Below are 143,592 nucleotides of genomic sequence, written 5' to 3'. Positions count from 1 at the left end.
GTAACCCACCGGTCTAACTAGTGACCCAGTACTGAGACCGGTTCGATAGCCGGGTCGGATTTAACAACACTGATTTTCTGCAGTGAAAGCAGATAAATTATCTACATTGAGCCCAAAATGACATCGTTTTAAGGAAAAAAATTAAGATATTTTTGTAATTATAATTTATTTTAAGGTTATAACAGTCTTTATCATTGTAATTTTTTTAATTTTCAACCCAAAACGATATTATTTTGGGAGTAAAAATAGATAACTTATTATCTGCATTCACTGTATAAACATTAAAACCAAGAATGAAAGCGAATTAATAACTTTAACATTTTGATGAATAGCATGTTGCCAAACTTGAAATCATATTTTGGGAAGTTGATTAATTACCATATTAAAACTTTTTTGATACCTTAATAAGCAGTACAGTGACACTGCACTTGATAGTACATGTTATCCTTTTTAAAATAAATAATTTAGTTATTCCTCTTTTCATTTATGGTCTCAACATTAAATAATAAATATTTTATAGTAAATAAAATATGTTTTCAAATTATTGGTGAAATTTTCTATTATTATTTGGACAGCTGTAATAAATGTTGTGACGAGACAATAATAAAACTTCTATTAATGCATTCACGAATATTCAAAATAGCAATAAATGCATTTAATGTGCATATACATTTTTTTTATATATAAAGCCTAATTTCAAGTGTTGAAGTGTTCACATTGTACTTTCTTGTAATTTCTTGACATAAATCATCACCATGCCCTTCAACTATACACAACGCCCTCAGCATAACATTGTTGCATGTAGATATTGTGAACAAGCTTTTCCTGACTTACAAGAACTTATAACCCATATTGATGGTCATATGGCTCAAAATTCACCAAATCATATCAACTCCCCAAGACAACAAATTCCCAACCCCTTGCAACCCAATTCTCCCAGACCAATGCTGATCCAGGAAAATGTAAACTTTGCTGACACCGGGATTTTCCAGGCACCCCCACAACAACCTATGGTGATGCCTCGGCCAAGAACAAACTCATTTCCCTATGCTAGCCTTCAGGTTGTTGCGTCCCAGACAATTCAATCACTCCAGCTTCCACCACAGAGCATGCCATTTGCTGGGAATAACGTAAATGGAATGACACAGTTTCCAGTTCCACCAATCCACCAAGATGAGATGGAAGTGTCTCCAATTGATGGAACTAGGGCATATATCAACCTGCTAGATAAACCCATTGATAATAATGAGTTTGTTAATTGGGGTGATATGAATGGCGACAACCCTGCTTTGCAAACACTGAATTTGGCATTAAGGCTTTAGAGCTTTAAAGGGTTGATCCTTTTGTTTGGTGTCATGAGTCATGGTATTGGTTGTGAAACAGTCATCTCATGTGGTATTTTAGCTTAAAATAAAGTTGTGTCTTCAATTATGAATTGCAATGTTTTGTGGTGTCCGTGTCGCTTCACCCTAACCAGTTTGGGATAAAGGTGATGTTATTGTTGATGTGAATTGTGTTTGTGTTGAGTCTTGTGTTAAAGTTCTATCGTGTTGATTCTCATCGAGTCTTTAAAATGTTAGTGATGCAGAGACTCTGAGAAAGAGTCTAAAAGAATAAAAGAGTTTTTTTCAATTTTCTATTACTGATTTTCCCCCTTTTCTCTTAGTGATTCATCATCATTACATCTAAGATTTTAAATTGCAATTATGATCGCAATTGTGTTGCAGACAAATAAAAGCTAACATCATTTTAAATTGAAGTTATGATTGTAACAAGAGTTATTTCATCTATTCCGTGATCAAAATAGGGGAATTCATGTTTTTGCGATTGTAGTTATTATATCTATTTCATGAATTGCAATAATTTCTGTTGTCCGTGTCACTTCACCCTAACCAGTTTGGGATAAAGGTGATGTTATTGTTGATGTGAATTGTGTTTGTGTTGAGTCTTGTGTTAAAGTTCTATCTTGTTGATTCTCATCGAGTCTTTAAAATGTTAGTGATGCAGAGACTCTGAGAAAGAGTCTAAAAGAATAAAAGAGTTTGTTTCAATTTTCTATTACTGATTTTCCCCCTTTTCTCTTAGTGATTCATCATCATTTCATCCAAGATTTTAAATTGCAATTATGATCGCAATTGTGTTGCAGACAAATAAAAGCTAACATCGTTTAGTTATGATTGTAACAAGAGTTATTTCATCTATTCCGTGATCGAAACAGGGGAATTCATGTTTTTGAGATTGTAGTTATTATATCTATTTCATGAATTGCAATAATTTTTGTTGTCCGTGTCACTTCACCCTAACTAGTTTGGGATAAAGGTGATGTTATTGTTGATGTTAAGTGTATTTGTGTTGAGTCTTGTGTTAAAGTTCTATCGTGTTGATTCACATCGAGTCTTTAAAATGTTAGTGATACAAAGACTCTGAGAAAGAGTCTAAAAGAATAAAAGTGTTCGTTTCAATTTCCTATTATTGATTTTCCCCCTTTTCTCTTAGTGATTCATCATCATTTCATCCGAGGTTTTAAATTGCAATTATGATAACAATTATGTTGCAAACAAATAAAAGTTAACATGGTTTTAAATTGTAGTTATGATTGTAATAAGAGTTATTTCATCTATTTCGTGATTGAAACAAGGGAATTCATGTTTTTGCAATTGTAGTTATTTTATCTATTTCATGACCGAAAAAAGAAAATACACATTACACGATGGTTTTGAATCAAAATAAAGATTCTATGAAATAGTAGATCTATTAGTTCTATCAAGATCTAGTCAAATATGATATATCATAAGGGCTTTTTATTTTCAATTGATTCCCCTCGATTGCATAATAAAAAGTCTTGAATGAGGCATTCAGCTTGAAGAATGAAGTGAAAAATAAATTTTTATTGATTCTACCCAGTTTTAAGAAAATCGGCTCGAACCAAGCGGGCCAGACCAAAAACCAATAAACCACTCATATAAATGGTTCGAGTTGGGTGTTAGATCTGCTATACAATAAACCCAATACGAACTCGTTGATTTATGTTAAAGTCGATGACCCACCAATTCAAAAAAAAGATAGGTCATACACCTTAAAAATAAAAAAACTCTTAAAATTTCATGTTGTGAGAAAAAAAGAGGAAGACCAAAAGCTTCTATGTCTTGGGTGAACATGGGAGTGGAGGGGATGGTGGCAAGAAGTTACTAGTGTCTAGCTTCCCTTCAATCTCTTATAAGTCATGTCTTCATATTGAAGTTGTAAATAGGTGCTCAGTAATGAAGCTATATATCAACATTAGAAAACCCAGGAACCCATGGCTTCCACCCTCCAATATGGGAAAGACAATGTAACTTGGAAAACCCCTAGGGTAATTTTAGATTTGGGCCAAAAAATGACAACAAAAGTTGATGAATTCAAATGGTTATTTAGGTAATTAAGATGGGGTTTATATCCCTCATGTTATAGGAAAAATAATTTTTCCTGCAAATACAATAAGGAGGAGTGAAAAAGTGGAATCAGGAGAGAGAAACAAAAAACTGGTAAATCGCATGCTTTTCTGTGTCTGTGGAAAAATGTCTTCTTCTCGTGCAATATTATTCTTATATAACCTTATTAAGATACACATATATATATATAACTCATTAACTATAGATTAATAATTTCATAGAATACAATAATTTTTGTAACGATTACACTAATTTCAAAATTAAGAAAATTTCATTTTTAATTTATTTAAAGATTTCATACAGTACAAAAATCTAATTTTTTTTTGTAATAAAAAATCTAAATTTTTTAGGTATGGAATATATATATATATATATATATATATATATATATATATATATATATATATATATATATATATATATATATATATATATATATATATATGGTTGAAATGGTTCAACCACTGACCCAATAACTCAATACCATGACAAAATTAATCACCAAGTCCGATTTTATAACATTGGTTCTACCTCCTCCTTTTGATGACGAGAATAAATTTGTTTGAGAGATCATAAAAAAAAATGGGTTGTATCTTTTGCAATAATGATTCAAAAGATCCAAAACCAATAACATTATGTCTTCAATTGTAGTGTCTTTGTGTGGTTGACCCTTCAGAATTAGTGTGAGGGCGATATGTTAATATTGATGGTCTTTATGTGAAGACATGTATTGAAATTCTATCATACTAATTCTCATTCAATCATTAAAATGTTACTGATACAGAGAATGAGAATGAGTTTGAAACAACAAAAATGCAACTTCTAATTTTCTATTGTTGAAATTTTCACCTTTACCCTTAATTGTTCATTTTTCTTTTATCCAATTTTTAAATTTAAATTATGATCATAATAGCATTGCAGACGAATAAAAGCTGATATGATCAATAACTAAATTCTTAAACACTTTGCTGCACAATTTAAAAGAAAAAAAATTATTCAATGCGTTAATACAGTTATTATTTACTTAAATCATTAAATAAAAAATTTCAAATAAATTAATATTGATCACATTAAATGAAAATAATTTTTTTATGATAAGGGAATTTTGGGAAAAGTATTTTTATAACAATGATATATTTAATAAATAATAAATAATAAACTTGAAACATATTATTCTTTAATTTTATCAAAATTTTCAATTGTTATAAAAATAAAGAGAAAGAGGAAATAAAGATTTAGAAAAAAAAACATGACAACAAGAAATTATTAAAGTCTCATTTTTCAGAATTTTTTTCTTCTCATCATCATAGGAAGACATCTCTTTATATAGGAATAAATGGAGAGGAAGTTACACATGTACATAATGCATAGGTTAATACCTATAACAATCGTGGTAAAAAAATGAAACCGTCATGAATTTTAATTGAATTAGGAGAAAATTGGAAAATATTTTGCCTTTGCAAACTAATCTTTGAAATTAAATAAGGTTCGGAAATCCATTGTGTGTGAGAGTAAATCCTACAATATTCCCAACATATCCATCCTAAGACAATTATCTTAAACTGGTTGCATGAATTAAAAATAATTCAAATTAAAGACTATTTATTTTACCACTTTTATTAAACAATGATAAAAATTAACATTCAAAGGCTAAACTTTAATATTTGCAAGAACATTAGAAAGTTAAATTAAATATTCTACAAAGAATAACCCTACTAGAAAAGTTCATTTTTTCGACGAAATTGTTTCGACGAAAATGGTGAAAATTTCGTCGCAAATTGTATTTTCGACGGAATTCAGGCCGTGGAATTTAATTCCGTCGAAAATTTTTGACAAAAAATCAATGAAAATCCGTCGAAAATTATTGTCAAAAATTTTCCACGGAAAATGAATTCCGTCGAAAATTTTCGACAGAAGATCAATTAAAATTCCGTCAAAAATTGTTGTAATGGTTTTCGACGGAAAATGAATTCCGTCGAAAATTTTCGACAGAAAATCAATGAAATTCCATCGAAAATTGTTGTAATTGTTTTCGACGGAAAATGAATTCCGCCGAAAATTTTCGACGAAAAATCAATGAAATTTCGTCAAAAATAGTTGTAATTATTTTCGACGAAAAATGAATTCCGTCGAAAATTTTCGACTGAAAATCAATGAAATTCCATCAAAAATTGTTGTAATTGTTTTCACGGAAAATGAATTCCGTCAAAAATTTTCGACGAAAAATCAATGAAATTCTGTCACAAATTGTTGTAATGGTTTTCGACAAAAAATGAATTCCGTCAAAAAATTTCGACAAAATATCTATGAAATTCCGTCGAAAATTGTTGTAATTGTTTTCGACGAAAAATGAATTCCGTCGAAAATTATAGATTTTTTTTTAAATTCTCTTTACAAAATTAATACACATTTCTATAATTTACCTGATAAAAAAAATAATCAAAGTAAATAACATATCAAAATAAAATCTTCTTAAAGAATACAGTAAATGCAAAAAAATATAATTTCTTTTTCTTTTATTTTTTTCAAAAGTTTTCGACGGTTCCGTCGAAAATCTTCGACGAAAACGAAATTCCGTCGAAAAGTCCACAAAATATAATTTCTTTTTCTTTTATTTTTTTTAAAAGTTTTCGACGGAATTCCTTTTCCGTCGAAAATCTTCGACGGAATCTAAATTCCGTCGAAAAGTCCACAAAATATAATTTCTTTTTCTTTTATTTTTTTCAAAAGTTTTCGACGGAATTCCTTTTCCGTCGAAAATCTTCGACGGAATCTAAATTCCGTCGAAAAGTCCACAAAATATAATTTCTTTTTCTTTTATTTTTTTCAAAAGTTTTCGTCGGAATTCCTTTTCCATCGAAAATCTTCGACGGAATTCATTTTTCGTCGAAAATCTTCGACGGAGTCGAAATTCCGTCGAAAAGTCACAAAATATAATTTCTTTTTATTTTATTTTTTCAAAAAATTTCGACGGAAGTCCTTTTCCGTCGAAAATCTTCGATGGAATTTCTTTTTCCATCGAAAACTTTTGACGGAAAAGGAATTCCGTCGAAATTTTAGACGGAAAATAGATTCCGTGAAAAATTTCGTCAATAATTTCAACGAAATTCTTTTCCGTCGATAATAAAGACTTTTCTAGTAGTAATAACAAAATTAAAGTCAGCCACCAAAATAAAGATTGAACTAAAATAAATAGATAACATGTTAATTATTTAAATTTTTTTATAAAAACAGCTAAATATGTCAAGAATAAACTGACCGAACTCAAACAATGATTTTGAATTTTTGTATCATTCTTTAATATTTGTATTTTTGTAATTAAGCAAAATAAAATAGCTATTTTTTTTTAAAAAAAGTGTGGGTGCATATATATATGCATCTACATATACAGTGAAAACAAATTAAATTACATAAAGTTATTTAAATATAGCATTACTTGATTTGTTACAGCAAAAAAGTTGTGAGGGTTATACGAAGTTTTGTTTAGTTAATTTTTACAAAAAAAAAAAAAAAATCAAACCATTAAAATTTTCACCTATACTGAGAATTTTGCTGTATAATAAAATTTTTCACTGTAAGTATTATTTATTAGTAAATATCATTATTATATAATAAGAAGCAAGGACTTTAATATTTTTAATTCAGAACCAACTGTTCAAGGATTATTGAGAAAATAATCAAAATTTTACTCACATTTTTACTTATATGTTTTTGTGCAAATATTATTTCATTCAAAAAATTAAATTATGAAAAAAAAAATTGTATATAACATTTTACAAAAGTATTAAATATTTATTTATTAAAAAAGTTTAGAATAATTTTCAGTATTATTAGCCCTAGTGGAGAGGACTTTTAACCTGTGCAAGCCTTTATTATTATGGATGATTTGGCTCTACCCGCATGCGTCAAGACTTAATGAGGTGAACAAACCCATTTTGCAAATCTATCTCATTAGAGGTTATTGCTTGCACTTACCTTTCTAACTAGAATTCTTCACTTTAGATTATTAAATTTGTCTTTTAAATAAGGGTTTGATGTTTGTAATTTTAAATGACATAAGTATGTTATTTTAGGAGAGAAATAAACACAAAAAATAAAAATTATGGGAAAAAAGTGAGTGGTTTTTTTTTTATTTAAATTTTAAATAAAAAAATATTATTTTGTGTTTATCTCTCTCTTAAAATGACATAACTTTATATCATTTAAAATAACAAACACTTCTCCCTTTTAAATAATAATAATAATAACGGTGGCATTTTTTGGGAAACAGGAAATGGATACAAAGTAGGGAAACCTCCGGTTATCTGAAATGGTTGAAATGGTTGAAATGGTTCAACCACTGACCCAATAACTCAATACCATGACAAAATTAATCACCAAGTCCGATTTTATAACATTGGTTCTACCTCCTCCTTTTGATGACGAGAATAAATTTGTTTGAGAGATCATAAAAAAAAATGGGTTGTATCTTTTGCAATAATGATTCAAAAGATCCAAAACCAATAACATTATGTCTTCAATTGTAGTGTCTTTGTGTGGTTGACCCTTCAGAATTAGTGTGAGGGCGATATGTTAATATTGATGGTCTTTATGTGAAGACATGTATTGAAATTCTATCATACTAATTCTCATTCAATCATTAAAATGTTACTGATACAGAGAATGAGAATGAGTTTGAAACAACAAAAATGCAACTTCTAATTTTCTATTGTTGAAATTTTCACCTTTACCCTTAATTGTTCATTTTTCTTTTATCCAATTTTTAAATTTAAATTATGATCATAATAGCATTGCAGACGAATAAAAGCTGATATGATCAATAACTAAATTCTTAAACACTTTGCTGCACAATTTAAAAGAAAAAAAATTATTCAATGCGTTAATACAGTTATTATTTACTTAAATCATTAAATAAAAAATTTCAAATAAATTAATATTGATCACATTAAATGAAAATAATTTTTTTATGATAAGGGAATTTTGGGAAAAGTATTTTTATAACAATGATATATTTAATAAATAATAAATAATAAACTTGAAACATATTATTCTTTAATTTTATCAAAATTTTCAATTGTTATAAAAATAAAGAGAAAGAGGAAATAAAGATTTAGAAAAAAAAACATGACAACAAGAAATTATTAAAGTCTCATTTTTCAGAATTTTTTTCTTCTCATCATCATAGGAAGACATCTCTTTATATAGGAATAAATGGAGAGGAAGTTACACATGTACATAATGCATAGGTTAATACCTATAACAATCGTGGTAAAAAAATGAAACCGTCATGAATTTTAATTGAATTAGGAGAAAATTGGAAAATATTTTGCCTTTGCAAACTAATCTTTGAAATTAAATAAGGTTCGGAAATCCATTGTGTGTGAGAGTAAATCCTACAATATTCCCAACATATCCATCCTAAGACAATTATCTTAAACTGGTTGCATGAATTAAAAATAATTCAAATTAAAGACTATTTATTTTACCACTTTTATTAAACAATGATAAAAATTAACATTCAAAGGCTAAACTTTAATATTTGCAAGAACATTAGAAAGTTAAATTAAATATTCTACAAAGAATAACCCTACTAGAAAAGTTCATTTTTTCGACGAAATTGTTTCGACGAAAATGGTGAAAATTTCGTCGCAAATTGTATTTTCGACGGAATTCAGGCCGTGGAATTTAATTCCGTCGAAAATTTTTGACAAAAAATCAATGAAAATCCGTCGAAAATTATTGTCAAAAATTTTCCACGGAAAATGAATTCCGTCGAAAATTTTCGACAGAAGATCAATTAAAATTCCGTCAAAAATTGTTGTAATGGTTTTCGACGGAAAATGAATTCCGTCGAAAATTTTCGACAGAAAATCAATGAAATTCCATCGAAAATTGTTGTAATTGTTTTCGACGGAAAATGAATTCCGCCGAAAATTTTCGACGAAAAATCAATGAAATTTCGTCAAAAATAGTTGTAATTATTTTCGACGAAAAATGAATTCCGTCGAAAATTTTCGACTGAAAATCAATGAAATTCCATCAAAAATTGTTGTAATTGTTTTCACGGAAAATGAATTCCGTCAAAAATTTTCGACGAAAAATCAATGAAATTCTGTCACAAATTGTTGTAATGGTTTTCGACAAAAAATGAATTCCGTCAAAAAATTTCGACAAAATATCTATGAAATTCCGTCGAAAATTGTTGTAATTGTTTTCGACGAAAAATGAATTCCGTCGAAAATTATAGATTTTTTTTTAAATTCTCTTTACAAAATTAATACACATTTCTATAATTTACCTGATAAAAAAAATAATCAAAGTAAATAACATATCAAAATAAAATCTTCTTAAAGAATACAGTAAATGCACAAAATATAATTTCTTTTTCTTTTATTTTTTTCAAAAGTTTTCGACGGTTCCGTCGAAAATCTTCGACGAAAACGAAATTCCGTCGAAAAGTCCACAAAATATAATTTCTTTTTCTTTTATTTTTTTTAAAAGTTTTCGACGGAATTCCTTTTCCGTCGAAAATCTTCGACGGAATCTAAATTCCGTCGAAAAGTCCACAAAATATAATTTCTTTTTCTTTTATTTTTTTCAAAAGTTTTCGACGGAATTCCTTTTCCGTCGAAAATCTTCGACGGAATCTAAATTCCGTCGAAAAGTCCACAAAATATAATTTCTTTTTCTTTTATTTTTTTCAAAAGTTTTCGTCGGAATTCCTTTTCCATCGAAAATCTTCGACGGAATTCATTTTTCGTCGAAAATCTTCGACGGAGTCGAAATTCCGTCGAAAAGTCACAAAATATAATTTCTTTTTATTTTATTTTTTCAAAAAATTTCGACGGAAGTCCTTTTCCGTCGAAAATCTTCGATGGAATTTCTTTTTCCATCGAAAACTTTTGACGGAAAAGGAATTCCGTCGAAATTTTAGACGGAAAATAGATTCCGTGAAAAATTTCGTCAATAATTTCAACGAAATTCTTTTCCGTCGATAATAAAGACTTTTCTAGTAGTAATAACAAAATTAAAGTCAGCCACCAAAATAAAGATTGAACTAAAATAAATAGATAACATGTTAATTATTTAAATTTTTTTATAAAAACAGCTAAATATGTCAAGAATAAACTGACCGAACTCAAACAATGATTTTGAATTTTTGTATCATTCTTTAATATTTGTATTTTTGTAATTAAGCAAAATAAAATAGCTATTTTTTTTTAAAAAAAGTGTGGGTGCATATATATATGCATCTACATATACAGTGAAAACAAATTAAATTACATAAAGTTATTTAAATATAGCATTACTTGATTTGTTACAGCAAAAAAGTTGTGAGGGTTATACGAAGTTTTGTTTAGTTAATTTTTACAAAAAAAAAAAAAAAAAATCAAACCATTAAAATTTTCACCTATACTGAGAATTTTGCTGTATAATAAAATTTTTCACTGTAAGTATTATTTATTAGTAAATATCATTATTATATAATAAGAAGCAAGGACTTTAATATTTTTAATTCAGAACCAACTGTTCAAGGATTATTGAGAAAATAATCAAAATTTTACTCACATTTTTACTTATATGTTTTTGTGCAAATATTATTTCATTCAAAAAATTAAATTATGAAAAAAAAAATTGTATATAACATTTTACAAAAGTATTAAATATTTATTTATTAAAAAAGTTTAGAATAATTTTCAGTATTATTAGCCCTAGTGGAGAGGACTTTTAACCTGTGCAAGCCTTTATTATTATGGATGATTTGGCTCTACCCGCATGCGTCAAGACTTAATGAGGTGAACAAACCCATTTTGCAAATCTATCTCATTAGAGGTTATTGCTTGCACTTACCTTTCTAACTAGAATTCTTCACTTTAGATTATTAAATTTGTCTTTTAAATAAGGGTTTGATGTTTGTAATTTTAAATGACATAAGTATGTTATTTTAGGAGAGAAATAAACACAAAAAATAAAAATTATGGGAAAAAAGTGAGTGGTTTTTTTTTTATTTAAATTTTAAATAAAAAAATATTATTTTGTGTTTATCTCTCTCTTAAAATGACATAACTTTATATCATTTAAAATAACAAACACTTCTCCCTTTTAAATAATAATAATAATAACGGTGGCATTTTTTGGGAAACAGGAAATGGATACAAAGTAGGGAAACCTCCGGTTATCTGCCAAAAAAGTAGGGAATCCTTTAATTATATCTTTCAGCATTTTAATTCAAATGTCACTAAATCATGAACCCGTTTCTCGTTCTAATTAATTGATGGGTTTAGTTTTTATTAATTAATTAATTTTAAATGAATGTTGAGACTTAAATGATTTCACCAAACCTTGGGAAGGAGTTGATTAACCCAAGGAAGAAAGGATTGGGATAATTAACATGAATTCAAATTAAAGGTATATATGAATCCTAATGGTTGCTATTGTGTGAAGATCCTAGTTTTCAGTATTGCCAATATTTTCTAAAAATAATGGCTAGAGGCAAATTCATAAATTATATTCGGTCAACCTTCTATATTGGTCCATTCTCTCTTCTTTCTTCTTCTTTCATTTTTGTCAATGAGCATTGTTCCTGCATTGTCTGAGCTATAATTTTGGCTATCCATAAACTTGTATTCTTATAGCCTGCAATTAACTCACTTCCATGCTTTATCCTCTCTTTTTTCCATTTGTAATTGAGTACCATATTAATTGTTTACTGTTTAGCCTATATTATACTAATTACTACAGAAAGCTAACAATTCATGTGTTAAGAGAACTATATTCATAATCAACCAGTTGAAAGTTTGATCAAAGTAGTAGTAATGGGTAGCATATTCCTAGACCAAATCAAGAAGCAGACAACAAATTTCCTACAAGAAAAGTATAAATCTGCTAGAATCACGTTTACTGATGTTACTGAAGCTGAAATGTAAGTGTTTGTGTGTATGTATACACAATGGTTTAAGAAATTAAAGGAAGAATAGTAGTACAAAATTTCTTAGGAATAATTTATATGCTGTTCTCACACAGTATCTGGAAAATCATTGGAACTCTTTTGAGTTGTTAATTTATATTTATGGTTTCCAAATGACATTGGCAGCTCTGGATTAATGGACATTAACATATATAATACTATATCATTAGGCTGGCTGAGGAAGCAACAAATAAAGATGATTGCAGCCCTGATGCCAAAACAATGACTAGAATTGCAGAGGCATCCTTTGATGTAGAAGAATATTGGAGGATTGTTGATGTTCTTCATGGAAGGTATATATGCTTGTTCATTGGCTTTTTGCGAGATTTTTAAGCTGGCATATTATATATTCCAAATTTAAAGATGTTACATCTTCTAGCTGCTTATTATATCATTTAAAGTGCAGATTGTACAACATCAATTGGGAACAATGGAGGCAATCTTACAAAGCACTAGTTCTTCTGGAATTTATGCTAACCCATGGTCCTGAAGAGTTTGCCCGAGAATTTCAGTGTGATGCTGAAATTATTGAAGAACTAGGAAGTTTTACACATATTGATGAAAGAGGGTAAAGTTTTGAATCCGACAAATCCAGTTAATGGTATCATAAATTTGTTTATTTTCATTAAGTTTATTTTACTATAGCGGTTAAAAATTAAGATACATGGAAAATGTAAATGAGGGTAGAAATTAAAAGACTACTGAAGTTACACTATCAAAGCTCTTGGTAGAAGAAAAACTAGCAAAAGGAAAGTTTCTAAATTGCTGTAGTAGATAAAATGAATTCAAAAGGGTCTGAAAATATTTTAATATTTTGAAATAAATCTAACCATGCTGAAGGAGCATTTGTGAGTTTTGGTGTTTCTATACTTTGTATAGCATTTTCCTTACAATGAAAAAAAATTCAGAACGTGGACACCTCTTAGTTTTCATACATTGTCTATCCTCTTTAAATATTCTAATAAATTCATAATTTCAATTTTCATTTTCATTAATTCCTGCCATATGAATCAACTTGTTATTTGTTTCAGGTTTAACTGGGGATCTAGAATGCAAAAACTATCAGAACAAATACTCAAACTTTTAGAGGGAGGAGAAGCTCTCAGAGAAGCACGTTTGAAGGCTCTCAAAATAACAAATGAAATACAAGGCTTTGGAAGTTCATTGAACTCTCCATCATCTTCATCATCACCTTGCTCATCATCTTCTGAAGCATCACAAGGCTCTTCATCTTTTTCTTCATTTTCTACAAGAAGTACTCCTGTTTATTACATTGACTCCAATGATCAGTTAAACAAGTACCACTTACCCTCCACAGGAGATGACAATAATATAGTCTTCCCACCAAGGAAGGTAAACCATGGGGACAAAAACCACATTTGGGATGGTCCTGCAGGTGGAGAGAAAGATGTTTTGATTGTTTCTGATGAGGATGAAGACATGGAAAAACCAAAAGGGTTTGTAAGTGGAATCTGCTCCAAGATTATTGGTAGTGGCACTATTGGAGGAAGTCGTGAACAGATTGAATTCAGATGCATCTCTGATGTTGGAAGCAAGAGGACTAAAAAGAAGTTTGATCGCCAACATTCATTTTGGTTTTAAGGGGAGACAATATAATCGTAAAAGAGAATGGCCATATCATGACATGTTAATAGAAACACTAATGATTCCCCTTTTGAAAATTTCATATTGTTTTGTAATTTGTTTTGTCCTTTGAATGAAGTACAAAATATGATAACATTTTTCTTCTTTACTGTACATAATAATTAGTTGAGAGAGAAGTTTCTACCTTACCGAAATAATTTTTAAGATCGAAGAGCATCCAAAATTTGATGCTCTCTCACAAGACCAATTTTTTCTTTCCTTTTTTATTCTTGTTATTTTCTTTCTTTCCCTTTTTACACTTCTTATTTTCACAAAGAGACCAGTCAATCAACGATGATCCCGGAGTACAAAAAAATATTCTCCTACCTTGCATGTGTTTTGTGACACATAGCAACTTATATATATGAATTATCATATAAGATAAGTGAACACATAATATCAGTCCGTGTTGAACATCACTGTATTGTCAAAGATAATGCCCCTTCACAATAGCATTTTGAATTTTTGATAAGGACAAATGTTAGAGTTCAAATAAGAGGATAATTCCAATCCGTTGACAATGACATTAGGCCAACAGTCAAGGTAGGAGAATATTGCATAAGGTGATGCAAAATTATATGGAAAGTAGGCTTTCAGGAAAATGCAGAAGTTTTCTGCTATATTATCATTCTTCAATCATCAAAAGTCTTCTCTCACATCCTTCTAACCTGTCTTTTAAAGGCAATACAAAAAGTAACTGACAACAAAGACCATCAATGGTTTTAAAAACTGATACAAAACGGAAATAATCATAAACAAAACATTAAGTCATGCAAACTGAAACGTCTGCAATTATTAAAATCCATAAAAAGCTTTAAATCTGAAACGTCTAATTTATGGTGACTTAAGTGCATCATCCTCTCCCACTAGGAAAAGATTTGCCCTCGAATCTGCAACGTCTTCAGGTGGTAATCCAGGCGGCAACTCTTCTGGTACAATATCACCAAATTTCCTAACTAAGATTAGGACTTGGAAATGCAATTCTTTGACATGCTTGGTATATTCAGTTGTAGTTTGGATCAATGATCGCATCTGTGATCCGTCATAGGAAAACTTTGTCTGATGTACCAGCAAGTCCCATTGCCTTTGACGATCTCCAATTAAACTTTTACCAAAAGCTAAATCTTTATCTCCATGGAGCATAAGGTTGTTATGCTCGTTGTCCCCAAATTCATAATACTGCTTGCAAACTAAAGACTTCTTGGATGAAAGATCATTCTGCATGATATCTTTGGGGAGAACTTCATCTTTGTCAGAGATATTAGAATTCCTAATAACTGACTTCCCATCGGAATCACTACAAGAGATTTCTTTCACCTCTGGATTCTCGTCGTCTTGCTCCCAATCATACTTATCATAGATAGGGAACTTGTCATAAATTGGAGCATCCATAACAGGATTCTCATCATCTTGCTCTTCATCATATTCATCATAGATTGGGACCTTCTGGTCTTCTGTCAAGTCTATGATGTCAAAGACCTTTTCGACGGTGTGTGACCCGTCGATAAACTCATCTGGATGAGTGGTGCCTTCGAATTCCAGGATCTCAATCTTCACCTCAATATTAGCAAAAAAAGGATTGATTTCCAGGTTGACTTCGTCCTTGTCGCTCCTGGTTCCGGTTCCAGAATCTCCTTTCCTCCTCATGAGATGATCTTTCAGATTCCCATCCTTCATCTGACTCGTGCAACTGTGCCTCTGCAAGCAGTTGTTCGAGTTCTTGGATCCGTCTGTCCTTTTCCTCAATTTCAGCATCTCTCGCATCAGTATAATAATCACCATCGGTAGGTTCACCGCGTCTGCCGCCACGACCTCTTCGTCCACGACCACGACCACGACCACGACCTCCGCAATTTTCCTGCTCAGCCATCTTTAAGGCAACCAGGCTCTGATACCAAATGATGCAAAATTATATGGAAAGTAGGCTTTTAGGAAAATGCAGAAATTTTCTGCTATATTATCATTCTTCAATCATCAAAAGTCTTCTCTCACATCCTTCTAACCTGCCTTTTAAAGGCAATACAAAAAGTAACTGACAACAAAGGACCATCAATGGTTTTAAAAACTGATACAAAACGGAAATAATCATAAACAAAACATTAAGTCATGCAAACTGAAACGTCTGCAATTATTAAAATCCATAAAAAGCTTTAAATCTGAAACGTCTAATTTATGGTGACTTAAGTGCATCATAAGGCCAACAATCAAATCTTTCCAAAAAAAGCATTTGCTCTTTTATTATATGTCCAGATAAGCCAGTTTCCTTTTGGGGGGGTTTTGTATATGAGGCCATAATCTTCATCTAACATTTTGAGCAAAATTTTCTGCACCCTGCAAGCTTTATCTTATCAATTAGGCTTCTCTAATACCTGATTAAAATCCACATCCACAGAAAAATGTAATAGAACGCTTAAACTCCTATAACACAAATCCATTAGAAAAAAAAAACCAAAAATAAAATAAAAGAAAGAACACACGTGTGCGGAAATTACTTTTATAATTGTACAATGGAAATTATTTGACTTCAATAATTTTTTTTTTTTTTTTTTTTTTTTGATACCAACAGAAACATAAAGACAAAGACAAGCCTACATCACACTGACCACTCTTGGCCAGGCAACCCCCCTGTAGTCACTACCTAGTAAATCTATACACCCCTCAGGGGGAACATCAAAATAAACAGTATCCCATCCATAGCCATAAGCCATCCCAGCCAAATAATCAGCCACCCGATTAGCTTCTCTGTACACATGAATTAAATCTACTTGCCAATCCAAGCTCAACAGCTGCTTAATTTTTTGAATCAAAAAAACAAGAGGATGACTTAAAGCACATCCCTCTTTAACAAGCTGGAATGCCACCAAGGAATCCCCTTCCAGAACCACTTTCCTGTAACCCCTGTTCCATGCTAAAAGGAGGCCTAAATAGAGACCCCACACTTCTGACTTAACAGAACAACCACTTCCCAGATTTTTTATAAAACCAGTAACCCAATGTCCAGAGTCATCTCTCAACAGACCCCCACACCCACACTGGCTATTATTCCTTCGAGCTGAACCATCAACATTAATCTTAATCCATCCAAGGGGGGAGGAACCCACTGAATCATCACTTCAGCTTTGAGGTAGCTCCATAACCCTGCTTTCCTGTACATAGTATTTGCATCCAGGAAATTAGCCAGATAAATGCAAGAGCTTCGAACCAGAACATCCACACTAGAAGCTTGATCTTCAAACACCAAGCTATTTCTGTCTTTCCACAGGGACCAACAAATAATACCAAACAGAATATACCCACTATCACCAACCACACAGCTTTGCTTTGGTATCAAATTGGATTGCAGCCACTCTGAAAAGGGCATGTTCAAAAAACCATCCCACTTTCCAGGCTTAACCAAAGTCCTCCACACAGATTTTGCCCAATCACAATCTCTCAAAACATGAGCACAACTTTCAGCTAACACATAACATCTAGGACAGGATTCAGAATCTGACATATGTCTCTGCATCCTTCTTTGGTTTGTAAGCAACTTTTCTCCAAGAGCAAGCCAGAGAAAAGTCTTTATCCTAGGAGGCCCTCCCCAGTCCCAAACAGTGTTCCAACTCAGATTATCCTGCACAATAGGTTCTGTTCTTAGCTTTTCATAAGCTGTTTTAATAGTGAACCTGCCATCCTGGGATAGGTCCCAAATTACCCTATCCTCCCCATCCAGAGAATTGGGAGGGCAAGTACCTGCAACCTGATGCACAGCTTCACTCGTTAAAAGGTGTTCAAACTGCCTCCAGTCCAATACTCTCCATTCTCCTTCACCATAGCTCCAACCTCATATCCCATCAAATCAACTCGAATTTCTTGAGTAACATGATCTCTCAGGAGACCAATAGGCAACCACTTGTCATTCCAAAAGGAAGTATCCTTCCCATTACCCACCATAACTCTGGATCCATCTAGAATTTGGGGCCACACTCGGGTAATTCCTTGCCAAAGATTGGAAACTCCTGGTTTCTTAGAAACATCTGGAATCAAGCAGTCTTCCATCTTGTATTTACTTCTTAACACTTTAGCCCACAATTGATCCTTATTAGTGAGAAGACCATGAGCAACCTTCATGATACAAGCCTTATTAGTCTGTCTTAGGCTCCTGATCCCCAAACCACCATTGCTTTTTAACTTGCAAACAAAGTTCCAAGGTAAAGCATGCACCTTCTTAACTTCCCTATCAGAACCCCACACAAAACCCCTCATCTTCTGCTCAATAAGATCACAAGTTCCAACCGGAATAAGGGTTGTCTGCATAGAGCAAGTTGGTAAAGCCTCAAGAACTGATTTGGTTAAAATCACCCTCCCTGCAAAAGATAAAGTTCTCTATTTCCAGGCATTCAGTTTGTTGCTAGTCTTCTCAAGAATGTGCCTAAAGGTGTTCTTATTCACCCTTTTGTGCAAGATAGGCACTCCTAGGTATTTACCCAAGTCAGCTGTAGATGAGAACTTCATAATCTGGCTAAGATCTCTCCTTCTAATATGATTCACATTCTTCGAATAGAAGACTTTGGTCTTATCCTCACTAACCTTTTGACCCGAAGCTAGACAGAATTGGGACAAAATATTTGTAACCAATTCAGCTTGATTAACCTCAGCATCCATAAATAACAGAAGATCATCCGCAAAAAAATAAGTGAGAGATGGGAGGGCCTTTCCTACCAAGCTTCACTGGTTTCCACATCTTCTGGTCAACAGCCTTATGAATCAAATGACCCAATCTCTCCATACACAAAACAAATAGGTAAGGAGATAAAGGATCTCCTTGCCTAACTCCCCTTGTAGGCTTAAAATCCTCTGTTTGAAAGCCATTCCACAACAGATTCATAGTTGAAGTTGACACACAAGCCATAATGATACTAACTACGGATTCTGGAAACCCAGCCACCACCAGAGTCTCCTGAAGAAACTCCCAGCTAACTCTGTCATACGCTTTCTCTAAATCCACCTTAATATCCATCCAACCTTTAGCTCCTTTTTTCTTCCTCATCGAATGAAAAATTTCCTGAGCAATGGTAATATTATCAGAAGAGTGCCTACCTTTGACAAAGCTACATTGGTTCGGCATAATCAGCTCACACAAGTGATTCCTTACCCTCCCTGCCACAATCTTTGTGACTGCCTTATACATCACATTACACAAAGAAATGGGCCGAAATTGACTGATCACCTCAGGGCTGTCAACTTTAGGAATCAAAACTATGAGAGTTTGATTGATCTTCTCCACCTTGCTAGGATCTTCAAAGATTTCTTTTATACACCTAACCACAGTCTCCCCCACCTTATCCCACTGAGAATGAAAAAACACTGCATGCAGGCCATCTACACCAGGAGCTTTATACGGCTTCATACTAAAAAATGTGTTCCTTATCTCAACAGAATCTGGAACTGCCCCCAAATTCCTCCAACTCATACTATCAATGTTAGGAAATAAATTTCCTATACTCATGCTGGTATCAGCTTGACACTCCTCCATATAAAGATTTTTGAAGAAATTTACAGCTAGACACTTCAACTCCTCAGGCTCCTCTACCCAAACACCTCCATCATCTTTCAGGGCTTTGACTTTATTTTTCCTACATCTTGCAACAGTAGCAGAATGAAAGAATTTTGTATTCTTGTCTCCAAAGGCCAGCCATTTAGATCTAGCTCTCTGAAACCAAGTCAATTCCTCCTGGACATAAATGGAGTTCAATTCCTGCATAGATCCTTATGCAACCTTTCCATGGTCTCACTGGGGCACCTACTCAACTCGAAGTCCAAACCTCTAAGTCTTCCTTGTAACTTCTTCTTCCTCCTATGTAAGGCTTTAAAGGTATTCTGATGCCAAAGGCCAGCTTCTTGTTGAAACTTATCTCTAGCTTCCAGCCAATTAGAATTTTGATGCCAACAAGACTTCACAACCGAACCAAAATCCTCATTTGTCAGCCATGCTGCCAAAAATCTGAAAGGTTTACAACCCCCAGCTATCTTCACCCGAGAATCATCCTTGAGCAAAATTGGTCTATGGTCAGATCCATTGAACAACAAGTGCTGAACTGACCTGTTAAAGAAATTCAGATGCCAGGCCTCATTCACCATAATTCTATCAATCCTTTCTCGAAGTTTTCCCCTCTTCCAAGTAAATTTGGGCCCAGAAAAACCCAAATCCGCAAGTTGACAATCACTCATACAGCTAGAGAACTCCTGAACACTCCCCCAACACACCTCACTGCCTCCTTCCTTCTCATTTTCCTCCAAAAAGGCATTAAAGTCTCCCATGACAGCCCAATTATTTCCCATGGTCAAACCAATTTCTCTAAGGCAATCCCAAAGGATCCTCCTCTCCATCCTTCTAGGACTCCCATAAACAAAGGTGAGAAATTCTTCCTTCCAATTCTCTATCCAGCATAATCTCGAATGAACAAATTGATGCTCATCCAATAACACAGACACAGAAGCCACACTCTTATTCCAAAGCAACCAAATGCCCCCAGAAAAGCCAGTAGCCTCTCTCCTAAAATAGCTATCAAACCCCAAACTCCTAATAATTTTTTCAGCCCTCTTACCACTCACTCTAGTTTCTCGCAAAGCCAGAACCTGAATGTTATTCTGGTACACCATATCTTTAATTAGAGAGGAAAATCCCTTTTTTCCTGCTCCCCTACAATTCCATGAGCACACTATCATAGACAAAATAATAACAACCCGTAACTTAGAGCCCAAAACAGCTCCAAACTCAACCAGTTCCTTTAGGTATCTGTATCCCACCAAAATTGGTGATATCGTCCAAGATCATAGGATCCTTACTCATACTGCCTACCTTTCCTCCTTCCATGGGGTCATCTGGTGGTTTATCCTTCAAACTTACCCCCTGTCCAGACCCTCTACTTCCTTCCATCAGAATCCCATATCCTGTAACCCCTCTCCCAGAATTCTTATTAGAACTTGCTGGCTTGATGAGAATGACTTCACTCTTATCTTTAACATTCCCCTGCACCTTGCTCGTCCCAGTCACCTGAGACCCAACATTCTTTTTATTTACCTGCATATGAGCAGAAGGTAGTTGGGCATTTAATTTACCTCCAGTGCTTCCTTTTTTCCTTCTAGGTTCAGTTCCTTTACTACTCGGTCCACTTCCCTTGGCTACCCCTGAACCTTCTTGCTTAGTCTCATCTGTAGGCAATCCCAACCCAGAGATATCATCTTCCTTTAGTTCTCCTAGTGCTGAGAACCTCGAGCCTGAAGCCCAAATCCTTACATCCTGGACCAAGCCAACTCCCACTTGTTTCCCTTTCCCCGTACTTATGCCTTTAGGTTTCTGTTGTTGATTAACCCTCCTATTCTTATTGTACCTCTAGACATTCATCCAGTTCCCGAAACCATCTTCCTCTTGACTTCCCTCCACTTCCTGTTTGTTTTCCATCATCCCACTACTAGGAATATCAGTAGGTCCCTGACCCCCCACACCATGTTCCTCCTCAGATCTTCGCAGATTATCAGGGTTAAACATGCAATGATCTTTCTTATGGCCATATTGCCCACAGCAAAAACATATGAGGTGCAGCCCCTCATACCCAATATACAATTGTCTACGCCCAATTCTAAATTTCGACAGTAAACTTTTACTTAAGTCAACTTCAACACAAATACGGGCAAACTTACCTCTCTCAGTGATCTCCTCTTGCTGATCCAGTTCACTATGTCTTAAGGAGCTTGCATCAATCCGAAGCGTCCTCCCCACCATGTTCCCCATCCTCCAAAGGTCCTTATAAGTATAGAACTCTCGAGGAACTCCAGGAATTCGGATCCACACCGCTAATTTCTTCACACCATCATCATAGGGATCAAAATTCGGTCTCCATCTCTGCACTACCAAATAGTGATCAGCTACAACCCAAGGCCCTTGTTGCTGAACAAACAAATAGTCTTGCATTTTTTCGAATTCCACCATGAAATGGTCATTTTCCAAGTCCAGCACTCGATATTCTCCTTCAAGGCTCCACAATTTATGCAATCTATTCCAAAGGAAACGTGCCCCCAATCTCTTCCCCATCAGCTTCACAATTAGTGCCATTCTCCACTTCTTACACAGATCCACTTTCTCCAGGACATCAAACTGGTAATAAGGATTTAGTGGGTCATCCTCCTGCGTTTGTTTATACGCTTTGATGGCCTCTTCCTCATCCAATTCATCTCTTCGGCTCTGAGCAAACCAGTCGTCATCCTCGACAACTTGACGATCATCCCACACACCATTCACGCGGAGGAGCTGGTCCATATAAGACACCAGCTTCCTAGGATCCCTGAAACTGCCATCTCCCTTCCCTGTCAACACCGGTCCTCCACTACTCAGCTCCGTCAACATTTCCTCCTCCACCGTAGCGCCCGCTACCAGATTCGGATCATGCATGTCCAGATCCACCAATCCCTCACCCTTAGCCTTCTTAGTCTCTCTGTCTCTCGCTTCCCCCTCCTCAGAATCAGGGGGTCTTCCCCCTCTCTCCACCATCGTCATCTAGAGATGAGAAAAAATACGAAACCCTCGCAGAGGAAAAAAAAAAATCTCCCCCACGCGCTCTCGATCATAATTTTTTTTACTTTGATCAATATGTTCTCACCTAAAAATACAATTTTTTTTCGGGAGCTTCGTTATTTTAATTAGGGTTGGCAAAATGGGCCAACTCGGCTCAACCCGACCCAACCCGTGTTCAATCCGAACAAAACGAGTCGGGTTAGGGTTGGCTCGAAAAATAAACGAGCCAAAAAACTCAACCCAACCCGACCCGAGTCGGGTTAGAGTTAGCTCGCGGGTTGACTCAAAAAAATAGAAAAAAACAAATTTTCATTGATGCTATAACTTCTAAATTTTTTCCCCAAATTATTAATTCATTCAATACAAAGACATTATACAGATAAACCATAGAAAATTCTTTTTGCAGTTGGACTTGGACTTATTGGCAATTGGCACCACATTCACACTGTCAAACATAGTAACATACTAAAAAAAAGTCCTTAATGCACGGTTTTGGACTTATTGGCAGAGGATATTTTCGTTTGGGTCTTTGGAATTGGAATTTTAGGTTTTAGCTTTTCACTTTACCTTCATTAATTTTTATACTTTTATATTAAAAAAAAATCATAACTCGCGAGCCAACTCGTTTGACCCGTGGATTGGCTCGATTTTTTTCGAGCTGAAACTAGTCGGGCTGACTCGAGTTACTAACTCATTTTTTCTAACCCAACTCGGTTCATTTTAACCCGGTTACGAGCCAACCAAACCTAATTTTAATTGACTGAGCCCATATTTAACAAAGAAAGGTTTGGTAGTTAGTAAAGGGGTGTAGATTTGCGTATATGTTATTTTTAAGTTATTATTTATTTTTACATATTAATGTTTCGTTTTTTAAGTTACAAAAGAAGTCCAAAAGTTTTTTTGTCAAGGTTACAAGTACCTAATGGGAAATTGGGAATTAATTGTTGATAATATTTAATAACTTTTTAAATTTTTATAATAACTTAAATCGAGTACAGAACTCTTGCGGAGACCGTAACAACCACAGAGGAGATGAACCGAAGTACAGGTCATAACCATTCTGTTTTTTTTTTTTCTTATTATTTTTAGAGATAAATATGTTTTTTATTTTTCTGTGCCTGGGAATGAAGAAATTAAGTTGAACCATGATGCTTGAACTAATAAAAATTAACTGAGAGGACTATAACTTTTGGTCTAATAATAATCCAATACTTGCTAACCAGCTGAAGTTAACATCCTACCTTATCAGACCATTCCTATTATATTTAATGATTTCTTTAATCATTGTATAAAACATTAAATAATAAAAATAATTTTAAGATAAATAGAGTAATAAATAAACTAATTATGGTTTCCTGTCTGAGTGCAATAATAATAATAATAATAATGTTTAAAAGCTTTAATCATCTACCTAGCAAATATATAATAAGGGCAGCTCAACAACCATCATTTAATCACCCGTTCATTACCAACTCAAACATTTCACTCAGTTAAGGTCCAATGCTGGAGTAATGCCTTCCACTTATATATGTCCATCAACAAAATTAATTTTTTTGAACATTCGCTTGATTAAATCAAGTTTATAGTTCTTTCTTTATTATAATTGATTTTTCTCTTAAACCTGTGTCCATAGTCCATTTATATCATGATATGTAATTTGATCAAGTGGTTTTGTTGTACTTCTTAGTTTTAATTTAGCTAATAAATATTTTTTTTTAATTAGTTTTGAAATGGATAATGAACATATTTGTTTTTGTTTATTTTTCTTAAGTAATTTGAGCGTATCAAATAGTTTCGTATTGGGATGGGAAATATTAATTTTTTTTAAGAAAAAAAAAAACGTTTAGCAGGTGGAGACTAATTTACTTTTGTAATATGAGTAAACTTTCTTATATTGATGCTTTCCATTATCAATACAGAATTGAAATTTCTATTTTTTGAGGTATCCTTCACTTAAAAGGTGAGAGACTTATTTTTTAAAATACAATTTAAGTGCTGAAGGTAAAAACTTCTAAAATCACTTTTCCACTTCACCCAAGTCCTCTCTCCCTTCCCCTTCTACTCCCTTTACGGCTTTGATGGAGCGCACGTTTGTCGAGGAGGGTGGAGCCTCCCTTAGTTATAGTAATAGGGTCCATTAAAATAAAAATTATTGATGAGTTACCATCTCTATGTAATGTTCTCACTACCATCCATAAGTTTGTCGGATTCGAAGACATTATATGCTGCATTATCAATTATTTCCAGTTTCATGCACGGGAGAATTAGACAAATGCATACATATATTATATTCTATTAATGCTCAGGCAGTTTAATGTATAATACAAAATATATTATTACAAGAAACAAATGAGACAAAGGCAGTAAAATTATATCTTTTTATAAAGGCAAAATGGATTTCATGTTGCATAAATTGCTGCAATAAAAAATAACTACGTATTACGAGTAATATATAGTTATAAAATTTTAAAAAATAATAATTATGGATTATGAATAGTACATAATTATAATATTATTATTTTTTACATACCCTTAATAATTATGTATTATTCATGATACATAATTATGTATTTTCAAAAAATATCCGAATAAACTTGATGATCAACAATCAAACAGGACAGATTAGTATTATGTTTTCTGAAGAAGTTAAATTTTTAAAAATAATTTATAATTAAGATCTATCTGATAATTAATGATTAAATAAGGACTACAACAATAAAAAAGTAGAAGAACATAAGAAAAAAGAGACCTCATAAAAAATAGAGTGGAAAACATCAAAGGCAAAAGCATAACAATTTTAATAAAAAAAGATAAATGTGTCATTTGCCGTTCAAGAATAGATTCCTCTTCATTTTCAATAATTGAGTTGGCGGTGATAAAGGTCCGTTTTCTTCATCATAACTTAAGATATAGATTCCTCCTCATCGTTTCGGCTAAGACTCAGGGGAAAAGTTGGTGATGACGTAAGTCAATCCATTGGCTTGAAAATATGTTGACTATGGATCGAAAATATGTTGACTATGGATCTAGATGTAAAATTTCACGTAACCATGTCACGTCGAGAATCATAACTATACAAAAGTAGATTAACGATAATAAAAGAGAAGAGAAAAAAAAATTATAAAATAAATAGTGACGAAATCATAACTGTTGATTTACCTTTGTATGATTGTAATTTTTTCACATGACTATATCATATTAATTTTTTATTAACATCCATTTCTTCGACCCTTCTTTTCCTGTGTAGTGTTGTTACCGATATGAGACAAAATAGCAACTCAACTCCTCTTATTATTATTTTTGTATTTAACTCAACTCTTATTTAGTATTAAATGTACTACGCTTGATCCTCGAAATCCTGATCCTATTATTAAACACGGTACGATCCTAATTATCGGATACATCGTACCCACTACATTTAGTAACGGCTATATAACATACGAATTTTATTAATTTCATATTAAAGGAGATAAGTTATCTTATGTCATAAAGATAAATTTGTGGGCTCCACCACTTGAAAAATAAAAAGAAAAGAAAAAAAATGTGGCATAATTATCGAAGAGTGTGTAGGAGAAAAAATTATCACATATAAAATAAGAGTAATTTTTCCCATAAGAAACATCACATCTACATAAAAATAAAAAAGGATTCAACTTTGAAAATGGATCGTCTCATATTTTATTCTCTTGTTATTATTGATTTATTTTTATATGAGTATCATTCTTCTACATAATTATATCATGTTAAAATTAAATAAAACATCAAAGGATCTACTCTCATTTCATATACTAGATACTTGTTTTTTATGCCAGTTTTTTGTTACCAGGATTTTTGAAGTCTAACGAGATACATGGATCAACAATCAAACTACCTTCTGGTTATATATCTGGTTTCATCTCCTTACGCACCAGAATAAATGTCCTTATCGAATAGTATTCCACCATGTCCTTATCGGATTAAATCCATTTGGAAATGAGAAAAGGACATTATATATAAATTTTGATGTTATATACATTAATGTTAAATCATTAGTAAATGGATCATTGTCAGCAATTTTGGTGTGGACACAATGCATGCTAAATCAATTCAAAATGTGGCTGATATTTCAAGTTAATTGCGACACTTGTTAATCAGGGTTCATTTTATTTAAAATCTATTAAGATAAATAATATTTAAAATCATAAATAATTCTCAATTATTTGTTGCATTTTTTTGAATCCTTGGAAATTTAAAAATGTAAAATGTAAAATTTATTATTTTTTTTCTTTTCGTCCAAGATTTTAAAATGATATCAGTACCTGAATAAACATCGGACAGCAAATAAAATTACATCGCGTGTAAAATTTAATTTTTAAGTGGACTCATTTTATCAACTTCGATTAAATAAATATAAATTGATATGTAATTTAGAAAGTAAAGTGAATTCGTAATTTTTTTTTTGAAAGGACAGTTGCTTCAATCAGCCAAAAATATTGCAAAATCTATAATTTTGTATCACTTGCAAGTTTGGTACAAAAGCCAGTTTAAGCAAAAGTGCTTGACTTTAATAAATGACTTACAGGTGAAACAGGCTGCCAACTTTCCACTTTCAAACAGGGAATAGTGGGGTGCTGTGGACTTGTGAAAAATTGAAAAGAGCATATAGGGTATCAAATATTAAATGATGGTACTTGAGTTGGTATCAATAAACTGAACATGTGGAATGAAAATAGAAATATATGTTCTATTTTTTTAAGTACTATTTTTTATTAAAGTTTTAATTCAGGACTCTCCTCAATCAAACTAGTTAGAAATAAATAATGAATCTATTAGAGTATTTTAAAAAATATATATAAAAAAAAGAGAGAGCAGAGGGGACTATAGTAATTTCAGGACAACCTCTGAAGCAACAAATGGGGTTCTGTCCGTCTGACCCTGTCACTGTCACTCATCGGCGCATCCAAAAAAAAGATTATCGATCTTAATGAAATTCCTGTTATGCCCTCGACCACTTTTCCCTTGTTTCGTCTCGTAATAGAAACACTGGTTATGGTTGGAGTTGGTATCCAAAGAGGAAGAAATATCTTTGGATCCTTTTTCCCCGTTACAATCTCTTTCAACTCTCATTTTCGTTCTGTATCCTGAAGCTGAAGCCTCATTTTTTATAATAGAAAAAGTTTGACTTTTTTTTCTTTTTTCTTTTTTCACTGAACCGATTTTGGGACTGTGATTGATTATTTTTAACACCCTTTGTGATTTGCCATCTTATCTTCAGTGAGAACCCAGTTGCTAGATTGTTACTTGTTAGTCTTAACTACTTTGGTTGGTGTTTTTTTTTTTCTTTTTTCTTTGTGATAAACAATGAACTCTTCAGCAAGGTTGGATTCAGCTGTGTTTCAGCTCACACCCACTCGAACCAGGTAACAGTCTATACCCATTCATCAATGGATTCATTGAATATTTTGTTGGGTTTCTTCCACTTTTGTCTTTTCTCACCCCATTAGAAAAACCATGAACTTACTAAATTAAGGAATATGTTAAGAGCTATACAATGTGAAGTTTTCTTCAGTTAATACCTGGGATGTTTAATAGTCCTGCAGTAGATGAATTCATTTAAGGGTGTTACTAAATTTAGATCATTTCTTTAATAGGCAAGTGGTTCTGTTCAGTTTTACTCTAAAGTCTGCTTATTTAATTGGAGCCTACATGAACATGGATGTTATCTGCCAGTTTAATCATAAATCTTGTGGCTGATTTCAGGGCGTTAAACAGATTAAATTTGGTTAGGGAATTCTATGTGTGATCAAATTCGAAGTTTTATGGATATCAAAGTGCTGTAAAACTCAAGTTTAAGAAAGGGGGACTAACTCTGGGAAACTTTATTTTGTTTTTAATTGTGATTTTTATGTCACTAACTTATCTATGTGAAAGCTCATTCAAAGCAATTACATACTGTTTGTAGCCTGACTTGTGGTTTTGACCCTTCACCCTCCCTGCTGTTCTGTTAATCAGGTTTGACTTGGTTATAACTGTGAATGGAAAGAAGGAGAAAATTGCCTCAGGCTTGCTCAGTCCATTCCTTTCCCACTTGAAGGCTGCTCAGGATCAGATGGCCAAGGGCGGTTATTCAATTTTTCTTGAGCCTGAGGGTGGAAGGGATGCTACATGGTTTACTAGGGGAACTGTTGAAAGGTTTGACTTCTTTTTTTTCTTTATTATTGTGTTCAGCAAAACTTGGAAATTGAATTTACTTAAATATGCTTCTTAGACATTATCATTGGTATTATTGCATCCAGTGCTCAGCATGGATCTAGAATGCCTTTTTGAAAATTTCTCTTCTTGTTGCTGTATTCTTTAGACCAAAATTCCTGTTATATCTCTTTTGTTTTACTCTTTCCGAAGCAAAGGGAAATGGCAGTAAAACCGTGCTTTGAAATTAAAAATAAATAAATGACTTGTAAGGCTAGAGACTTAAAGTTTTCCCTCTTACAAATGTTTCTAGGTCACATTTCATTTTCAAATAAAAAAAAAAATAGCTTTCTGAACTAATTTTCTCTGCTTCTATAGGTTTGTTCGCTTTGTGAACACTCCTGAGATATTGGAACGTGTGTATACTATAGAATCTGAAATATTACAAATTGAAGAGGCAATTGCAATTCAAGGAAATAATTCTTTAGGGATTAGCACTGTAAGTAAATATCTGGTATTATTGTATGATTCATTGACAGCACTTAACAGTCTGTTTCAATAATCGTGTATTTCTGCAGGTGGAAGAAAACCAAGTAAAACATGTGGAAAACACTGAAGGTATTTTTGAAAGAACAAGTATTTCTATTGCAAGTTCTCATTGTGTACAAGTACTACTAACTTGTATTGAACAAAATATGGGCGTATTTAAAGTTCGGCTTATATTTATAATTGTTCATAACTAAAAAGCTTGCTGCTTTGCACAGGTAGGAAGGCTCAGCAGGATACTAATGAGGAGAAAGCAATTGTCCTTTACAAGGTTTGTAGGTCTTTGACAATTAATACCCTATTCTTTCGGTGATTTTATTATTTCCTAATCAGTCTATGTGGTTATGTGCCAGCCTGATGCACAGCCACCTGAAGCAAATGGAAGCATCGCATCAGAAGGAAACTCAAAGTAAACTCCATATGTCCTTCAATTCCCCCCCCCCCCCCCCCCCCTTTCTATGACCATCTCTCACAGAGTAGAAAATTTTAACTTTTAATTAAGGGTTGTATATGATTAAATAATAAAATTCGTCAAGTATCAGTTCCAGACCTAACATACTTGAAGCTTTATCAGTTAATTTTCTTGCTGGAATATGCTAGTGACAAGGAGGGGAACCTTGGCTTGGCACAACGGTTGATGTTTTTGCCATGTGACCCGGAGGTCACAGGTTCGGTTGGTGTAATCAGCCTATTGCAAATGCAAGATAAGACTGCATTCTATAGACCCTTTCCTGAACCCTGTACAGCAGGAACTTTATAGCACCGGGTTGCCCTTTTAATATGCTAGTGACAAATAAAGGAAAGATGTTACCAACATGGACGACTTCTATTGTAGTTACTTTAAAAAATAAAAATTCTGATAAACTTACTTTTAGTTTGGACATCTTTTATTCCATTACAGAGAATACAGAAATTCTGTTTGGAGTAAGCCAGAAAAGGAATTTTATGGTGAATCTTGTATAAGCTTGCCCATAACATAATATTTACCACTTGAAGATAATTGTTTGTCCACTACTTCATTAAAAGCAGCATGTTGGAGGGCTATGTATTTTTTCTATTTAGGATTATTGAACAGGTATGAAAGTGGAGATGTTTTTAATGCATCTATGATAGCTTAGACTTTTGGGAAACTGTTTCTACATTGTTATAAACTTTTAATTAAAGCTCAGTTGGATTGACCTTTTTGTTTCCTCCAATTCTACATAAATATGATAAATAAGCTGCTATTTTCTTAATTTGTTCTGTAGTCGTTGAGCTTCTTTGCACTATCTGGAATAGGTTGTTAGCATCTGTTTTATATTCACTTCTATTACATATTGTGATAGGGTTCATCTTCTGAAAGTCCTAGAAACACGTAAGTCAGTGCTGCAGAAGGAGCAGGGCATGGCATTTGCACGAGCTGTTGCTGCTGGTTTTGACATTGACTATATACCAGTTTTGATGTCATTTGCTGAATGCTTTGGAGCATCTCGCCTGATGTAAGAGAACTTGTTTTTCTTAAACCATTATGACCTTAAACATCAGTTGATGAAATATTGGGTTCTTCATCCATTGACCGGTAAAATACATGACTTGTGGACAATCTTGCTAATGCTATTTTTTGTCACATGTCAGGGATGCATGCACAAACTTTAGGGATCTTTGGAAAAGAAAACATGAAACTGGACAATGGCTTGAAATTGCTGCTGATGAAGTGATGTCCAATCGCTCAGACTTCTCTGCTTTACATGCATCTGGCGTTATACTTCCCAATATGGCCTCTGGATCCCATACTGAATTGGACTCGGAGAATAATGTGAAAGCAAGTTCAGGTACCTGATGTTTCCAGCACACTGAGCTTGTGATTCATGTACTGTTCATGACTTAAACATATACATTTATATTAACTCATTACTCTTTCTTATATGCACAAGCACAGGCATACACATATTTGGACCAAACCTGATTTTCGCAATTTCTTTTTCCTTCTTTTTGGAATATAATGAGCTGCTACTTCAAAGAATCTAGAGGCCTGTTGGCTCACATTGTTCTGAATGGCTCATGTTGATAAGCCTTCTACCTGTGTTTGTTTTCCGCTTTCTTTTTTATCTTGGTTACTGATGTAGAACAGCAAGGGTAATTTGGAACTCATGGGGTAAGGTTTCATAGGGGTGATCACAGGTTGGATTTGGTTGTTTTTGGGGAAAAATAAAAATCAAACTGATCGAGTTTAGTTGGGTTGGGTTGGGTCGTGCTGAGACAATTTTATTATCAACCCAAACCAGCTCAACCCAATTATACTGGGGTTGGTTCGTTCAGGTCAAGTAGTCAGGTTCACATTTTTAAAATATTTTAAAAAAATAGAAAATTAAAGTGATTGGGTTGGTCCAGATTTAATTGGGTTGAGAAAAAGCAAAATCTGATGCCTGAAGCCCTAAACCAATTGAGGTTGGGTTGGCATGAGATGAACTAAAATCAACTCGACTAACCAACCAAACCTGTATTTTATGTATTGTTTCTGGTGACTGGTAGGATTGATTGGATCATCAGGTCAAATTAGACCATGATCACCCCTATATTTCAAGGGATCAATTTACAGGACCTACAAAGTTGGTATTTAGGGTTTGTCAATTTGATGGGTGCTGCAGTTAATATAAAGAAGAATCGACTGGGGTTTTGTTGAAATAAAATTTTAATGCTGCCTGCCAAGAAAAGTAGATCTGGGCACGTCATAAAAATTAGAGAAGATGGGGGAGTAATTGAGAAGAAGAAAACTAAACTAGGATTAACACCACCAAGAACAAAGCAACTTGCTGCAGTAATTATAAAATTGATCACTCATTATTTTTTATAGTTGAGTACATCATTTAAATAGGACTAGTCAAAACTTGTGAACCTAGTAATTCACAACTTTTAGACTGAAGTTAAATAAATAACAAGCCATTAATAAACATATATAAAAGCTCAGATAATTTAAGCAAACTAAGGGAAAGCGCATAAGACACATGTACATGCATGTAACAAAAATACCTGACTGCAAGGCCGTAACAGTGAATTACTGAAATACCAGTGGCATTGAAAAAAATTTTCTTGTGGGACAATAGAAAATATAATATTTTTGGTGACAGTGGAAAGTATAATATGAACTAAAGTGATAGCATACTAATCCTAACAAACATAATATTAGCCCTGAATAATGAGATACTTTGATCCCTAAGCTTATGCCTTCTTGATGTTGATGCTACTGCTACCTGTGCCAGTTACCTGTTTGGGAACCCTAGAAAATGCTAGAATAAGTGTATCTCTGAAAGTAGTGAGATGGACATAATATGAACTTGCAAAACTGAAATTTTGTATTTTTCCTGTATTTTATGTTAGCGAGCACGATACTCAATTTCTTCCAAAGATAAGGAAATGTGGTTATCCTGCAAAATTGTTTTTGTTTTGGTAGCTTCTTTTTCTTTGCAATGTTGAAACAAAATCAATAAAAGTTTATGCATGATACTTTTCTAGAAAGGAATTGTCATTTTAGAATAATGGTATATACATTTTGGTTTCATAAGCAATGCAAATTGTTGCCTTGATGAAAATGGACTGCAACACATCTAATAGGTTTTGAAATTATCAGACAATTCTACTTTTTCAAATTGTTAAGTCATGGTATCTGACTTATAACTTTCTTTTCCTGTGTGAAGATGAAGATTTGATTCCTCAACTGAGAGTTTTAAATAATGAATTACAGTCCATGTCTGCATTTTTTTCTTAATTAGAAATATGTCTTGAGATTCTTGGTTACACATTTCCAGATCTGCCTCCAATGGACCGCCAATCATCTGTTGGCCACCAAGACAATAATATTCAAGGTCAATTTCCACATTATATGTTCCCTCCTTGGCCTGTTCATTCTCCCCCAGGTGCTGTGCCAGTCTTTCCACCATATCCAGTGCAGGGTATACCCTACTATCAAACATATCCAGGAAACAGTCCATTTATGCAGCCAACTTATCCACCTATGGAGGATCCCAGTCTAATTGCTAGTCAAAATATGGGGCACAGAAGGCATTCCATGGATAGTAGGCACAACAATACTGAGTCAGAAACATGGGATGTAGAAGCTTCAAAATCAAGGTTGCAGGATGGAGTCGATATGGAGAGGGAAGGTTCACAGACTGGAGATCGGAGGAAGAAAGCTAGCCGATTAGGTAGACAGAAATCTGGCACGGTGGTCATTCGGAACATCAATTACATAACAAAGACAGAAAACTCTTCTGGAAGTGGATCATATTCTGATTCTGCCTCAGAAACTGATGAAGATAAAGATAATCAAGAATCTGTGAAGACCTCAAAAAGAAGGGGCTTCGGAAAAGAATCTTCGAAGAAGTTGAATTCATCTGATAAGGAAGAAACAGATCATGGGAAGGATGCAGATGGAGGACACTGGCAAGCATTCCAAAATTGTTTACTGAGAGATGCTGATGAAGATAGACATGACATTGACCAAGGCCAATTTGATCAGGTAAAGGTAGGTGACATGAGAAGAAAAAAACACATTGCAGTCAATGATCCTTTAGTTTTTAGTGAGAGGGATATGCATGAAGTTCAAGGGAATTGCACTATTGATATGCATAGCATTAGCAACGGGTTGACCCACATGCCTAAGGCATCCAATGATGCTTTATTGTTATCTGGAAGGGCAGGGCAGTCTGGTGATGGAAGGTCTGCAGATGATGTACAATCTATAGAGGTAAACGGAAGAAGGGGTGGTTATAGGAGGGCTGCCAGTGATGATTTCATCATTCCTAAACAAGAAAGTCAGTTTGGTAATTCATATCCTTCCTCATATATGGAAACTGCCAGTGGACCTGGTTATTCAAACAATAATGTGGATAGGAAGTTGTCTCATGATATGAATGATGATTCCTACATATTAGAGTATAGATCAATCCAAGTCAATGAGGCAGGAAATGTTGAAAGAAATGCTATTGACATGGACTCTGAATTCCCAATGTTGCATCAAAAGGAAGAAAAATCTTCTTATGAGACAAACCGTATCAATTATCTGCCAGATGACTTGAGCATGATGCCTGAACGAGGAGCTGAAAGGGGGTCAATGAGTTATGACCCTGCTTTAGACTATGAAATGCAGGCCCAGGCTGGTGGTGTTTTACAAGATAAGAACAAAAAGGTATTGGCTGACACCAAACCAGGAACTAAGAGGTTAGATAAGGAGCCAAAATCAAAAGTAACTCCAAAGAGTGCTGATAAAACAAAGTCTGTTGGGCCTATAAGGAGAGGGAAGACTTCTAAACTTAGTCCTTTGGATGAAGCACGGGCACGTGCTGAGAAGTTGCGAAATTACAAAGCTGATCTCCAGAAAATGAAGAAAGAGAAGGTACTCACTTCTATTCCCATAGCTCCCATCCCTTCTTAATACAATTAATTAGCTTAAAATGAATGTGAAACATTTAGTCAAGATCAGTGACCTTGTATATTGCAATTTGACGTAGTTTTTAGTGCATGTACATTTATATTAATTGAAGATTCATATCTTGAAGGCCCTTCATCTTTTATTCAACACTTTATTTCCTTTCATTTATAATAACTAGGAAGAGGAAGAGAAAAAACGCCTAGAAGCTTTAAAGATGGAGAGGCAAAAGAGGATTGCTTCCAAGAGTAGCTCAATCACTATGCAGTCGCCAGTGCCCTCACAGCTAACCAAGAAACAATTTCCAACAAAACTTTCTCCAAGCTTTCATAAAGGTTCAAAATTTAGTGATTCAGAACCAGGACCATCCTCACCCCTTCAAAGATTCCCCATCAAAACTGTTTCTGTTGGATCTAATGATTCTTTAAAAGCCTCAAAAACCAGCAGATTGAATACTAAAAGTCACTTGGATGATAGCAAATTAAGCCGGTCAGTTTCTTCTTTGCCTGAATCTAAGCTAGAGAAGGGTGATAGTACAACTGATTCTAAGGCATCAATGGCACGGATTAGAAGATTGTCAGAACCTAAGATGAGTACCATTCGTCAGACTTCCTCAGTTAAACCAAATGGCACCAGGACAATATCCAAGACTAAGGCAGCTGATGGACCCGAGAGCAAAAAGATTTCTGCTATTGTGAGTCATGATAAAAGCAGGACAGCAGCCCTTCCAGAACTAAAAGTGAGAACACCTAAAGCAAGTGAGATTGTACATAACAGGGCATCAGTCAAAGAGAAGACACAGAAGTTGAATGATAACAAGTCTTCTATGAATTCAGATGGTACCATACTGAAGAAAAATGAAATGGGAACTTCATCCAATGATGATGGAGATGACAATCCTGTAGTTGAGAAGACTGTTGTGATGCTTGAGTGTGAGAAACCGTATGCCCCTGCTATTCGCAAGCCAGAAGAAAAGTTTGGGATACCAAAGAAACATTATGATAATGATGAAGTGACAGAGAAAACTGAGACAGCAGCAAATTATGTTGCTATTCGTGCTCCTATTTCACCATTAAGCATGGATATAATAGATAAAGAAACCTCAGAGAGCCAATCACACCTGCAACCCATATCTACCGAGGTATGTATTCATAACTTAAAGTAGCTTTGATAAATAGTTTAACTGCCTTGTTAGTTCGTACTCTTGTAAAGGTAACATGCTTCAAAAACTTTTATGCAAACATGATAGTGTGAGTGAGGACAAATGTTCTCATAAATTACAGTAAATATAAGTATTGCAATCACCTTATCCTGCCATCTATATTCCATCAATGTTATTGTATGAGACTTGAAAACTGTACCAATTACCTAATATATTATGTTTCCTATAATCCATGCTTCACTAAGCATAAGGATGTACCTGCAATTGTTCATGCTTATTGTAAATTGTGGAAATAGTATTATACTGCTAAATTTTGGTCCCACCATATAAGGATGGCCCAGGGCACAAGGTTCCTACCATTATCAGTTCTTGGGAGGGTCAAATGTATGCAACCTTACTCGCGCTAGTTGAGAGGTTGTTTCCACTAGTAGAACCGGTGAGTAGTGGCCACTAGGTCACATATCGTCAATGCGCCAAGCTCATCATTTGGTCCTGCCATATACTTTCTACAAGTTTCTGTTTTTCCACACATTATTATACAATTCAGTTATTATGTGTGGAAGAGAAGTCTTTGTTCAGTTCTATGATAATTAGAAATTTGCTAATATTTGATTTTTGAATTTCCGAAATGATGTTTTATTTTAGACCTTTTACTGTTTGGGCAAGAAATTTTAATTTGATTTTAATATTAAATTATTCATGTTTCTTTACCTAACAACATAAGTTTTAGGGGGAATTTGTTCAAGACACGGTATCTAAACATCTATGACTAAGTGTTTTAGAGTTCGATCCTTGTTGCCCCATTCTTCTAATAGAAAGTTGAAATTCAGCACTAGGTGGACATGTTTGTCCATGCTTCAAGTCCTCAGGAATCTTGCTTGTGGGACATGTTAAGAGATATAATATAAAATCATTCATGTGTCTTCATTAAAAAAGCTTAAGCTTTCGAAAGAGATGGTTCATGACACATGCTCATATTGTTTATCCAAATTCTTCATGGATGGGATAATTTCTTGGTGCATCAGCTAATTTTGCATATAATATCTCTTCCAAAATCAGGTCATAATGGATTATACAGGGAAAGAACCTTCAAAATCATCCAGCGTTTGCATTACGGAGACATATCATGCTCCATATGCTCGAGTTTCTTCTATGGAAGATCCTAGTACAAGAAATAGTGAGTATGGTAAATCAGCCCCCACAAGTTTAGAGACTGCAGCAATTGGTGTGGAGACTGTTAAAGCACACGTGTCTGACACTAGGAACTCAACGCTTGAGAAGATTCCTGAAGCAATTGAGAAGCCTCAGGTAAAGGAATCATCAAAAGGGTTTAGACGACTGCTAAAGTTTGGAAAAAAGAGTCATAGCTCAGCTACTGCTGGTGGCAACATGGAATCACATAATGTCAGCATTGATGGTTCTGAGGCAGATGAGGTTGGAACTAACGATTCCTCTAACGAAGGTAATGTGCTCCTTATGGGCATCAGCATAATAAATTAGTATCCAGCGATTATGTCCCTGGAAAACTTTCTGATATATGGTACACTGCCACATCTAGGACCTCAATTTTAGTAATCATTGAGTTGAATGATGATACAATGATCCACCAAGTACGCAACTTTCACATTTTCTATGAAAAAACTGCTAGGGCTGAGGTCCAATCCATTATTAGGTCAAAGCTGACAAATACTTAAATGAGTTTAGGGACTACACGCACAAAACTCAACACCCACGCATACACTCTTTTTCCTTCTTTGTTAGCCATTTAAAGGTGCTATACATTAAAAAAAGATTTTTTGTGAGCTTTTGTGAACAGAACTAAGCTATGGTTTTGAACATTCAAGATTATGACATACAGTGTAACATCTCATAAAATTATTCCACTTTTTGAATAATTATACAATTAAAGTATCTTCTTACATATGCACTTACCTAAACTGTGTTGTATTTGGGGTACATCAATATTGTTCCCGTTTCCTGTCATGGAATAATGATCCTGTGTTCACTTCACTTGTATCCCATCACTCAGAAATGAATTTGATTTCTCTATAACTCTTAAGGTATACTTGCCTCTGTAGTGTTGACTCCACTGACCTGCAGCCGTTAATTCAGGAATGACTTTGGTTTCTTAGAACTACAAAGCGTACATTGAGTTTGGATAGTAATTGAAAAGTCAATAACCTAGACTATTCAATCATGTACTAATAACTGATGGCTGATGGCTTGGTAAGTCGTGTATTTTTACTATAGCCTGTGCTTTAGAGCATAGCTAGATCTTAGTGGATTTTTCATATGTACGTGTTTGTTCCTTTTCATTATTGCCTTTGTAGTGTCAAATGTTTGAAGATCAATTAAGTTGTCGACAGATTGTTTTGAAGAACTCCGCCATATTCAATTTCATGCATGACATATATGTACTTAAACTGACCATCATATTTCCCATGTCATCTTCAGTTCATACTTTGAAGAATTTGATCGCTCAAGATGAAACTCCCACAGCCAGCACAACTCAACATAAGTGTAAGCACTCAGTGCATGTTCATTTATCCCTACCCTCTTTGCTAACATTATCATCTACGTTCTTATTCTGAAATATGTACATGGTAAACGTTTTGTTGTGCAGCCTCTCGCTCTTTCTCCTTGTTATCACCATTTCGAGGCAAGAATAGTGAAAAGAAGATTATGATGGCTTAGTGGATGCTGTTATTGGTAAGGTTGATGCAGTGACAAGCTTGAAGACTCTTCACTTTGATTCTTTTCATTTTTTTCCCCTCTAGTGTCCATGAGTTATTGTCTAGCTGGATAAGATATCTGGGTAATGCATTGCTATGAAATTGGTCTTTGTATATTCATGTTTTGTGGTTCATTTGCCAAAGTAATTTGTATATTTTACTCTCTTCTGATTTATATCTCTGGATTAAGGAGGATCTCTACAGCATTCACTTTTGGAACTGGGATGATGATTGAATTATTATATCCGATGAGACTTGAGCAACTTGTTTTGGATCTAACATTTTTTGTAAAACATAATTCCACTTTTTTTTTAACCACTCACAAGATTTTATTTTATTTTATTTATTTTTTAAGTCGCCATTTTTCGGATATGGCTGTTATTCACATTGATATGTAGGGATGACAACATGTGAGGCCAGACCAAGTTTTAGTGTTTTACCGAAACGGGTCTGTCTTGTATAATTTCAAACTTAAGGGTAGGTACTTGGCTTATTTATCTAATGTAGACAATTTTTTTAAGGCTTGATTTGGCCTTGGCTTGAAAGCCTATTTAAAAAAAGTTTACTTTGTAATAAAGTTAATGAATAAATTAATTTCTAAATAGACTAATGAGTTTGAATCTTTATGTAGGCAAATAAATATATAATTCCAAGACATTGTAATAAAATTTAGTAAAATAATCATAATAACAACAATGAATTTATATTATTTATATTTGCTTTAGTAGGTTGATCCATCAAACTTAAATGACTTTTTAAAAGGCTTGAAATCTCACTTATTTACTAAATAGGTCAAGTCAGGTTAAAAGCCCTCAAAAGACTGCCTTATTTCTATCCTATGTCTTAGATTGCTTTAATTTTGTAAAGAAAGAATTTTTTACAAATTTTCAAAACAACGACAACACACAAACCATACAAGGATTGTTGATGGGGAAGAAAAAAACGAGAGAGAGAAAAAGAAAGAAAAGTGAAATTTGTGAAGGTGGCATAAAAATTAATATTGGTCCAAATCTCCATGGGCATGTCAAGCCTTTTATGTGGAGAAAAGGTCAGAAAAAATTCGAGGCAAGAAAAGATTAGTCATTGACTATAGGTCTCTAAATCATTTTTTGCAGGATGATAAGTTTCCTATTCCAAAGGTTGACACACTTCCTATTCTTTACTTTCCATTATTTAAAAAAATAAATAAATAAATTGTATTTGTCAAATCATAATTTAATTAAATATAATTACTTCAATAAACCAAAGTAAACGGAGGGAGAAAGGTTTTAATCTTGCATCTATTCCAAAATATCCATTATAACTAATTTCTGTTCTAAAATTGTTGCAAGTAAATTGAGATGTGTAATGATGAAGCTGGACCATGAAAAATAGGATGACGATGATCTATAGCAGTATAATAAAGGGTGAAAGCTGTAAGGAGCTTTGGTAATGTAGTGCATTCTATAATAAGGGTAAATCTTTATGGCCATTAGGATTGCATATGGTGAGGCTTCAGTCAAATCGAATGATTAAGCATGAGATGCTGCTTTTGCTCATCCTCATTAAAGCTTCCTTTGCCAAGCATTCAGCTGCTTCTTGTGGATCCTCTATGTGACTGATCAGATTCACAGCCTCTTGGCTCTTCATTACCTACACATATGTGGAGATTCACTTGCTATTAGTTTTTTTTTTTTTTTTTTCTTCTTTCAAGAAAGACTTTAGTAATTAAGTACTGAGGACTCTTTTTATGTTTAAAATCTCACATTAGTAAGCAATATGATATTTCCTTTGATGATTGATTTAATTGAAGGAATATGGGCGTCGTATCTATATGTTTTGAGAGGGTTGAGGCAACAAAAAACTAAATTGGATTATGAAATTGTGGTTTACATTGCAGCTTACCTCCCATATGCCATTGCTTGCTAATATCAAAAATTCAGTATCAGAATCAATACTTTCATCTCTGATGACAAGTTCTGAGCCTCTAGAACGCCTTGTACCAGCTACATTTCCTGATCCACAAGCTAGTATGTGTACTTTGTCAAGACATAAATGTATATAGCACACATTATGAGATGTATGAATAAAAAAGATGTGCTATTGATGAACAAAAGAAGCAAGCTGCCACAACATATATTGTGGTTTCTTTCTCTATCATTTTGTTGTATTAAACAACTGGCTCTTTCATACAAGAAAGAGATTAAAGATTTATATATATACCTGCAAAGAGTCTGCTAGACCAATGTCTTTTGGCTGATTGTTGGTATGTGCTAGTTGTCTGATGAGCTATACCATCTCTGCACACAACAGTTCTGTAATCTCCCATGTTAGCTATTACAAGTTTTTCCCCATTGATCACCATAACAGATGCTGAACCCATTTTGCATGTCTCCTCTGACTTGTGTTCCTCTCTGATCTTTGCCCTTACACCAAGGTAAGCTCTCTTCAGCATTTCTTTGCTTTTTCTCCTTATATGAGACTAACATATGATTAAAACATCAGAAAAGAGGGAATTTATGAATAATGCAACTCAATCTTGACCTCTCTTTGACAAGTGATGTCAAGATTATGTTGAGAATAATAGAAGAAATAAAACATGGATTGGTGGAATATATTCAACTTGTATTACATGTTTTTTTAAACCATTCCGAAATGGAGACTAAGAAGTAATAAATAATAATTCTTTTTTAAAGAATCTTTCAAGACAAATTAACCAATATTTGGATGAAGCAGGGTTTGACAAAAGCATTTTTAATACAGCCTAATGTACTAACTCATATATCAGCATCAACATCAACATCAACAACACCTTTATTCCAAATCAGTTATAATTTACTAACTAATTAAAAGTTTTTTTTTTTTTTTTTTTTCTCAAAATGCTCCATTTTTGTTCAACAAAATAGAGAGTATATGGGAGAAAAATGAACTACTGATCAATAACCTCTTGAAGCTTCTTGTCAAAGAAATGGGACTGCATGTACTTGGTAACCCCGTCTCCAATGAATGCATCAAAGATTCCAAAATACCACAATTCTGTGTGATCCATTTGCTCTCTCTGTACCACAACTGAATCAAAGTCTGAGTCATCAGAACCATCTCTGATCATATGATGCTCCATAACATGATAACCATGACTTATTGGCATCATCCATGAAGGCTTCTTTGCCGGCGGCATGTTCTTTCTCTTTCTTCTTCCATGTCCTAGCAAAAACCGTTTCAGCCGGAGTACCTGCTCAACTCAGTGGAAAGATTAGCTCTTGCTCTAAATGACCAATTCTTGCTATGATTCAGCATTTTGAAACATCAAGAGAAAAATAAAAATAAAAAATTCAAGACCATTTTTTTGTTTATTTCCTTTGCATTTGGTCTATTATGCAGAACTATAACAGAACTCAAATATCCATTAATCTGTTTCTCATGAATTCCATAGAATCTCAATGTAACAGGGAAATGGGGAAAGAACATTGGCGGCTTACCTTGAGCTTGAGATGAAGATATCTGAATCCCATGTTTTTCCCTATTGCTTTGATCAGACTTTCTGAGAAAACCTTACATTTACATGAGATGGTGATAAGAAAAGTTAGTAAATCACGTTTTACAGATAGAAAATAAAAGGGACCTTAATTCTTTTGGTGTATATATATTATATATATTAAGTAGAGGTGTTGAGTAACAAATGGGATTGGACCATTTTTAAAAAAAATTGCTTTTAATGGGTTGAAAATTTGTGCACAGCAGGCAAAGGCCACTAAGGTGTTGAGTGGAGAATGCTCAATTGAAAAAATTAAATAGCTTTAATTGCCAATTAGGAGGAAATTTTGAACAAGAAGTAACGGTCAAGCTCTATTTTTTGAACTAAAAAAAAAACTGGAATTGTGAACATACCAAATAATCCTAGTTCCTACCAGTAACTGACAACTCAGAATTTAGAGGTTTTTTCTTTTCCCTTGTATGGAATATTCTTAAGTTGGTAAGTGTAGTATCCACCATCAGTTATCAACTATCAAGAGAAGACTTGGTTGACTTGTTTCTTATTTTATATATTTCTGTTTTGGTTAGTATATATTATAGGATTTATAATTATGATTTACATTGAACTTCTAACTGTTACAAACAAAACGGAAAGGTTGACTATGTATTAAAATATCTTTTTTAAGGGTCACAGTTGGTTAAGGGTTTGATCCATATGCTACAAGGGCGTGATTTCAAACCTCATTAGCCGATGTGAGAACTTTATTAACGAGTGATATGTAATTTTTTTCAAAAATTCTCAAAGAGATCGGAGGATTTTCCTTGATCCTGGTGAGATACCATTATGTAATCTCACTAAATTTTTTTGTATTTTTTTATTTTTTTGGTAAAATTAAAATATCTTTTCAATCTGCAACAAGGTAAATTCCCTTTTTATTCTGAGCAAAGCTAGAAAAGCTAAGGGGATCTCACAAAGAGCAATAATTTGAAAGGAAAAAATAACAAAATATTTGAGATCGGCAAAGGACGGAAAAAAATTCCATGGAGAAACGACACATGGCTCATCAAGATTATTGGCCTTTGGTTACTTCATCAAGGTGCTTCTAAATCTTGAATGTGAATTGGTTTACATTATTTAAACTTTAATATTAGTTCGGTTTTATTATAATTATTTATTTTTTTGAGTTGGTTGCGTAGTTTGGATGTGCCCTTCAGAAAAATGGGGAACTTTGTGTAAGCGTAAATCAATGTAATTTAATGTGCCCTTAAATTATTTATTTTTTTATTCATACTCCAACTTTACATCTTATCCAAGCTTTAATGTACCTGGAAAAAAAGTACTAATTGCCTTTGGTTTTACTTTTATCACTTCAAATAAAAATATTTCAGACTTTCGACTCCAAAGCTGATTTTTTTTTCTGAAATTTCTATATTACAAAGCATTCTCTTCATAAAATTGTAGAAAACAACCGACCTGTTTTTTGTTTGTAGTTAAATTACTGTTGACCTAAGTCAACTTAGGCTTACGAATGAAGTATAAAGTTTATGTGTCACCTAGTGACCTACTCCCCTCTGTTCTCGTGATATTTTAACATTAATGTAACGTATTTATAAAACTTGCCTTCAACTCGTCTCCTAATTGTTCAATCGGACATCGAATAGAACTGGTATGGTATCAATCTAATTGACTTGGCTAGTTTATTAGTGTGTGTTTTGATGGGTTATTACATCTTGAAAAGCTACTTTTTTATTAAAAAAAAGTGCTTTTGAATTGTTTGGACGTGGGTTTCTAAAAAAAGCAAAAGCTAATAAAAAAGTTAAAATTTGACGCTAAAAATTTTAGCTTTTGGAAAATGGAGAAGCAAGAGCCAAAATTTGAAACCTCGATTATCCCTTCTTCTCTTTCGTTACCATAAACGCAATTGTTGATAGAAAGGAAAGATGAATAATGAAATCACTCCCTTGACGAAACCAGAGTACCCTGTGATTGATCGTAACCCTGCATTCACCAAAGTGGTCGCTAACTTCAACACCCTCGATTATCTTCAATTAGTGACCATCTCTGGCGTTTATTGAGTTTTTTAAAATTGGGAATTTTGTATTGTTAAGGATTAAGCCTGGAATCAAGGGACCTACTATGGTGATTGGGGGTTTGATTCGAGTCATGGGTGGTTTCATGTATGCTTACCAGAACTCCGCTAGTAGATTCATGGGTTTCTTCCCTAACAACAGTGAGGTAGCTCGCTTGAACAAGAAATGATCATTTTCCCAATCAAGTTTTCATCTTTGGGGGAAAAAAAAAACTCTTTTCAAAGAAGCTGAATTATCTCTTCAACTTTACTTTCTTTTGGATTTTCTCCAGACAAAAATGAAAAAAAAACAAAAAAAATCATCTCTCATACACAGGAAAAGAAGATCAGCACAAGGGTAGAACATGCATTTTATATTTAAAAAGTGTTTTTTTATTTTAACATTCAAATAATATTTTTACTTTACGTTTGGTACAGGAGAAAAAAAATTTAACCAGATAAATACAATTACTGAGAAAATGGTGCGAAAGTAAATTTATTTGTAAAGTTGAAAAAAAATTGTTTGATAGGGTGAAATATTACCGAAAAAATTAATTAAATTTTCAAAGTAAATTTGTTCTTTACTGGGTAAATAGAAATTACCACCTACAATATGGTCATCTAGCAGTGTCTTGCTTGCAATTTTTCACATAAATTATGTTGCCTAGGCAACCAATTTTCTTAGCTATTTTTTTTTCAATCTTTTACCAAACATTGTCATCTTCAAATCACTATCTAATTTGCCTAGCTATTTAGGACAAAGTCTCCTACCAAAGAGCTCCTAAAAGCACTTTTTAAATATTACATCCAAACACAAGATAATTTGGACTTTTACAAAAGGCTTTAATATTTCTACGGTGAATGTAGATAAGTTATCTATATTCACTTCCGAAACGACGTCGTTTCAGGTTGAAAAATTAAAAAATTATAATAAAAAAGGAGAAGGTTATATTTACAACCTATTTTCGTTTACAACTTCTTACAACCATATCTTAACCATTGATTTCCGTTAATCAACGGTTAAGATTTTCGCAAATCAAATTTATTAATTAATAATTAATTCACAATAAATGACAACCGTTAATTGACAAAAATCAACGGTTAAGATATGGTTGTAAGAGTTTGTAAGCTATTTAGTTGTAAATATAACTCCTCCCATAAAAAAAACTATTATAACCCTGGAACAAATTACAATTACAAAAATACTTTGATTTCCGCTTCAAAACGATATCATTTTGAACCCAATGTAAATAAATTATCTATATTGACTATAGAAAAAACGAATCTTTTAAAAAATATCTTATAAGAAAAGCAACTCTTTAAAAATTCTTTTTTTCAAATGCTTATACAAACGGGTCCTTAACCGATGACTCAGTCCATTGCCCAAAACATGTTTGTACTCGTTAGGTGATTGTGTTTTCATAAAAAAACACTTCACCTGTGTACTTTGTTTTGTGTTTCGATATTTTATGTTATATGCGTTTGTTTGTACTTTGTGTATATAAAAAAAATAGATTTAAAACATTTCTATTAAAAAAAATAAGCGATGGATATATGACAAGAATGCAATGTCTTCATTTGGGTGGTGTCTACACCATCACCTTAGCGCTGAGAATCGAACATTTTCATGAGTATTACTTTTTTGGCCATTAATTTTATGAACACTACTAGCTCACTTGATTACAAGCACTCCATGCTCCATACTCTTTACCAAAGTTGTGTCTTTCCAGGGCCACATAATCATAAGCATATCTCGCATCCATCACATCCAACAAATGTTAAACTTTGTACGCTAAGCTTGAGAAATAAACAATTAAGATGTGCAGGAAATAATGGAAACCGCATGCTTAATTAACATATGCACAACTTAAGGCTACAGGCCTATAAGCATCCATGTAGTTCGTTTCTAATTACAAGTTCGACAAAATAATATAGTTGGCTAAACTTACAACAAACGATAAAGCCTATCCGCAAACTACATATTCAGTTCCAGGCACATACATTCTGAATCGTATGTTCGTACTACTATTGGATGGATCAAGAAATTCAATTTCATAGAAAATCACACACTGCCAACAGGCTAAATTAACCGCAGAGCACATCTTCATGGTGCATAGCAAAGCATGATTACCCGTTATACCAAGGCTAAGCAAATGAAGTCATCAATTGAAAAAGTATATTATAACTCAAAACAGAACGAATCCAAATCAACGAATCCAATCAGAGGGCAAACCTAACAAAAATAAAACTACGAAAAATATAAAAGATGTTGCCGCTCTCACTTGCAGCTTGAGAGTTATAGTAGTTTATCTTAAATACCAATAACCAAACATCTGCAAGAAAAAGCAACAGTGGGGAAACTGAGAGTACTGACATCAACCCCCTAATAACATAAAACTCTTTTGACATGAAACATTTTACTAAGCGTCTCAATGATACTGAAAAACTCAAAACTATCAAGGTGTACTAAATGGAATGAAACTCGTAGCAAAATTTGAACATTTGTATCATAAAGTAATGCCTATTATGCGCTTTTTTTCAGCTTTGCAAGCTCTTGCCTAACAATAGCTGCCCTCTGCACCACAAATTAAAAATCCAAATATTAGCATGAACAAAACCAAAACATACACTGACAAAAAAGAAAAGAAGAAAAGAAAAAGACTTGCTTCATAAACTAATTTAAGCATTCCACCATGTGCAACAAAAAAGGGTACAAAGCACTAACATCAGAAAAGAAAAATGTTATGTTCAAAAAAATATATATATACCTTGATCTTTGTCAACATTAACTTAAACCTATCAAGATCATTGAGAGACGCCCTTCTCTTTTTGACAATGAGTTTTCTTCCCCAGGAGCTGTTCTCCCACTTGTTCTTAACATCTGCTTATTAACAAGAAAAAAAAACTGATTAACTTTTAATAAAACAAATTAAGAACTAATAATAATAATAATAGTTAGAAAATTAAACCTGCAGCCTCCATGGCTTTAACAAGATCTTTCTTTTTGGGGACCCTCTTAATGTCAATCTTGATGTCAGTGAGTGAAAGCCTCTTGAAATTCACTTGGGAGCTCACCATATCAGGGGCATCAACAAGAGCCTGTAAACAAACCCACAAGAGTTTCTAAGAAATCAAGCAAATGGGCATGCATCAATGCAAGGAAAGATGAGAACTTTGGGTTTAGGGTTTACTCTGTTTTGGTCAATGACGTCGACGATGACCACGAGCTTACCATATTCCTTGCCGTAGTTGATCAGAGCCACCCTCCCGATCTCAACGTACCTCTTGAAAGGATGAACAAGGAACACAAAGTTTCATTACAATCGAATATACCACAGAGAAGGAAAACAAGTACATGGAGATAAGAGAGTGAGAAAGACAAAGAAAGAGGAGTCACCATTTTCTGCTATGCAATGCAGAGAGGCACAACGAGAACGTGAATACGTAACAATTAGGGTTTTGTACCCTTCAACTTCTATTAATTTTGTAAAGAATCACGGTTTATATTGGGCTGGGCTTGTAAAAGTAAGGAATCCAAGTTTTCATGGGCCACATCAGGCCTGGGTTTGTAATGGAGCTGAAATAATCATTGTTTTTTTAAATTAAAATAAATCATATCTCATTTTAAGAAATTATTATTTTGTGTATTGAACATGCTTAAAATAAGACAGTTTTCACATTCAGAACTTAAACACAATATTAATGATTAAGATAAAATAAATCATACAATTTATTCATGTGTTTAGTGATTATATTTAACAAATCTAAATTCCTTATATAAGATAACAAAGGTTTTGTAATGTCTTATGTTATTCTTACAAGATTTATGCACATATTTATCACATTAAATGTCTTTTTTTATTTGTACCCAAAAAAAATATTATTATTATTAAACACATGAATCAACTGGAGAGGATTAATCAATAAACCGGAAGAAATCCACAAAAGTAAAAACATTATTTTATCAAAAGTTTCTAAACGATGTTAAGTGAAAATGAATTGTTTCTGAAAATAAAATGGTGGCAAAGTGTGCAATCACTTGAGGGTTGGTGTTGTTGGCAATATTTACCCCTTCCCAAATGGACAATTGCAATGCAAGTATTGAACCTTTCTCACTTCATTGGTAAGGATTCGTCCTGAGACCTAGCTAATCGCGGCTAAGCCAATTGAACAAAAATGAATTGTTTCATTTTCTAAATTGTTGTTTGAAAAAGTAAAAAAGCCAAATGAAAATGAATTGTTTCATGCGGAATTTTTACATTTTCAAACAACAATTTAGACAAAATATAAAATTATTAAATAAGTAGCAAGTTATTATAATTTATAAAACTTCATTTAAGACATTTATATTTATTTATTTTTTACATAATTTTTTCTGATAAAAATTTAACATGACAATATCCATTTTTAAATATTAGTTTACATTACTCACAGTCGAAACTGAAACTCACTTGTAAGAATCCTTCTCTTTTGCTTACATACGCAGACATAGTTCTATGTAAAAAGATTATTTTTTTTCATCTCTAACTTCACGCTAATTATTCTTTCACTGAGGGAGTTTCAATATTTGATAACTGACTCAATTGTTAAAGTAGATTTTGTATTAAGTCCGATGGTGACTCAATGGTATCATGCAATATTTAGTGGATGGTTATTTGTTTAAGGGAGAGTGATGGAGTAAGATATATGATGTAAGATAAGAAATGAAAACCACTCAAGTGGTCTATAACAATTTTCTTTAAAAATATAAATATTTTTTGGATTTGGTGTTTGTTATTTTAAATAACATAAGTTATATCATTTTAGGAGAGAGATAGATACAGAAAAATGGAAATTATGGGAGAGAGAAAGTGAGTGGTTTTTTTAATTTAAAATTCAAATTTTCTGTGTCTGTATCGCTCTTAAAATGACATAATTTTCTATTATTTAAAATGACAAACATTTTTTTCATATTTTTTTTATTTGTAACTAAAACAGCTTTTTGTATTTGAAACTGGGTAAAGTGTATATCATTTTAAAGGAGGTAAAGTTGTGTCATTTTAAAAGAGAGAAAGAGATAGATAAAAGAAGAGAGAGTTGACAAAAAAAATAAAGATGTGGGTCTCACCTCTTTATAAGAGTGAAAGGATATAAATTGTGTCATTTAAAAGGATAAACATTTTTTCCTTCAAAATTCGAGTTGGAATCATTCGTGCACGTTCTGTAATTGATCTGACTGAGCACGAAATCGAGGAATGGAGGAAAAGAGGTTACAATCAATTTTTTATTTAAATGAAGAGAGAGAACAAATATTATAAATTTAATTATTTTTTTATTTAAATTTTAAGATAGTGAAATTAAAATTACAAATTGAAAATTCCACGTCACCTTTGATATCCCCCAATTGCTCTCTCCCAAATCGCCATCACAACCAAAAAAAAACACAAGCAGAAAAAAGAAAAAAGTTAATAAAAATAAAAATAAAAATGAAAAAACATTTGCCTATAAATTTTGTTTTACGCCTGCAATTTTTCTCAGTCTCAGATCACCGTGGTCTTCCTCGTTCAAGCTTTTGTTACATGTATGTATGTCTATCTCAATTGTAATTGATTGTTTCTTCCTGTTCATGGATCAATATTTGTTTTTTGTTTTTTTTTGTTTCCGGAGAAAACTAACATCGAAAGTTTGTGAAATTTTGGAAAATTAGTTGATAGGCATGCTTCTCAACTCAATTCAGTTACTGGGTTTATTCTCGCCGCTAGTGAAAGAGATCTGACATTTTTATTCCATACCTTGGTTCAGTAATTTTTATTTTATTTTTTTTAATTTTAACTAGCTCAAATTCTTGTTCATCTGTGTTCTTTGATCTGATCCCTGAACTTTCCACCTCCATAAGCATTAGGGAAAATAGAGACTACTCACGACAAGTAATTGCCTTCATTTTAAATTTTTGATGTGTTGTTAGTGCAGTTTACTTTAAATTTGCTTCTTTTGCATCCTTTAATGGTTTTTGGATATTTCCCACAGTATTCACCTTAATTGAATCCAGATTTCAATTGAAAGTCTGCTTGCATGCCACCTATGAAAGTTCTGTATTTTCCTTCCCCTGATTTCACATTCTGAAAATTTCAGCTATTAAAAGGAAAAAGGACATATTTGTTTAATTTGATAGTGGTGGCTTAAATATATCAATTTGATCTCTGTTAAACTTCTACTTATGTATTTTTTGGGTTATGACAATGTTATGGGCAGCAAAGTACAAAAATGGAGGGGACTGTTTTCACTCCTGCATTGGAAGGACTGAAGCTTGTAAAGTCTGAACAAGGAGAAATTCTGTCTCAGCCTTTCTTGGATGCGTGCAAGCATATACTGCCTGTTATAGGTACATGCTCTTGGTCCCTTACTTTGTTATTGTCTTAAGACAATGATAAAAGAAAGGCAAACATGTTATTTGGACATTTTTCAATGTGCTCTCTTCGGTTTGTTTGCAGTGTTTTGTTTTGTGAGGGGACCATCCAATGGTCCTTTTGAATAATCTGCAGTAGGTTAAACAATATTATATTTGTTAGATCTCAATGGATTTTTCTCTCTTTGCATTGAATAAGATAAGATGCACGCATGTCATTTTTTCCATAGTGGGCTTCAGTTCTCATGGCTCCTTGCTTCTCTCCATCTCAATAAAAAATAATCCACATTTAAATTGGAAAAAAGGTAGTTTATATTAGATCATCAAAATAATTTGGTATTTTTATTACATGAAGCTCTTAGTATGATTTAGCATTCAGCTTTAAGATATTTTTCTTCATTTTTTCATATCTATTTACTTTTATGAGAGAAGGTTCATATCTCTCTCCTTTTATGAGAGAAGTTACTGAAAATATCTAGTTGGGGGCAACATGTGTTTTACAAACCTAATTGTAATTAGCATGGCCTAAAATCGTAGATAAGACACTTATGACTCAATAGGGATTATATCGGTGGAGCATAACTTTTAATCTAATATTCAAAATCAAGTCCGTGCAACCTCTAACCTGAATAACTGTTATTTGCTACTTAAAAGACCTTTGTATCTTTATTGAGTCTGCTCCTTTACCTCCATCCTCTTTATGTGTGCCTAATGTATTTGCATTATGTGATGTCAGGTTCCTCGGATGAACTTGTAGTGGGTTTTACTGTTTAAGTTTGGTTATTTAATCATAGTATGGAATTGTATATGCATTATTACTGCATTTCCAAATTTGTGACCTTTTTATCCCTTAGCAAAATGTTGAAATTGTCTAGACTGCTTTTGACACATGTGTCTTTGTTATTTAAGTAAAAAAAAAAAATCACTCCCCGTTAAACCCGACTAGCGAGTGTGGGATGGAGTTAATCCTTGTACGCAGCCTTATCCTTGCATAATTGCAAAGAGGTTGTTTTCTGGATTCGAACCCATGACCTTTCAATCATGAAAGAACAACTTTACCACTGCTCTGGTTCGCCCCCTTAAAAATCACTCCTCGTTTAACCCGACTAGCGAGTGTGGAGTGGAGACAATCCTTGTACGCAGCCTTACCCTTGCATAATTGCAAAGAGACTGTTTCCTGGATTCGAACCCATGACCTTTCAGTCTTGAACGAACAATTTTACCACTACTCCAGTTTGCCCCCTTGTGTCTTTTTTATTTAAGTGAATAACTTTTTTTATTTATAAGCAAAAATCTCATTAAGATTAAAAGGGGTAGAAAACAGGAGGATCAGGAGCGCTTCTAAATAAAAAACTTATATATATCTTTTATTCTGTAAAAGTAGTATGTTACAATCTAACTCTACAACTTAAATAACCTTTTTACTGTAGTTCAATGCTTGGTTAAGCCTCAAATGTACAATAATATGAATACTTGTACCATGGTTAGATGATGTAGTGCTTTTCATATGGCAGATAAGTTCGGAGCTGCTATGTCCCTTGTTAAAGCTGACATAGGTGGTAACATATCGGTATGATTTTGTCACCTGTTTTTATCTTATATGCTCATTCTTTTAGTAAATATGTGTCATCATATGCTTGCTTTGCAGCTTTAGATGTAATATGTCTTTTCTTAAGATGACATGCTATGCTCATACTCTTTTACCATACCAAAGAGTAAGTTGGGTGTTGATTCTTTGTTCTAATTCATGTGTAGCTGGCTTGCATAAATATGCTTATGCTTTACTTTTTATACAACTTTTGGTATGGACTATGTACCTGAACATTAATAATATTGGGTTCAAGGCTTCAAATGCTATATGTTCTCATTCTATACCATGTTGACTTTTAAGGCAGAGATTGGAATCTAAGTATTCCTCCAATCCAACCAGATTCAACTACCTGTACAGTTTGGTGCAAGTAGAGGTTGAAACTAAAACTGCCAAGTCATCATCCAGTTGTACCAATGGACTTCTTTGGCTTACAAGGTAAAGAACGCAAAGCAGTTACCATTTAACTTGTAATTCATACTGGTATGGCATTCCCAAATATATTTTAGAGGAAACTTTCTTTAATTAATAATGTTTCAAGCACAGAGTTAATTGTCCATGAGTAAATGAACGACCAAAAGAGTAAAGATTAGGGAAAAAAAGGTATCGAGATATGCATAAAATTCCACAAAACTTTTAGCAAGAAATCTCATAATAAAAGTCATGTTAAGAAACGTGTTTTCCAAATTTTGCGACCAAAATGCAACATCAAACTGGCCATAATGGATAGAGATACTATAAAGTATAGTAATATGTGCATACATGCGTGAATGGTTATTTTGCAAGGATATTTGTCATCCCAAATATGCCATGATATTCTCCAGTAACTCTAGTTGTGGATCAGCAAAAGCCAAGCCTGGCTCATTCTTCTAAACTATCAAAAGCCTGAACTCATTTCTCAAGGTGTTAGGGAGGATTTATATTTTTATTATCTTTCAGCTCAATGATGGATCCTTTCACTAGCTTCAATTATAGAGATTTTTTTTTTCTTTAATTTCTTTTGAGCTTATGAAGCTTCTGCTAGCTGAGCTTACCTTTCTCAAGGTGTTAGGGCAGTAAATGTGTTGTGATAATTCTAGTAGTTTACTATTTTTTATTTTGCGGCAGAAACCTAAGCAAATGGTTATTAGTTGCTTTTATATAATTGGTTCATGTATTTTAATTTATGACACATTCATTTCTCTAACCTTTAAAATCTTCAGAGCAATGGATTTCTTGGTGGCATTGTTCAGAAACTTAATTGAGCATGAAGATTGGTCAATGTCACAAGCCTGTACAGATTCCTATAACAAGACTCTAAAGAAGTGGCATGGCTGGCTTGCTAGTTCAAGCTTCACTGTAATGTTCTTTTGATGCTTTTTTCCCCTTTTCATATAATCTTGAGATTTCTTGGTAGAATCAGAACCTTTTTATTGTAAAATTTTGCTTCATATTGACCTAAGTCTGTCAAATGTCATGTTTTGGACCATGAAATAGCTGTCATAGGAAACGCACTAAGTTTACTATTTGCATCGTTCTGTTGCTTATTTTCTACGATCTTTGCTCTCTATCCTATGAATATTTCGCAGTCTAATGTGGTGGGAAAGGCATTCATCTGTCCAAGTTATTATTTTGCTTATCCAAATTTTAGTAATTTAGAGATGTAGCATATCAAGGTACCAGGTTACTTCCCGATTAAATGATCTGAAAGATATTCTCAGCCTTGGAAAGCAATCAAATTCTGATTAAAATAAACTAAAACCGTATCTTCTAGTTCTATACAGTAAAGTCTATTCAACTTAAATTAATGCAATTATAAGTCTACATTAATGTCTATTCAACTTACATAGTAATGTCTATTCTACTTAGTCTAGTTCCTTCTTTCGCCTGTTTCTATTTACTTATTTTTCAATTGACTTTTATCTATTTTAGGAGGCCTAGTGTAGTTTATGGTATCCAACTTGCTTTAGTGACATATTAAATATTTTACCTACAGGTGGCGATGAAGCTTGCTCCTGATAGGAAGAAATTCATGGAGGTGATACAAGGCACTGGTGATATCAGTGCTGACATAGAGAAGTTTTGTACTACCTTTTCTCCTCTCCTTGAAGAAAATCACAAGTTTCTGGTAAAATTTCTTGGATAATTTTTTAGCTTATTGATGATCATTACTGGCATTGATATAGATGGCCTGAAAAGGGGCATTGAACTGTGTGCACTATCATGTTCTGGGTTAAGCCATATTTTGGAAGCAATATGTATATTATTATTAAATTAAAAAGGAATACGATATATACACACATATATATATATATAGTCTCATTATATAGCATTCCGATAATAATCCCTAAAAGTTCCATGACAAAGACCCATATCAAGGTTTATAAACTTGCTCTTTTGGCACAGGCTCGTTTTGGCTTCGATGATATGAAGGCGTCATGAAGCATGGATTCATGATCAGAAGTCTCCTGATGAGTGGCTGTTGCGTTCTCACTCTCATTTCTTGTTGAGTCTTTAAACTCCATGTTCCCCTAAACAATCATTCACTTTAATCATGTACCTCAAATTACTTGTTTTCTGCTTGGTGGTATAGAATCTTTGGATAAGTACATTTGGTTTGGCTAGAAACAAACTTATTGAACTCTAGTTTCGCATGTGGCGAATTGGTTATATAAAAGTGATTATTCAGTTTTAAAAGGAATATGACTGTTCCTTACAACTATACGGTGATAAAAACAACATGAAATGCGTTTAACTTGTGCCGAATCACATTGTGCTTTGTCTATAGAATTTTTACCCAATGTCCTATGCTGTTATTTATAGAGTTGAGATATTGTCACAAGTCAGAATAATGAATATGTCAATACTTGAAGTTATGTTGTAAGGATTTTTTTTGTGAATTTTGTTCGGCTAGTAAAAGGGCGCTCGTGGTAGGGACCATCCAATCACACCAAATGGGTTTGATATTATGTCGCAATTCAAAATATTAAGGTATTGGGTCTGTTGTCCTTTCACTTATTTCATTTAACTCATTACCAACTAATGTGAGATTTTAGTGTGAAATTTCACATTGAATACTCTCCTTAATATTTCAGATTCAAGTACTCAATTTGCGTCTAGTCAAATATTAAGTTAGTTCGAGAGGTTAACTGAGCTTTATTATCATTGTCAGGCGGGTCAGGGGGAGATTGTGGCAAGAGATTATTACAAATGGGGTTAAGCTAGATTAATCACATCAAGTGTGTTTGATATCATGTTTCAATTCATAATCTTAAGCCATTATTGGGTTCATGGGTATTTTTGGAAATATTCCATCGGTTCATCGCTTCGCGACTAGTCCGATTCGGGGCGGGTCCAGGATTAAGGCTTTAAACCCCTCCCAAAGGTGGTACTGAGGAGGTTCGAACACATGCTCTCACATTCCACCTGCTCAGCTCCCATGCGTCAACTGAGCTACTACCATTTGGTGGTATTTTCACTTATATAGATTTCATTTAATTTACTATCAACCAATTTGAGATTTCATCACACTTGAATATCCAAACAAATTTGTCACAGTAACCCAAAACTATGAGAAAAGTGCATCTGAACTTGGAGCGCATCTTTAGTACGGCGGTAGCACTTAATGGTGGGTATTACTGCCATTCAAAATGGGACACCTGTATTTAATAAGTCTGTCGCTAGCGACTATCTCTACTTTTCTCTCTCCTCTTCGCTGACGTTTTACTGTGTGTGCTTAGGTGTTTAATTTTTATAGGATAGATGTATGGAAAATAGGGTAAGACGGTAGTATATTAGAAATTTCCCTGAACTTGCTGACTTTTGCCTCGTTTGTAAATAGTTACTATGATTCTATGAACCAGAACGCTCTTTCTCGAATCTCTTTGGGTCAAACAGACTGATATTTGATTTGAATTTACTCATGACAAAATTATGCTTTCGTGTAGATTTCTATCATCTCATTTGTAAACACGGTACACTTGCAACCAGTTTTTTCACCTGCGGATTTTGGGGTGTGTTTCTTTTTTTTTTTTATAGTGTTTCCAAAATTGAAATTATAAATTTTAGTATAATAAATTTCAATAATAAAGCAAACAGTTATACGTAATTGTGAAACTTAAATTAACAACGAATTGGTTTTTGGCAAATGAAAGTATGCGTTTTTTTAATTAAAATGGAAGATTATGTTTAATTTCTTTTTTTTTTGATATATCCATCGGTTAATCAATTGGTTGACTAATTCAGTTTGAATACTGTTAGACCCATTATAAAGGTTCTCTCCCAAAACCATTACATAGATTTGTATATGTACAAAATGGGTTGATACTCAAAATATATCATGAGTAAGCATTTGGCATAAGAATATAGGAAAATGTTCTGATCGGTCCTTTTAGGCTCAATAAGTTAGATCCAATATTAATAACTCACATTTAGAACTTTTTAGAGAACATCTTGTGATGAGCCCTCATCATAGGAGATTCCCTTGATCCCTGCACCGCTGCCCACTGTACACTGACAGTCGGCACAACATACCTTGTGGCAGAAGCAAAGGTTGGTGTTGGTGGAGCAACTCTTGTACCCCACTCTTCATTCTCTCTTCCACGTTTGGAGAGTGACATCTCCTATCTAAATACCTCATTTTTATATGTCTGATCATTTATTCTATTCATGAGTTATTACTATGCAAAAATGTAGAGCCACGTAACCATTCACACACTCCTCCCTTTCAGTCATAATGTCAGGGAAACTCAACAAAGCCTTAGTCCATATTAATGCTACTAGGAGTACCACTAGATTGACATATTTCACCTCTCGAGGGATTCATTTTGACTCTACACAAACAACTCCAAACAATTCAGAAAGGATTAACTTATACTCCTACAAGAATAACAAGTTTTACATCTAATTTTAGTGGTTAACTCCACTTAGTACTTACATTTAAAAACTTACATGACTAATAAATTAAAACCATCCAATATAAATGAGATCAGTAAAACTTTATGCAAGGTAAGTTGATCCTTATTATATATATAGTTGAAAACTCCCAATGATTCATTCTCCTGTCTTTGGTAATAATATAAGTTTTTTATTTAGGTTCACCAAACTCACAAATGCCATACAATTATACTTTTCAGACCGTATTTCTCGCACTTTGACTAAAAAAAGGTTTACAACATTTGTCCCAAATATAGCCTATGCACAGGAAAATTACACTCTGGATTCCCATCAAAAAACCTGTTGAGTTGCTGGTTTTGATTTGCCTTGGCCACTGATTGTGGGGGCGGTAGATCAAAACCCAGTGCTTTCAATTCTGCAGTTTTTGACATTTTCTAACCTGAACTCTCCCTCTTCTTGGTTGGTTTGGTTGGATTCTCATTCCAAAACATCCAACCAAGAACTTTTAAACTTGCAATATACTTTTTCTCCCATTTTGTCATGAATTTTTGTTCTTCATTGATATATGCTTGCGGGTTTGTGATTTCAACACTGGCAAGGCCAACAAAGTCATCATATGGTTGATTCAACATTTCTTGTGGAGGTAGCCACATTTAATTTGGTGTTTTTCTCCTATTCTTATCTCTCTCTCTCTCTCTCTCTCTCTCTCTTTTATATGTTTTTACTATAAAAATAAAAATAAAAATGAATCAACGTTTGAAATGAAGGTCATGCAGCATGCTGTGTTTTCGTTATCAATTGAAATTGTCTATATCAAAATCTTAGTTGATAAACAGAATTCAGAGAATGTCACGTAGTCATGAGATGATATGATTGGTTGGTAATGGCACAAGTTATTTTGAGGAGTGCCTCTGTGAAATGTTTATTCATGAGATGATAATAACATTGGTTGGTAATGGGATTGATGCAAAATGATTAAATGGTGACAAATTTTATGATCTTTTTATTATTTTATTATTTTTTACCTTTCAGAAGTTTGTAGCTGGTTCCGTTGAAGATTGAAAGCACCGGTGCCTTTGAAGCGATTCATCTCTCTATATATATATAATGGCGTCGTCAACCACAGTCAAAGGCCAGGTGAAAGGCCTCCTTAAAGGACTTAGATACATATCCCAAATATTTGGTAAGTGTAATCTTCTATCATCGATCTCAAACAAATTAAATATATATATATATATATTTATCTTCTATTGATTGCATGCACCGAACTACTTTATGCATGGCTTTTTTGTTTTTCTTTTTAATTGAAAGTTATCTATACATTTCCAAAATTCTTATAAATTTGAAAATAATAATTTTGCAGACGAGGAGGACGAAGAAAAGGAGATACAAATTGGGTTCCCAACAGACGTTAAGCATTTGGCACATATTGGAAGTGAAAATGCGAATGCAAATGCACCAAGCTGGGTAATTTTTTTCATTTTTCTCATTTAATTTATTGTCTTCACCAAGACCCAATTTGATTTGATTGTATTCTTAATCTGTAATTGGAGAAATTGTGCAGATGACCGAGTTTAAAGAAACATCAGAAACTTCATCAGGAGAAGTAGTAAACTCTACTAATAAGATGCCCAAAGGTTTGATCATATCTTATAATAAAATACCTATCTTACCTCATTTCTAATACCGTTAAATTATAATTTCAATAATATTGAATACTCATCTCTAATACCTATCTTACATACTGTTTTTTTTTTCTTACGACATTCTGATCTAATAATATTGAATATTAATAGAAAAAATAGACATAAAAAAAAAATATGCGTAATATTCTATCCGTTAATTTCATATCAATTATGTTATGTGGATATGTAGTGTGACACAAATGAGGAACTATGGTTTTGGTATTTTGTAGATAATGATGATAATAATAACAATAGTAAAGGTGATGGGAAGAAAGTGCACGTTCGAAAGCCTAGGCCGCGTTCAAGAGAGACCCAATCCTCAACGACTTCTCCGACACGAGAGAGCTCCTCGGAAGGAACGAAGCAACACACTCGACGACATCATTCCTCGGAATCTTCTAGAAGACAACACCACCACCACCACCATCATCACTCGTTGGAAGATGAGAAGCCCCCAACAACAAAACATTCGCATCGCAGAAAGTCAAAGACGACAACGTCCGAGGAAAAGGATGGTTCAACGAGGAGGCCGTCCAGAACTAGAGAAACATCAAAGGGGGAATCCTTAACTGATGCCTCTTTTGCAGATCTTACCATTAGAGAAGAACGTGAGTCATAGTGGACCACCAGATTCAGTTTAGAGAGAGAGAGAGAGAGATTTCAGGGGCAAGAATACTATTATTCTTGCATTATTAATTAATGAATTACATATTATATCATCCATCATCTTGCATGCTGTTGTGACTTCAATCATTTAAGTGCCACTTTTCTTCAAATTTTTGGGGGATTTTTTTGTTCCTGTTTATTTTCTATCCATTTGGATTTAACTGTAACAAAAAATTGAAGATAATTAATTCACATTTTGTTTGGATGGTGTAAATTATATTTTTTTGAAATATCAAATTAGGTGAAAAAATGAAGGTATTGTAATTTCTCAAGCTGCTTCAGATAACATTATTACGGGTCACTAAATCATAACCGTACAAAATGGATCAACGGTGATAAAAGAAGAGAGAGAAAGAGAATCATAACCATTCAAAAGTGAATCAATTAATATAAAAAAATAATTGATTCAAAAGATAATCATAACCATTCAAAACGAAGGTCTTGTAATTTTTCACTTGCCTTCCCATTTGCAAATACCACCTCCAAAGAGATATTTTCAAACAGTGAGTATCATTTTACACACATATCTGCATTGCACGGGAAACCTGTTGCCTACTCTCTTTTTTTCAAAATTTCTACCAAACATGGTGTTACTAAATATCCACTTTCATTTAACAAATCACCTACCAAACACCCGTACGTATACCGAATTTCTAAGTTGGTATAAATTGCATCTCTTGAATAAGAGTGAAAGTGCAAGTGTTGGGAAAAGTGATTTGTGCATACATACATAAATAGCCGTATGAAAAAGAAGGGCAGACAGAAATATATTTACTTATTTATATAGAAAACACTATCAAATATAGAACAAAAGTAGAACGGACATACAAACAATCAATCGATTTAAGCATACTACATAATATTGAAAAAGAAAGAAAAAACACCCAAAAAGACAATATTAATGCTGAGGTGTGAAATAACGAAACAAACTACAAATCACGTTTCCAGAAGGAAACAACACTTATCACATAATTGTACAAGCTTTTTTTTTTCATTTTTCAGTACAAGCAATTGAAGCTAATTTCCCACAACATTTTGTGGTTCCAGGCTCTCCTTGTTGGAGATTTTGAAAAGGGGATCCTTTTCACTTGTCTTCAGAGGAGAAAACCTGAGATCAAAAGTATCATCTGACCTCTTTTTTGTAGGTATTGGGGTTCCAATATGCTGGGAGAGCTCTCTTTGGTTTCCACAAAGAGTGAATATATTTTGAATTCTAAGTAGTCTTTTGTGGTTCCAGGTTCTCCTTGTTGGAGATTTTGAAAAGGGGATCCTTTTCACTTGTCTTCAGAGGAGAAAACCTGAGATCAAAAGTATCATCTGACCTCTTTTTTGTAGGTATTGGGGTTCCAATATGCTGGGAGAGCTCTCTTTGGTTTCCACAAAGAGTGAATATATTTTGAATTCTAAGTAGTCTAGAATCCTTATCATCATCCTCCGAACTTCCCTTAAAACAATAATCCTCTCTCTCTGAATTTCTTGCCAAGGAGCCTGCAGCACTAGGCTTGTCAACAGTACATACCCTCTTTTCCTCTATGACTTCTTTCTCCACTTCCTCTTCTTCCCCTTTATCTTCATAACCCTGTTCTCCTTCTCCTTCTTCTTCTTCTTCTTCTTCATATACTGTACTAAGGCATGTTCTTTGACCCAAGTTTGGTGCACAAACATAAGCATCTTCTTGTACACCATTCAAGGTATTTGGACAAGGTGGATTTGAAAAGTCCTCAACAACTTTGTAATCACTCCTGCACAAAACTCCACCAACAATTTTCACTTCCCGGTCAGGGGGTTCTTGATCATCCATGTCCAAATCCATTGATTTCACCATTCCAGGATCGTCCTCACTTTTGTAAATACGCAATAGCCTTCTCACAAACCCACTTGACTCCACTTCTTTAGATTCATTTTCCTCACCACAACCTTTCCTTGAACATAGCTGCAACTCAATTTCTTCCAGTCTCTTTCTCAGGAATTCAACTTCCTCCTGCTGCTGCAATATCCTTTCTTCCATTCTCTTCCTTTCCTGTTCAACAAACTCGTTGGTCATTCTTTGGCACTCTTCCAACTTCTTTTCCAACTCTTGTCTCAGAAGCCGGGTTCGTTCATTTACCTTCAAGTTAATCTCCTCCTCACTTGGAGGAGTTCCTTTCTTTTCTGTAATGTCGAGTTTAGTTCTTAACAAGGCAATTTCTTCCTCTTTCTTCAAAAGCTTTTTGTGTGCTTCATTTCGCTCTTTCTCTCTTTGCTTGTTTTCCATTTGTAGCTTCGAGATAAATTCATCCATTGCAGCAATTCTTGACCCCAAAATGACTGCAGAGGAAGATTCATCATCCTTGACTGGGGGTGTATGAGGGCCACGAACTATACATTTTGCTTTCGCTCCATATTCAAGTGTAGTGATTGTCTTGTGTATCTCCTTAGGATCGGGACTTGCACATAGTATCATTAAAATTTTTGACTTATCATCTTCAAAGGAATCCTTAAAAAGGGAAAACAGAAAAAGTGAAACTAGGAATAACAGAGAACAGGAATCCAACAACTTACTCAATTAAAAAACAAGCATTACCTGCAGAAGCATGGTAAGTTTGCTGTCCCTAAAAGGCACATGTGAATCTCCATTTGCAATGGACTCGACCACTCTCTTCAGTGCTGTATTTCCTTGATTGATTTTTGCTGTCTATAATAATTTCATTGAGTAGTATAATAATCAGCATAGAAAAGGCAGATTTTAGGAATAACATAAACATGGCAAAAAAGTTACCTGCATTTTGGCCTCAAATCCAGTTTGACCAGCTTGTTCAATATTTTCTGATCCTGCCATGTCTACAAGCATTAGCCGTCCTCCCACAGTTGGGACATCAAGGATTACCTGATCAGAATGGAAGAGATGTCATTAGTTACCAATCGAGGAAACTTAATAAATTTTATCAGAACCACCTTCCAAAGCAACCATACCATGCAGTGACTTCTAGAACTCCTGTCATTACAAAGTGTGCTTTTAACAATCCTTCGCTTCTCCACTTTCTGAATTTCTTTTGAGATCTTCCCTGCTTCATTTCCAGATATATAGGTTGCGTTCTTAGCCTTTTTCCCCATCACTTCGAGCTTCACCTACAAGTAAAATGGAAAAAGTAAGAAAGTGATGCCCATATTAACTAAAAAACAATGGTTCATTATTGATTTGTAAAACTAGTCCACATAAACATGGTTTTCGGTAAAAAAATAAAAATAAAAATCGATAAATGTTTTATTATGATGATGATGGTCATGTATGAGTACAAATAAGAGAAACACTGCCCTTCCAAAACAAGCTTGTAAGAGAAACACCAAAAAATATTTCTACAGAAGTTTTAAACAGCATTTGTTAACTTATGTTTTTCCTGCCAAGAGTCGTCTTTTGGTTGCAAAGAAAGCATACCAACTTCTGAAGTGAGAAATATCTTACAAGCCCTCTTCAGATAGAGAAGCATATATTCATACAGCCAAGAAAAAATGGAAAGCAAACTCAGACACAATAAATAAACTTAGCCACCCAAATAGTGGCTGCGCAAAAAAACTAGTTCACTTGTCCTGCCCTTGATCCGACCTTGACCAGACCCATAAATACTCATATTTTTTGAACTGGTTTAAATACTGACCCACTTTTATTTGGGTCAGTTTTAGACCTGACTCGTTTTAATATTGACTCACTGACCCAAAACTTGACCCATACCCATTATGTAAAAAAAAATCACAATTACATTAAAAGAAAAGTTTTAACGTAAAACAATTACGTCAAAATTTTTTATGGAAAATATTTTCATAAAAATTTTACAGATTTCAACGGAAATATTTTCGTCATCCAAAAATTTTGACGGCAAAAAATTTCATCAAAATTCTTTACAATTTCAAATTTTGGCGAAAGTTTTCAACGGAAACATTTTCGTCATCAAAAAATTTTGACGGCAAAAAATTTCATCAAAAATCTTTACAGATTTCAAATTTCGGCGAAAGTTTTCGACGGAAATATTTTCGTCATTAAAAAATTTTGACGGCACAAAAATTCATCAAAATTCTTTACAGAATTCAAATTTTGGCGAAAGTTTTCGACGGAAACATTTTCGTCATCAAAAAATATCGACGGCAAAAAATTTCATCAAAATTCTTTACAGATTTCAAATTTTGGCGAAAGTTTTCGACAGAAATATTTTCGTCATCAAAAAAATTTGACGGCAAAAAATTTCATCAAAATTCTTTACAGATTTCTAATTTTGGCGAAAGTTTTCGTCGGAAACATTTTCGTCATCAAAAAATTTCGACGGCAAAAATATTCATCAAAATTCTTTACAGATTTCAAATTTCGGCGAAAGTTTGCGACGAAAAAATTTTCGTCAAAATTTTTAGCGAAACACATTTCCCTCGAAAATTTTCAACTAAATATTTTCGTCAAGTTTTTTGATAAAAAATTTCCATCAAAATTTTCCACGAAACACATTTCTATAAAAAAACTCCGTAAATTTTTTTGACAAAAAAAACATTTTGACGAAAAAAATATTCTGTCAAAATTCTTTAGAGAATCTAAATTTCGTCGAAAGTTTCAAATGAAACATTTCCCTCGAAAAATTTTTCGTCAGAACACATTCCCATCGAAATTTTGAACGAAAAACATTCCGTTAAATTTTTTGACAAAATTCTTTTTTCGTTTAATTTTCGTCAAAACTGTTGACGGAAACCAAGTCAAAAACGGGTCTGGTCAGATTTGACCCAGTTCAGAAACCAAGTCAGACCCACTTCAGAAACCAAGTCAGGTCAGATCCAAACTGGTTCTGAACTAGTTCAACAAAATCCAATCCAAGTCAAACCTGACTTGGATCAAATTAAAGCGGGGCGGGTCAAAATATCTGACCTATAAAAACCAAGTTGGGTCGAGTCAGACAAAAACCTGACCCGACCTGACCCATGCACAGCCCTACACCCAAATATGCACAAGTCATGAAAATGAGTACCAACATATAAATTTCAAGGTTATGCAATGAAACTCAGCCAAATAACAAACCTAAAGCAAAATCCCAGATATGATCTGAACTGAAGCACATCAACCAACATAAGTTATATTACCTTTGAAGAACTGCCTTTAGGCCACCCAAATCCAAATCCCCCTCCTCCTCCACTGGTGGACAAGAGATCATAAATCTCCTCATTGTAAATCTCCAAGACAGTGACTTGAACAAAAGTTCCCAACCCAAGATGCTCTCCCTTTGAATCGCCTTCTCCATCTGCATTCACATCTCCAAGAATGTCCCTCAAAGACCTATACACAATCCCTGCCTGCTTTGAACACCCAAACATGGTGTGACTCTTGCCAGAACCAGTTGGCCCGTACATCATGATGGTGCACTTTTCCCCTAGCTTGATCCCATGGATCCTTGATTCCACAAATTTCTTATAGAATGCATCCAAGTCCTCTTCCTCAGACACAGAAACCCCATCAAGAGTGAAGTCCCGGTACCCAAAATCTGCGCGAACCCGGATAGAACTCAAGTTGGAATTGATCTGAAGAACCGATAAAGGCTTGTCCTTTCGATCTGGGTAGTCACGGATTCTGGCAATGACTTCAATTGGGTGTTCAGGAGGGGCCTCTTTGATGGCAGCGGAATTTGGATTGGGAGATGGATGTGATAGTGGTGTTGCTGTTTTGAGGCCATTGAAGTTGAGGCGGTGCTTGGAGTGTGGAGTTTTCAACTGGGTGGAGTGGTTTGGTTTGGAAGAAGGGGTGGGAGCCATGGACAAAGAATGAATGTCAGAAGCAAAACCCAGAAAGAAAGAAGAAGAAAGATTTAACCTTTGAGGTAGAATCTGTAACCCAATTGAGAAAAACGAACGAGAAAGTGCAAGAAAAGCTAGAAATGAAGATGATGATAGAAAGAGAAAGAAACAAGGGATGGGACTCTGAAACCAGGGTTTTGAAATTTCAACCAAAATGTAGCCGTTACAATCTAACGGCCATATTTGTTCCATTTATATTTTCAGCTGAGAAAATGAATTCTCTTCCAATGGATTGAATTTCGAATTTCGCATTATATATGTATTTTTTTTTTTTTTTGGGGTCCTGAAATAATGTTTAAAGCACAATAACTTAAAAAATAGATAAATTTTTTTAATAGTTTTGGCACATAAATCATGATAAATAAATTTGAATAAAGCGAGGGTCCTTATGTGATCGAATTGGATTAATCGAGTAATCGATGAACCGATAGATATATAAATTTTTTTTGAAAAAAATCTTATTTCATAATTAATATTTATAGAAATTTTTTAGATTAATTTCAAAAGAATTTATTTTTCTTTTAATTACTTTTTAAACATGACTAAATCGTTTTAATATAATTTTTTTTATAACACTAGCCAGCAAGAGTTAATATGGCTTTTATATGTTTTTTATTTTATTTTTAGGCTTTGATGAAAATTATTTTATCATGTTATCAATTAGTGATGAGTCTCACACTTATTTTTATTTTTTAAAAAAAAAAATTGTATGCAAATCGAAGAGTTATAACATGAGAAAACATTTCTCATGCAACATGAGACGTGTTTTTCTTATTTTCATGTTGTAGGAAATAAAATTATCTCTTATACATACATAAAAGCGTATGGTATATTATATGTTTTATTTTTAATGACGTGAAAACCAGAACTTTAACAAAAACGTAGAAGCAAAATTGTACGGTAAAGTGTATCTACGCATTCCTCAAATGTATATACATATAAAAGGGAATAGTATAAAAAATCTCCCTAAAATATATGCAGGAAATGATATGAAAATTTTCATAATCAAATAAAGAACTGTATATTTGTAATTTTAGAATAATTGTTGCCAAATTCCATTGCTTACAAAAAAGATAGAGTAGAGGCTGGGGCAGGAGTAGGACAAAAATTATGTGTGTAGGAGGACATCGGGTATCATTTAGAAAAGAATACAGGTAGGACTAAGAGGAATTAAGTTAATGCCAAACCTTGATGTTTAGAGATATTGTCATTTTATAAAAGAGCTTTCAGGTGCACTTCAATTTAAAAATGATAAAACCTGAACTTTCAGGCATCACCAAGATGGATGGAGAGGTTAGTTTGTCTAGAAAGAGAGGTTAAAATGCCCTTATCTCCATCTAGGTAGCATTTTAAGGCTACTAAACTATAGTGTTGTAACTGCATTTCAAACCTTCAATCAAATAAACAGTTCTGAAGCACCTTCTCATCAAAACCCTCTTGATAAAAGGCGAAACAATATGCTTAGGCTAAAACTAACAACATAGCATTTAGTAACAAAATAAGAATACAGAGCAACACATTCCGTTTTTTCTGTTTTTGCTGGTGGGTGTTTGGTATTAATGCTTAAAAATAATGCAAGCTAATAAGGATTGTAAAAAGGTTTAGAAGGAGTCAGTAACATTAATGCATGAAGATATAAAATTATTTGGCAACTCTTGAGAAGCTAATGGCTCTGAAATTATCAATATTCAGTAACACCACTACTACTTTAGTTTTGCATATTCACCATAAGTCCATAACTATATTTCACGAGTCAAAAAATAACACGGTATTTGATACTGTAGTGATCATTAAGCTTGAAAGCGATTGTGATTTCAGCAAGGAAAGGGAGCTGTGAATGTAAGACTCAAATGTTTCTTGACCAAGAAAGAATGGCATACAAATTTTATTGAATTCGAGGAATCACATAAGAAACCAATTTAAGATGAAAATGATTAAACGTAAATTAGATTAAAAAAAGCGTCTAAGATGGAAATTAAAATTTAAGATGTAATTTGTCCTTACCTCAAAATAGGAGACAAAGCAAAAAGGTGGTGGAGCATGACTTTAAAGAAATGGCTCAAACCAGAGTCAGTTGCTCGTTGTATCCAAAGAATATTACATTTCACATAGTATCCAAAGAACACATTGAGGACAAATAAGGATCAGGTGCATAACACTGCAAAGAAGTACTTCATTTTTCTTTTTCTTAAGAAATTATGTTGTTCTTCAAAACTTTAAGGGCAAAATAATGGATTTGAATTTGATTGCTGGAAAGGGTTTGAGTTATGGTGAAACAAACATAGGACATATTTGTGCCATGGAAAACATTAGAGGAAAAAAAAAACTATATCAAATCAAACAGAGTCTAAAACTGAAAAGTAGTTCTCTCCACAGTGAATTTAAGTGTTCATATCTAAATCATCTCCAAGCATTATTCCTTAAAGATGAAATATGTTACATTTAAACAAAAAGTAGCCTGTTCCCTTAGAGCTACATAGTGTGGTTTACTTCCATCAGTATATCCATGTTACAATATTGAAGAACTTGTAACAAGACAACACTATCAGAAAAAAAAAAAAAAAAAAAAAAAAAGCAAAGGCAAACGTGGAAAAAATAAAAAGATTACAGACAGTGATGTTGGAGGATTTTTAAGTCCAACAGAGAAAATGCATAGTGCCTTCACCAGGAACTCATGAAATCACAAAGACCCTTAGCTCTCCTCTATCTCCTCTTGTGAGGCGGGTATCCTTGTCGAGATATGTAACTTCGAATTCACCACTTCCTGTATTAGATGGAGGCCTAAATGCATCTGGAATTCGAGGTAAGTCTAATGGTGGCAACTGTGACAAATTCCCAGTTGTCTTCACAGTCGTTTTCTCAAACACTATCTTGATCTTTGCAGATCCTGGGACATTACAAACCCGCACACCATAAAAAGGCAGTTTCAACTCTCAAGACTGTACAATACTACAATTCTCATATGTAACAAATAGTAGTAATCATGCAACAGTAACTATGCATATGCACATTATAAAAAAAGAGCATAAAACCAACCTATGAGTTCAAATTTGTGAGCTAATGTGGCTGTTACTTCGAGGGGTGATAGGGGCCATGGAGCACCCAATTGAAGCTCCACTATATTATCAAAATCTTTGCTCAAGATGTCAATTCGTTGAAAAACCTATCAGCAAAACAAAGCATAAATGCAATAAATATTACACATTTCGCAAACTCATTATTGAATTACATTTTGGAGACAAAAGCATATGCATAGGAATCAAATATAATTAGATCAAAATTTTAAATAATCTAACTGTTACTCAGTCTCAGCTGCAGGTCAAAATGAATATATTTCTTCCCGGGGGAAAAAAATAAAGAGCAATCATCACAAATATGTTATCATCATGAAACCAACAGTTGACAATGAGAATAGGAAGAACAAGGGCTTTTATGATAATCTATAACTTGGTCAACCAATATGCATCATTTTTAACTTGAATGTTTCCTACTCCGGAGAACATGCAATCAAACAAAAATAAATTAACATAATATCATTATATGTGGTCAGCAACAGACCTGTCCAAGAGTTATAGGAAGAAGCCTTCCTGTGGGAGGGCCAGGACGGCTTCCACCTAGAGTGCGAGATGAAAATGCACTGCTATATATCAGTTTCCATCTTCCTTGCAATTTATCAAGGTCAGGTGAGAGATCTACTAGTCCTCCAGCAGCTTCAAGTTCCTTAGCCGCAGTATCTGCCTTTCGGAGATCATCTTCATTTGCAGCAAGACCTCTATTTAGCCCAGAAACAGCACTCTGCTTTAACAACTTCAAGCATAAGAATCAAGTTATAGAACCCCCCCCCCCAAAAAAAAAAATAAAAAAACCAAAACCCAAAAAAAAAAAAGGAAAAGAAAAGAAAGAAAAACATATTGCAAATTATAAGTTCACGAGTATTCCAAATTAATGTGTGACCATTGCTTTATGTACTATGTAGTTGTCAACATTATTTTTTTTCTAACAATCTTAAACAAAGAGACTATCCATAAAACTGTAACCAGAGATATCATGATGCTGGCTAGGGAGGAACAATGTGCATATCAACTAGCTTTTTGTTGAGCCTACAACCATCTGCAACCTAAAATAAAGCTCAAAAAAGATTGTTCTCAAACTTTTTAGCATTTTACCATCTGTAGGACCAAGAACAAATATTTAGACATGGAAGCCAAATAGATAAATTCAACCTATTGCTACAATTACCACATAGTTTTCCCTCTTTTGAGTTTTAACTAATCACACACTCAGCATGACAATAGTTCTAGTTACTCAAGAAATTCATCATTTAATTTGTCAACACAACAATCAATAAAGCAGTTTCAAGCAACCCACTATTCCAACAGCACGCAGAAGGACAGCAACAAGTATAAAAAAGAGCCAAATCAGAAGGGATACGAAAATAAGAAAAATGTAAAAGGAACCGAAATTCACATACAAAACAAGCTAATAAGATATTGGAAAACGGTGCAAAACAAAAAGAACCCACCAGCAGATTGAACTTCAAAGACGAGATAGGATCAGAGCTGGTGTCCCCTGAGTAACCAGAAGAAGTTGGAGGAGGGTCAGCCACATCCACAGCAGATTTGACAACAAGGAAGGGCCTGAGATAACGCCTGCGTTGAGAGGTTTGGAGGTTACCCTTTGGCTTGAGAACATGGATGTTGCAGCAGGGAACAAAACCCCTTGCAAAGGAAGAAGAACAAGTAGAAGAAGAAGAAAACGGTAAGGAGTGAGAGAGAGAAGATGCAGGGTGAGGAAGAAGGTTGAGGGAAGCCATGAACAAGAAGTAAATTTTAAATGGGTGGATTTGAAATATGGTTTTGAAATTGAAAGTGTGGAACTTGGAAGAAATTATTGGAGAAAGAAGCAAATTTAGTATGTGAATGAGATTGTGTAAACATTACCAAACAAGAACATAGAAGAAGGAGACAAGAAACATCAAAAGGACGGGAAGAGTTCGTATACTTTTTATTGTTCGCCACTTATACGCCACGTAATGCTCCCTATGCCGTACCTTTCTCATTTTTTCAATCTCCTTTCTCTTAATTTTAAAATATGTTTTTATATTAAATAATATTTTTGATTTGTGTAATATATTTATATTTAATATTTAATAATTTAGCAACAACAAAAAACTAAATTTATAATACCCATTAATTTCGTAAAAAAATAATATCACAAATATTTATATTAAATTAAATAAGATGTAATCATAATTCAACGATTCTAATAGTTTCAACTAAAAACGCAATGCAACTTTTGAACCGTTTGTTAAATATCTGCAACGCGTGGTGTAGTGTCAGAAAAAGTCAGACACGAAGTGTCGATGCATCATAGGTAATATCTACTATAATATTATGAATTAAATGAATCTCATGTTATAGGAGGTAATTTATTCTCTACATATATAAAAATGTGTGGAGCTCACATGGACTCTATATATTTTTAGGTATACATAGGGGATTATTTTATTTTCTACAATATGAAAAACATTATACCCTAGTAGGCTAGTACTATAGTAAAAATATTTTTGTTTTTGTTATAGAAAAAAAATTTGTCACACTCACGTAAAAATAAACGAGTCTTATTATAAATAAAGAAAAGAGGAAAAAAATAGCAGTATGCACTATGAATGTTTTGTGCAGGAAAAACAAAAACATTAAATCCAAATACTATATACATAATACATTATTTAATAATTGGATATTCCTTGGTCTGGTAAATTCACTTGAAGCATATTCAAGTCAGCCCATAGTTATAAGCCCATTCTTAGCAATTCAATCTGGATTGTGGACTGAATTTGTAGGCAAAACAGATTCTGGGTTGGGCTGCAATTGAAAACTAGCCTTTTAGTTCGTGCTTTGCCTGGCTACATGCATATTAATATTTGTAGACGTAGTGAGTATTTAAAAAAATTAAATTTAAGTAGATTAAGTGAAAAAATTAAAACCAAGAAAGAAGTATACCTTCCTTTGAACATGAGTCGTTGAGCTTTGTTAAATGATATGCATATTTGTAATATTTTTGACTGAGAGTTTCTATCTCCTTCATATACATTCTTATATTGGTAATGTTGTAGTTGATTTTCGTTAGTATTGCAGAGGTGACTTAAAAGTCTATTTGGATCCTCTTATTTTTAAGCTACAACCTACTTATAAACTAAAGCTAAAACAAAGAGCTTAAAAAAAAGAAGCTAAAAGCTATTTGGAAATTACATAAAAAAATTAGCTTAAAAATTACTTAAAAGCACATATTTCAAGAAAATTATCTCTCTATCTATCTTTATCACTCTTTATTTAAAAAAAAAAAACAATTCAAGAAAAACAGATAAGAGCTTGAAAATAAGAGCTTTTAGTTTTCAGCTTTTTTCTTCATTACAAAAAAAAAAAGAGCTTTTCTCAAAATCTATTTGGCCTAGCTTATATTTATAAGTAGCTTCTAGTTTAAAAATAAGAGAATCCAAACAGGCACTAATTCTAGCTCTCAATTCTTTCCTGTTCTGGACTGACCACTATTAACTAAATACATTTGGCCCGGCCTGCCAAGGTACATGAAGATATCATATTTTTATTTTTATTTTCATGGTAAACACAGACCATGGATCTCAAAGTAGATGATCTTTCACCTCCTCCACAGGAGCATCTCTTCAAGTAGAGGTTTTTTTTTTTTTTTTTCCAATAGCTGAAGGGTATTCCCACCTCCTTGGGGGTGAGACTAATCCCAAACCGAACACTTTAGGACCCTTGCGGGGCGGCTCTACCCAATCTTTTTTTTTCATACCCAAGACTCGAACTCAAGACCACTGGTTAAGAAAACACACCCTCCGGACCAATTGTGCCAAAGGGTTTGGGTTTCAAGTAGAGGTATTAGTATAGGGAAAAATGGTTATAACTTCATTTTCTTTTCTTTCATTTACATCTTTCTTAATCTTTTATAATTTTCAACCTCTCAAATTTTTTAAATAACAATAAAAAAGTATTCATTTTTAATAAACTAGAAAAGATGCCTACAACATTATAAAATATGCATTAATAAAATGCCTTTAAAATATTAATAGTTTGCATAGTTATAATTTTTTGCATTTAATATTAAATTTTCATGTTTTAATGAAAAAATATTTGAATAAACCCTCGTAAGACATCTTTATTGCTAAAGCCGATGATACCCGGACACGCACATTTTTTTTTAAAATGCATGTCAGACACCGACATGCGGTTAATATTTTGAGACACGTTATCAACTCTCTGACACGTTTCGACATGTTTTTTATTTTAGTCTTATTTTTTTTTTTGGTAGATAAATTTTAGTCTTAATTTTATTTTATTAACTAAACATAAAAAATAATAATTTATAAATCAATTTGTTTCTGTTATGAAATTTGACATGACAAATTAACAAGATACGAAAAATAATTTTTTTTTTATATTTATATTTTGAAATTTGAATATTTGATTGGTTATATGATTTATTATGGACTGTTATATGTATTAAATATAAATTATATTATATATATTAAAAATATTATTTAATATCAAAACGTGTCCCAACGTGTCAAAATATATCATTTTTTAGAATTAACGTATTGTGTTGTCGTGTCTCATGTCTCGTGTCAATATCAGTGCACGTAGGCTATGAGAATTGAGATAATACAGTAACAGAGGAACTTTCGTCCCTTTCTCATCTTTTTGCCCCTCTCTACGGGTCTTCCTATAGCCTACCTCTATGGTCGGTTCTCCCTTGAATTCCCAAAATCAAAAATATAAAATATCTTAATAATATTATACTTTTATTTTATGTATATTTCATTAATGCTATATTTTCATTCTATTTATACTAATAATAATAGTGGCATAGGATTAATAAAATGTTTTATAAATATATATAAGATAACATAGTATATATATATATATATATATATATATATATATATATATATATATGTTTTGCTTAGCATATTATGACTTTAAAGAAAATTTATCAAAATATAATTAAGATTGAGTTAGAATATTATTTTATAAAAAAAAATTAACAATTATAAACATTTTTCATGTCCTGAAAAAATTTAATTAAAATATGTAGTTAAGGAAAATATTATTATAAAAAATAAAATAAAATGAAATAATATAGTTATTAAATTTAAATATGAATATTTCTGTTATACTTCATGATATTATAAATATGTTTAATACTTTTAATCAAATATTAGTTTTAAAATATGTAGATTATAATTTTTTTAAATAAAATAATTTAATATTTACTAAATTTTTATTCATTAAATAAAAAATCATAATCATAAATATTTAATTTAATCCACCCATAATGGTGGATAGGATAATTAATATTCATTATTCAGCGTTGCTGTTTACAGCTGTTTCTCGTCCATGTGCTTTGGTCTGTTTTCGCTTTGCTACTACGGACCAATTTCATTATTTTGTGTTTGGGGTGGTCAAGCATGTGTAGGCCCAATTTCACAATAGCTATGGTTTTCCAAAATTTGTGTACTAGTTTATTCAAAAAAAAAAAAAAGTGTACTAGGTTATAAAGTATATAAATAGGGAAATAGAAGTATCATATTGTAGGAAAATGGCTATGTCATACTATAGACACAACCAATGTGGACCCCACCACTTTCTTTTCTTCTTTTTTTTTTTTAAAATTGGTGAGGTTCACATTGATTGTGTCTATAGCATGACATAACTATTTTCCTACAACATGATACTTCTATTTCCCATATAAATAAAAGGTGGATAGTATATAAATAAAAGTGTATCTACCTTTGATTTAATTTAAAATACAGCATAACTTTTAACTCAGTAAAATTTAAGATTAGGTACACTCTTATGGCTTATATGTATATTTTACAAAACAGTTTTACTTTAAAATTTACAAACACACAAAATCAACGAATAGGATCTACTACATACTTGTTGGGGGATTAGGTGAATTTGCCATAAGTGTGATTGGGTAATACTAACAGTCTTTATGTGATAATCATGAGGAAGTTGTGGTTCGTAACTTAAGGTATATATATATATTAATGGAGCACAAGATAAGTAGTTGGATATACTAGCACTTACTCTGCAAAGTTTCATACTAAATAAACGCTGTATTTTAGGCAAAGTTTCATCCATAACATGATAATGTTATGGACCTAATAAAGAATCATATTCTAAAAGGTCGAATAAAAGACGACACATAAAAAATAAAATCTTCTATTAATGACAATCTTATCCAGACAGTTAACCAGTTGGACTTGGGTCCCAATATTTCTAAGAGACTCAAAAGTAGTACACTCTTACCATTAACTCATCTATAAATAAGGGGTTAAGTCAATAAGGTATACACATTTTAAACCCTCTCTCTTAGCTGTCATTGTGCTCACACTCCACCCTTTGATTATACCGTTATATCGTTTATATAGTACACAGTGATCCACTGATTTTTAAGATATTTCTCCTATAAATAATTGAGAGAGGACACACAGATCCAATAGAAACATACCAACCATTAAGTTGGACATCCCGATTTATCATATTGGAATATATACCTCCAAATAGTATCTGTACTCATATTAGATATGTTTTTGAATCAGACACTTCACGAACACATACGTGTATGACTGAAGCACTTGCTTCAAGTGCAATAGAATAGACGAGGCTTGTGTAATAAGAAGCTCCAATGCATTTTGCTTTCAACCTCGTATTCTACGAGGGCACAAAACATCATTGTAACCACGTGGGCGGGCGTAATGGTTCAGCATCTCGTCCCTTAAGCAAGTGATTGAGGGTTCGAACTCCAACTCTTGTGAATGGAAAGCATTTCGTGGCCAGCTCTTTACCGCTTTGTGCGCTGACCCAGGGCGAGGGATTAGTCTCATGACTATCGGCTGTGGGGATACCTGGATGTAATCCAAACAAAACATCATTGTTATTAATTTTATTTGAAATAAGATATTTTGGCATTAGTTTAGTCAACTGAAATGAACATTATGCAACTGATAAATATATTTGCCAAAATTTTCATACATAAATACTCAAATTAATTAAGGGAAAAAAGTTTTCGATGTTACTTTAGATAACTTTATCTAATGTTCATTGAAACGACGTCGTTTTGGGGTTGAAAAATTAAAAAATTAGAGTGATAAGGACTATTATAACCCTGAAATAAATTAAAATTACAAAAATACCATGATTTCTGTCCCAAAATGACGTCGTTTTGATGAACATTAGATAAAGTTATCTAAAGTAACATAAGAAAAAACAAACCCATTAATTAATTACCCCTTTTATTTGACGAATTAATTACATTTGTAACAAGTTTAATTTATATGATATACATGTGCTTAATCGAGGGAGGACTTAGCCACTTAGGCAGTATAATATTCGCGTGACGTGATATTAGCTATCATATTAAATGTATTTATTGTGTATACTTCAAAACAGGGACGCTGATATTGGAGAATATATACGTCAAAAAGTCTTGGACGTTGATAGAATCATCTGATAAAACAGAGATACGTCGGAGAAAAAAAACAGATTGTAATTTCTCCTTTTTTTCATGTGACTCTTAACGAGGAAATTAAAAAAAGCCACGCTAACGCATCAATACTTTATTATTAGACCCTTCGAAATGTGTGTAGTTTTTCTTAAGAGTTTAGAGGAATTGTCAAAGCAACATTTGTTGAAAGAAATAAAGTGCTCAACTCATTTAGTTGAGAGACCCCTTGTACGTGATATGATCGTAATTCGTACGTGATATGATCGTGTTATTGATGTTTAATTTTTTTTATTAATTTTCCTTTTGGACCATGGACGTAACTTGAGTAGAGTTAGCAACCGAAAATTTCGATGAACCATGGATGCTGGGGGCAAGCAATATGTGGTTCGTAGGTACCTAGTTTTGTTTGGCTGGTGTTTCTTCATTGCTTTATAATTGCAACGTACAAGTTGTTGGTTACTCCTTTCTTGTGGAAGTCAATATCCCATTCCCGTAATACAGTTTGTTAGTTCTGGGAAGAAGAAAGGTTAAACAAATAACATTTTGTACACATACAAATTTATTTATTTTAATATACAGATTCTTTTAAAACGAAAGTTATATTTACAATATTTTTTTTACAACCATATATCATAACCGTTGATTTCCGTCAATCAACGATTGTCATTTAGTATGAATTAATAATTAATTAATGAGTTTAATTTGAGAAAATCATAACCGTTGATTGGCAGAAATCAACGGTTATGATATATGATTGTAAGAGGTTGTAAAAAAAAAAAAGTTGTAACTATAACCTCTCTCTTCTTTTAATTTTTGTTTAACTTTTTTTATAGTTTAAATATTAAAATTATAAATTAGTTCTTAGAATTTTTTAAAAATTCAATTCAATCTATTTTAAATTTAGGAACTTTATTGAAAATGTTTTTGTTCGATAGTTGATACCTGAAATGATTGAGACGTTCTTTCTTGATCATGATAGGGGATCATCGTTGGGGATCACTATTTTGTATCCTTCAATGGCTAATAGGGTGATGTACGGACTTTACCAAAAAAAGAGGTGATGTACGGACTTCGACGTTTAAGTGATTAGCGTAGATGCAAGAAGGTACATATATGGGTTATATTAGTATAATGTTATATGAAAATCAATGTTTGTTCCAGTACAAACATAAAAAAAGAAAGAGAAAGTGAGTTTAGTAAAGAGAAAAGAAAAAATTATGGGGCCCATAAATTTTTGTTTGGGTAGGAAAACAACTTTAAATCAGGTTACATGATACATACATTTCCCTACATATATACTTATAAAATTTTGCTTCTGTCACCAAATATTGTAGCATCTTGATAGAAATTGTGGAAGTCATAAGGAACTGGGAGAATAACTGTAAATCATTACATATATATTATCTGTGTGAGTCTCGTATTCAGGCTGAAAACAATTTGTGAAGTTATTACAACTCATTTATAATATAAATTAAATCGAAAGAAAAGACAATTGTTAATAGGATGTTATAATCACGAAGTATTAGAAGAATTAGTATCTATATAATGCTTTTAGGTACGCCTTGATAAAAACAAATTTGATAGGTAAGTACAATAGAAGACTTTTACTGCTATTAATTAGTGTTTGAACGAGAGAAAAAAAAGTTGCTGAACTCAAAAGATTTTTATATATTTGATCGAATCAGCATACATCTTAAAAGGTTACAAAGGCTATTTATAAAATTTTGACTAGCTATTATAATTAGAAATGGCAAAAAGAAATTAGGAATTTGGACCCAGCTTGCTATTATAATTAAGAAATTCTGGAAAAAAAATCATATAGCTAGTGTACAAAATCATATTCATTGTTGTTAAGAGAAAGATAAAACAATATTCAAACAATTAGCAAATATGATGAAAGGCTAAGAAAAGAAAAAAAAATAGAGTCAGGTTTTCATGATTAAGTTTCCAAAGATTAAGCTAACCTATAACCGATTTGAGTTAGAATAACTTAAAATTTGTTAAAAAGAAAAAAAGGAGGGGGAAAAAACTCTTTTTTTGGTTTCACATCTCAAATTCTCAAAATTTCAGCTTTCATATGTTAGAAAATTATATTTCCTAATATGTTTATGGGCTACATATTATATTAATAATTGTATTATGATATTTAATATATATTGGATAAATTAAAGTCATCAAATAAAGATGCTCGAATAGATTCCTAAGTAAGTGTGAGACAAATGAGTGGATACCAATGTTGGACCAACTAGGTCTAATGAGAGCTTACTGGCCAATAACAAAGAACAACACAATAAAGGGTTATGGTACCTAATATGTCAAATAACAACCCTAGTTTCTCTTGCCCATCAAGAGAGAGACATCACACTAAAGAATAAGGATTAGGGTTATTTGACTGAGGAAGATTGCATACCCCAAAGAAAAAGATTGAAGTTATTCCACTGCTATGGAGACAAGTATGTCTCCACCTTTCTGTTATTATTCCAATAATTGATACCAGAGCCATCGTCATATTGAATCATGAGGGGATTAATTTTTTGTGATTTTTATATATGATGAATAATAAAAAGTTTTTCTTTATTGTCTTTTGGCATAATTTTTTTTTAACGTGGGTTCCATCTTATGTATTTTGTATTAGCTATGTAGTATTATTTTTGTTCCCTGACGGTGATTTTTGGTTTTGGAAGAAAAGTTACATTCTTTTTGAAAATCTAGGATTCACAGTTTCTTAAGAGTTTATTATTTAAACTTTTGAATCTGTATAAAGATGGAATGTTTGGAAGAGTTTTGGCTTTATAATTGATGAGGGTTTGTTGTTTGAATTGAGAATTTGAACGAACAATGAATTCTTTTAGAAAATCTTGAACTTATAGTTTGAAAGAAATCGAATGTTTAAGATTTTTGATTCTGGGGTATTCTTTGTTAAAAGTCAAATATAAATTTTTTTTTGGTATTGCAGCGTGTATGTATATACATTGACGATTAATAAAGAATAATTTTCTTTATTGTTGTTATTTTAGTTTTAAATGAATTTATTATCCCTAAAGGTTTCTATTTGAAATTGAATATGATAGTTTTGTTAGCCGCCAAAGTAGCCAAATTTGTAAAGGTTAATTTGATTTCAAATAGGTTGATCATATAAATATATATTATTTATGCGAGTAATTATCGGCCCAAAGGAAGGTAGTTGTTTAGCCAAATAATATATGTTGTATGATCAAGTGTGTATTTATTGCTTATGTGGATAATAATCGGCCCAAGGGAAGGTTATTATTTGGCCAAGCAATGGACATACTTGTGGTAATAAATATGTGACAATTGTTAAGTGTAAGAACCCGCACCGTTAATTAAGGAAGTTAATTAATTAAGTATGTGAAATTAGAAAATAATTCCATAATTGACCCTAATAATTATTACGAGGTTAAAATAATTATGGTAAGTGAGTAATAATGCTGAAAGTCGCTTTCTGACGAAAAGTGCAGATACCGGTTCTGCTAGTCGGTATAAATGCGTACCGAAAAAGTATCCCGGAAAATTATAATAAGTGCATGATAATTCCTAGAATAATATATAGGACTTGTAAAACGAGTTTCAAGGTAAAATAATGAGAACTGGTGCCAGAAACTGATACTGGCTATGAAAAGCGCGTACCGGAAATGTGCTCCGAAAAATAAAATAAAAATATGAAAAATCTTAGAAAAATGAGTAGGTTCAGATTCCAAAGTTTGGGATTAAAATGTTAAGCGTAACGATTAGCGCTAATACAGTGCGATTAACCTTAAACCGCCTATAAATACTAAATGGCACAGATTTCTAAGGCATTTTACAACCTCCTACGTGCCCCTATTCTGAATTTTGAACTCTCATGCTGGTCACCTTCTTTCCTTGACCTTCTTGCATGAAAACTCTCCCAAGTCACCTCTTTTACCATGGATTCTTCTCTTTTAACCTTGTAAACACATAGAGGTGTGTGTTTGGAGGGTGAAAGCCTTCACCTTTCTGAGTTTGAGGTCTGTCTTGGTGAGACTTAGGGGTTGTGTTGCTGAGTTGTGAGGGTGGAGCCTTTGTGAAGGCATTTTGAGCTTCTAGGAGTAGTCTTTGAAGGAAAGGAACCATTGTTGTGTGCCATTTTCGTGCATCTTCTAAGTAAGAACCTTGGAGGTTGTTGGTGAGCTCCAAGAGCACTCATTCCTCTGTTTTAAGCCTTGGGGTGAGTTGTCTAACCTTGATCATGAGTTTTATTGGTTTAAAGGTGGTGTCTTTGCATGTAAATGAGTTAAACAAGTAACCAACTGATATATGAACCTAGAACAGAGTAAAAATGATGCTTTAACGTTTTAATGGGTTAAAAGATGAACCTTTGGAGTGATATCTCGCGAAATGCAGAAACTGCATTCTGTCGCGAAATATCCGGATATTGATATCCGAATATGGGTATCTGGATATCCGGATATTGATATCCGGATATTGGCAAAGAGATATCCGGATATGCCCCGACATATATCCGGATATTCTGGGTTTTCGTGAATAGTGAAGGTACTGTTCATACAGTACTGAGTTATGGGATAGTGGACCCTAGATTGCTGGAGTTTAACTTCTGTAATAATTAATATAAGTCAGAATCAAGGGATTAAGGGCTTATGGCTTTGTGAGAAGCCTTGAGACATAAAACGTAAAGAAATGGCGTTGTCTTTAAATCATATGCTTGTTGTGCATAAATATTGATGATATTGTTGGTCCAAACAGATTATGATCTTGCTGTTTGTGGACTCTGAGGTATTGTGGACTCTTGGCTTGGATAGCTAGCTTGCAATGTAAGCTTTCGTGTCCTCGGTTTAGCCATTGTCTATTCCACCATACTCCATGGGGGGATGGTTTATATGCATGATGTGTTTTCATGTATTGTTTGTGAGAAGCCTTGAGACGTAAAACGTAAACAAATGGCGTTGTCTTTAAATCATATGCTTGTTGTGCATAAATATTGATGATATTGTTGGTCCAAACAGATTGTGATCTTGCTATTTGTGGACTCTGAGGTATTGTGGACTCTTGGCTTGGATAGCTAGCTTGCAAGGTAAGCTTTTGTGTCCTCAGTTTAGCCATTGTCTGTTCCACCATACTCCATGGCGGGATGGTTTATATGCATGATGTGTTTTCATGTATTGTTTTGCTGAATTGCCATTGAACTGTTAAGTGCAAATGCTATATGATATATATGTGGTGTTCTGTCTAAACAAGATGTTAGGGGTGTTCGCGGTCTGGATTGGATCGGTTTTGGAAGCAAAAATCATCCGATCCAATCCCTTCGGTTTGATCATATAATCATCCATTCGGTTTTGATTTTTTTCAAATCTGATCCAATCCAATCCAATTTTTTTCGGTTTGGATTGGATCGGTTTTCGGTTTTTTGAAAATCCTAAAATTTATTTCATGATTATTGTGCAAATAACATCTTTTGTATATATTGGCTTTGTAAAAAAAAAATTGAAATACAAAAGCATTAATAAACTATAATATAATTTTTTTAATTTTGGCAATGAGATATGAAGCTCTACAAAGATAAAATTTTGTTGATGAAATATGACTAGATTTTTTCTTGGGTTTAGTTGATGGGTTAATGGGTCTTGGGTTTAGAAATTTTTAGGCTATGATTAGGGAAATACCCAAGTAGGTAGAGGGAAATTAATATATTGGATCGGTTTGGATTGGATCGGTTTTCATCAACCCATCCAAAAACCGATCCAATCCAATTAAAATTTGCGGTTTTTATTCGGTTTTCATTTTTTCGATTTTCGGTTTATTCGGTTATCGGTTTTTCGGTTCGGTCACCGCGGTTTGAATCGGTTTGGATCGGTTGATGAACACCCCTACAAGATGTCATGGGGTATTCCTGGGGGCGGGTATAGCATGGGCTGGTACAGCATGGGCTGGTACACCATGGGCTGGCATTTATGTGGGTAATAGACCTATTCCTGCATTTTTTTGATCAGTAGAATAGTTATAACACACATGACATGAATATCTGTTGCATTGCACTGATTTTGGAACTGATATTGAATTACTGCTTTTAGAACTTATATTGCACATGTAAGTGAGCTTGGGGTGGAAGATCCTTGAGGACCCCTTGTCTTACTGAGATTTCTTGTTTAGAGATCTCACCCCACGTTTGGGGAATGCTTATTTTAGGTTCAGGTAGTATGAGGACTGATGCCTCTGGCGGCAGGAGGCCAGAGCTTAATTGATGATTATTGCTGTTATATTTATGCTGGCATGACTGGATTGGATGTTGTTTATGTTTTCTGTCATTTATGATAATTGAGTTGAGACTTATGTTGGGCCTTGTTGCCTTATTTGGGTGAGCATGAGAGTTGTCCATGCCACTATATTGCTAGTACTTTTAGCTTGAGTTGTATAAACTGCTAGTTGGCCCGGTCTACGTGTTGTAGTTCCGTGACTAGAGACATATATCTGTTATTTTAATTAATGAGGTATTTCAGTTAGCTATCTTTTGCAATTTACATACAGGCACGATTTTATTTAATTGATTAATTAAGCAAGTTGGTAATGATAATGACGTCATAATCGAAAAGAAAAAGATATTCCGCATTTTTAATTAAGCGCAGCTTAATACGGTGATATGATAACATTGCCGGATATATACAGGGTGTTACATTAAAGATTCACCATGTGAGACATAGTTGGACCAAAGGAAGGCTATGGTTTGACAGGACTTATTGTCAATGTTTGACCACTGCATTGAGAGTACCATTTACAAGTTGATATTTTTGTCCAAAGACTAAATGTCAATGTTGTGTTAGGTATTTTGTAAATAAATCCATTTGGCTTCTGATTATCGGTCAATATCATATATATATATATATATATATATATATATATATATATTGCGTTGTTTGACTATACATATGATATGACATTAATGTTGAGCATGTTGTTCTTGAATTAGTAGCCATGTCAATAATTTGTTGGAATTTTTATTTATTTATTTATTTATATTTAAGGATTATTACCGTCAGCAACTAAAGCTTTATATAATTAAATACTTTGCTATAAGGAATTATGCTCAATCCATTATGACAAAGTTTGGATAATTTTATTGTAATCTCATTCACAAAATTGAAAGCATTAAAATTATGGAAATCAGGTATTTAATTAAGTAAAATAAGCATTTGGTTTATGTTTATTTTATTTAATCATTATTCCTTTTAATTTTTTTGTATTTTATAATAAATTAGTTGAAAGAATATTGCTGCCAAAGTAACCTCTGTTGTGTATAATAATTTATTATAATGTATAAAGATGAGTATATTTATTATTTATGCTAATAATTATCGACCCAATAGAAGGTTATTATTTGGCTAAATAATATATATACATGTGACAATAAATATGTCACGATTATAAAGATTTTCCATGTGAGCAATAGTCGGCCCAAAGGAAGGCTATTGCTTGACAGGATTTGTTGTCAATATTTGATTGTTGCGTTAAGAGTACCACTTACAAATTGATATTTTTGTTCCAAAGATCAAATGTCGATATTGTGCTAGGTATCTTCTAAATGGGCTCACTTTGCTTTAGATTGTTTGTTAATGTCATGTATGTGCATTTTATTTTAGTTGCACATTTGGTATGACATGGATGTGATGTATGTTATTTTATTTGTTCTCTATATAGTTTCTGCTACTATAGTTAACTTTGTTGCTCAAGTGAATATCATTCACATGCTTAATGGGTCAAATTTCAAGCCGTGAAAAGAGAATGTGGCAATATTATCGGTTGCATAGATTTTGACAATGCGCTAAGGATTAAGAAACACACTCCCACTCCAGAAAATCCGAATATAGATATGATTAAGAAGTGAGAACACTCAAATCGCATGTGTCTAATGATCATGAAACGCTCCGTTCCAAAGGCGTTTAGGGGCTCGATAGTTGAGACTATTGATACCAAGAAGTTTCTGAAGGAACTCGAGAAATACTTTACTCGAAATGAAAAGGCCAAAATTGGTCACACCTTGTCCAAACTCATTAATATGAGGTCTGGAGGAAAAAGGAACATAAGGGAATATATTATAGAGATGTCTAATCTCGCTAGAAAACTCAAGGGACTAATGTTAGAGTTATTTGATGATTTGCTCGTGCACTTGGTTTTTATTTCTCTTTTTGCACAATATGGTCAGTTTGTAGTGAGTTACAATACCCAAAAGGATAAATGGACTCTTAATGAGCTCGTTGCTCGTTGTGTGCAAGAGGAAGAAAGGCTTCAATGAGAAAAGACTAATAGTACTCATTTAGAATCAACCTCTCAAAATATGAGAAAAAAGAGAGCTAAGAACGCTATAGATAAATCACTCATGCTAAATAAGCAAAAGAAACAGGATAAGGTATTTACCTGCTATTTTTGCGCAGAGAAGAAATAAAACACTTAAAGATGTGGTGAGAAGTATGATTAGTCATTCTTCTTTACCTAAGTCACATTGAGGAGAAGCACTAAATACTGCAGTTTATGTCCTTAATAGGGCTTCAACTAAAGTAGTGACTAAAACCCCTATAAGTTATGAACTGGAAATAATTATAGCATAAGGCATTTACACATTTGGGATTGTCCAACTGAAGCAAGACATTATAGGCCAAATGAAAGAAAGTTGGACTCAAGAACAATTAGCTGCTATTTTGTTGAATATGTTGAACACTTTCAGGGCTTTAAGTTTTAAAATCCTAATACAAGACTTATTATTTTTTTAGACGAGAAATACCAGATTCCTTAAGGATAGTTTGAAGAGGAAGATAAAGTAAGGAGTGTTGTCTTTAATGAGGAAGAAAATTATATTTCTCTTCCTAATATTATCATTATTCAAGATGCAATTCTGGTACAAACAATTAATGATCAGGTCCCTGTTTATAACATTATTATGGAACAGGTTCGGTCCCTGACATTTCTTTAGGTCAAGACAACAATGAACCACCTCCTATGCCACATGAAGAACAAACTCAACAAATTCAAGAAGTGTCATTAAGGAGATCCACTAAAGGAGAAACGTAATTCTAGATGATTATATTGTGTTTCTTCAAGAGCATGAAAATATTTTAGGCTTGAAAGAAGATGATTCAATCAACTTTCAACAAGTCTTAGAAAGCTCTGATGCTCATAAATGGATTGATGCCATGAAAGATGAGATGAAATCTACGAAAGATAATGACGTTTGGGATCTTGTCGAATTTCCTAAAGGCACAAAACCCATTGGTTGTAAATGGATATTCAAAATCAAAAGGGATTCCAAGGGCAATATCAAAAGATATAAGACACGTCTAGTTGCTAGAGGTTTCACTCAGAAAGAATGCATAGATTATAAAGAGACATTCTCTTCGGTTTCTACAAAAGACTTTGTTTGGACCATAATGGTACTTGTGGCTCATTTGTATTTGGAGCTATATCAGATGGATGTAAAAACAGAGTTTCTCAATGGTAACATTGATGAGACCATTTATATAGTGCAACCAGAAAACTTTGTATTTGGAGATTCAAAGTCTATGGTTTGAAAATTAAAGAAGTTCATCTATGACCTTAAGCAAGATTCTTGTCAATGGTATCATAAATTTCATCAAGTTATCATCTGCTATGCCTTTGAGGTGAACTTGGTAGAAGATTATGTGTACCACAAGTTCAGTGGGAGTAAATTCATATTCCTGATACTATATGTTGATGATATATTACTTGCCAGCAACGATATAGGCTTATTGCGTGAAACCAAAAAATTTCTCATAAGTTTTTTTTAGATGAAGGATGTTGGTGATGCATCTTTTGTCTTAGGGATACAGATACTTTGAGATCGCTCTCAAGGTATCCTACGGTTATCACAGAAGGCCTATATTGAAAAGATTTTGGATAGATTTGGCATGAAGGGTTGTACATCAGGAGACACACCCATATCTAATGTAGACAAGTGTAGTCTCGGTCAATGCCCCAAAGGTAAGCTTGAGATTATGGAAATGACAAAGGTACATTATGATTCGGCAATAGAAAGCCTTATGTATGCTTAGGTTTGTACTCGCCCTGATATAGCATTTATAATGGGAGTATTAGGTAGATACTTGAGCAATCAAGGAGTGGATCGTAGGAAAGCAGCCAAGAGGGTTATGTGGTATTTAAAGAGAACAAAAGATTACATGCTCACATATCAGAGGTCAGATGAATTAGAGATCATTGGGTATACTGACTTCGATTTTGCTGGATGTCAAGACAATAAAAGATCCATATCAGGTTATGTCTACATGTTAGCTGGAGGAGCTATTTCTTGGAAGAGTGCTAAGCAGACACTCGTAGCTTCCTTTATTATGGCCGCTAAATTTTTAGCTTGTTTTGAGGTGTCAAACCATAGGGTGTGTCTATGAAATTTTGTCACGGGGCTGTGTATAGTAAATGGTATTGAAAATCCACTAAAGATTTATCATGACAATAGTCAGAGTGTTGTACTCCAACAATAATAGAAGCTCTTCAAAATCGAAGTACATCGGTATAAAGTTTCTGGTTGTTAAAGAAAGAGTTCAGAGTGGTCAGATTTCCATATAACACATAAGGACGAGCTCCATGCTTGCAGATCCGCTTATATGTTTTTCACGAGTATACTGCTCATCACTTTCAGCAGGTATCATCCCAAAAGTTATTTTCTCACTATTATCTTATCACAATCACACACAAATAGGAAAACTTAAACTTTATCACAAACCACATATTTGAAAAATTTCCTCAAAGATTTTTAATAATTTCCACATCAATTATCCAAGAGTATAATTTCCAAATCAATTATCCAAGAGTATCATAATTTCCATGTCAAATATCCAAATATAAATAATTATATAATTAATTTTGATATTTTCTTGAGGTTATAATTCTAAACAATATAATTAACCTAAAAAAAATTAAATCCAATAAAGTTCCTAATAATATTCATTTAATTAACCTATCTCTAAGGACTATGATTACCTGGACTCCATGTTTGATGACTTCCTAGGGAGGAGAGTGAATTTAGAGAGGGAAAGCATAATTGGTAGCCAAAGAAAAATAATAACAACAAAATTTAAAAAAAAATGGAAATAAGAAGAAAGAGGAGAAAGGAAATGGAGAGGTGATAGAGATTGGAAGTGATTTGGTTTGGTTAGGTTAAGCCACCTATTTATAGCTGAAGTTTTTTTTTTCCAAGTTGGTTCATGATATGGGCTTTATTGTAAATAATTGAATTTGTTTTCTTATAGAATTTGTTTTCCTTTTTTCCTTATATAATTTGTTTCCTTTTCTTCATGTAATTATTTGTTTCCTTTTTTTCTTAGGATTATTTGTTTACTTTTCTTCTTTGGATTTCTTTCCTTTTAGTTTTCTTATGGGCTCATGATATTATATCCTGTATTATACACACTTGAATATACAATTCTTCTTTTTGTATTTATTAGATAGGATATTTCTGACTCATGGCTGATTCATAGGATATTGCTGACTCAATATTATGATGCACATTCTATTTATTTTTAATTTTATTATTACTATTAATTTTATTATTACTATTTTCTATTATTATTATTATTATTATTAATAATTTGGGGTATTATACTACTTGAATTGATTTAGTGGTGAGGAGTTAAGATAATTTGCATGAAATCATAGTTTCAAATCCCAATACTCCCATTATTTAAAAAAAAAAACTAATAGCGGTTAATTGATAGAACTGAAAATCAATTTAAATAAAAAATAAGAACAATATAGGAAAAAGTTCACCAATGCCCCTGTGATTTGCTTCAGAATCACCTATGTCCTTGTGGTTTTTTTCTATCACATATGCCCCTGTAGTTTGCAAAAAGGTATGTTTTTTTTATCACATATGCCCCTATGGTTTTTTATTTTTTACAAAGCACAGGAACATATATGATAGAAAAAAATCACAGGAGCATAGATGATTCTAAAGCAAATCACAGAATTAAATGTGTTCTTTAATACTAGGAGTTTCCTTGAAGGAATAGATTTATGAAACTGTCAATACCTGGATTTTTTTTTTTCAGGAATTGAATACAAATAAAAAATAATAATTCATGATTGATAATGACACATAAATGTTCCTCACAAAGAAAATTTATGAGTTTATCATTTTTCCTATCGAGATAACATCACATAATTGTTTGTTTTTTTTTTTTTTAATATTCCAATCGGTTCATTGCTTCGCAACTAATCCGATTCGGGGTGGATCTAGGATTAAGGCTTTAAATCCCTCCCAAATAATTGTTTTTTTATGTGACAGGAGAAATATTTTTTTCAAAAATTATATACAGAAATATATTTTTCATGTTTTATGAGACAAAATTATCTCATACAATGCATAAAAAGTGAATGAAACTCACTACAAAAAAAGAAGACTATCATTCACTTTTTATATGTGTATGATGTAACATGAAAAAAATATTCCCCAATTATATAAGGGATAAGATATTGTAATAACCAATTAGTGTTATTACCAATCAATTTCATCATTAGATCGATTATGTTGATTCAACGATTATATTTATTTCCACCTTTGTATGGTCATGATTCTTTATATTAATATGAAAGCATTAAATATGAGAAATCATAACCATACAAATGTGAAAATAAATATATAGTATTAAATATGGGGAATCATAACCATAGAAAGATGAAAATAAATATAACTGGATCAACATAATCGATCTAACGGTAAAATTAATTGATAGTAACGTTGATAGTAACACTAATTAGTTGTTACAATATCATTCCCATTGTATAATATGAAAAAAAATATGGGCTTATTTTCTCACTAGTCATTAATCATCGATGGTAGAAGAAACCAGAAAAGGGTCTAATTGGGTGCAATGGAAAATTTAGAAAAGGTTTAAATTATTTTGTCCAGAAAAGGCTCATGCTTTAAATTTGTACAGTTTTTCTTGAGAGAGAGAGAGAGAGAGTATGTATGGGTTTTATTTTGGATGCAGAGTATGTATGGTTTTTGACACCTGTCTTTGGTTTTTAATCTAAGAAAAGCAAGCACTCTCTATAAGTACACCACCATGGTCCATGGTTGATTAATTAATCGTAGCTAGCATAGACTTCCAAAAGTAATAGTGTTTTCTTGTGGAGAGGGAGAGAAAGAGAAATGAAGAGAGAGTGTCATCCTTTACTAAAAGGTGGAAGAAGAGGAGGCAAAAAATACATACATGCTTTTTCTTCAGCTCAGATGGAATCATTAGGAAGCATATGTGAGGCACTATTGCCTCCTCTGCGGTTGGAATGTTTGGACACGATGGATAACAACCCAACAACCAAGGCTGTCCAGTTCTTCTGGAAAGCTTCCGCATCTGAATTCTCTGTACCTGACCAGGTACCACTTTCTTGTCTCTTTCACCGTCACAAAAAGTTGTCTGTTTTTATTTATTGCTTTTTTGCTTTTTATCATAAACAAAAGTATTCATCACGGAAAGATTATCAACTGCATAATTTCCCTCAGGGATTATGGAAGGGGTTTCCTGCAAATATATTATTGGATTTATAATTCAGAAAAAAAAAGATTATTGGGAATTAATTAATAACACATTCTTCCTTGTATTTGACAAACAGAAAAGTTTGAGATCATATCTTGATCTTCATAATTTCCGAAATGCTTGGGTGGAGAGTGTAAATTAGAAATCTTGACATTTGTATTATTAGTTTTTTATTTATTTTATTTTATTTTTATTTTGAGAATTAGAAAGAATATAAAACTAAGGGAAATACTTTTCTCCTTTCACATGAGACAAGATTTTATTCCTACACATACATCGACTTTCGTGCTAAGCTTTTGTTTTTTTTTTTTACTTTTTTTTTAAATTGTTGGTCCCACTTTTTTGTCTCAGTAGGAGACAATTATTCTCTCCTGTTAAAGAGAAAAGTATTCCCCTCAAACTAATAAGAGAGAAAGTTGTCCTCTCTTAACAATTGACTTTAGCTCAAATCATTTGAATTTAGCACGCATTCTCGATAGCGTGTTAGGTACCAATGAGTGCTCTTCTTTCTTTTTTTTCCTCGAAATTTGAAGTTATCTAATTAAGCTGCATTGCTTTTTTTTCCTTGATAAATATAATTGAGTTTTATAAGAGTTATAGTGTAGAAAAAATAATTCTGTAATATTATAGAGAGTCGTTTTGCGTGTTTTAGTTTTTTTTTTTTTTCTTCAAAAAGTGCGAGTCTCACAAAATATTATGTGTGTAAGAAATTTTTTTGTATCATGTGACATGATAGATGCAAATCTCAATATAATTATGCTGCAATCTCCGGTGTCCAACTCAACTCAATTCTTACAAAAGACAATTTTATTTTTACCATAATATGCCAAAATATATCTTTAATTTATTGTTCTCCGAAATGTATTCAAAGCATTATGTATACATGAAAAGAAAAAATAAATACTGTAATGCCCTTGACAGTACTTTTTCCCTTTTTTAGTGAAGCTGTATTTTATATTACAAGAATAAAATCAAACTTTAAATTGGAATAAACATTACTTTTTCAGACTCAAATTAAATTGAAATAGTTGTAGACTTGTAGTACAATGTTTCTGAATTGAAGAGTTCAGAATATATTTTTATGAGATTAATGTTTATCATATTATAAAGATGGATTTAACGTTTTAAAGTGAATGTAGATAATCTACATTTACTCATAAAATGATGTCGTTTTGGGTTTAAAAATTAAACAATTATAAAGAAAAATATTATTATAACCATGAAATAAATTATAATTACAAAAATATCTTGACTTCTGCCTCAAAACGACGTCATTTTAGGTTCACTGTAGATAAGTTATCAACATTGACTGTAGAAAAAACGAACTCTATAAAAATAAAATAGATAATTTTTTTATATATAAATAAAAATATGTAAGGCTTATGTGAGAAGAAAGAGAAAAAAAATATGATTTCATATACTTTTTTTTTTGAGGTTACAAGAAATTAAACACAACACCCGATTTCATATACTTTTATGTGTATATAAAAAATTAAATTATTTTCTATACGTAAGAAATATTAATCATTAATGAAATATTAATCTCTATCTTTACATATTAAATGTTATAAACGGAATTATATGATTGGTGGTTGTTATTGTCATAAGCTTTCATGAATCATGATGGATGTACCGCCTTTAGGTTCTCTAATTAATGAGTTTCGTGTTAGAGTTGTTTTCTCTCTCTCTTTTTATATATCAACCCCAATTAATTTTTTGAAGTGAGTCAATTGAATATTTTCACAAATTTTAATTCACTAAATCAGCTACGAGATTAATTTTGAGTCGTAGTTAAAATTTCTCGTCAGTCATTTCTCCCTAAAGATTTAATTAGTGTTAACCGAATCCAAGTTCTCTCATTTTTTTAACAAACCATAATTTTTATAAGCATGTGCGAATCTTTAATTTAGTTCTAATTATACAACCCAAGTGCTTATTTGAGTTTTTTTTTATCAAAAAATATTAAATAACCACAATTTTTCGGTCAGCTTTTTGTTAAGATAAGTAGAGATTTTGTTTTTGATTCTAGATGAATAACTGATCCTTATCACTTTAACTTATACAATCATTACTTTTCAATATTGTCGAATTATAGCCGAGTTCTATTAAAATTTTATAAATGTGTAACCATTACTTTTTTTTAAAAAAATGATATAAGCTAGTATCTTATCTTATTATGTATGTCAATTCATCTTTATTTAAATATTAAATTTTTTAATAAATCTAAACTGCATATTTGTTAATTTAATTTTAATTTTAATTTTTAAGGTGAAAAAAAGGAATAAAATAACTATCATTAATAGTAACATCTTACTTTTTAGGATGAAATTTATATAAAAAAATCACTAAAATATAATTCTTGTGTTATTAATATAAATTAGTTATTGTGATTGCTTTTTATAAAATATATTTATTATCTTATAACTTATGGAATGGTTCCAACTTCCAACTTTCAAGAATGTCTCACATCTTTCGATTTCTTTCAGAATAGTAGTGTATTCACATAATTTTTCCTATAAAATGCCACAATTATATTTTATAAACTCATTATTAATTCGATAAAGAGTTGCTTTTACATCTATACACACACAAAAAACTTAGAGGTATGCTTCTATATCATTAATGTACAAACAACTTTTCTATTTGACTTTTGAAAATGATGTTTTCTTTTTGCACTACCAGTTATGATGCAACCATTTCTCTTTGATAGAGTCAGTGATCTAACAGCTTGCAAATATATTAATCTGAAATGTGCATAGGTTGCAGAGATGCTGATGAAAAGAGCTCTAACTGAAGCAATGATACTGCTGAGAGTGATTCTATGGATGCTGGCAACAAGGTTGGGCACTTTATTGCTATGTGGGTCTCTCTGTCTGAGTCACAAATGGCCCTTCATCAATAATTTCTCAAATATTTCTCTGGAAAACAGAGAAAAGGTTCTGCAGAAATGGCTCAAGCATCGGTTCCTGACACCTATTAGACTTGCTTTTGTTTACATCAAAGTCCTTTGCCTCATTGTTTTCTTCTCTCAAGTAAAGAAAGACACATTCTTGATTCACATACTTTCAGTAACATTTTTCTCTTTAACCCCTATGCGACTTTTGGATTAATGTGCTGTGTAATGGAATATTCACTTGTGTGCAGTGTGATGACAATGGTGAAAACCCAGCATGGGAAGCCATTGGATATCAGGTTGACACTGATGGGAACACAAGCAACATTCACAAAGAGAGGCCTCTTGAAAAGGGAATAGTGGAAGCTATGAAAGAGACCAATTTGAGTCTGCCTGAGTCTCTTGTTCAGAAAGGTCTTGAAGTTGCTGTAGATGCTGAAAACAACATCCTCAAGATCAAATCATGTGATGTAGTAATTGTTGGGTCTGGTTGTGGGGGAGGAGTTGCAGCTGCTGTTCTTGCAAGTTCAGGACTGAAGGTGCTTGTTCTTGAGAAGGGTAACTACTTTACTCCCATGGATTATTCTTCTCTAGAAGGGCCCTCTATAAATGAACTTTACGAAGTAGGAGGAACTATGGCATCCTTAGATGGGAAAATGGGAATTCTTGCAGGGTCAACTGTGGGTGGTGGTTCTGCTGTTAATTGGGCTGCATCTATTAGAACACCAAATTGTGTGCTTAAGGAATGGGCAGAGGACCAGAAGCTATCACTCTTTTCAGGCTATGAATATCTTTCTGCCATGGACATGGTGTGTAAAAGGATTGGTGTAACAGATAGATGTGTGGAGGAAGGGCTCCAAAATCAAGTTCTCCGAAAAGGTTGTAAGAATCTTGGTCTTCAAGTTGATTATGTGCCTAGAAATTCATCAGAACATCATTACTGTGGGTCTTGCAACTATGGTTGTAGAAGAGGAGATAAAAAAGGGACTGAAGTTACATGGCTTGTCGATGCTGTGGATCATGGTGCAGTAATTCTAACAGGATGCAAAGCTGACAGGTTTATGCTGGTAAAGAATAAGGGAGGATGTGTAAGAAGAAAGAAATGCTTAGGAGTGATGGCTAATGTTTTAACAAACAATATCACATGGAGACTGCAAATTGAGGCCAAAGTCACAATCTCTGCATGTGGGGCTCTTTTCACACCTCCATTAATGATCTCCAGTGGTTTAAAGAATAAGAACATTGGCCGGAACCTTCATCTCCATCCAGTGCTAATGACATGGGGATATTTTCCAGACACAATTTCTGATCTCAAGGGTAAAAGCTATGAGGGAGGAATAATCACTTCTTTCCACAAGGTTCTATCAGAGGACTCCAAAGTAAAAGCAATAATTGAAACTCCAGCACTGGCCCCAGGAACTTTTTCTTCGCTGTTTCCTTGGGTGTCTGGACTTGACTTCAAAGAAAGAATGCTCAAATATTCAAGGACCGTTCATTTGATCACAATTATTCGAGACAAGGGTTGCGGAGAAGTTAGGACTGAAGGTAAGGTAAAGTATGAGTTAGTTGAATCAGACAAAGAGAACATCAAGGATGGATTGCAGCAGGCACTGCGGATTCTAATAGCGGCAGGAGCTGTTGAAGTAGGTACTCACAGAAGTGATGGACAGAGAATTGAGTGTAAAGGGAATAATGAAAAGGAATTGAAGAAGTTTTTGGAATCAGTATATGCAACAGGAGGGCCAATGTCACATGAAGAAAAATGGAGTATATATGGTTCTGCTCATCAGATGGGGAGCTGTAGGATGGGCATGACTGAAAAGGAAGGTGCAGTTGATGAAAATGGTCAGAGTTGGGAAGCAGAAGGCTTATTTGTGTGTGATGCAAGTCTGATGCCAACTGCAATTGGTGTCAATCCCATGATAACTATCCAGTCCACTGCATATTGTATTGCCAAGAGAATTGCAGTGTTTTTGACAACGGAATAGAATTACCTGGTTTGTTCTTCTTCTTTCCTTCAAGCAAGCATCCTATAATAGTTGCCTAGATTGTTTGAAACTTTGAATTGAACAGTCATTCATGTTATGAATATGTGGTTATAAAAATTATAGTGGTTTTCCATTCTTTTGAGTTTCCTTCTTGAATTACTTCATAAACACTGGAAATTTGCAGTGCAGAGGCTTTCATATTAAATTTCTGACAATGTGGCTCATTAGTTTTAACTTTTCGATGTGTGTGGAGTGGATCCAGCGTGCTGTTCCTGTCAAATACATGATAATGGCACATGAACTGTGGTATTTTGTGAACATTGGGAAAAACTTGAGTGCTAATACCACAAACGAGAATGTCATGCAAAAACTAACCAGAACAGGCTGGGAAAGAATAGCCTCTGAGGACGAGACAAGAACTGATTTTCTCTTCACTCTTCATTAAGTTAATACAACTATAGGAATTTTTATTTTCATTCAATACACTAAGAAAATAGCAAGCAGAGAAAATTTAATTGAGATATTATATGAAATCTTGCTAATTGATAACATGATTTTCCTTCGAATTAAAAGTTATTGTAGCTTTCTAGATTATCGTTGCTCGACCCCTCAAGTCTGTTTGGGCTTAATGATGAAACATTGAAGGATAATATGATCTGAAATATAAGTCATATTTTATTGTCCTCAAAGCTCAGACCAAAATGTCATAGGCTTAGCTCCAGGAAGAGCTTACTAATATAGAATGAAGAATAATTCATTTTAAAAGTAAATGTGGTTCATATATACTATCAGTTTGATAACAAACATTTCAAGGTCCGATATTAAAGCAACATGAACTGTTTTTATGGTCTCTAAATTCATGCAAAGTTTGAGCAATGCTTTCACAGAATTACAACTTGTTTAGTGCTATTGTTCTCAATACGCTATCAACAACTCTTGTTGTACTCTCAACCAGTTATATTGGTACTTCTTTTCTTCTTGATTACAGTTTACAATACATCAAAGAGAAACAAGCTTGTAATTGCTTACACCAATTTAACAAAAGAGAAATAGACGCTAAACAAAAGGAAAAAAGAAAAGTTTTTTTTTTTTTTTGACTGATGATATTGATATAGAACAGGAAATCCAAATTTTGAGATCCAATTTACAGGAGAAATGTCATTTGAGATGCATATTTTGCATTGCAATTGGTGGCTATTCACACTTCCATTGAGTATCAGACAAATTATGAGTGATCTCACACGTTTAGGAGATGACTTTCTTCCAGCTACTCCCTGCCTTTTTCTTGTGAGCATGTCAATAGAACATCTTTAAATGTATAACAAAACCACCTCATCAATCAGAATCTGTCTCTCGAAATGGTAGTGGAACGGTCTTCACTGCCCGGTAATGACCAACGTTGTTTAGATGCTCATTTTCCAACCTATTCAAGAAAGTTATGAAGTTTATGAGTGATCCTGTGATTTTGTTCACTGTTTAACAACTGTTAAGGACCGATATTTAAGAAGCTTGAGGTTTCAAGCTGAGTCAGTGACCATTTTGCCACGCTTCACCAAATTATTTATCAGACTGCCACGCGAACAATAAAAATTCCCGAAATGCCACGCGGCATAATTCGCTACACTGTGCAGCAAATTATGTTTGCAAATAATTCGCTACACAGTGTAGCGAAATATGCAGTGTCAGGCTGCACAGTCAGCAAAAATGACACGTGTCAAGCTGACAGCATAACAGGCATAATTCGCCACACACCCCAGCGAATTACTGTCAGCTTGACACGTGTTATTTTTGCTGACTGTGCAGCCTCACACGGCATATTTCGCTACACTGTGTAGCGAATTATTTGCAAACATAATTCGCTGCACAGTGTAGCGAATTATGCCGCGTGGCATTTCGGGAATTTTTACTATTCGCGTGGCAGTCTGGTAAATAATTTGGTGAAGCGTGGCAAAATGGTCACTCTCCCCTGAGTCAGGTTTTTAACGTAGTATCAAAACTTAAATAGGCATGTGTTTTTTCCACACTTCAAGCTCAAACGGTTTTCATGTGAGGAGGAGTATTAGACATAAACCCTTTCTAGGCCTGCCTCTGAAGGGTTGGGGTTTTAAGAGGACTTGTTTATTTACAAACTCTAATAGGTTTGTGTTTTTGGATGAGATAAGCATTTTAAACTCCTAATTCACTGGATTTAATGCACTATTCAAGGAGGAAATTCTGAAAAAATAAAAAATAAAAAATAAAATCATTCAGTGATAAAAATGCACCTATAGAAATTCCAATGCCCTCTTCGAATAACCTCAAGTGCAGCTACGAAGAACTCTAGTAGCCGCGATTGAGCATCCCCCACTTTGAAATGCATGACAGCCTGTACCCATGTCACCCTTAGGACAGTATTTAAGGCCTGCAATCCAACATCACTTTCTGATATGAAAAAGCTTATTTATGATTGTAATATTCAGATCTATAAGATATAAAGCAAACTTACAATAGACATGTAGTATATGCTTTTATTCCTTAGAATTAGATCATCTCTCAGCCATGGATTTCTGGAGTTGGGATTAAAAAATCCCCAGTCCTTAATGAAATCCCAGTACAATTGATAAGATGTGGCCATCACAGAAGTGATTAAGACTATAGCTAACCATAGATGGTTAGATTGCCTGTGGTATGTTACTCTAGCCCCTGCTGCCACCATTGCTGAAACATACTTTCCCATGTTCGTCAAATGGTTCACATCACCGTCATCAAACCACCTTCTTGCACACTTGTAAGAACATTCAATAACCATGTGTTAGTTGATGATATAACTGAGAACATGCAGTAAAAAAATTCAATCAACCATATAGCATGTTCCCAATTCTTGAAGCAATTGATTAGTTTACAAAGTCAAAAGACAATTTTCAATTACCAATAAGCATTTAAAGGCTTACCTGCAAAGCACGCCAAAAATATGGCAAAAATGAGATGATATAAGTTATTTCCATATATAGCCTTCCAGAATGGCATGTCTCGGGGTGGTGTGTTTTAAAAACTCTAGCAAAAATATGACAACCTGTAGTTTCCAAATGCCTTAGCAATGGAATCTGTATCCATAATCATAACATATAATTTAACCTTAGTTAGGATGAATAATAAAAAGCAGAAGTAAAAAAAAAAAATTTAAAAATAGAGTAACTTGTTTGCAATAATAAGATCACCTGGCTAGTTAGTTGGTCAGCCATAAAAAAGTCTACCAGCAAAACCTGTAGAGATGATAGATTAAATGAAATCATGCAAGTTCAGTTTTTCCTTGTAATGTATTACAATGTATTATGTTTCCAATCGTTTCAGGGAGTCCACTCAAGGAAATTCACCTTATAAAATGGAGAGCAGACTATGTTGCGTAGAACACGGATGAAGCAGTAACGGGTTGGGCGATAAAAAATGTCAAAAGGGCAAATGAGCAGTGCTATGAAAAACTGAAAATGGCAGTTCATAATCAGTTAATCAGCATAGAGGTTTAAGTTTCTTTTCAGTACTTTGAAAGTTAAATACCAGACATAGTATTATAAATTATTTTCTTGAATGTCAAGCAAACTAAGCTATTTTATTCTATGAGTAACAAGGAAAAGCAATAGTCATGACTAACCAGAAGAAGAAGTCCAGGAATGGCATCAATTTGGCCAGGAGAAAATCCTGCAGCCCTCAGAAGCAGGTGTACTACCATTGCCCCAACCACACTTGTCATTAAGGTAGTGCATATAAGAAATGCATCTCTATGCTTGAGTGCTGTGCTTGGTGAGAATTCAAATATGAAATTATAATTGATTCTTGTATTCTTCCACATGAACAGGTTGCATCCATACATAAGCAAGTGCAGACTTAGCAATGCAAACACACTGCACAAAATTATTCTAACCATTAGTGCACTTTATATAGGTATATTTGTCAAAAGTTATGGAAATGAAGTGTTTAGGCAAGTTCTTAAAATCTGCTTAGTTTAAGTATTTTTAATTTCATGGTCTATAATTATAAATGGGAGTTAGAAAAGATAGGATTGTATAATATGCTTAGGGGAAGTTTTTATCTCATTTTTACCCTTATCAATAACTTGCCATATAAGTAGTAATTTAAGGGCATCTAATAGAGATAAATCAGTGAGAATTAATTTCAAACTGTTTTTTCTACTTAATCTATTTATGTCAAACATGTTTTTCAGAATTACTTAACACATTCCTATATGATATGTAGTATTTTGGTCATAGAGTTAGGATGTGGAATAGAAGACCAGTAACTGCTATAGCACATAAAAGAGAGAATGTGATAAATATGTTCAAATTGGAACAATGTGAAGTAGCACCTGAAAACAGGGTAGACAGTTCGCATATAAGCTTGCTCATTGCTAGGGGAGAATATACCGCACAAATGGGCCAAGATTGCGTATACACAAAACAAGGATACAAAACAACCTGTGGACAAACCTGTTAAGAAACATAATGAGGTGTTAATATGAGAAGGAAAAACTTTGGAAAATCATTGTCTTATTTTACATGAGGTAACTATTTTATGTTCCTCTCACATAAAAAGTTGTGCCACTATTTTTTTCTTTTTTTAATGGGTGGTGAGCCCCATCACAACATGAGAGAAATAGAATCCAAAAACTTTTAGTTATCATAATTATTTCGACAAAACAAAAGATACAAATTTGACAAAGAGAGAAGCATTACCTGCAAGGAAGGTGACCATATGAGAGTCTTTATGTTGTTTGGGTCTTAAAAACTTCATTGCCTTTTTCCTATCATTGTTGGCGAAGTGCTTTGTGAATATGGATTCCACTTCGTCCATTAGTCTTACAACCTTAAAAACCAAGTATTATTATAATAACAACCACTTATTAGAATACCATATAACCCATTTTCCACACCAATAATTTGAGAAGACCAAAATCAGAAGGTACTCAAAAGTTGAATACAATATGTTTGTTTTATTTTCCTTTTTCTTTTCCCCATCTTTTGAAATGAAGGGATTAGAAAGAAACCAACATACCTTATCAGAACTAACAAAATGGGATTTCTTCACTTCTTTTAGATAATTTGCAGAAGCTTTTTGACAAGACACCTGCTCGATCAGATGGCAATGTGATTTTGTTCATATCTTAGGAATTTATGTTAAAACTTATCCACAAATAAATCATCAATGCCAAGGAAATAAATGAAATAGTTCATGTGCAATACTAATTTCACAAACTACATAATAATCACGTATCTGCAATTTGGACGTTAATGAGATGGGTAAATAATTGAACACACATTAAGAGTTTTTCTTTTTGGAGAATAACACACATTAAAAGTTGAAGTGGTAGTAAATGTTTTTATTATTATTATTATTATTATTATTACTACAAATACTAACTACTAATGATGATTTGATTTATTCAAAAAGTTTAAGTATATATATATATCTGATCTGAAGTGTTCATCCAGGGTAGGAGTGGGGCATTGGTGGTTCTGCATGTGACCGTGAGTGAGTGCGTTTGCTGAAACTTTGGGAAATCATGCTCCGGTGATGAAAAGTGATTATTTCGAGAGAGGGAAAACATTCTCCAACATGAATGTTTTGTCCTATAATAAAAATTGGTAATGGACTAATGGATAACATCTTCCCTACATATGTGTAGTAATTAACTCTTCCATTAAACAAATGACATTTGGATAAAAAAATATTGAGTAAATACATTTTTTGGTCCTCAGCAAATTTTACGACGCTCGTTTTAGTCCCTAGCGAATAAAAAAGCCCATCGTGGTCCCTAAGAAATTTAAAATGAACTCATTTAGTTGAAATTTTGGTCCCTCACAAATTCAAAAAAGACCCATATTAGTCCCTAAAAGGACTAAAATGGGTCTATTTTGAATTTCTTAGGGACCACGATGAGCCTTTTTATTTGCTATGGACTAAAACGGGTGTTGTGAAATTTGCTAAGGACCAAAAATGTATTTACTCAAAAATATTTCTCTCTCCTATGTTTACAAATATCACAAACAAATGGTAGTAGTATATTAGATATTTTCGGACTAATGGGCCGTGTAAAGGGAACTAGAGGGAAACCTCTTTCCTTCCAACTGAGATTAATTTCACCCTTCCTCTTGTGATAGTTCGATTTCAATGAAGAGTTAGTTTTAGGAGAATACATTCGAGAATAAGGTGGCTTGTGTGAGAATACCTTCAATTTTTTTTTTTTCTTTTGGATACATACCTTCAAGTTATTTATCAAAAAAAAAAATATTTATCACATTTTCTTGTTTAAAAGGACAGAGGTCAAAAGTTTATCATTAGTTTTAAGAATAAAAAAAGATATTAAATGATTTTAAATTTTTAGGTTATTAAATTTATATATTTTTATTTTGTAACTTTTTTCATCCTATTAAAGGTGTCCTAAAGGCACACGTTAGCTAATCTTTACCTAATTTATATATGTAATAAAAAATTTATTCAAATTGATATAATTAGGGGATATTATTTTTTAATAAAGTAAACCTTAGTGGTTCTTATATTTCCAAAATGGAAAAGTTATTATAACTTTGAAAAAAAAAAAATCAGAAACACAGGCGCCCTATTATGATTGTAGAATAATAATGTCATGTTTGATAAAAAGGATGAAAGCACCGTCCAAGCACCAGCTATTAAGCATTGAATATATATAAGCTCTATGTGATTATAGAATAAACCTTTAGACTTGGCCTTTATTTTTCAATAAAATAAAATAAAAATAAATAAAATATTATAATATAAATGACTAATTTTTTTAATATATAAATATATTTTTCTTAAAATATATTAAATGTAACTTTAAATTAATTCAATAAAATATAATAAATATGAATCCAAATAATTTCATAAAACACACTAAAATATAAATTTAACTTTCATATATCAGTATAAATTAAGTGTCAATTGTATAATGTATATTTAATGTAAAAATAAAAATAAAATTTGATTTTTTAAGTATAATATAAAAATTTAAATAAATATAAATATTATGAAAATTATTATATATATGTGTGTATGTGTATCTGTATGTGCATGTGTGCATATATAATAAAATTTTAATTTACTTTAAATTAAATTAAAATTTAATTATAATAAAAAATTAATATAATTCAATTAATGTTTAATTTTTTACTTAATTTTTTTGCTTTTGATTAAATTAATAAAATTTTAAATATCCTTAGAATATGGGCCGAAAATTCTCTTAATATTTTTCCGAATTTTTTTTTTATCTTTTCAATTTTCTTAAGGAACTGAAATAATAATTTATTTTTAATATTACTTAGATAACAAGTGAATAAACACATGTTAAATAAAAATGATTCACTATATGGTTGGAACCTATGTAAATTATTTCAACGATTTGATAAGTTTCATTAATGACATATAATTTACATAGTGCAATATGTCATTTTCTAAGGCTTAATGGATTTGATAGGCCATACCAAACATTATATTTTTTAAAAATAAGATAAGCCAACTTTTATTTTAACTTGTATTAGGTTAATGAAACAAGTCAGACTTGAAATATTTTATATAAATCTAATTTGTTTAGACTCAAATTTGGCTTGACTTAACTAATTTACACTTTTAATAGTGAGTGTTATATTCATTAAATACATATTTTTCTTATTCACCCAGACTTCAAAGAAACAATGTTAAGTTCATATAGTGTTAAACACATAGCTGTAATCGAAATTAAATAGATATAGAATGAAGCTTAATTAAAACTCTAAATAAGTAGCAGGTGCATACTCTATGAATCAAACAGGGATTTAGACAAAAGATATGAATAATCCATCACTCAGAAGGGGAATGGGAAGGAGAAAGTAGTGGGCGGGTCTCTATCTTTAGGTCATGCATGTGTGGTGTGAATCAAATATAGTTTGGTTTGAAATCAGGTTGATTTTCTCAATCATGGAAATAGTTGTTAAGACTCTCACAGCCTTCATGTGAGAAGCATAGACTACAGGTACAAATTAGTTTTAAGCATGATGGATGATACGACAAAGGATTAATTCTTGGGAAACTTAACTTCCTTTTCATGTTTGTCTTTACTCTTACAAATATGTGATTGAATGTGACCCCACCTAGCAGCAAGACTTTCATGCAAATATAGCAAAAGTATAACCAACTAAGGAAAAAAATAATATCTCATCTTTAGTCAAAAAAATAAAGTAATAATAATAATATCTCATCAAATCCCTCTGTGTGTTTCCCTATATGTATATATTTGCAAATGTAGTGTATCAAGAGTAAAGAGGAGGATATATTTTAAGCCTTACCTTGTCAAATTTCTTGAGGATCTTTGAAAATGCTACCATATTGAGTGAGCTGCCAAAATGAAAGAATGTGAGTGGAAATTGCTCAATCAAGAAAGAGGTGCTTACAGTAAGTGGATAGAGCCTATAGCTCACCACCCAATGAATATATACACATATTTCTTAAAGATATGTAAGGATGAATGACACACACTTGCGTGACCAAATGAAGTGAAGCTGTTTATAATGTATACGTAATAATATATTTCACACAAGGCATAAATTGTTTCACACTGTCTTTAATCTTTATCAGATGAGTAACATTCTAGCATTTCGCTGACCCTATTCACATTTATTTGATTTTTCCATTTACAATCTTGCATATGTACTTTCAATTGGATTAAGATTGTTGATTTGTTGGCTAAATAAAAAGATTTTAATTAATTATTAATTTTATTCTTTATGATGAGATAATCATTTTTCATTAGTAGCAACCAGAACACAAGGGTTATGCAACAACTTTAAACTCGAACTCCAAGTTTTTCCGGTGGTCAAGACTGTTTGTCACCTAAATCTATTATTAATATAAAGTACCTTATTAGAATTTCCTAAACTGATTGCATAATTAATTAAATACTTTGCTAAAAGTAGGATGATTGTTTTTTTTCGGTTTCCTCGTATATATGCATAAAATTAAGCAAGGAAAAAAAAAAACAAAAATTGGTGGTTGTTATTAAATATGGTTCTTTCTCTCTTTCTCCTTTCGGAATCTATAGAATATTACATTAAATTTACGGATAAATATAAATGAATAAATGGAAAAGGAAATTTTAAATTTTGTAAAAAAAACGAAATGAAAAAGGTCAAACGCAATTTGACGAGAAAGATATACAATTCGATTTTGTTGGCCACTAAAAGGAAGTGTGTGTCGAAGTTAACTTTATAGATCCTTATAGAAACCTCTTGGCCCATTCCATTCCCATACAAAGCAAGGAAAAAATTTATGGGTGCACATTTTTATAAAACTCATTACTTTTTGTTTTTTTGGTAACTTAAAACTAATTACTTTATATTTGGAATATGTTATAAAGAATAAAATGTAAGTGTAAAAAAATGAAGTTAATATAATTAAATAATAAAATTTGCACAAGCATAAATTACTGTGTAAGTAAAAATATATTCTTTGTATAAAATATATAAAATTGGCCACATCAATCAGGGATCTATAGTCTAACATCCAATTCTGTTTCAACCTGACCTAGAGCAATCTCGGGTTTACTAAAAGACTTAGGGAGCTTAATAAGCAAGACCGTAACTCCTAAGTTTGTCTAAATTTATCTGAGATTTGAATTGTGTGATTTAAGTTAATGTTAGTTTCAATATGCGTACAATGTATATATTTTTTCGTTTGGTATACCGACCCTAATAAATATACCACTTTTTAATAAGTAACATTCCCAATCAAATGTTAAGAATTGAAAAAAAAGGTTTAAAAGGCCTAATTAGCCTTAGAAAGTTTAATAATCTTAAATGCGTTAATAAATCAGGTCAGATATTTTTTTAATAAAAAAAGGCCAAATCTATTATTTAACCTTAATCTAATTATGAAATCATGTCTAGCTCAAAATATATTACATACACTTGATTTATTTATGTCAAAGTCCGGCTCGGCCACACTAATTTAATCCTTAACAAATCCTACCTTTATAAGCTTATAATCTAGGTAAAATTAGGTCCTTTTATTATTATTTTTAATTTTTAATTAGATGATTCGGCCATCTTATTAGATTGGTTTTGGATAAAAAAGATATTAATAATTATTACTGAAAATATGAATAAATAAAAACCTGTAAGTTTTGAGTAGGTCAAGGCCTTTATAGAGCTCCACAAATGCACTTCTAATCATTTTCTCAGCACATTGAATTTTTCTCTTGGGAATGAAATCTCCCGTTGGATTATTCACTAAATCCTCCCACAGCATGCTAGTAATAGCTTTAATCGCCCGAGTTGGGTTGGTGGCTGGAACATCAATTCTCATTGCCATTTTTGGCTTTCCCTTCTTCGTCTTTGTCCTCGTTGCTGAATTAACAAAACTTATACCATTTTTCTCTAATGTTGTGATTATTTCTTCTGTAGATTCTGTACTTTGTGAAATTTCTGAATTTGTTTCATCTGAATCTCCTAAATTTTCTGCACAAATACATATAGCTACGCAACTCAATGATATATGGGAGAATATAGAAATAATAGCACATCAAAAAATAAATATTATAAAAGGCAAATGTTATAAGAATTAAAAAAATATAAATAATATAGTCATCACACTTTATTTATTTCAAAATATATCAATTAAAATACATGTTAAAATGTGTACTTTAATTTTGTAATCTAAAATAAATAATATAATAAAAATAATTTACAAATATCATTGCTTTTAAAATTTAATGCATATTGAAGCATGCGTTGGGCAGATTATGGTCCACATAATAGTCAACTTAGACATGCAATTATTTTCCCTATGTTGCAATTAAAAACACAAGTTGACTGCAGGAATTTTCTTGGCTCCTCACCTGATTCTTGAGCACAAACCCCAAAATCTAGTCCTCGTATCCTTTATATAATACTAAAAAAAAAAAAAGTTTTATAAGAGTTATGTTGTAAAAAAAATGATTGTGTAATATTATAGATATTCATTTTGCGTGTCTGAATTTTTTTTCTTTTGCTTTAAAAAGTGTGGGTCCCACAAAATATTGTATGTGTAGAAAAGTTTTCCGTGTCATGTTAAAGGACAAACTAAAACTCCTAAAAAAATTAATAACAATTATTATTATTAAGATTTAATATTTCTAATTTTATTTTATTTTTTCTATCATACTCATATAAAAAAAAAGTGAATATATTATAATGAGAAAAGAGAGAAAAAGTTTATATAATATGATTCATTCATTTTTATATGAGTGTGTGGGAAAAAAATTTATGCACGAAAGCAGCATAAATATTTTTCTCTTATTATTATTATTAGAAAAAAATATTCATCTTTTTAAAGAATATAATTTTGTATCATTTTAGATCTTAACCGCTGATTTCCGTCGATTAACGGTTATGATTTATTGAATTTTATTGCAAATTAATAATTAATAAATAAGTTTAACCCAATAAATCTTAACTGTTGATCGACGAAAATCAGAGGTTAAAATCTAAAATGATACAAAATTATATCTTATAAACGAACAAATATTTTTCCCTTATTGTTATTATTATTATTATTATTATTTTTCATTATTATTATTATTATTATTATACGCAATAGTCTCGTGCATGTCTGGCGTTTGGATAGAAAGAAAATCAGAGGAATAAGAAAGCTGACCCGAGTAATCGGAATCCCGGGCTGGAGAACGAGGGAAAATCTCGGTGTTATATGCCTTTGACGGAGAATTTTTGCGGCGCCGGTCACTGATAATTCGCTTGAGATCAAGCAAAATCTGAAGCTGCTTGTTCAGGGTTTCTCCTCTCTCAAGGAACTCACTCTCTTGTGTCTTGAAAAATTGGTTCACCTTGTTTAGCTCTTCATCCAGCTTCCCAAAAAACTCACGTACCTGCACAATTAATGATCAAGACCAACTCATATATACAATTAAAAATAAAACACTATCTATTTTTATTTTTTTTTAAATTATTGATGTAAGTCCTAGAATATAAATTATTACACAGATAACAAAAGAAACGAACCTCATCCTCTTCTGAAAATAACTGTGCAAGCTCTGTTTCATAGATTTCTTCACCGCTGTCCTTTATGGTTTTCTTCCTCACCTGCATGCATCAGAAAATATTTATATTTACATCTCTCTCTTTTTTCTTTTTCTTTTGCAACTTTTTTCATTTGTTATATTTACATCAATTCTTTTATAGGATTTATTTATCTCATGTTGTATGAGATAATTATCTCATACAATGAATGACATAATAGTGCCACAGATAGATCCACAAACGCCACACCCGGTACTTTCTTGCTTTCTTGAGAGATTGAGAAACTCCAAAAAGAAAGTAGAAAAGATTTTTTTTTTTTTTTCTTAAAAAGAGGAGGCCACTAAACTCACTTTAGAGTCCTTATCCCCACAGTATACTCACCTCGCTAAATTAATTCTGAGATCTCTTTCCGTCCAACTTTTCCAAATTTTTGTTTTGCAATTCTAATGACCATTCATTGTACTTACTCCTTTATTACCACTCACTTTAGAAACAAGAAATATCAATTTCATTGATGTACATGACATTTTGATAGCAAAAACCAAAGAAAAAGAAGGCAATCAACTTTCATGCACACTATTGTTTAGTTTAATTTTTTTTTTACTCAAGCTCAAATGATTGTGCTCAAAAGTAGTCAAAAGATTTAAATTCCTTAAGTATCGGTTATGATCTATAGTCAAACCATTTTCTTTTATGCTTTGGTAATACCAAATAATATCCATGATCGTTTTATATCAATCTCATTAGATGTTACACACATTATTACTATTTTGGCAACCAATTTTTTTTTTTTTTTTGCAATTCATATTAATTATAGGAATTATTGTTTCTCATATTATAGGAGATAATTTTATCTCTTACATAAACATAAAAATATTTGTAGCCCATAATTTCTTTTTGACTCTATTCTTTCATAGGACCCAACACACGTGTGCTTGTAGGAGATAATTTTATCTTCTAGAGAAACATTATTCCCTTAATTATATCCATAAAATTGTAACAATGCTACTGTTAAGCCAGCCATAATTAAAAAAATAATAATTTGGTTAAAAAGAGCATATGAAAGCGAGGAGGTTCGACTTCCGTGAATTCTCGAAAAGAATGAGTTGTCAGAAAATGATGTCACTTTTTTTGTTCACTTTTCTTAATTGCAGTAAAGCTATGCACTAAGACATTGAAACACTAGAAGACAAAACACAGAGAAACACGCAAGCACCGAGCGTAACATTTTGCTGCCAACAGGTTTTGAACATGCCAGAAAAATCATCCTTCATTGCCGGAAAACACCAAAACAAGCCGAAAAAGATGATTTACTAACCTGAATGATATTCAGGCTATCATCCTCGGAACCTAAGAGGTTGCGAGTGATATTCTTTACAAGGTAGTGAAGAGAATCAAAAATGGAGCGACCAATTAAGTCTCCACTTGCATGATGGGGTTGCTTGGGAACTCTTGAAAGCTTGATTCTCTTTATCTGCTTCTTGAGCTGCCAGTAGTTGACGAAGGCCTCCCTCCATTCTGGTATGAGTTGAGCTTCTAGCTCCTTTGAGAACTTCACCATTTTTTTTTTTTTTTTTTACTTTTTGACGAAGAGGGTGTGAGGTTGCATGTGTAGAAGAAATGTGTGGGAAAGAGGTTATTTGAAGTGGATGTGTGATTATAGAATCTGATAAGACATTTCATAGATATATATAGAGAAGAGAAGAGCCGTGTGGAGAACATTTAGCGATACTTATTATAGATATATTGTTTTTCCTCGGATAATTATATATATACATACATGTAATTTTATATAATATTTTGTAGATATCATTTCTTAGCATCAATGTTATTAAAACCGATTTCATCATTTACCCGGTCCAGGTATTGGATCACTAGTTCAACCAGTGGGTCACTGATTCAATCGCATGACCCGATAATTATATGTAATTTTATAATTTATATTAAAAAATTATAAATAAACTCAAATATCTAAAAAAAATGATAAAAATTTCAAATATTTAATATAAAAATAATAAATCACATATTATTATCCAATAAAGGATCAAACAAAAATATAATGATCATGATACGCAGGTTCAGTAAATAACATCTCTCACTATTAAGCAAATCAAAATTTTCTACATAATGCATAATTTAGATAATATTAGTACTGATGTAGATACATAACTTATGTAAGTCAATAAGCAAAAAAAATATTCGAATATGTCCATTATGATTTTTTTTGAATTTTTTTTTTTGGGACCGGACGGAGCCACCGATTAACCGACCGATTCATCATTTTTCTTGAAAACCGGCCGAGTCGCACCGATTCTGATGCATGACTGATGTATTGCTTCAGCCGGACCAATTATATGATCAATTATATGTCCATTATGACCGGGTCATCCGATTTTATTAACATTGGTTAGGATAGATAAATATTTAATTTTATAAGACAAAGAAGAGTTACTATATATGATGGCAGTTATTAGGAGAGAGAAATATTTTTTAATATTATTTGATTTCAATTGTGTTTTTAATTATTAATTGACATTATCATTTATGTTTGGTAAGAAGATATTTTTTTTTTATCAAATAAAAACATAGAGTACTAACGTATACATGTGAAGGTATATATTATTTTTTTTTTTTTCATTAAACTAAAGAAATATAACTATAATGTTGCAGGATAAAGAGAGTGTTTGCTGCTGACCTTTCAAGAAATACGCTGCAAACTTCTTCTTTTTTCTCTCTCCTAGTGAATTCCACTTGTGGTTGAATCGGGAAATATTTTCATTCTTCTTGTTGCATATTCCCCTTAAACTAATTGCTTGTATTCATAAGGATCAAAATTATACTTTGTTAAGCCTGAAGTTTAATTTTTGTTGTAATTATTTCTTTCAATACTTTGTTTGGAAGAATTAAATTTTATTCTTAATATCATCCACTTTTTTGTATATAAAAATAAGTTTTTATCCAGCCTTGTGAATATTGATTATATAACACGAGTTGACAAAAATCTCATATAGTAAAGATGGAGATAGTAACCTCCAATGATAGATCAGTTAGCAATTGACTTCCAAAGAATTTTGCTTGAATCATGGATTCAAATCCTGTCTCAAGCAAATTTTTAGAAAAGAATTTGGGCTAGAGGACATGCCTCTCTTCTCAAATGGAGGATTAATCTCATCCTTCCTAGAATGACGAAGCTCAATGCATCCGCTGTTAGCCTTCAAGACATGTTCCGAGGACAAAATAGCCGGAAAAAAAAATGGAGACAGGATCACAAACTAATTAATTCTTTTCACAATTTTTTTATTCTTTCTTAAATGAAGATAGGGAGTCCATATTAATTCTGTATACTTTCCATTCTAATAAGTTACTAATTAAACCTTACTAGTTGTAAAACTATATTGCGTGAGCGCCTCAAATTTAAAAGTGCAGATAAAAAGGATGCCTAGAGATTTTCACTACAAATTTATATAAAATACAAAATACATGAATATTAATTAGCACAAGTGTCAAAATTTATTTGTTTGTAAACTATAAAAAGACTTTTACTTGTGAACTGAGAACACGAAAGATAAGTTATATATCGGGTGATCTCCAAATTACTGTAGTGGATTTGCTATTATTTAAGGGGATTGATGTCTTTATTGCAAATTTTATTTCTCACACTTATATGGAAGTGGGTGAAATTTATTTATTTTTTCTCTCCTCTTTTAGGGATCCATCCATTCCCGCATCAGTTTAGGAGATAAAGTGATCTTTAGCTTGTAAGAAAAATATTAAACCCATGATTTAAATATTAATTTCTTTTTGTAATAGATATGCATATACATGAAAATGTAAAGTATTTTTTGTTTTATGAATATATATGTCATATAGCGAGAGTAATCTTTCTTTTTGTTTTCAATTTCTTCTTCTTCTTTTTCTTTTTTTTTTTTGGATGCAGTTTTCAACTTCCTCTTCTTTAACGGAGACAAGGAATTAAAGTCTAATTAATAAGGTTAAAGTAGTTTTATTTAATGAATATATCTAGGTTATATAACTAGATCAATTCTTTCATTTAATTTGTTTTCTACTTTCTTATGGCGATTAGTTTCGGAAATAATTGAGTTAAATTTAATTAATCATGTTGCGTTTAGTAAGAAAGAATAGGTTATTCTACCTGTCTCTTTTTTTTTTGCTTACTTTTAACTATCATTCTTCAACACCATTAGATCAGAATCTCAAAATGAGAGAGAAATGATAAAGGTAATTGAGATTCTGATCTAAAGGTGTTAAAGAGTGGTAAAAACAAATAGACAAAAAAATAGGTAGAATAACTTATCCCTAGTAAAAAAACAAATTTATTATTTTAGCTCAATTCGGCTTATAAATCAATATGATATTTATATTAATTACTTTTCAAAGCTCAATGATTTATGTTTAAAATTGAAACTTAAAATTTGATTTTACCTTTATATATAAAACAATCTCGCAAAATAATGAACTAACCAAACATATCAAATGTTAGACATATATAAAATCATTAATATGGTCTCACCCAAAAGTTTAAGGTGTTGGGTGAAGGCCCATTAATGATTTATATACTTCTCTAACATGCCCCTTCACACAAGAGCCATTGAGCATGAAGGGTGGATAATGCACAAGCTCATCTATATGTCCTAAGAAATTCTACAAGAGAAAGTAGGGGCAGTGAGGATGAAACCTGGGACATCGAGGCTCTGATACCACGTAAATAACTAATTCAACCCAAAAGATTAAGCTGATGGGTGATGCTACATTAATGATTTTATCTACTTCTTTAACACACACCCTCATAAGAGAGTCATTGAACTTGAAAGGTGGATGATGCATCATGCTCAACCTACCAGTGCTAAGAAATTCCACAAAGAAAATGGGAGGCGACGAGGATCAAACCCATGACACTGAGGCTTTGATATCATGTAAAGAACCACTTCAACCCAAAAGCTTAAACTGATAGTAAGGGCTTTTTTAGTGGTTTATACCAATGTTATTAAAATCGGCCCGGTCATTGACCCGGTCGAAGTACTAGATCACTGGTTCAACTAGTGAGTCATTGGTTGAACCACATGACCCAGTAATTATATGCAATTCTTTAATTTATATTAAAAAATTATAAACATACTCAAATATCTAAAAAAATGAAAAAAAAAATTCAAATATTTTAATATAAAAAATAACAAATCACACATTATTATCCAATAAAAGATGAAACAAAAATATAATAATCGTAATAAGTGGCTTCTGGTTCAGTTAACAACATCTCTATCTATAAATCAAATCAAAATTTCCAGCATAATGCATAATTGAGATAGTATTAATATTGTAGGTACATAACCTAGGTAAGTCAATAAGCAACAAATACTTCAGTATGTCCATTATGATTTTTTTTTTGAAAAAAAAATTGAATTTTTTTTTGGGACTGGGTGGGGTCATCGATTTTCACGAAAATCGGCTAGGTCACACCGATTTTAATGCATGGCCAGTCCGTTACTTCACGCGGACCGATTATATGATTGGTTTACCGGTTTTCAGGCGACCCAGCCGGTCCGATCCAGTCCGGTTTTTTTAACATTGGTTTATACTATACTCTAACACGACCCCTCACACAAGAGCTTATTGAACTTAAAGGGTGGATGATGCATTAGGCCCAACCTACTTATGCAAAGAAATTTCACTAGAAAGAAAATGGGGGGCGGCGAGGATCGAGTCCGGGACACCGAGGCTCTGATACCATGTAAAATACTAATTCAACACAAAAGCTTAAACTGTTGAGTGAGGCTATATTAAAGGTTTTATATATCTCTAACATGTTCCCTCACACGAGAGCTCATTGGGCTTGAAGGGTGAATGATGCATCAGACTCAACCTACCTGTGCTAAGAAATTTCACAGAGGAAAGTGGAGGGCGATGAGAATCGAATTCGTGACAAGGGGGGCTACATTCATATTTTTATATATCTTTAATATGTCCCCTTATAAGAGAGCCTATTGAAAACTCCACAATAATTGATTAATTATTAATTAAATGAGGGACAATGAAGATCGAACCCGGGACACCAAGACTTTGATACCATGTAAAGAATCGCTTCAACCAAAAGCTTAAGTGGGTGAGGGCTTTTTTAATGGTTTATGTTTAAAATTGTAACTTAAATTTTGATTTTGCCTCTATATATAAAACAATCTCGCAAAATAATGAACTAACCAAACATATCAAAAGATTAAAGTTTATTCATCTAAAAAATAAGTAAATTTTTTCAATATTAAGTTGTCAACAAACTAAGTCACGGATATGTTAAGAGTTGGCTCAGTTCACTAGCCCTATTTGCAATTTAGAACGATTTAAAAAAGAACTCTTATTATGAAGAATTTTAATTACTAATCGTTACTTCCATATTTTTTAAATATTTTATTTATGCCAAAATCAGATTTAAAAGCAAGAGATGATAAATATTAAAAAAAAGGTTCATGATAAAAGTTATATTATAGAGAAGAAGTAGTTGGTCATTTTGTGAAATTTATAATTCAAATGCTAATAACACTGAGAAATATTTATAAACAAAGGTTTGTTTCATTTAATATGCATCACACAAAAATAATTTTATAGATAAAGAAAAAAATTAGCAATAAATAAATGGAAGAAAACCCTCCAATTTGGTTTGTTTTAGTTTTCTTTGAATAAACTCTCATCTAAAAAATTACTTCCCGTTAAATTTGACTAGTTACAGTGGGATGAAGACAATACTTCTACGCAACATTATCCTTGTATAATTACGAAGAGATTGTTTTTCGAATTCGAACTCGTAATGTTTCAATCACAAATAAACAACTTTACTACTTCTCCATGTTTACCCTCTTTTTTGAATACACTCTTATTTAAATAATAAAATTGTAAATACTTTATTCTCTTTCTCATTTTCTTCCCTCATCTTTCTTATCGTGAAATTTCTTTTAGGTTTTTCAAAAGCCTATCTCAATTGTGTGTTCTCCCTTAAAACTAGAAAAAGCATAAATCTAGATAAATTGACAAATATGTATAAATCCACATTGATTGATAAAATTTTATATAAAATGATTTTAATCAACTAAATCAATAAGTTATAGCTAATTAATTATGTATAAAAAATTATCATATTAATTGTATGTCAATTTTTTTTAAAGCTAAATATGAAAGGATACGTGAACAAGTAATTGAAGTTTTCATTTTTTTTTTGAAGGATTACAATTACAATGTATTGGTGGAAAATGTATCTCATGAAGTATTATTTTTATTTGATTCACACACACGTGCTAGAGATACTTCTAGTCTTTTTCTTAGAGCCTGTTTGTTTCCACTTTTAAAAAAAGTAACTTTTATCTCTTCCTTATTTTAGAAGTCCTTTTTACAAAAGTTAAAGTTATTTATATTTTTATAAAAATATTTAGTTTTTGAAAAAAAAATTGGCTTTTGACTTTCTGCTTTTTTTAGAAGTTAAAATTTTTAGCTTCTGGAAAAAGTAAGTTTTTGACTTTTTTGTGACTTTTGCTTTTTTTAAAACCAGATATCCAAATAAACTAAAACTGAGAAGTGCTTTTTTTTAAGAAAAAAAAAGCTTTTGAAGAAAAAAAAAAGCCCATCCAAACGGGCCTTTAGTCTCCTCTCCTTGCTGTTATTTGGAGTAAAATTTCGTCCCTGTAAAAAATATTTATCCTTTTAAATGATACAAGTTATGTCATTTCACTTTCATAAAAAGGTGGGACCCATATCTATATTTTTTTTCCATTCTCTCTCCCCATCATCTATTTTTTTTTCTCATTTAAAATGACGCAATTTTACATCTTTTAAAATGACACACACTTTTCCCTAAAATGATATTCAAAATCTAAAGGGAAAAGTTCAAAAAACTGATGTGGTATTGCTTTTAATTACTTAACTCCATGTGATTTTTTTAATCACTTAACTCCATGTGATTTTTTCATCCACATACCTCCTTAATACTATTAGAAAATTAATTAAGTATACATATTCTACCTTTATTAGAAGAAGAAAACAAAGTGATAAAAAAAAGACCAAATATTATGAAAACTTATAACACTTAATAAAAGATTAAGAAAATAGTAAAAAAAAAATCAAATATGTTATCTGTCTAAATAAAACAAATAAAGATATAAGAAAATAGAATAAGAAAAAAAATAGAAGAAAAAATAAGATCAAATATATTAAAAATCACAACGGTGACAGAAAAGATTAAAATTAAAATTTAAAATAAAAAAATTGTATAAATGAAAAACAAAATATTGAAGACAAAAAAATAGAAGAAAAAATTAAGATAAAAAAATAGAACAAAAAAAATCACAGTTATTAATTTTTAATTTTTTTCTATTTCTTTTTGTCCTTGGTCTATTTATTCTTTTTATTTAGATATGTTTTATCTTTTTTGTATCACTATTTTATTTTCTCTCTTTTATTTAATTTTTTTTCCGAAAATCTATAATAGATGGGGTGGCATAAAGTTAAAAAAAATTCGAGGAGAAAATCAGAATAAAATAGATCAAAAAGTAAAAAAAATAAAGACCAAATATATCTAAATAAAAAAGAATAAAATTGACCAAAGACAAAAAAGCAAAAAATTAAAACTAAATATATTGAAAACTTATAAGTGATTTCTTTTTATTCTGTTTCTTTTTAATTTATTTTTAATCTTAATTTTTCCTTCTAGTTTTTTGTCTTCAATATATACTTTTTTCCTTTGGACTATTTTTTTTTTGAAGTTTAGTCTTTTCTTTTATTGTTGTGATTTTTAATATATTTAGTCTTATTTTTTCTTTTTCTTTTTTGTTCTTATTCTATTTTATTTTTTTATATACATTTATTTATTTTATTGGTATCCTTATTTCTTTTCTTTTTTTATTTTGATACATTTGATTTTTTTTGCTATTTTTTTCTTCTACTCTTTTATTAAGTGTTTTAAGTTTTCATAATATTTGGTCTAATTTTTGTTTTATCTTTTTATCACTTTATTTTCTTCTTCTAAAAAGGATGGTATAGGTACTTAATTAATTTTCTAACAATGTTAAAGAGATGTGTGGATGAAAACTCACAGGGGGTTAAATAATTAAAAAAAAAAGCAAAAAAAATAAGTGATTCAAAACAATACCTCGTGGTTTTTTTTTTTTGAACTTTTCCCAAATCTAAAACAAGTGGTCAAAATACTTGTAGGCAGAGGCGGACCTGTTTGGTAGCCCATGTGGCCATGTCCACAAAGTGCGGACATGAATTCTAGAATTTTTTTTTAAGTATAATAGTAAAGTATGATGTTGGTTAGACCAGATTTTGTTTGGATATATAATGAAGGATGGAATGGAAATGAATGGAATACGGTGAGATGGAATGAGATGACATATATTTTATTGGATATTTTATGATGACATACAACAAATCAGTTTGATAAAAAAAAAAAAGTGGTGGGAATAATTTTTTATGTTAAATTGAAGTTTTTTTTTCTTATTTATATATATATATATATATATATATATTTTTTTTTTAATGCATTTAAAATTTTGTTTTAAAAAAAAATTCGAGGACAGCCAGACATAAATAATATTTTCCGATCCGTCAGTGCTCTTACGATGTTGCAACTTGCAAGTTATCATAGTATTTTGTAACGTTAAAATGATAACCTCAAAGATTCCCTAAATCATGCTTCGCCTCAAGCTTTTCAATTGCAATAATATTTTCAAACCTTTTATATACGAGTTAAGTGATTTAATTACGTTAAGTGGACGCTGAGAACACCTTGACCCAAAATCTTTAGGTAATAAGTCCAATGATTTTTTTCACTTATATAATTCATACTTAATTCATTTTTAATTAATGTGAAAGCTCCATCTCCACTTAAATTTTATTTCCAACATGTAATGTACTTAAAAAAAAGAATTGTGGAATTAACTTGGAAAGTCAAACCAATGGTTTTCCTGCGAGTTGCAGATTCAAATGATGCATTAAACAGAAGCAAACACTAGAGCTTCAATTAGAGCCAGATGTGAAAGCTTAGCAAAGAAAAGTTTTCTAGTTCGAGCCCTACATCTTTCTTCCTTTTATTATTTTCCTAATATAGTGGGGATTAAATGGGATTATGCTTTTTTCTATTGTTAAATATCAAAACTCAAGAGATATTGTAATGAGGCGGATTTAGGGGGCTGCGGGTGGCGGCCGGCCCCAAAATTTGAAGAAGAAAAATATATATATATATACATAAAATAATATTTTGGTAAATATCATAAATTAAGTGACTAATAATATATGTAAAAATGCCCCAAGAAATGAACCAAAGTTTGGGTTAGTTGCATATGCTGACCCTTATTGCTAGGTTGTGCATGGGTCAGGTCGAGTCAGGTTTTTGTCCGACTCGACCCAACTTAGTTTTTATAGGTCAGGTATTTTGACCTGACCCGCTTTAATTTGATTCAAGTCAGGTCTGACTTGGTATGGATTTTGTTGAACTAGTTCAGAACCGGGTCGGATCTGACCTGACTTGGTTTTTGATGTGGTCTGACTTGGTTTCTAAAGTGGGTCAAATCTGACCTGACCCGTTTTTGACTTGGTTTCCTCACAAAATTTCGTCGAAATTTCTTCGTTGCAAACGACGAAAATTTGGTCACAAAATTATTTTTTTGTCGGAATACTTTTTGTCGAAAAGCGACGAAATTTTTTCTCTAATGAAAATTTTTACAAAAATAAATTTTTTATCGAAATTTAGTTTCCGTCAAAAGTTTTGACGAAAATGATTTCTTCCATCAAATGTTTTAAACGAAAAAAGAATTCTGTCAAAAATTTTGACGGAATGTTTTTCGTTCAAAATTTCGATGGAAATGTGTTCTGATTAAAATTTTGACGGAAATTGTTTCGAGGGAAATGTTTCATCCGAAACTTTCGACAAAATTTAGATTCTCTAAAGAATTTTGACAAAAAAAATTTTTTGTCAAAAGTTTTTATCGAAATATTTTTTGTCAAAAATTTTTACGAATTTTTTTTACAAAAATGTGTTCCGTTGAAAATTTTAATGGAAATATTTTTTTATCAAAAAACTTTCGAAATTCTTGATCAATGGAGAAACAATATCACCATTTTTGTTCAAGAAGATACCAAAGTGGATGATTGACTCATTCCATACTAGAAAGAATCGAAGGAAATCTTTTGATAACACGGATTCCTATTTCTCAATGATATCCCACGATCAAGACAATTGGCTGAATCCCGTGAAACCATTTCATAGAAGTTCATTGATATCCTCTTTTTATAAAGCAAATCGACTTCGATTCTTGAATAATCGATATAACTTCTTCTATTGTAACAACAAATTACCTTTTTACGTGGATTATGTGGAAAAGGCCTGTATCAATAATTATGATTTTACGTGTGGACAATTCCTCAATATCTTATTCATTCGCAACAACATTTTTTCTTTGTGTGACGGTAAAAAAAAACATGCTTTTTTGAAGAGAGGTACTATTTCACCAATCGAGTCACAGGTATCTAACATATTGATACCTAATGATTTTACGCAAAGTGGTGACGAAGGGTATAACTTGTACAAATATTTCCATTTTCCAATTCGTTCCGATCCATTCGTTCGTAGAGCTATTTACTCGATCGCATACATTTCTGGAACACCTCTAACAGAGGGACAAAGAGTCCATTTGACGAAAATATTTAGTTGAAAATTTTCGATGGAAATGTGTTTCGCTAAAAATTTCGACGAAATTTTTTTTTTGTCAAAATGTTTAACGAAAATTTTTTCGTCGAAAACTTTCGCCAAAACTTGAAATCTACATAAGAATTTTGATGAAATTTTTTTCTGTCAAATTTTTTTGATAGAAATGTATTTCGTCAAAATTTTCGATGGAAATTGTTTGGAGGGAAATGTTTCATTCGAAATTTAGATTCTCTAAAGAATTTTGACAGAATATTTTTTCCGTCAAAAATTTTTATCGAAATATTTTTTGTCAAAAATTTTTACGAATATTTTTTTACAGAAATGTGTTTCGTTGAAATTTTTTATGGAAATATTTTTTATCAAAAAACTTGACGAAAATATTTAGTTTAAAATTTTCGATATCGCTAAAAATTTCGACGAATTTTTTTTTTGTCAAAAATTTAACGAAAATGTTTTCGTCGAAAACTTTCGCCGAAATTTGAAATATGTAAAGAATTTTGATAAAAAAAATTTTCGTCAAAAAATTTCGACGAAAATGTGTTTCGTCGAAATTTTTGATGAATATATTTTTTTGTGAAATATTTTGACGAAATTTAGATTCCGTCAAAAAATTTGACAAAAAAAAATATTCCGTCAATTTTTTTTACAGAAATATTTTTAGTCACAATTTTTGAAGAAAATATTTTTCGTCAAAAATTTTTGCGAAATTTTTTTATGAAAATAGTTTCCGTAAAAATTTTTGACGTAATTGTTTTAATGTAATTGTGATTTTTTTTCTTTTTTTTCACATAATGGGTATGGGTTAATATTAAAACAAGTCAGGTTTAAAACTGACCCAAATAAAAATGGGTCAGTATTTAAACCAGTTCAAAAAATGTAGGTATTTATGGGTCAGGTCAAGGTCGGATCAAAGGCAGGGCAAGTGAACCAGTTTTTTTGCACACCCCTACTTATTGCTTCCTATTTTGGGTTAACTTTCATTTATATGGATAGTTATTTGTTAATTATTTAAGATGCGACAATTTCATGAAGATTTGCTCTTTCTAACTTATATCAGTATAAAAATATTTATTCAGTGGATCCATAACTATTTTGTTTGGGGGATCGTTTTGAATTAATGTTGATATTAAGTGGCCCCAATATTTAATGTAGATGTTAAAAAGACTCAAACTTGTTGCTTTATGAATGCATGTCAAATGGGAGCTTGGGAGAGTGGCTACATGGTTTAGAGGAATTTTCGGAGTATATATGTTCGCTATAACATTTTTTGTTTTTTAATATATTTAAAACTTTCTTTATATAAAAATTTCAAGGACTCTTGCCCCCGAACTCCATCACTAAATGTACGGACATAAATAATATTTTATGCATCTGACTGCCTCCCTCATGTAAATTCCTGGTTCCCCACTGCAATTACACCTAGGAGGTTCCATTATATAACAAACGAAATCAAAGATATACATATATGTATATGATGTGGGACTTCTACACTACCTACTATTTAAAACATATTTTTTAGGGTTTTATAAGAGTTATGTTGTAGGAAAAGTAATTGTGTAATGTTATAGAGATTCGTTTTGCGTGCCTTAATTTTTTTTTTTTTTTACTTTAAAAAGTGCGAGCCTCACAAAATGTTGTGTGTGTAGAAAATTTCGTTGTGTCATGTTAAATGACAAAGTACAATCCCTATTTTTTATTAAAGAATTTACAACATCTATAAAGCGGTATCAACTCAGAATATTCCAGATTCCATAAATTTATTAAGCAAGTAAAGTGAGGTGGGGGAAGCTCTTGCAACACTAAGTAATAAATTGTGTAACAGAATGCAGGATCCCCAATTATTGCTTCTTCATACTAGCTCATCTTCCAAAACACATAGGACTCCCAACTTTTGTGGACCAGTTGATATTTTTGAGATTGGTATTGTTTATGCAGTGGAGTAAATATTTGAAAAGAGAAAAAGAAAAAGAAAACCTAGTTTATTTATTTATTCCTTTTTTGCTACTATGCTCGTTGTATTGATCTGAATATGGAATACTAGAATACGAGGATATATATGTTGAGTAATACGGGCAGAAACTAGGTCCTAATCACACCAGTGGAGTGGTGTCCTAATCACGATTTGAGTGATAGCTAGAGTAGGGTACCTAAAAAATTTTAAGTTAGTGTCTCGATTTTTTTATAACCAATGACATAAAGAGAGGAAGAATGCATGCGTAACTTTTCTACTTTAAATTATAAGTTCTTAAGTTGTAGTGAGTGTATAGCTAGATTTGGATGGTAATAATTATCCCAAAAAAATAAAAAAATAAAAAAATTGGACGGTAAGTTATCAATAAAGGTCTTTGTCGCACGTAGTTCGGTTTTGTGTGAAAAACAAAACAAAACTAGAGAAATGGTTCGTTTTTTAAATTGAACTCTCTCTTTTTTCTTGGAAAAGAAAAAAAACTCCATAAACTAGTTTTTCCATGCCAGTGAATTGGTTATAATGTATTCTGTGAATGTTTAGTATTATTTGGTTAATCATTTTGATTTCAACTCCGAAACAAAATGAAAATATTAATTAAAAAAAACATTTAATGTATTAAAAATTAAAAAAATAAAACTTTACATTTTATTTAATATTTTTTATTTTTCATTGTTAACAAATACCTTAAAAACACTTTGCAACAAAATCCAAAGAATAATTTGATGTGAGTGTGATAGGTAAACAGTGTTATTGAGCTCCCTCCCTAGCTAGGATGGTTATTTCAAGTGACGCAAGTTAAGGAATGATTATTAGCGATTATTAGCTTGGGCTTACGCGTGTGTGTATATATATATATTAAATTATTTCTACAGCAATGACAGATATAACACCTGCAGGAATATTTTACCTACAACAATGAAGGATATAACAGCTGTAGAAATATAAATGAGCATATATATATATATATATATATATATATGAGACAAGATCTTTTAACACTGGTGTCAAATTTGAAATTTGACACTTCATCTGAGAGACGTTGATCTTTTTTTATCTAACGGCTTTCAGATGAGGTGTCAAACTTTAAATTTAACACTGGTGTCAAATGATCATGTCCCTATATATATATATATATATATATATATATATATATATGTATCATGTTATAGAAAAAAATTCAACTTTTCTACAGACACATATAAGAAGTGAGATCCGCATATTTTATTTTCTCTTTTCTCGTCTTATTTTCGCTCTCTATTTTCTTCTCTCTTTAGGAAGAGAGAGAACTTATCCTACTGATAAGTTATTCTCCCATATATGTATTAGGTAAAGTTTATTTGTTTATTTTTTTATTCAACTTCAATGTAGGTTCGTGCAAATTAAATCTTGATTCATGAAAGTTTAATTCTTGTATTTTAGGAGAGATGTCAAAACCCTTAATCTTAGGGATTAAATAGAATCAATTTTAATATTTTGTCAATTAGAGTTGATTATTATAATTATTACTTTCTTCATTTAATTAAATTTGAGAGGTCTTGACTATTAAAGAAAGTTCTTCTAAAAAAATAATGTTATCTTTTTCAAAATCCAGCCAAACTTGTGCCATAAATACCTGAGAATATATAAAGTACAGTTTTCAGGAAGTTATCTTCAGTAAAGAAAATGCAGCCGTCATTGTCACATGCTATTCATTTCAAATCCGGGTGTGCTGAAAGCAAAGCTTTCGAAACAGTATGGTAAGTGTTGTTGAGTTGTGCCATTCTCTTCAAAGTTTATTTGAGTGCTTTCACATTATTGGCTTATTTTATTCTCCTCAAATCTTATAATATTGTGCGCTTTCACATTATTGGCTTATTTGATCTCTAGGACAGCAAGTAACACCAATTTATTTGCATATTGGTAGGGACAATCCTAACTAAATTTTTTTTAAAAATAAAATAAAAGTGATCACTAACCAAAGACATTATTTTGTGGGGGGTAAATATTTATTCCTGTAATTGAAAAATCAGTCCCTGACATGTTAAGCCACTAGTGGAGGTGGCTATCTTACAGAACCACGTGTACAGATTCCTTGGCAGAAGAGCATTTACTCAATTTGCCAAATGCAACTAGGAATATAGGGCCTCTAGAAGAGTATCTTGAACTATTAGGGAGTTGTTTTCTACAGTGACAAAGGAACTTGTTTTAGTGGGATTGTAATCGTGGAGGCAATTAGTCTAACACTTTAGGTCTCAGAGTGTGGATGACGTTGGAAGGATACAAAATTATGTTGCTACCACTAAGACAGTATTTCCCCAAATATATTTCTTTAAGTTAATGGGTTTGTGCAAGGGTGACTTTTGCTGAATGTCAAATTTAAAGACTAAAAATGGCCCATTACTTGAGGAACTGTATAATACTTTTGTGAGTGGGTTACTGCTGGCTATTGACCCTTTTAGATTAAGGACAGTATATTATGGGGATGGGGTTTTAACTTATTAAGGCAGACCCTTGAAACTCTCACAGGCACACAAGATAAATGGCTTGTTGGGAGTATCATTGTCTGATTATAAAATACATGGTTTTTAGAAGCAGAAATGAGAACCGGTCTTCTAGTACTATGTTTAAAAGAATCTATGTTATTTAAGGGTATTGGAATTCAAAGAAGTGTACTTAGTTAACTGGGGTCTCAAAAGCATAAATGAGAATCTTTATTTTGCTACTTAATTATGTGAGATTCTAAATTATTAAGAGTATTTGAATTTCAGGAAGTTTACTTGGACTAGGATAAGGTTCATCAACAGTTTATATATATATATATATATATATATATATATATATATATATATATATATATATATAAATAGAGGGGAATGATCCCTTTACAAATTTTTTGAATTTTTTTTACAAATTACACTATGTTATCCCAGGAGAACATAGTGTAGTTTGTAAGAATTTATAAAAAAAAAAGTTTGTAAATATAACTGCTCCATATATAAAACCCATTCTATAATGCACTAGATAGAAATGAAATAAAGGAAGTAAGTCTATTTTGGTGTATGAGTACAATTTTTTCAACCAGAATCCTACCACATGCAGTTAGGTCAACTTCAATTATGAAAACATATGGCCTTTTTTTCCCCTCCTCTTCAATAAAATGGCCCTATCCTTCCTTAAGAGTCAGGATCAGCTAATGTCTTCTCCTAGTTCATTAAATTTTAATATCAGAAAGATTAAGGTATCCTAAAAGTGCTCACTTTCAACAATGGAGCATAGATCATTGTCAATCTGTATAGCAATAACAAGTCATATTTCTATAGGTGACATTTTCAATCAAGATTCAAGTGTACTTTAATGTAATCAAAACAATGTAGTGCATTCTACAGTAAGCCACTCATTCTTTTCCCCTTTTTTCTTCTCTTATGTTTTTCATTTTGCTCCATATTGAGTACTTTACAACGTATTTTAATATTAAACTAAGTAATTATTTGGCAAAGGACAAATCATTTAGAAGTGTGTAATCCATTATGTGCATGGACATTGACCAGCAAGTGTCATATTGCATACAGTGGCAAGCATGACCCCATATGCACGCAGCAGAAGCCGTGCTTAGAAGTGGTTTAGCATAATCCATGTCCATTTTTTTTTTTTCCTGATTCTGTATTTGTTAAAGAGGATGATAAATCAAGTACGTATCCTCTCCATAAACTGATTAAATTTGCACACAATATATTAATGCAGTATGTAGATTCCTATAGTATTAGTACTACGCACTATTAATAATTTAATGTTGCTGAAAATCATGATTCACGAGGCTTAGATGTAAACTTGTTGCTGCACTGCATTTTGACAAGAGAATCAACGTCCAGCTTTTGCCATAGTGTGGTTAATGGTGACTTCTCAAGTGTCAAATTGGGCGGCTGCTTTCTTCCATGTTTTAAATGACAGATTATCACATCCTTTTTAGTGCAATTTGAATATGATTTCTTTCCTCACAAGACAAGTAACAATTGACATGGATCAAAAGTTTATCAAATGCAAATAAAATGTTATTTTCATGATGAAATTTGATATATCTACCTTTGTCAATGTGTTATTTCTTTTTCCCTTCAGAAAGCATCATGTAGTGGATACGTATTCCTTTTGACTTGTGAGTTTTTTCATTAATCAAATATCAAATAAAACAGTTAGCTAGGATTGATGAAACTTGTGATTATTATTAATTTTTTTTGGAAATATGAAACTTGTGATTATTGACCCTACCATTATCATGTATAATATGTATGATTATAGTATAACCAAGCATGCTTGATGATAATCAATAAAGTATTGTGGAAGTGGCAAATTCTTCGGGCATTACTTATGGTTATTATCTAATGTCAATATAAATATATAGAGACTTTATATTAGCACCAGGAGCATTTTGTATCCACTTGATTAGCTGATTTGGCTCGTTCCTTTCCCTGTCTCTGCTCTGTTTCATTTTGTTATTTTATTGGTGAAAGGGAAAAAGATTACAGTATTTATTTTATTGGTTAATTTGACCTGAATTCAAATCATATCAGATTTAGTTTGCTCAGTGCAGAAAAAAGGTGGTGACAACGAAAGATTATCCCTCCATAATCCAATTAACAAAATGGTATGATACTATTCACGTACAGCTAAAATTTCAAGCAATAAAAATATGAAACGTGTAAGAAATCCAAAAGAAAAAAGAAAAATGTTGAAGTGATTAAAATGAGGTGATTGAATGACTTTTTCACTCACATCTCTAACAAATCATACACTAACAGTTGGGCAGCATACAGGTCACTACACAAACACTTTTCACAAATAGCACTAAATTGTTAATTGGCTCCATTATCTCCACATGCTCAAGAAACAGGTAACATGACAATGAAAAGCTCTTCACCTCAGATCAAATAAATTAGTGATTCTCCTCAAAATTTTAACCTGGTGGTAAGAAACTTAAGAGGCAACTCATAACTACATTCTTCACCTAATCAGCCCCACCAAGGAGTGTTAAAAAAGTGGGAAAAGAAAAGAAGAATCAAACAAGAGGCTGGTTACTTTAACTGTGAGTAATGGCAACTGGCAACCACATCTGGGAAGAGGCTGCTAGTACTTGAAGAGGGTAGTTTGAATATGACTGTAGAACTTTTTAAATGGAACCAAAACCATATCTGTCCATTGATTGCTTATGACTATAAATTATCAAATGAAAAAGTCGTTTATCATTCCACCATTACACTCCCAATCGGAAATTCAAGTGTGCAAGCTAAGCTAGTACTTGAGGGACTTGACTCACTTTTTTGTCAATTTGTCCAATCATCATGGGGACAAATGAACTAAATCAGGATCCGTGTCAATTGAATGTGCTTCTCTGGAAACCTTTAACCTTTTTTGTCCAATTTGTTGTCCTCTTTCTATGCTGCCAATTGCTTAAACACTTGAAATTTGTAGCCATTGTCATGTCATTGTTGAATGTATTTAGTATTTTCCCTTAAGGCTATTTGTTCTATTGGTGTATCAATTTTTTTATACTTTCATGCTTAACCTACACAGATATTATTAATCACAATCAAGTTTTAAGGATGATCTTCTGGCCTATCTATGTGGACCGGCAGATGTGTAAGTGTGGAATTTCTTTTCTTATCAAAAGCAAAAACTTTGAATCTGGAATCCACTTAACTCTCAAAAACTGTTGATGTTAATTGTAATGTTAAGGCACCTCAGAAATGTAATTTGACAAAAAAATTGTGGAGAAGATGATAACAGTACCTGAACAGCTTATAGAGTTGAGGGCCATATTTTGGTGCAAAAGTTTTCACCAGTGGATCTCACAAACAAAGTGTAATCAATCCATTTGTAGAATACAAATTATAATGAAGGGCTCTCCTTTAAGTGGGGATTGAAACATTGAATTTCATTTAACATTTTAGACTAATAAGCAAAGACCAAGACCACTCAGCCTTTTGAGTGGAGAATGTATAACATAGTGAAAGAGACATTACCGCTAAGCGAAACCAAACAGGCCAATTGCCAAAGTATGAAAATAGTAAAAAGGAAAGCTTGAAAGTCAAATGTATTGTGCAGAGTTCTTTGGCATATTCTTATTTGTGGAATTATCATAAATCAGATATCAACTTAATTAACCTAACTCCAATTTCCAATAGGTGCCCCCTCCAGGCATTAACTTGAAAAATAAATAATTTCCTTGTTATATAATATTATATCTAAAACATCAGCCCATGATTTGGAAAGTTCCTTCAACAATTCGATGTGAAATTGATTGATATCACAAAAAAATTATCAACCTTATAATATGCAAGTAACACTGATGAAAAGCATGTAATATATACACTAAAAGGCCCATCATGGAATTCATCGTGAGAGCACTGAACAGCTGGTATCTGATAAAGGTCTAACATTTGATCTGCTCCAATCAATCAATGAATATTTAATCTGTATGGAATGTTCAAGCAGATGCACATAATGGGACACTACATTATATTTATCATTTGCAGAGCACTAAATGAATATAAACAGTACTTCCTTCTTTACTTAGTTATCAAACTACTGGCTAAGAGTTCTAATTTACTTGATAAAATACTAGTGGCATATGCATTATGTAGTAGCTTCATCTAGAATTCTGAGCAACCAAAGTAACAATTGACATGATATTGATGTCATCATGACGTGATATCATCATGGGACCTTGATAAATTGCCATGACTATCTGTTCATGTCCTACAGTTATATTATAATGTTATTCAGGCTAGCATCTTGGAAATTCTTGTTTAGTTTAGCAAGAGAATTTCCAAACTATATGTTCATGTCCTATATATATATATATATATATATATATATATATATATATATATATATATTGTAGGATTTGTTATGTTACTGAGAGCAATTTAAAATGATTTCTTCTGTCTCTTGATCATTAGAATAAATATTTGTACAAATTTATTTTTCACCCCTTACCATTAGAAAAACAGCCATGGTCCTGGTAAATAAATACAATTTCCTTGGACCCATGGACCTGACATAAAATCGATTTATAGATTCGGTAACCCGATTACAAATGGGTCTTACATAAATGGGCTCATTGTTGCAGCCTGCAAGTGCTTCCCATCATTAGGAGAAGTTGTTGCTTGAGTTTAGCTAAATCATTGCCCCAACATGTATATATATTATATAATCTATATAACTGAATTGTGAACATAATATATAAAAAGGAAATCATTATCTCATTTTACATGAGATAACAATCTCATATTTAGTGGTATAAATGGGTCAGGCTGGTCTGGCCTAGCCTACAGCCAAGCCTACGTTGAAATAGTAGAATAGACTTAGGCTAATAATAAAGCATTTTTAACAAGTAGGTCATAGGCCAATTTTATCAAGCCTGGCGTAAAGCCTCGTAGGCTGGCCTATTTAATTTTTTTAAATAAAATAATATATTTATTTTAGGTGGCAATCAGTACCAACCCTAAATTATTTTGTGCAACGCCGCTTCTCCCTTCTCTGGCAAGTTATCTCTGAGCTTGAATTAGTTTTTTTTCTTACTATTGTAAAATTTTTAATGCTCACTAGTGAAATTTATATCTCGTGTAAAAAATGCAACAATTTATGAAAACGTTGATGACTTGTAATGTGAAACGAATATTTTAAAAATTGTTAAAAATATTTTTAAAATTTTTTAAAAATATTTTAAAATATATCACTAGGGCCTACAAGGTCTGTAAGCCATATAAGACTCTGTAATTTTTAAAAATAGGTCAAATTTGGTCTATAAATAAAGTCTTTAGTAGGCCAATAGGCCAGATAGGCTGAATATTTTTTTATGTAAGCTTGGGCCAGGAAGGCCAAAGCCCAGCCCATTTACACCCCTACTTATATTGTTCTCACATCAAAAATTGTGCCACCATTTTTCTTTTTTTTAATAGTTGGTGGACCCCACCACATCATGTGTCTATAATAGGAGATAACTATTTCCAACAACGTGAGAAAATAGAATCCTTATATAAAATGCCCTAAAACTACTCTGATGCGTGAAATTATAAATATTTTTAATATTCTAAAAAAAATCAATTAACATTTCAAACTAAATGTAATAACATTTTTTTTTTATTTAAGATTGCTTAGGTAGGCTTGTGTTTGTGGCTTACCCATCCCGTCGTTTAAGAACCCTATTATGATTTTAACTTTTGTTAAAATAGGTAATTCATAAATTTAACTAATTCTCAAGTCAATATTCTTTCATTATTTCAACATTTGTTAATACGATTCGGATATTCTGAAGAAAATACACTCTAGAAAAAGATTTTCTTTAAATACAAAGTTAATACTTTAATTTCTTATGAGAAAATTTTGTTACTCTTTTTTTTTACTACTCTAATTATAAATATATATAAATTCCCCATTTTCAAATACAAAACTAATTTATAAAAACTGGGAAAATAAAATAAGTAGGAAATCCACACCAAAAAAAAAAAAAGAGTAGGAAAAGGTCACAGTTAATCATGAAAAAAAAAATGGAATGGTGATATTAAAATCAAAGTCCACCCATAGCTGGCAAGCAGAAATAGAAAATATTTTTGATTCGATTTTACATTTTTTTTTTAGTCATAACATGGCATCTTTTAAATTGTAATCTCTTATCTTTGACATCTCTAAAATAATCGGTCTAATATGTTTTTAGATAATATTTTGTCATTAAAATTTGAGTTGCCAGATAAATGGGCTAATCCATAGTGTTATGGATCTATTAAGGCCCGTATACGTGAAGGTTTTAAAAAAAAAAGTTTAAAAGATGAACTTTATTATAAAAAAATTAATGAACTTTAATAAAAAAAATTATTATAAAAAAAAAATTAATGAACTTTATTTTAAGAATAGGTTTTAAAAGCTTGACGATGTTCCGATGGCAATGGTGAGAACAACAGTGAGCTTCGACGACGGGCAGCTCTACTGGCAGCAGATCGAGTTGGTGGGATTTTTTTATTTTTTTTAATGTAGCAAGAATACCAAATTCGATATTTCCTTTTTTAAAAAAATTAGAAAAGTTTCATTTCATTTTAATTCATATATATATATATATATATATATATATATATATATATATATATATATAAACATTTTCTCATGTATCATGAGGTGTTGTGACCCTTCGATTTGTGTGTAAAGTTTTTCTTTTTCTCTTTTTAATAAGGGTTTTATAAGAGTTATGTTGTAGGAAAAGTGATTGTGATATGTTATAGAGATTCGTTTTGCGTGCCGAAGTTTTTTTTTTTTTTTTGCTGCGTGCCCCACAAAATGCTGTGTGTGTAGAAAACTTTTTGTGGTCATGTTAAATGATAAATGATAAACCCTTTTAATAAATGTGGAGCTCATTGTTAGTTGAGTCACAATTTGAGAATTTAATTCTAATGCAATATGAAAAAATCAAATCAAATATATATACGTGTGTGTATATTTTCCTTCAAATTCTTATATTTTACTCCTTTTAAAAACAATGTATGTGCTACAATAGTTTCTGATGGTGATCGGCTATGAAGCACCGACACTTCAAAAATTCTAACGTGTCGTGTCAGACACTTTCTGATACTCTCCGACACTCCCGACACTCCAACGCGCGTTATAGAAATTCAAAAGAAGGTTGAAAGGTTGCGTTGCGTTGAGTTTTTAGTTCTAACTATTAAATTCGTTGGATTACGATTACCATTTTATTGAGTTTAATATAAATATTGGGGATATCTTATGTTTCTTTGCAAAATTGATGAATATTATCAGTTTAGTTTCATTTTTTTGTTAAATTATTGAATATTAAATATAATATATACTACATAAAATTAAAAATATTATTTAATATCAAAACGAGTCTTAATATGTCGAAATCTAATATTTTTTAAAATTAACGTGTTGGAGTGTCGTGTCGTGTCACGTGTCTCGTGTCAATATCGATACTATATAGGTGATCGGCAACTCTAATAACATTGGTGACGGCAGCAATTTGAAGTGAGAGTTTAAAATTCATGAAAATAAAAATAAAAAACAAAAATAATTAAAATATATTCTTGTTTTTATATTATAAAAGAAAAATATAAAAAATTAATTTTTAAAACAATTAAATAAAAAATAAACAACTAAACCAATTTTATTTTGTGTTTTAGTTCTTGAAAAAGGATAGTTTATGAGTAAGCTTCAATTCTTTCTTTTTTTAAACAGATTAAGCTTCAATTTTTCAAATAAAACAAGGGGAAGAATCTGTTTACAAATTTTTTTTACAAATTTTTGCAAATTGCACTATGTTCTTCCGGGAAAAAATAGTGTGACTAATGTTCTCTCGGGAGAAGATAGTATAATTTGTAAGAGTTTGTAAACAAAAAAATTTGTAAATATAATCTGTTGCATAAAACAATAGTAGTATTTTGGGTTAGCGAGCTAGACTAGATCGGGTTGGGTTAACTAGGATTAAAAAAATTCAGACTTAGGATACCAAAAAAATAAAAAATAATAATTTCAGACTCAAATTTTGTTAACTCAGTTTACATTTTTTTATCAGATTTTTCAAGGAATCATTTTGTTAGTTTCAGTTATGTACTCAAACAATCAACTTAAAAATTAACCATCAAACTGCCGCGACCTTAACAAGTGGTTTCCTCTGATCCTGCCTACATTTTTTTTTAAAGAGTTAAAAAAATGTGAAAAAGACAAAAAGAAAAATATGGAGACGGCCAAAAGCAATAACAAGTAATAAAATCATGATTCATGATGAGATGGCATGATTAAACTTAGGCAATTAACAAGAGAAAGGAGTAAGGTATGAAATTCCCATGTTTGAAGCAGTCCTGGCACACCGTCAAATATTGTGCATTTTTTTTTTGGCTAAGGACAACTGCATAAACCATTTCAATTCGTTTTATTTATTTCACTGTCGATGTTTTCAACGCTGTGTGTATTTATTTAAACTGAACAAATCAAAGGGGCACGTTCAAGTATTCTCCGAGATATCTCACCCTGAAAATTTGTTTTTGTTCTCTCAAATCTTGTGTTAACGACTTAAACACATTTTCTTAGTAGCTCAAACGATGAATTTCGGTGGTAATCCTTCCCCACCCAAATGGTCAACTCCATTCTGTAGTTGTGAAGACTCAACAACATGTAAGCCATACAAATAATAGCATAGAGACTTAATATCATATGGTATATGAGTGTGGGTAATTTTATCAGAGGCAAACATTTTCCTTGATAATTGAATTATATCTTTGAAATTTTCCAAGTAATTCAATTATTAATTTGTAAATAATACAATGCAGGTTTCATAACTTGCTGTCTGCCATGCATCACCTTTGGCCAAATTGCAGAGATTGTGGATGAAGGGCGTAGTTGTAAGTATATGACATCAATAAAGAAGAATTAAATAAACAGATTACATACACTATGATGCTTATTTTGCTATGTTCTGTTCATAATTTAGTTTGATTTATGATTTCTAATATGTTTGTGTGGTTTTGAATGTAGCTTGCTTTGGTCAAGGCTGTGCCTATGGGTTACTTATGTGCGTTAGCTGTCACTGCCTCTACTCTTGTCTTTACAGAGAGAAACTCAGAGCAAAGTTTGGGTTACCAGCTGAACCTTGTTCTGATTGCTGTGTTCATTTCTGCTGCGAATCATGTGCCTTATGCCAAGAACATGCTGAGCTTAAAGCAAGAGGCCTTGACCCTTCCAAAGGTACGTATATATTATGAGTTTAGTGTGTGTCATTCAAAGAGGACACAAGTTGTGTCTTTTTAGTGACTTACACAGAGTATGATCGGTCATACTCTGTGTAATTCTGAAAAAAAAAAAAAAATTTACTTTATACATCAGCGATATGACTGAGGAGAGAAAAAAAAAAGTAGTTTTTTAGATTTACACAAAGTATGACCAGTCATACTTTGTGTAAATCATCTAAAAGGATACAATTTGTATCTTTTTAAATGATAGTCTTTTTTCCCCTATATTATTCATGAACAAGCTAGCATCTCATTGGGTTTAAAAAAAAAAGTTATCACATTTTATATGCCACATATAGCCAGCCACATACTAGAAGTTGAAATACACACACAATGGAATTGAAATAAAAAACATTAAATAAAAAGTTAACAATATTGCACAAAAATATATGCAGGTTGGATTGGGCCACCAAATGCACCTCCACAAATGCCACCCTCCATGCTTAGATGATCCATCTGCTCCATTTCAGCATTAAGGACCTTTGTATCATCTTAGTGATCTCTGTTTTTCTTCTTTGTAACTCCAAAGGAACTCTTGTTCAATGCTTGTGAACGCTACGAATTATCATCCGGAAATGAGACCATTGAGGTGTTCTCTCATAATTGTGCTTGCGTTTATTAATCATATTGTATCAATTCATGCCAAATTAATTACAAGCCTGAGAGTTGTTGAGATGTATAAACAATTTTATTTTAAGAAAAAATGTGCAACTTTTTTATCAAAGTTTTTGTTAGAATGATGTGGTATGTATGTTGATTATTTTACTCTATTTAATAACTATATGTGAATTTCGTCAAAATTTTGATTACTTTGTTCATACGTTATTACTGTTATTTTAAATTTGATTAAGTCAAAGAGTTTGATTCAACTTTTATATGTTATGTATAACTAAGGAGAATGATTAAAATAATTATGCCTGAAGTAGGAGTGTAAATGGGTCAGGCTAGCCTGACCTAACCTACAGCCCAGCTTATGTTGAGCTTGGTCTAGTCTGACCTTTTTTAAACAATAGAGTAGGCTTAAGCTTATAAGACAGGAATTTTTAACAAATAGGTCATAAGCCAACTTTGTCAAGCCTAGTCTAAAGTAGGGGTGTTCATCAACCGATCCAAACTGATTCAAACCGATTCAAACCGCGAAAACCGAACCGAAAAACCGATAACCGAATAAATCGAAAATCGAAAAATCAAAAATCGAAAAAAAACCGCAAATTTTAATTGGATTGGATCGGTTTTCGGATGGGTTGATGAAAACCGATCCAATCCAAACCGATCCATTATATTAATTCTCCTGTACCTACTTAGTCCTTTCTCCAATCATAGACCAAAAATTTCTAAATCCAAGACCCATTAACTCATCAATTAAACCCAAAAAAAAATTAGTCACGTCTCATCAACTATAGTATTGTTTACTGATATTTTTGTATTTCAAAAAATAATAATTTACAAAGCCAATATATACAAAAGATGTTATTTGCACAATAATCATGAAACTGATTTTAGGATATTCAAAAAAGCGAAAACCGATCCAATCCAAACCGAAAAAAATTGGATTGGATCGGATCGGATTTGAAAAAAAATCTAAACCGAATGGATGATTACATGATCAAAACCGAAGGGATTGGATCGGATAAGTTTTGCTTCCAAAATCGATCCAATCCAGACCGCGAACACCCCTAGTCTAAAGCCTTGTAGGCTAGCATATTTAATTTTTTTAAATTAAATAAAATAAAATATGGGGAAAAAATTTCTGCAGTTAATGGAGATAAGTTATCTGCATTTATTCCCAAAACGACGTCGTTTTGGTTTGAAATCTTAAAAAATTATAAATATAAAGACTATTATAACTCCAAAATAAATTAAAATTACAAAAACACCATGTTTTCTGCCCCAAAACTACGTGTAATTGGACTTACTGCAGATAACTTATCTGCAGTAACTGCAGAAAAAGCGAACCCATAAAATATTTATTCTAGGTGGCAAAGTACCAACCCTAATTTCTTTTTTGCACCACCGCTCCTAAGTGACTTCTCACTTTCGTCTCTAAGTTTCATCTTTGGTTGACCCAGTAATTGTATTTCTTTCTTATTTTTTCCATTTCTTTGACTCTAATTCCTCTCTGATACACATTTTAGAGCTGAGGTATTATGTTGACTCTTTTTTGTTTGTCATTTTTTATTTCTTACGAAAAGTATTAGTGCATGCATGAATGGAACTTTCTTTGCTCAATACAATTATTTTCTTTGTTCAGTATTTGTAGTGGGAGGCCAACAAGGCCTGTAGGCCATATCAGGCTGTACGCTTTTTAAAAATATGTCAGGTCTGGCCTGTAAACAAAGTCTTTAGTAGTCCAGATAGGCTGAATATTTTTTTACGTAGACTTAGGCCAAGAAGGCCAAAGCCCGGTCTAACCTGGCCCATTTACACCCCTAGCATGAAGTCCTGAACCTTACATGAGAAAGATACACCACCAAATGTGGTTGTCGTGAAACGATTGCCTTGGAACGATCGTACCATTTAATGATTTTTTGAAATTATTAAGATGCTCCAAGAACACCATTTATTCAATGGGGCAAGTCAATCAAAATTGGAGAGAGAAAATGTGATGTGTATAAAGGAGAGAAAAAAAAATTAAGCCATGTGTCATCTTTTTAATGGAAGGAGCATTGAAAGTTCTCTCAAATTGTATATATTTAACAATTAATTAATATTTTTATTACATTTTTAATTTTAATTATTTTCGTACATGTAAATAAATATTAATCAATAAACTACAAAGTCAAACCTATAGATGTCTTATTTATTATTTTAAAGTTGACATGCCTGATCAAATACCACATGATTCAATTATTGAATCAGTGAAATTTATAATTTACAAAAAATTATTCAAACATGTAAGTATATAAAACCTGGGTAATATTACTCTCATGTAACAAGAGAGTACTCTCATGTAACAAGAGAATCCAAGTAGGGCCCGCTATTTAAAAGCAAAAAAAAAAAGAGCACGATTTTCGAAGTGAGAGAAAATGAGATAACTACCTCATGTAAAATTAGAGTAGTATTTCCCATAAAACCTTTTCCTAGAATAAATAGGTCCCTTATATTTTGCGGTTCATTTTAGAGTCACTGTTTTGGTAGGTGTTTTTATAAAGGATTTAATTTTCTCATGTTGTAGAAGATAAGTTTATCTCTTACATACATAATAATATGTAGGGCTCATGTGAAGAGAAGAGAAAAAAAAACCGTCAAACTAATATGTTCGATCGGCGTATTTTAATAATGTTTAAATATAATTTTGATTTCAAATCATAATTTGAATGAAAGTGAAAAAAAAAAAAAAAAAAAAAAACCTTTGTATTACACTTCAAAATATGATTCACAAAGTATAATTCAAACAGGTTTTCCCTCTAATGCATCATTGATTTGAATGCCCACAACAAAGCCAAGACCAACTCTATGGTTCCTTAACCTATTTATTGTCGAACTTTTGATGGATTCGTAACGATGATGCCAATAATAACAATGTTACGTGCTTTACGGTGAAAATGAGGCATCTAATTCCTATGCAAAAGATGAAAGCGATAGGTTGGGTGTCTTGTATGCTAGTCATGCCAAATTGCCAGTGCTGCAATTGCAAATATACATGTTGTAGGTCCAACAGTGAGCATCAAGAATGTCAGGTTGAACACGAGCAGTCAACTCATATATAGCTTCCATTTCTCATAAAAAAAAAAGGACACTATAATTTGTTAGATAAAATTATCTTCAACAATTCCAAAATAACATGGAATTTAGGAAAATAAATAAATTATTTTAGTAATTTTATTTTCTTTTTTTATCATATATTTTATTAAAATATCCTGTATTTTTTTTTTCTTAAATCCTAAAATTATGTCATTTTAAGATTTGTATGAGATAGTTTTATTTTCTAATTACAAGAGAAACGTTAAAAAAAAATTTATATGCAAACTCGTTCTATTTCTGTAAATTATTTCTTAACATGTCAAAATTATGGTTTCATTATCCTTTATGTAGGTATATCATCAGAAACGCAGAAGCGCATCGTACCGATGTGATGAGGAATGAAGAACACCGCTTTGATTACCTAAGATGAAGCAGCGAGCGTGACAGTTTCTCACGTTCTGTTCTCCTCCTCAAGCCTCATGATCTGTAGCAACGCTCCACGAACGGTCGCAATTCCGCTCTACGGTTGATCTTCCAGGCTATGACTCAAAGGGATCAGGGAGTCGTGTGGGCAACCGTTCAGATGATGAATGTCTGCCTCTTTGTGTTTCTGATGTCTATAACCCTAGGAGGCACTAGAGAGAAAAGAGAGTTTATATACTCTACCCAATCCAAGATTAACCCTAAGCTTCATGGGTTGAAATTAGTCTTTTTGGGCTCACTCTCACTAAAGCTATTGGGCTTAAGTGAAAAGAGCATATTAAACCCAACACTTTAAGGGGGCGTTTGGTTGAAGGGAAATCTTATGATAATAGGAAAATGTTATTCATAGAAAAATTGTTGGGAAATGAGTTTGGTAGGAAAATGTAAAAAAAAGTTGTTTGGTTGAAAAAAATTTATCGAAAAAATTAGGTAACTTTTATGAAGTCTATGTTTGACTGTAGGTAAAATATAGATGAAAAAACAAATTGATATTACGAAAATAACCCTACTTTTAAAATTTTTTGAACCAGGCATGCTACTTTACCCTTTACCGTGAACAGGGTTGTCAAATCCTAATGTTCATATGTGAAAAAAGTTTGTGTTGCCAACAATTTAGGTAGATAAGAAGCGATACCATATCTCAAGTGGTAATATTTCGCCAGCTATTTTGATCAAATAGACATGCAAATTGTTAAGGTGGCATAATAATTTAGGTAGACATATATTGAAAACCTTTAAACCAAACAAGGGCACTCAATAATCTCACTTCTCAAATGCTTATCTATCTCATCATAATTTTCCAACCAAACATACCCTGTGTTTGGTTGAGGTTTTCTTTTGGGATAGATGGGGAAGTGTGGGTAGGTATCCCAAAATGCTATGTTTGGTACAAGTTTATGAAAAAAAAGTCCAGGAAAGAAGTTTGCATAGGAAAGTGTATTTCAGTTGATTTTGTGCTCAAATTCACTGTTTAAGAATACCTCTTGAGATGTGGTATTTATGGAAAATTAGAGAAGTAGAAAACTGAGAGTGAAAATTGTGACCAAAGTGACCCTCCATTTTGTATTAGAAAACTAATTGTGAAGTTGTAGATTTATGTAAACAATGATTTCTCATACACGAAAGCTGTAAATTATCCAATCCATAACACCATGATGCCACCATCCAGTGAAAACATAAAATTTAAAATTGTTTTCAGGACCACGATAGACTTTTGTAATTTACAGTTATTTTAATAACAGGGACATTTTCGTAATTGTCACTTATTTTTCATCTATATTTTACCTCAAACCAAACATAGACTTTATAAATCTTACTTAATTTGCCCGGTTAAATTTTTTCCAACTAAACAATTTTTTTTACATTTTTCTACCAAACTCACTTTCCAACTATTTTCCTATAAATTACATTTTTTTAATATTCAAAAAATTTCTCCTCAACCAAATAACCAAATGCCCCATAAGAGTTCCCGTTTACCAAAAAACTATGAGCTGAACTTGGGCAGTTGGGCATATTAATAAAGCGCGGTTGACTTGACCCATAAATCCTTGAAAATGTCTATTTCGCCACCTTCTGCCCAATTTCCTTTCACTTGAAATGAAAGAAAACAAAAGTCTCTAATAAACTCATTCAGACCATCGTGCAAACTTGCTAAGCCAATTATGCAAGAGAAAGAAAGCCTTTTGAAAATAATATAAATCTGACCAAAAATAAAATATTAATGAATTTTTTTTATAAAACCAATAACATTGATATTTTCTTAGATAATATTTTACAAGTATTCTCACATACTAAAGCTAAAGTTTTGCAAAACAAGTTAATCGCATTTATCATCAATTTTTTTTAAACAAGAAATTCAGGAGAAACAAATATTATTCCATTGAAAGATTCATTTACCATTATACTGAAATAGGAAAAATATTTATGCAAAACGACTCGTTTTGGTATTGAAATCTTACAAAATTATAAATATAAAAATTATTATAACCTTAAAATAAATGAAAATTACAAAAATATCATGATTTCCACCTAAAAATGATGTCGGACTTACTTCAGATAACTTATGTGCAGTAACTACGTACAAAATGAACCATTGAAATATGAACAAAGTATTTGTCCTTGTAAATGACATAAATCCATTGAATTATGAGAAAAATATATATCATTTTAAATGACACAAGTTGTGTCATTTTACTCTAAAAAAGAAGTGAGACTCATACTTTTATTTTTTTGTCCATTATCTCTTCTTCTTTATCTATTTCTTTCTCTCATTTAAAATAATACAATTTTACATCTTTTAAAATAATACACATTTTTTCCATTAAATATTTATACTAGACATTAATAACATGTACAATTTCTGGTGAAGGTCTTCGATTAAAGGGGGTGCCGTCTTTGGTTGACCAGCGTACCGTTCTGCTATGGAATAGTGATTCGCAAAATAAAAACCTCACTTGTTTTTGCCACCTAACCCCTCCTTGTATTTTTGTGCTACCTTTTCTGAACGCTTTGTTTGTCTTTCTTTTATTTTCTATGTTTATGTTTATGTCACTCTCACTCCATCCATCTTTTGTAACTAACAGAAACTACAAACTCGGTGACAGAGAAGATCCGGGGTTGATCGAGCACCATGTCTGACATAGTCAACGATGCTTTGAAGAAATATCTCCTTCAGCTTCAACTCCATCCTCTCAGAACAAAGGTTTCTTCTTCTCTTCCTGCTTCAAACCTCATATGAATCTCTGTTTTCACCCACTTTTTTCTCTCTTTTTTTGTTTTATAATCTCTAAGAGACTAATTGTGTTGAAAGAAATTGTTCTTTTGTTAAAAAAAAAATCCGTGTTAGATTAATGGGATTGTTTAAAATAATAAAAAAAAAATTGTGGGTTGTTAGGCAATTACTGCAGCAGTTCTATCTGGTTTTAGTGATGGAGTGGCACAGAAGCTTGCTGGGGCCAAGAAGCTTCAGTTGAGAAGATTGCTTCTTTTCATGGTATGCCCATTTGACTATTGTTCTTCTAAATGATTTAATGTGAGAAATCACCATTTCAATTGCATTTACTTTCAGGACTGTATCCATGTCTGAATCAAATTCTTAAAAAAAAAAAAAAAAAAAAAAAAAAAAAAAAAAAAAAGCCCACAATTTTCCATGAAGCTAACTGAAATGTCGTCTTTATCATTTCATGACTCTCAACTAATTATTGTGTCACCTTTTATCAGAAGATGAAGCAAAGATTGATGTTTGTATTGGAATTTTTAAGGACTTTGCAAATTTAAAATCAAATTATTTTGCAGCTGTATGGTTTCGCCTACGCAGGACCCTTTGGACATTTTCTCCACAAATTGATGGATAAAATCTTTAAGGGGAAGAAAGGCAATGAAACTATTGCTAAGAAGGTATATTGTTAGCTTGTATTATTGTCTCTCCTCTTAGCCTTTCACTTACAGGGATAGTATTTTGTGTTGTGTTAGGTTTTTTTACAATTCCTCAGCCCTGGTATGAGTTTTTAAGTAATGCTCTAACCAATAGAATTTCCTATTATTAGGTGATCCTTGAACAGATAACTAGTTCCCCATGGAACAACTTTTTCTTCATGATGTACTATGGCTTGGTTATAGAAGGTATGCTCATTGATAAAATTATTCTTGTTTTGTATGCTTAACATCTATTTACACAGTGATTTTGAAACATTTACATGAATAAAGATTAATGTCAGCATTTGTTGTGAATGTCTCTTCCGTTCTGTGCCCCACCTTCCTACCCAAAAAGCAAAAACCATTCTTTCTTTCTTTTTTTCTTCTTTCCTTAAACATCTTCTTTTTATGCATATCATGGTTATTATGTGAATGCAAGATGTTGATCACTTTTTACCACTAAATTTGTAACTTTGATTCTGTTACTGTTGTATTGCTATTGAAATTAGCATGTCATTCTGAGTTCAAATTATCAATAGTTGTATACCAATATGGTGTCTTGATCTGGAATTTGTTACATTGAAAATTCTAAGCCTTCTATCCTAACTTATTTTCTCACTGTATATTTTATTTCCAGAGTCAATACTGAAAATGAATTAGTATTGTTTGTTTAATATAAACTTACAAATGAATTTCAGCACATGGGAAATGCTAAATGTTTTCATTAGCAGTTATTTTATTATTTGAATCTTTAAGTAATAATAGTTCCGTAGTCTTACTATCCTCTCGTTTTTTGGTGAACCATAGTCTTATTCTTTACATGAATGCTAGTAATTTCTTATTAGCACTTGAAAACTAAAATATTTTCAAACGAAACAAATCCAGTGCTTAATTTTTTATTACTAAAAATTCAGTGCAAAGCTTTTCAGTTTTTATCGAACATACCCTTAGTTAATATGAAATTCTGAACAATAAATTAGCAAAAATAAAATAAAATAAAGGTTTAACAATTTTTTTATTCTTCCTACCTCACTATCCTCGCAAATCAGGGAGCCTTGTGCACCAGGTTTGCCCTTGCCCTTCCTACCTCACTAGTATATAACTGGGTATAACAGCTATGTTTTTATTTTCCTAAACTTTCTTGTTCAAATTAAATTTCATATTGGATTTGAAATTTGGAGGAGTGCAATATAAGGCACTACTTGTATATGCCTGATTAACGATCTAGAAGAAGTACTTATTAAGAGACACATAAAACTCCACAAAACTCAACAGGAAGGACTTGAGCAAAACCAAAATAGTGAAGAGTCTGGAAATGAAAAGACAGAGAAACAAATTGTAAGTTTTAAGGAACTCGTCTGTTATAGGTTTTGAATAAATTAGTTACCACTTAGTGCACAGGAAATTGACCACCTTAGCTTAGATATACAGGGCTTAGGGTTTCTCACCCACTCTTGTGTAATTTAGCCCCGGAGATACATCGAATAATATTTTAAGCTTTTCAGAAAAACACACCTCAAATTTCTCTGGTTTTATTCGCAGACTAAGCCATATATATGTAAGCAACCCCTAGGCATAGTTAAGTGTTATAATACATTTCTAAGACTTAATTGGATCCTGATTTAAGTATGACAAAATAGCCTCTTGAAACATTCTCTATATACAAATGGTGTTACATGATAAACCGACTTGAAAATAAAGTATTCTAACTAATTCTTCTGCACTCCATAGTAATTAAAAAGTGAGGGTGGTTTGCAGGGAGACCTTGGAGTACAGTCATGAACAAAGTTCAAAAGGACTACCCTTCTGTTCAGTTGACTGCATGGAAGGTATGGCATTGAGAACAATCTTCTGCTGTTTGGCTGATGGGGCAGTTTGAAAAGATAGCCTTTTGAAGTTATATTGTTTTTAACTTGCAGTTTTGGCCTATCGTTGGTTGGGTGAATTACCAGTATATGCCTTTGCAATTCCGTGTTATATTTCACAGTTTTGTTGCTTCATGCTGGTGAGCTCCTGCATCTTTCTACTTGCTATTTATTAGTCTTCCATTGTTTGTTCATTTCATCTCTCATTTGTTCCCAAAATTAATAAATAAGCATCGTTGGTTGATAATACTGTGAGAGATAGGCATGCATTGTGAATTACAAAGGGTTATTATCGAGTGAAATTATATTAACTCTAAAGAAGCAGGTTCAATTTTGACTTTATGGGAAAGGTCTTAAGAAAGGAATTCTTTTAGACTGGAGAAAATACTGTTGATACTTGTTGAATCCTGCTTCCAACTATAATATTGTGACTTGACCTTGTAACTTGCAAGAGCTACCATATCCCAGCTATAAAGCCTATGCCTGGTAAATGCTATCAAATATAATATGCTGTTGTAGTTTGGTTGTTTTTTATGCAGATTAAATCTAATTTGTCTGTACTAAAATGAAATAAACATAACCTATTTGAACTGGATGCCCTTAATTTTGATGGTGCTTAATTCATACTGGAATATAGATCTTTATATCTTCAGGAAAGTAATTTGTCTGCCTATATTAATGTCAGTATGTCACTAAACCACTAAGATTTTCATTTTAGCATGAAGTTATAGTCCCATAATTGGTTTTAACTGAAGGCATTGTGCAACACACACTGATTGGCTTGGTTTTCTGCATATTCCTCAATTAACTAAGTGTCCATATCCATGACGCAGTATGGAAATATTTTGTCTTGTTTTTGTTTCCCTCAATATGAATTGTGCTGTGAGGTGGTTAACTGTTTATATATTTACAACATATTACCAATACTGGATTATTCCATCCAGCTCAACATAATTTGTATTTTGGCAAAGCCAAATCATGTATAGTTGTCCTGATTTTGTTATCATGGTTCATCACCAAGTCCTTTTTTGCAAGCATTGGCGTTAGCCTCGATCATTTTGAATTATACCGAGTTTCTATGTTTTGGAGGATATCTTATCCTAGTCCTACCTTAGTTGTACTTCAATCTTTTCCCTCTTAATAAAATTTTTTTCTCTTATAAAAAAAGAATTGAAAGTTTCTTCCTTGCTTTTAAGTTTGATTCAATGAATTACTAGAGTGGCGTGTATGCTAAATGGGAAACATGTGCAATATGAATTATTTAATAGTTAATGGGCCTCTGATTTACTTTGTTGTGTCAGGGGAATCTTTCTGAATCTGAAAGCAAGGTCCGTTACAGTTAAGAAGGCCTTGGACTGAACAGAGCCTTCACTTTTTCACAATTGTGGGTAGTTTTCGGTTTCCTACCTATTTTAACTGGGATGGGAAACCTCCCTTGTTTTAGTTATTAGAGGAGCATTCATGATAATTTGTTTTGCCCTATTGAACTATTCTTACTTCTCATTTTCCTTTGGTTGCTATGACTTAGTTGCACTTCTTACTCATATCAAATGGTTGTATGGAATATATATATATATATATAGTGTGGGTACAATCATAAATTAAACACATGGTGTATTCCCTAACCTTGTATAGTTTGTGTCGTTCTCTTATTTAAACTTGTACTAAAAAGAAGAACTAATATATCAACAATCATTAGGAATAGAAAAATTAGGCTTAGGAGGGCTTGCTCATATTTTGGTTTGAAAGTGCTCGAATCAGGTTGGTTGGATAACTCATGAACCGATAGGGAAAAACAAAAATAATAATGAAATGCTATTTACTTTGATTGCGCTTATATTTCGATGAAAAAAATCTTACGGAGCTTTTGGCGGAAATCCTAATTTTATGTAAAAAAAGAAAATGGGTAGAGAACTTTATGTAAAAATTAAGTAAAACAAAACACATGTAAAGTGGAAGATTGGTTCAACTTCTGAAATAATGTTTCGTGGAATATTACCCTGGTAGTACTAAAGATGATAACCATGATTAATCGCTCAAAACATTATTGTAAATTACTTCAGCCTTTATAAGCTTTGTAATTAGTAGTTGTGAAGAATATGGTTTAGTCTAATAGTTGTTGGCTCAACCTCACTCTTGGCAATTTGCCTAAGTATTCCATTTATTTATTCACATATATAATTAGAGTTTAAAAATATTAATTTTAATAATTTATTAAAAAAATTGGTACATAATAATTTATTAAATTAACTTTATTTCAAATTAATTACTACTTAAAGTCGATGAATATTTATTTTGCAATAATATTTGTGTAAACTTCAAAAAATCAATAATTATATTATTATTTTATTTTTGGTACATGATTATATTAGTTAATTATAACACTTTCAGACTTGTAAACCCGTATGAACTTGTGCAAGCTATCTTGCAATCTTGTATTGGGCTAAGGCAAATCAAATCATGTCAAGTTTGGCCAAAATATTTTTTTTATTCAATTTGGTTAATCAATTAAATACTTTGTCAAATTTATTTATTTGCCCACTTAGACTCGACTTATTTTGACCCATAGCACAA

The 143,592-nt window shown here is 32.2% G+C and overlaps 13 protein-coding genes across 14 annotated transcripts; 8 read left to right on the top strand and 5 right to left on the bottom strand.

The window, feature by feature from the left end:
* Positions 1-12,247: 12,247 nt before the first annotated feature.
* LOC133313415 (epsin-3) lies at positions 12,248-14,001 on the top strand. The gene is made up of 5 exons (XM_061514781.1): positions 12,248-12,354; positions 12,570-12,692; positions 12,806-12,967; positions 13,431-13,688; positions 13,749-14,001. The coding sequence occupies exons 1-5, from the start codon at positions 12,248-12,250 to the stop codon at positions 13,999-14,001; spliced, it is 903 nt and encodes a 300-aa protein (XP_061370765.1).
* Positions 14,002-27,780: 13,779 nt separating this feature from the next.
* Positions 27,781-38,769, top strand: LOC133313439 (COP1-interacting protein 7-like). The gene is made up of 13 exons (XM_061514814.1): positions 27,781-27,996; positions 28,589-28,768; positions 29,144-29,264; positions 29,344-29,383; positions 29,530-29,582; positions 29,665-29,720; positions 30,637-30,789; positions 30,926-31,122; positions 33,097-34,682; positions 34,897-35,856; positions 36,937-37,339; positions 38,332-38,397; positions 38,501-38,769. The coding sequence occupies exons 1-13, from the start codon at positions 27,938-27,940 to the stop codon at positions 38,569-38,571; spliced, it is 3,945 nt and encodes a 1,314-aa protein (XP_061370798.1). The 5' UTR covers positions 27,781-27,937; the 3' UTR covers positions 38,572-38,769.
* A 1,334-nt stretch (positions 38,770-40,103) lies between these two features.
* On the bottom strand, positions 40,104-42,100 carry LOC133313414 (putative protein phosphatase 2C-like protein 44). The gene is made up of 5 exons (XM_061514780.1): positions 42,068-42,100; positions 41,533-41,820; positions 40,812-41,070; positions 40,494-40,603; positions 40,104-40,241 (listed from the first exon to the last, which is right to left on the bottom strand). Exons 1-5 carry the CDS (start codon positions 42,098-42,100, stop codon positions 40,104-40,106), a joined length of 828 nt encoding a protein of 275 aa, XP_061370764.1.
* A 4,185-nt stretch (positions 42,101-46,285) lies between these two features.
* LOC133313448 (large ribosomal subunit protein eL14-like) lies at positions 46,286-47,597 on the bottom strand. Its single transcript, XM_061514821.1, has 5 exons — positions 47,529-47,597; positions 47,323-47,415; positions 47,101-47,230; positions 46,900-47,012; positions 46,286-46,706 (listed from the first exon to the last, which is right to left on the bottom strand). Exons 1-5 carry the CDS (start codon positions 47,529-47,531, stop codon positions 46,656-46,658), a joined length of 390 nt encoding a protein of 129 aa, XP_061370805.1. The 5' UTR covers positions 47,532-47,597; the 3' UTR covers positions 46,286-46,655.
* Positions 47,598-49,611: 2,014 nt separating this feature from the next.
* Positions 49,612-54,724, top strand: LOC133313447 (glycolipid transfer protein 1-like). Its single transcript, XM_061514820.1, has 7 exons — positions 49,612-49,691; positions 50,363-50,492; positions 52,031-52,086; positions 52,412-52,542; positions 53,307-53,442; positions 54,080-54,211; positions 54,490-54,724. Exons 2-7 carry the CDS (start codon positions 50,375-50,377, stop codon positions 54,523-54,525), a joined length of 609 nt encoding a protein of 202 aa, XP_061370804.1. The 5' UTR covers positions 49,612-49,691; positions 50,363-50,374; the 3' UTR covers positions 54,526-54,724.
* A 3,362-nt stretch (positions 54,725-58,086) lies between these two features.
* LOC133313438 (CRIB domain-containing protein RIC3) lies at positions 58,087-59,422 on the top strand. Its single transcript, XM_061514813.1, has 4 exons — positions 58,087-58,162; positions 58,343-58,446; positions 58,544-58,616; positions 58,895-59,422. Exons 1-4 carry the CDS (start codon positions 58,087-58,089, stop codon positions 59,281-59,283), a joined length of 642 nt encoding a protein of 213 aa, XP_061370797.1. The 3' UTR covers positions 59,284-59,422.
* Positions 59,423-60,543: 1,121 nt separating this feature from the next.
* LOC133313437 (kinesin-like protein KIN-10A) lies at positions 60,544-65,090 on the bottom strand. The gene is made up of 5 exons (XM_061514812.1): positions 64,425-65,090; positions 62,283-62,438; positions 62,089-62,196; positions 61,894-62,004; positions 60,544-61,806 (listed from the first exon to the last, which is right to left on the bottom strand). Exons 1-5 carry the CDS (start codon positions 65,088-65,090, stop codon positions 60,544-60,546), a joined length of 2,304 nt encoding a protein of 767 aa, XP_061370796.1.
* Positions 65,091-67,501: 2,411 nt separating this feature from the next.
* LOC133313426 (plastid-lipid-associated protein 6, chloroplastic) lies at positions 67,502-70,102 on the bottom strand. Its single transcript, XM_061514800.1, has 4 exons — positions 69,655-70,102; positions 68,691-68,927; positions 68,169-68,295; positions 67,502-68,019 (listed from the first exon to the last, which is right to left on the bottom strand). The coding sequence occupies exons 1-4, from the start codon at positions 69,943-69,945 to the stop codon at positions 67,805-67,807; spliced, it is 870 nt and encodes a 289-aa protein (XP_061370784.1). The 5' UTR covers positions 69,946-70,102; the 3' UTR covers positions 67,502-67,804.
* Positions 70,103-83,571: 13,469 nt separating this feature from the next.
* Positions 83,572-83,949, top strand: LOC133313436 (uncharacterized). The gene has a single exon (XM_061514811.1). It carries the CDS (start codon positions 83,572-83,574, stop codon positions 83,947-83,949), a length of 378 nt encoding a protein of 125 aa, XP_061370795.1.
* Positions 83,950-88,743: 4,794 nt separating this feature from the next.
* On the top strand, positions 88,744-94,200 carry LOC133313428 (long-chain-alcohol oxidase FAO1). Its single transcript, XM_061514802.1, has 3 exons — positions 88,744-89,058; positions 91,978-92,250; positions 92,363-94,200. The coding sequence occupies exons 1-3, from the start codon at positions 88,834-88,836 to the stop codon at positions 94,097-94,099; spliced, it is 2,235 nt and encodes a 744-aa protein (XP_061370786.1). The 5' UTR covers positions 88,744-88,833; the 3' UTR covers positions 94,100-94,200.
* An 867-nt stretch (positions 94,201-95,067) lies between these two features.
* On the bottom strand, positions 95,068-107,768 carry LOC133313423 (phosphate transporter PHO1). Of its 2 annotated transcripts, none has more exons than XM_061514798.1 (15): positions 107,417-107,768; positions 106,114-106,173; positions 105,752-105,980; positions 104,232-104,565; positions 102,409-102,457; positions 99,125-99,196; positions 98,806-98,935; positions 98,439-98,559; positions 97,728-97,977; positions 97,453-97,557; positions 97,297-97,341; positions 97,030-97,182; positions 96,585-96,863; positions 96,364-96,500; positions 95,068-95,522 (listed from the first exon to the last, which is right to left on the bottom strand). In XM_061514798.1, the coding sequence occupies exons 1-15, from the start codon at positions 107,690-107,692 to the stop codon at positions 95,435-95,437; spliced, it is 2,328 nt and encodes a 775-aa protein (XP_061370782.1). In that variant the 5' UTR covers positions 107,693-107,768; the 3' UTR covers positions 95,068-95,434. The 2 variants fall into 2 exon arrangements, with proteins under 2 accessions (XP_061370782.1, XP_061370781.1); XM_061514797.1 differs by having other exon boundaries at positions 104,232-104,574; positions 106,114-106,194; positions 107,450-107,768.
* Positions 107,769-130,885: 23,117 nt separating this feature from the next.
* On the top strand, positions 130,886-132,023 carry LOC133313435 (protein PLANT CADMIUM RESISTANCE 7-like). The gene is made up of 4 exons (XM_061514809.1): positions 130,886-130,958; positions 131,114-131,185; positions 131,319-131,528; positions 131,968-132,023. Exons 1-4 carry the CDS (start codon positions 130,886-130,888, stop codon positions 132,021-132,023), a joined length of 411 nt encoding a protein of 136 aa, XP_061370793.1.
* A 6,097-nt stretch (positions 132,024-138,120) lies between these two features.
* Positions 138,121-142,634, top strand: LOC133313427 (peroxisomal membrane protein PMP22). Its single transcript, XM_061514801.1, has 8 exons — positions 138,121-138,218; positions 138,322-138,440; positions 138,633-138,731; positions 139,034-139,135; positions 139,285-139,360; positions 140,912-140,982; positions 141,073-141,158; positions 142,320-142,634. The coding sequence occupies exons 2-8, from the start codon at positions 138,369-138,371 to the stop codon at positions 142,375-142,377; spliced, it is 564 nt and encodes a 187-aa protein (XP_061370785.1). The 5' UTR covers positions 138,121-138,218; positions 138,322-138,368; the 3' UTR covers positions 142,378-142,634.
* Positions 142,635-143,592: the final 958 nt, after the last annotated feature.

This window comes from Gastrolobium bilobum, unplaced genomic scaffold (assembly GCF_033153095.1).
Source record: "Gastrolobium bilobum isolate Gb01-03AN ecotype WA unplaced genomic scaffold, APGP_CSIRO_Gbil_v1 utg11941, whole genome shotgun sequence".
Lineage (NCBI taxonomy): Eukaryota > Viridiplantae > Streptophyta > Magnoliopsida > Fabales > Fabaceae > Gastrolobium > Gastrolobium bilobum.
The sequence above is the reverse complement of the archived record's forward strand: the minus strand, read 5'-3'. Positions and strand labels throughout refer to the sequence as shown.

What these genes read in the sequence shown, in the direction of transcription:
- LOC133313415 (XM_061514781.1), top strand. Translation starts at nt 12,248, where the DNA reads ATGGGTAGCATATTCCTAGACCAAATCAAGAAGCAGACAACAAATTTC. An exon ending in GATGTTACTGAAGCTGAAAT is followed by an intron (nt 12,355 to 12,569) that starts GTAAGTGTTTGT and finishes CTATATCATTAG; the next exon opens with GCTGGCTGAGGAAGCAACAA. An exon ending in GTTGATGTTCTTCATGGAAG is followed by an intron (nt 12,693 to 12,805) that starts GTATATATGCTT and finishes TTTAAAGTGCAG; the next exon opens with ATTGTACAACATCAATTGGG.
- LOC133313439 (XM_061514814.1), top strand. Translation starts at nt 27,938, where the DNA reads ATGAACTCTTCAGCAAGGTTGGATTCAGCTGTGTTTCAGCTCACACCC. An exon ending in ACTAGGGGAACTGTTGAAAG is followed by an intron (nt 28,769 to 29,143) that starts GTTTGACTTCTT and finishes CTGCTTCTATAG; the next exon opens with GTTTGTTCGCTTTGTGAACA. An exon ending in GCATCAGAAGGAAACTCAAA is followed by an intron (nt 29,721 to 30,636) that starts GTAAACTCCATA and finishes ATATTGTGATAG; the next exon opens with GGTTCATCTTCTGAAAGTCC.
- LOC133313414 (XM_061514780.1), bottom strand. Translation starts at nt 42,100, where the DNA reads ATGGGATTCAGATATCTTCATCTCAAGCTCAAG. An exon ending in TTGACAAGAAGCTTCAAGAG is followed by an intron (nt 41,071 to 41,532) that starts GTTATTGATCAG and finishes ATCATATGTTAG; the next exon opens with TCTCATATAAGGAGAAAAAG. An exon ending in CAAGCAATGGCATATGGGAG is followed by an intron (nt 40,242 to 40,493) that starts GTAAGCTGCAAT and finishes ACATATGTGTAG; the next exon opens with GTAATGAAGAGCCAAGAGGC.
- LOC133313448 (XM_061514821.1), bottom strand. An exon ending in TAAAGCCATGGAGGCTGCAG is followed by an intron (nt 47,013 to 47,100) that starts GTTTAATTTTCT and finishes GTTAATAAGCAG; the next exon opens with ATGTTAAGAACAAGTGGGAG. An exon ending in TAATGTTGACAAAGATCAAG is followed by an intron (nt 46,707 to 46,899) that starts GTATATATATAT and finishes TTTGTGGTGCAG; the next exon opens with AGGGCAGCTATTGTTAGGCA.
- LOC133313447 (XM_061514820.1), top strand. Translation starts at nt 50,375, where the DNA reads ATGGAGGGGACTGTTTTCACTCCTGCATTGGAAGGACTGAAGCTTGTA. An exon ending in ACATAGGTGGTAACATATCG is followed by an intron (nt 52,087 to 52,411) that starts GTATGATTTTGT and finishes CTTTTAAGGCAG; the next exon opens with AGATTGGAATCTAAGTATTC. An exon ending in GGACTTCTTTGGCTTACAAG is followed by an intron (nt 52,543 to 53,306) that starts GTAAAGAACGCA and finishes TAAAATCTTCAG; the next exon opens with AGCAATGGATTTCTTGGTGG.
- LOC133313438 (XM_061514813.1), top strand. Translation starts at nt 58,087, where the DNA reads ATGGCGTCGTCAACCACAGTCAAAGGCCAGGTGAAAGGCCTCCTTAAA. An exon ending in ATACATATCCCAAATATTTG is followed by an intron (nt 58,163 to 58,342) that starts GTAAGTGTAATC and finishes ATAATTTTGCAG; the next exon opens with ACGAGGAGGACGAAGAAAAG. An exon ending in TACTAATAAGATGCCCAAAG is followed by an intron (nt 58,617 to 58,894) that starts GTTTGATCATAT and finishes GGTATTTTGTAG; the next exon opens with ATAATGATGATAATAATAAC.
- LOC133313437 (XM_061514812.1), bottom strand. Translation starts at nt 65,090, where the DNA reads ATGGCTCCCACCCCTTCTTCCAAACCAAACCACTCCACCCAGTTGAAA. An exon ending in CTAAAGGCAGTTCTTCAAAG is followed by an intron (nt 62,439 to 64,424) that starts GTAATATAACTT and finishes TTTTACTTGTAG; the next exon opens with GTGAAGCTCGAAGTGATGGG. An exon ending in GTTCTAGAAGTCACTGCATG is followed by an intron (nt 62,197 to 62,282) that starts GTATGGTTGCTT and finishes CATTCTGATCAG; the next exon opens with GTAATCCTTGATGTCCCAAC.
- LOC133313426 (XM_061514800.1), bottom strand. Translation starts at nt 69,945, where the DNA reads ATGGCTTCCCTCAACCTTCTTCCTCACCCTGCATCTTCTCTCTCTCAC. An exon ending in TTCCTATAACTCTTGGACAG is followed by an intron (nt 68,296 to 68,690) that starts GTCTGTTGCTGA and finishes TTTTGCTGATAG; the next exon opens with GTTTTTCAACGAATTGACAT. An exon ending in TCACAAATTTGAACTCATAG is followed by an intron (nt 68,020 to 68,168) that starts GTTGGTTTTATG and finishes GTAATGTCCCAG; the next exon opens with GATCTGCAAAGATCAAGATA.
- LOC133313436 (XM_061514811.1), top strand. Translation starts at nt 83,572, where the DNA reads ATGAAACGCTCCGTTCCAAAGGCGTTTAGGGGCTCGATAGTTGAGACT.
- LOC133313428 (XM_061514802.1), top strand. Translation starts at nt 88,834, where the DNA reads ATGAAGAGAGAGTGTCATCCTTTACTAAAAGGTGGAAGAAGAGGAGGC. An exon ending in AATTCTCTGTACCTGACCAG is followed by an intron (nt 89,059 to 91,977) that starts GTACCACTTTCT and finishes AAATGTGCATAG; the next exon opens with GTTGCAGAGATGCTGATGAA. An exon ending in TCATTGTTTTCTTCTCTCAA is followed by an intron (nt 92,251 to 92,362) that starts GTAAAGAAAGAC and finishes ACTTGTGTGCAG; the next exon opens with TGTGATGACAATGGTGAAAA.
- LOC133313423 (XM_061514798.1), bottom strand. Translation starts at nt 107,692, where the DNA reads ATGGTGAAGTTCTCAAAGGAGCTAGAAGCTCAACTCATACCAGAATGG. An exon ending in TATTTTCAGAAGAGGATGAG is followed by an intron (nt 105,981 to 106,113) that starts GTTCGTTTCTTT and finishes TTAATTGTGCAG; the next exon opens with GTACGTGAGTTTTTTGGGAA. An exon ending in ATTTTTGGCGTGCTTTGCAG is followed by an intron (nt 96,864 to 97,029) that starts GTAAGCCTTTAA and finishes TGTTCTTACAAG; the next exon opens with TGTGCAAGAAGGTGGTTTGA.
- LOC133313435 (XM_061514809.1), top strand. Translation starts at nt 130,886, where the DNA reads ATGAATTTCGGTGGTAATCCTTCCCCACCCAAATGGTCAACTCCATTC. An exon ending in TGTGGATGAAGGGCGTAGTT is followed by an intron (nt 131,186 to 131,318) that starts GTAAGTATATGA and finishes TTTTGAATGTAG; the next exon opens with CTTGCTTTGGTCAAGGCTGT. An exon ending in AGGCCTTGACCCTTCCAAAG is followed by an intron (nt 131,529 to 131,967) that starts GTACGTATATAT and finishes AAATATATGCAG; the next exon opens with GTTGGATTGGGCCACCAAAT.
- LOC133313427 (XM_061514801.1), top strand. Translation starts at nt 138,369, where the DNA reads ATGTCTGACATAGTCAACGATGCTTTGAAGAAATATCTCCTTCAGCTT. An exon ending in GAAGATTGCTTCTTTTCATG is followed by an intron (nt 138,732 to 139,033) that starts GTATGCCCATTT and finishes ATTATTTTGCAG; the next exon opens with CTGTATGGTTTCGCCTACGC. An exon ending in AGTTTTGTTGCTTCATGCTG is followed by an intron (nt 141,159 to 142,319) that starts GTGAGCTCCTGC and finishes TTGTTGTGTCAG; the next exon opens with GGGAATCTTTCTGAATCTGA.